The sequence below is a fragment of the Xenopus laevis genome, chromosome 4L (genome assembly GCF_017654675.1).
Source record: "Xenopus laevis strain J_2021 chromosome 4L, Xenopus_laevis_v10.1, whole genome shotgun sequence".
Classification (NCBI taxonomy): Eukaryota; Metazoa; Chordata; class Amphibia; order Anura; family Pipidae; genus Xenopus; species Xenopus laevis.
This window is the reverse complement of record NC_054377.1, coordinates 69829788-69951683: the sequence shown is the minus strand read 5'-3', so window position 1 is coordinate 69951683 and position 121896 is coordinate 69829788. Positions and strand designations below refer to the sequence as shown.

At 39.8% G+C, this 121896-nt stretch overlaps 4 protein-coding genes across 7 annotated transcripts; 2 read left to right on the top strand and 2 right to left on the bottom strand.

Moving 5' to 3' along the window:
- Positions 1-204: 204 nt before the first annotated feature.
- Positions 205-27370, bottom strand: got2.L (glutamic-oxaloacetic transaminase 2 L homeolog). The gene is given in 10 exon segments (NM_001086786.1): positions 205-1005; positions 1181-1331; positions 1802-1967; positions 3177-3327; positions 10605-10709; positions 13669-13830; positions 15011-15070; positions 16038-16166; positions 18995-19151; positions 27268-27370. Coding segments are annotated over 10 exon segments (1284 nt in total). The 5' UTR covers positions 27348-27370; the 3' UTR covers positions 205-882.
- Positions 27371-34154: 6784 nt separating this feature from the next.
- On the bottom strand, positions 34155-66522 carry calb2.L (calbindin 2 L homeolog). Its single transcript, XM_018258089.2, has 11 exons — positions 66365-66522; positions 50997-51073; positions 45163-45252; positions 44984-45064; positions 43818-43874; positions 41791-41868; positions 40298-40353; positions 38966-39005; positions 38810-38863; positions 38050-38121; positions 34155-35184 (listed from the first exon to the last, which is right to left on the bottom strand). Exons 1-11 carry the CDS (start codon positions 66453-66455, stop codon positions 35062-35064), a joined length of 819 nt encoding a protein of 272 aa, XP_018113578.1. The 5' UTR covers positions 66456-66522; the 3' UTR covers positions 34155-35061.
- A 5794-nt stretch (positions 66523-72316) lies between these two features.
- Positions 72317-79214, top strand: cmtr2.L (cap methyltransferase 2 L homeolog). Of its 3 annotated transcripts, XM_018258088.2 has the most exons (3): positions 72317-72474; positions 75517-77393; positions 77567-77734. In XM_018258088.2, exons 2-3 carry the CDS (start codon positions 75578-75580, stop codon positions 77581-77583), a joined length of 1833 nt encoding a protein of 610 aa, XP_018113577.1. In that variant the 5' UTR covers positions 72317-72474; positions 75517-75577; the 3' UTR covers positions 77584-77734. The 3 variants fall into 3 exon arrangements, with proteins under 3 accessions (XP_018113577.1, XP_018113575.1, XP_041446191.1); XM_018258086.2 differs by having other exon boundaries at positions 75517-79214; XM_041590257.1 differs by having other exon boundaries at positions 72330-72535; positions 75517-79214.
- A 3537-nt stretch (positions 79215-82751) lies between these two features.
- LOC108714153 (hydrocephalus-inducing protein-like) lies at positions 82752-105158 on the top strand. 2 transcript variants are annotated; one of them, XR_005966988.1, is made up of 4 exons: positions 82752-86262; positions 97057-97114; positions 100701-100835; positions 104528-105158. XR_005966988.1 is itself a non-coding variant. In XM_018258085.2 (3 exons), the coding sequence occupies exons 1-3, from the start codon at positions 97079-97081 to the stop codon at positions 104753-104755; spliced, it is 399 nt and encodes a 132-aa protein (XP_018113574.1). In that variant the 5' UTR covers positions 96952-97078; the 3' UTR covers positions 104756-105158. The 2 variants fall into 2 exon arrangements, 1 of the variants encoding a protein (XP_018113574.1); XM_018258085.2 differs by lacking the exon at positions 82752-86262 and having other exon boundaries at positions 96952-97114.
- Positions 105159-121896: the final 16738 nt, after the last annotated feature.

Sequence of the window (121896 nt, the reverse complement as noted above, 5' to 3'; positions counted from 1 at the left end):
TTTCTTGTAAAAACTAGAAAGGAACACCACAAAATAATAAAAGGTTTGAGCCTGTGGGGGAATTTTCTTTAAAGGTATCATCAATTGAATTTAGCTAAATCATTTGTTAGTACTGCACAAGCCCGAAGCATAGGGAGAGATGAACAATGGTAAAATGATGCCATACTCAAGACAATGGCAGCATCTTGAACACCAGTCAAGACACAGATTCCAAGACTTTTATTGAATCTAAATACATTTAAGGGTCATTGATTCTTCCCTCACCAAAGTCCCTGAGGTCTTTGATTGGACACTACATTTACAGTCTGCCAAAAGCTTGTATACAGCTGGTCAGTTAATCCATTGCAGACTTCTGTTCCACCAGAAAACAAAGGAATAATTTTAAGTAACCTATAGCCACCAAATAGCTTTAACTGCCAGCTGTAGTAAGACAAAATTCTAAAGAGTTGCTATAGGTTACTCCCTTCCAACCATCTATGCCTAGTCTGAAATAGATTATAAATTCTAGCAAGTTATAGCCCTCAAAACAAAGAAAGGTGTCTAAGGAAATATCAGACTTCAATTCAGGTTCTCTCTCCCCCATTAATGAAGTCTAAGCATCTAACATATTTCAGTTCTTAGGACCAATTTCTTTTTATGTGAGGGAAGAAGCCTCAACCTAATGATCACATTAAACAGAATCAAAAGGACGAATGTTTTAGGTGAAAGTTCTTCATGGAAGGACCAACAAGTTGTCTGCACAAATGCATTTGGGGTATCGAACAGTTCTATGAGGAGTGAAAAACAAATATGCTAAGCATTGGGGCATAAATAATAAGTGCTTCTTGGGTCTGGTTGTCAAGGTGCTCAACAAGGGCAGCTTGTTAGATGTCTTGAGTCCCCTCATTTGGTCACCTGGTGAATAGCATGAGCAAGGTAACCATTATTTGCTGATGTTACTCCTGCAACCGAAATACGTCCATCCTTCGTCATGTAGATGGAGAATTCCTTGATGAGATGTTCGACCTGTAGAAGAGAAGTCATGGGATTTGAAAAAAATATAAAAACATAGACGTTTGTATAAAACAATTGAGTCAGCAAGAGAAAATGGAAAGGCCCAGCACTTACAGTAAGGCAATGCAGGATACTTCTACTGTAAACTGTTAAAAGAAAGTAAGTAGTTTAACACCCCACTACTCACCTGCTCTGGCCGAAGGCCTGTAAAGCAGAACATGCCAATCTGGTCACTTATGTGCTGCCAGTTGTGGATGGATCCTTCTTTTTTAAGGTTGGAAACCAGCTGTTCTCGCATGCTAATTATTCTGTTAGCCATTCCCTTGACCTCCTGGAGCCTGGGTACAGACAAATTGGAGGCAAATATTACAGACTCACAAAGTGAACTGTAATCAGCCTAATAACAATGCACTGAAAAACTCTAGCCTAAGCTATACAACAATCATAACAGGACAAAAAGGGGGCGGGCACCAGACAAAAATTGTCTAGATCTCTCTTTTCTACATACAGGTGCCATTCATGCTGGTAGAGCTATTACTATGCATCATTAGCTTTAGCGTGCACTTAAGAGAAAACTTTTTTTTTTTTAATGGACCACACGCACACTTACACAAAAAGCTATTGTCATTACATGATATGATAAAAAAAAAAATGAAAACCTCCCCATAAGCGGCATTTATCCTACTATATATAGTCATTAACTGTGTGTTGCACAGAGCTCCAGTTTAGTAGTCTGTATGCTATTTTTTATTTTACTATGAAAGCAGTATAGCTTTTCCCTACTCATATATGACAATAGAATTCTTACCATTCCTTACGCAGGTCAGGCTGCGTCAAAATAGATGCTGCTATCCGTGCTCCAGTCAGTGGAGGGTTGGAATACATTGGGCGGATCAAAATCTTTATCTGGGACTCCACTCGCTTTGCCTCCTCAGCATCACTGCAAACTACAGTGAATGCACCAACACGTTCACCTAAAAAACAAGGGCGCAATCAGCTCAAATCTGAGGAACAGATAATAGTTTAGGCTGATGTCACACATTTCCTTTTCTCTGCCTTTCCCAACAGCAAGCAGTGACAGGTGACATCTGAATTTAAGGGCAGATCAAAATGTGAGTTTAGAGCTTAATAAATAAAAACTCACCCAACATTCTGTGCATTCCTATGGGATTTTTAGAACCATATTCATCGAATGGAGAGTGCCAACATTCACCCATTGATAAATACAATAATAAAAATCCCATAGGAATATATATAATATGTGTTTTTTTTATTAAGCTCTAAACTTTGAGACCCAGTTTTCTTTTGATGTATTTTATAATCTTCGCATGCAACCTCATTTAGCTTTATTAAACAAAATCAAGTAGGTGCAGGTGTGTTAATACAGATTAGAAATCTATAATCTTGGAAGCACAAACGGATTTTCTTAATGTACAGTTATCCCGTTGAACATCTTTATACTGTAATTTCCATTATTGTTGCTGCCTTTGCATCAAATAAAATGGATGATGCAGGAGATGCCATATTTGTTCCCTCTCAGGTTCCCTCACCATAGACCAGTGCAACTGCATCAGGTGACCTCTAGATGGTGCAGTCTTGCCTTAAGGACAATGCTACTGCCGAGGTAAGCAATACAAAAAAATCCAATTCTGTAGCACCAAAAACAGAATAGCTGATTCATAGTTTACCACAGCCAGAATGAACCATTATGCTTACAGTATTAGAATTACACTAGGTCAATCTAAATATCTCATTTGTTGATGCTGGAAATTTACAGTTGTAATAAGACAACAATTTCATTATCCTGTCGCACTTGCCACTTTTTCATGCAACACAAGTTTAAAGTGGTAGAGAAATGCTGCATAGTAACCATAATAAGGATACGCCCTACATTATAAAGCAGTTAATTGGAGTGCCTGGCTTAAAGGCCAACCAGGGAAATAAATTGCAAGGAGAACACTACTTGCTACAATAACGCTTTATATTTTGCATTTCAGTGTGCGCATTAGTACAGAATACCACTGGTATTTTCTTTTGTTTCTTCAATTACTTAATTTGAAGCAAAGCAGTTGATTCAAGCTGCTGACAAGTTCACAACTCCAGCAAACATATCTGTTAACCTTAAAATCTTTGAATATCCATTTAACTGAACTCATAGAAGATACTTTTTCAGAAGTCCTTACCATACAATCCCATGTTCTTGGCATAGGATTGAGACAGCACTAAATTGATTCCCTCCTGGATGAAGTGGCGGACAGCCCAGGCATCTCTATCAGTGTCTCCACTGGCAAATCCTTGGTAAGCCATGTCAAAGAATGGGAAGAGGCGTCGACTCTAAGAGATAGGAGAAAAATACAACTGAACTTTACTGAAAGGGACAATATAAACACATTGCACCAAGCCTACTATGCAGAACAGGACAAACGCACATGAAATCTGCAATTCAGTGCCAAGATATTCCTCAGCAAGGACTGGCCTTTAGAATTTTTTTTCTAGCCAAAGGAACACGGATAAACATCTCTGCAGTTTAATACAGAACACTAGGGGTTCGAAAGAGCACTTTAATTCTGTGCATTTGCAATTTAGAGGGGTTTGAAAGAGCACTTTAATTCTGTGCATTTGCAATAATTTTGCATTATCAGTTTTCCCCCCTAACTGAAGTGATTGATTGCTTGTCCCTGGTGTGGCTGATGCATTGAGCCTATTATAGGCTGTGTGCTCAATACCTATCCAAAAATGGGGTATTAGTGACACAAAGCAGGGAAAAACCGACCATTTACCAGGGCCCAGCGATGCTGGGAGCAGGGAATTCCTGCCCTCAGCGAGGAGCACTGTGATGAGACCACCCACTCACTCTATGGTGATCTAATCTCCTTGCGTGATAGGCTGATCCAATATAAAATGTATCCACCACCTGTACATTACCTCGACAAAGCTTAAAAAAAAAAGAAAGAAAAAAAATGGGTAGAGAGCTGGAGTCCAGGTTTACAAGATGCCAGGAGTCAAAGGCATCCTTTCTGCATCTGACATGGCACTGCCCCCCAGTACAAAGTTTCTGGAGGGAGGCGATGCGATATTTGGCTGATAATTCTAGCCCTTCCCAATGTTTATTCCACAGATACTTGCCTATTAGGACTAGTGGAAGACCTGGTGCCCCTTAATAAAACCAGAACACTTATACATGTCACACGGTGTTATGCAAAAAGATGGATTTTTGTTTTACCTGTAAAATCCTTTTCTCTCTTCATCGAAAGGGGGACACAGGCACTGGAGGGTTAACTTCACCTTCCGGGAGGAAAGGACACTAAAAACAAGAACTTTGACAGCCCTCCCTGGGGCCAGCCCGCCTATCCCAGCAGGCCACACCCCCACCAGGAGGCTGTCACACCCCAGAACGTTAAAAGTGTAAAAGATAACTGAGGAATTAACTAGAACTGACCAAGGAAGAACCTTGGGCTAACTTGACTGATGTCCACGCAAAAAGGACAAAAAAGGAGCTAAAAACACAAGGGCTTGGGAGCCCCACCAAGGAGGTGATGCTGGATCTAGACAGAACTGTCTGAAGGAACCTTCCGCGGCTAAGCTTGAGATCATAAGGGATGGGCGTGCCTGTGTCCCCCTTTCGATGAAGAGAGAAAAGGATTTTACAGGTAAAACAAAAATCCATCTTACTCTCTCATCTCAGGGGGACACAGGCACTGGAGGGACGTTCAAGAGCAGTCCCAAGAAGGGTGGGTAGATCAAGCTGAAGATTGCACGACAGCGTGCAGTACCTTCCTACCGAAAACAGCCTCAGAGGAGGAGGCAACATGAACCTGGTAGAAGCGGGTGAAGGTATGGATGGAAGACCAGGTGGCAGCCTTGCAGATCTGCTCCACAGAAGCCATGTTCCGCGCTGCCCAGGAAGCCGCCAGTGATCTGGTCGAGTGGGCCGTGACCCTCAGAGGAGAAGGTTTACCGGCGATCTGGTAGGTCCGGTGAATCGTGGATCGTATCCATCTGGCAAGGGAGGTCTTGGAAGCTTTCAGACCCTTCCGTGGACCAGTAGGGATGACGAGGAGAGCATCACACCTGCGAAAGGATGCGGATCTGTGAACATAATATCTGAGAGCGCGGACCACATCCAGGGAATGTAGTGCAGTCTCCTTAGAACACTTAGGGTGTGGACAGAAGGATGGAACCACAATGTCCTGATTGAGGTGGAAGGCCGATACTACCTTTGGCAGGAAGGTGGGTATGGGCCGGAGCACAGCCTTGTCCTGGTGGAAAATTAAGAAAGGCGAACGGCAGGAAAGTGCTGCTAGCTCGGACACCCGTCTGGCCGACGTGATAGCGAGGAGGAACACGGTCTTCCAGGTGAGAAGGACATCCGAGGCCTGAGCGAGGGGCTCGAAGGGAGCACCCTGCAGAGCCGTCAGGACTAGGTTGAGGTCCCAACCAGGTACAGGTGCCCGAATGGGAGGGGCGAGATGCGCGACTCCCTGCAGGAAGGTCCGAACAGGAGATTTCAGTGCAATGTTGAGCTGGAAAAGTACGGACAAGGCAGAGATCTGAGACTTGAGGGAGGCAAGGCGAAGGCCTGAATCAAGGCCCTGCTGCAGAAATCCGAGTAAGCGGGCCGTGCTGTAACGATGCGGGGGAAAAGAGTGAGCGGTACACCAAGTGATGCAAGTCCTCCATGTTCTGTAATAGATACGAGAGGAGGAAGGTTTTCTGGCAGCAATCATGGTCGCTATCACTCGGTCATCAAACCCCCGCCGTTTGAGGACTAAGGTCTCAAGAGCCAGGCCGTCAAATGGAACAGATGAATATTCGGGTGGAATACTGGGCCCTGGCTTAGAAGATCCTGACGATTTGGAAGATGGATGGGCTCCGTCTCTGCGAGATTGACGAGATCTGCAAACCAGGCCCTTCTGGGCCAGTATGGAGCCACTAGCATGGTCCTGACCCCCTCCCGCTTGATCCTCTTCAGTATCCTGGGGAGGAGAGGTAGGGGGGGGGGAAGACGTAAACGAAGTGGAACGGCCATGGAGCCGTGAGCGCGTCTACTCCGACGGCCCTTGGATCCCGTGACCGAGACATGAAAAGCGGAGTCTTTGCATTGGTCCTGGAGGCCATCAAGTCGACCTCTGGCATGCCCCATTGGTCGGTCAGAATTGCGAACACTTCTGGGTGCAGGGCCCATTCTCCTTGATCGAGAGTTTCCCTGCTGAGGAAGTCCGCCGTCCAATTTTCCACTCCCGGAATGTGGACTGCGGAAATGGCCGGTACGTACTTCTCCGCCCAGGTGAGAATGCGCGAGGCCTCCTGCATGGCTCCCCTGCTGCGAGTCCCTCCCTGATGGTTGATGTATGCCACCGCCGTGGCATTGTCCGTCTGGACCTTGACGGTCTTGCCCCTGAGGAAGTCTGTCCAGTGAAGGAGAGCCAGGCGAATGGCTCGGAGTTCCAGGACATTGATTGGAAGAGATGTCTCTGAGGGGAGCCATCTGCCCTGTGCCGTCTGGCCCTGACACACCGCACCCCAACCCCGGAGACTGGCATCCGTGGTGAGGATGGTCCAGTGAAGGATTGCAAACGGCTTGCCCTGGCTGAGATTGGCTGGTTGAAGCCACCACCTTAGGGAAGTCCTCGTCGGAGAGGGGAGAGTGATGGGAGAGTCCAGACACGTTCTCTCTGGGTCCCAGTGTGTCAGGATGACTCGCTGAAGGGGACGAGTGTGAAGCTGAGCAAAAGGAATGGTATCTATCGCCGAGACCATCAACCCCAGTACCTGCATGCAAGATCTGAGGGGAGTGCATGGCGAGGTCGCCAGAGAGAGAATGCGACTGCGTAGAGTTAGAGCCTTGTCCGCTGGAAGAAAGGTGCGGCAGAGCTGGGTATCGAAGAGAGTCCCCAAGAATGTCATTCTCTGTGCGGGAACCAGGAACGACTTCTTGAAGTTGATGATCCATCCATGTTGTTGTAGGGTCTGGATCACGAGGGACAGATCGGACCGATTTCTCTGGGCTGATGGAGCCTTGATGAGGAGATCGTCCAGGTAGGGGGTCACTGATACCCCCTGAGACCGAAGGAGGGCTAAAACTGGGGCCAGGATCTTGGTGAAGACCCGAGGAGCCGTGGCCAGGCCGAAAGGGAGAGCCACAAATTGGAAGTGCTTCCCCAGGGAGGCAAATCGCAGGCAGCGATGATGCGCCCGGTGGATAGGGATATGGAGGTAAGCGTCCTTGATGTCGACGGAGGAAAGAAACTCCCCTGGTTCCATTGCTGAAATGACGGAACGGATGGATTCCATCCGGAAAGAGAAACGTCTGAGGCAACGATTGAGTTTCTTGAGATCCAGAATGGGACGTATTCCTCCGTCCTTCTTGGGAACGCAGAAGAGGATGGAATAGAATCCCTGCCGTTCCTCCTCCTTGGGTACCGGTACCACTACCCCCGCCTGTTGGAGGGCGGAAATGGCCCTTAAGAAGGCTTCTCTGCGTACGGGATTGGACGGTGGGGGAGAAGAGAGAAATCTCTCTGGAGGAGGATGTCGAAACTCTATGGAATAACCTTGGTGGAGCACTTCGTGGACCCAGGCATCTACGAAGGAGTGAGACCAGACCTGCCGAAAAGAGAGGAGACGCCCTCCCACCCTCTCGATTCGGGAGGTGGTCAAACCTTCAGGAAGAGGATGCTTTGTCGGCAGAAGGTTTCTGAGTCTGTCTGCCAGCGGACCAGGCAGGTCTCTTCCACTTTCCCCTAAAGGAAGGGGCGCTCCTTTCTGTGGTTGGAGTCTTAGCTTGTTTGGAGCGAAAGGAACGAAATCGAGAGAAACGGCGATTTGCCGACTGCTGCTTAGGCTTGTTCTGTGGAAGGAGGGTACTTTTGCCCCCTGTAGCCTGGCTGATGATTTTATCTAGCTCAGTGCCAAATAGAACCTTGCCTGCGAAGGGAATAGAGACAAGTGACTTCTTGGATGTCAAGTCCGCCGACCAATGTTTGAGCCAGAGGAAACGTCTGGCCGCTATGGAAGTGGCGGAAGCCCTGGCAATCATCTTCGCCGAGTCCAAGGATGCCTGGCAGAGGAACTGGGAAGCCTCCTTGAGTTGTTCCGCCAGCTGTAAAATAGAAGCTTGGTCAGAACCATCTATAACAGCCTGACAGAGCTGATCGGCCCAGACCTCTGAAGCGCGACTGACCCAAGCGGTAGCGAAGGTCGGTCTGAGGGCTGCACCTGAGGCGAAAAATATGGATTTGCAGAATCCCTCCAGCCTCTTGTCAATAGGATCCTTGAATCCAGCCGCGTCGGGAACTGGAATGGTGGTGGACTTGGCTAGACGGGAGATAGGTGGATCGACTGTAGGAGAGAGGCACCAAAGATCAGTGTCGTCCTTGGGAAAAGGATAGAGAAGGGCGAAGCGACGGGAAAGATTGATTTTGCGTTCTGGAGAGGCCCACTCATCCTTGACTACAGAAAAAAGTTGGTCATGTGAAGGGAACAACTTAGCCGTCTTTTTCTGTCTCTTAAAGAGATCAGTGGAAGGATCGGCTGAGACAGGTGGAGACACGTTAAGAGTCTCGAGAACAGACTCAATCAAGCTGTCTATGTCTGAGATGGCTGGAGGAATCTCAGGTTCCCGATGGGAATCCTCGTCAGAGTCCCTGTCAGAAATTTGGCCATCCTCTGCCAGTTCCAACTCCTCGTCGGAGTTCGGAAGTAAGACTGTGTCAGAGACCTTACGTTTCCCGGATATCCCAGAGGGAGGTTGGGAAGCCAGCTGGGCAAGGAACTTGTCTAAAGACTCGGGGAGCCGTGCAAGTCCCTGAAGGGAAGAAATAGAATCCGCTAAATTTTTAGCCCACGGAGGTTCAGGTACTGCAGCCGATGCGCCGTGGAAGCCGGTGTGTATGTATGTATGTATGTATGTATGTATGTATGTATGTATGTATGTATGTATGTATGTATGTATGTATGTATGTATGTATGTATGTATGTATGTATGTATGTATGTATGTATGTATGTATGTATGTATGTATGTATGTATGTATGTATGTATGTATGTATGTATGTATGTATGTATGTATGTATGTATGTATGTATATATATATATATATATATATATATATATATATATATATATATATAAATAACCTTGGCAGTAGATTGCGTAGAACGCAGCTTAGGACCCTCCCTGGGTGTATATATATATATATATATATATATATATACCTAACTAGAAAAGGTAGCCCAAGGGTCTAATTAGGTAAGGTATGATACAGGCCTGAAAGAGGGTGTCAGCCGTCCTTGTGAGATGCAGCCTGAACGCTGAAAATCTGTGCCTGTAAGGACTCTGCCTCTGGAAGAGGAAGTTAGCCTGCCAATGCCTGTGTAGGAGGATGGAGCCCTGTGCGGTCTGGAGAGCCTGTGGCAGACTGGTGATCCAGGAGAGGCGCTGCAAGACTGCGCCCAGCAAAAGGAAAAACGGCGCGAAGAGAAGGAAGTGCGCGCGCGTGCGCATGCGCGATGACGTCACCTGTGAGCGGCGCGAAGCCGCAAAAAATGCCTCTGGAAGGAAATCTGCCGCTCCGCTCCCTGGGTAAGGGAGTAGCGTGGTCGGAGCCAAAAGTGGAGAACCACTACTGGGTTGGGGGTGCGGAAGAGCGGAGCCAGCCGCTGGCACCCCAACCAGGAGAACTGAGCCGCAGCTCCTGTCTCACGGTGCACAAGGGCTCAGGGGACAGAGCAGTAGCTCCTGCCCCATCAACAAAATGCCCTGAATCAACCGGGGCTGAACCGGAATTCCTGCCCGGGAATTACCTAAAAGGAAATAAATAAATAATAATAATAAAAAATTAAATAATAAATAAAAAATCAAAAGAAAAAATCTCCCCTGAGGGGAGAGTGTCCTCCTCCCATGAGGACACTAAAAAAACTGGGATGTGACAGCCTCCTGGTGGGGGTGTGGCCTGCTGGGATAGGCGGGCTGGCCCCAGGGAGGGCTGTCAAAGTTCTTGTTTTTAGTGTCCTTTCCTCCCGGAAGGTGAAGTTAACCCTCCAGTGCCTGTGTCCCCCTGAGATGAGAGAGTAAAACTGATAATGAATTGGATGGGTACAAATGGCCCCACTGTTATTCAATGGGTTAATTTAATTTAAAAAATGCTTCACTCCATTAAACTCACTTATCTGGCTAAGGGATGTCCAGATAAATTCGAAAAAATATGGAGCCCATGGCTAGACCTCAAACTGTAAGAGGTTCCGGACTTATGATACCAATTACATTGGCTTAATTTGGCGAACCGACTGGGCAGGATGCTGTGTATGATTTTGCATATACCGTATGTCTGGTGCTGTATAATACAATGTATCTACAGGCCTCTTGGTGGTTCTTTGCTCATTTTCAATTGTGAACCAAGTTTGTGTTGTTTGTATATTTCCCCTTTCCATTAAAAATAAAATAAAGGCTCTAAAAAAAATGGGGTATTAAGTTAAAGTAACGCAGAGAGATAGGAAAATACATGTTTGCATCACATCACTTCTAGAGCTAATAAATGTTACTCCCAATGTGAAATTGCCTTTAGCATAACTATAATTTGGATCCATACACAGAGTAACCCAAATTGATTACCTTGCATAAGGCTGCCAGCTCTTTCCACTGCTCTTGCTTAGGATCTACACCTGTAGGATTATGAGCACAGGCATGGAACAAGATGATGCTCTGTTCTGGGATTTTCTAAACATTATAAAATGAGAAGAAAAAAAACAAGTATGTTAGTACACATATCATAGCACTTATTGAATTAACATCAATAAAGACAGGGATAAACACAACCACTTAGCATACACACTGGTATTTTAAACCAATGTTTAAGCGAAAAAAGAATAAATAACCCCTCCCAAAAACGTAATCAAAATTCAGTGGACCATTGCTAGGTAACAAGGATTCAAAAGATCAAAACTGAAGGAATATAATCTAAAATGAGAATCTTGTAGCAATTGATCAAAGAGTGTAGTTGTGTAGGTGAAGCTAGTTGTGGACATGTTCACGACTTCATGTGTAAGTAGGTGTCCTTTTCGAGGATTAATCAGGAGTCTGTATATTGGAAGAGCTGCTTCTGTAACTGGATTTCATTACCGAGCATGCTTAGTAAATTATAGTACAAAACAATCTAAAGGGGAGGGAAAGAGAGCCAATGTCAGAAGGGAAAGGTAAAGAATGGACATCTCTAGACTCCAGAGGTTGCAGTACAGTCAGGCCAAAGCAATGGTTGGTGGGGCTAAATGTAAACATTTTAGTGTCATTTTTAGTGTAGGTGTCACTGTAAGCTATAATCATATGTTTACATATTGAGTCGACTCCATCACCCAGCATGCTTGGTAAGCCATAATAGGAAGTTCTGAAACATGGGTATTTGAAACAAACATCAGTTGTGCATGGATTAGAAAACAAAAACTCATGAGCTGAGAACACAAAGCATCACAGTAAAAAAAAAAAACACACACCAAGGCTCATGTTATAAAAAGGAGCCCATCATAGCGTACATATCACTACAGCAGCTATTGCAATACACCTGGAAATCATGTGCATCTCAAGGGTGGTAATGATATTTGCCATGCCTCAGCCCATCGCCCCCCCCCCTCCACTGTTGCTAAAACAAGTGAATAGGTATCCGACAGAGGTTTTAAAAGAGATGTTTGTGATAGACAAAACACCGTTTTCTTAACACACAGTTTCATTACTAAACTTTTTTTTTTTTTTTTTAAATGGATATACATGCTTCAACTAAACGGTAGGTATTGTAATAGAATCCCTGAAAGGTACATATATTCTTTATTTTTATGTATTGTAAACCTTAAGATCACAAATGGCTCTCTTGGAATAATTTCAAAATGTTGCTACTTAAACCCTCCCTTTGATTCAGGCTTGACAAAAAATAAACCATGTAAAAGTGGATTGGAGAAACCTTTCATGCCACCTTGCTGCACATTTAAAGGAATTGTTCAGTATAAAAATTAAAAAAACTGGGTAAATGTATAGGCTGTGCAAAATAAAACATGTTTCTAATATAGTTGGTTAGCCAAAAATGTAATGTATAAAGTCTGGAGTGACTGGATGTCTAATATAATAGCCAGAACACTACTTCCTGCTTTTCAGCTCTCTTGGTTTACACTGACTGGTTACCCTCGTGACCAAGCAGTAACCAATCAGTGACTTGAAGGGGGGCACATGGGCCATAACTGTTGCTTTTGAAACTGAGCTGCATGCTGAGGATCAATTGCAAACTCACTGAAAAATTATGTCCCATGTGATCCCCCTTCAAGTCGCTGACTAACTCAGAGTTAGAGAGCTGCAAAGCAGGAAGTTGGATCCTGGCTATTATGTTAGACATCCAGTCACTCCAGCCTTTATACATTACATTTTTGCCTAACTATATTAGAAACATCTTTTATTTTGCACAGCCTATATATTTATCCAGCTTTTATTTTTACACTTAACTGTTCCTTTAAGCTTTAAAGGAATAGTTCAATGTGAAAATAAAAACTGTTTCTAATACAGTTAGTTAGGAATGTATAAAGGCTGGAGTGACTGGATGTGTAACATAAGAGCCAGAACACTACTTCCTGCTTTTCAGCTCTCTAACTCTGAGCTAGTCATCGACTTGAAGGGGGGGGGGGAGGCACATGGTACATATCCGTTGAGTGAGTTTGCAATTGATCCTAAGCATGCAGCTCAGATACAAAAGCAACAGATATGACCCATGTGGCCCCCCTTCAAGTCTCTGGTTACCCTGGTTGCCAGGCAGTAACCAGTCAGTCAGTGTAAGCCATGAGAGCTGAAAAGCAGGAAGTAGTGTTCTGGCTATTATGTTACACACTCAGTCACTCCAGCCTTTATACATTACATATTTGGCTAACTATATTAGAAACTTTTTTTATTTTGTACAGCCTATTTTGCCAGTTTTTATTTTTACACTGAACAATTCTTTTAATCTCACTGCCTCCCCAGGGCATGCAATCTAGGAGTGGCTGACTATTTTAGAAACAGTGCCAAGAACCCAGCCTGTTCCAAGACTTTCCATGAAAAAATATATGCCTAAACCAGTTTGTGAATGGAACGTAGCCCCATACTTATAACTTCTCCTGCCCCCCAAAAAAATTTAGAATAATATACCACAAAGGATATTAAAGGTAAAGCCATAATGCTTTAGACCTACATGTGAACTTCAGACTGTTGTTAGTCTATGCAAATTATAAGAGATGCACCGAATCCACAATTTTGGATTCAGCCGAATCCTTCGCGAAAGATTTGGCCGAATACCGAACCCTAATTTGCATATGGGAAGGGGAAAATATTTTTTACTTCCTTGTTTTGTGACAAAAAGTCACGCGATTTCCCTACCTGACCCTAATTTGTATATGCAAATTAGGATTCAGTTCGGCTGGGCAGAAGGATTCAGCCGAATCCTGCTGAAAAAGGCCGAATCCTGAATTCGGTGCATCCCTACAAATTATAGACGGCACTGATGTAATATTTTAATAACGATCTGTGGTTTTATCTGCTTAGAATAGCCACTTGGCAAAATAATACATTCAGATACACTGTAAATTCATTACTGCCTTTGAAAATTTAAAATAAAAAATAATGCATTATTTTGTTACATGTTATCACATTAGAGATATAGTTTTCTTACAGAGAGGTCATCCAGTGCACCAGCAAAATCAAACCCACAAGTCTTGGGATCGTAATACCGGTAACCCTTCACCTCCAACCCAGCATCCCGGAATATTGGTGTGTGATTGCCCCAGGATGGTTTTGGCAGGTAAACATCACGGCTGTACTTGTAGAATCTTTGCTGTCACAGAGAGAGATCAGGCTTTTAATTAAAACTATGATGTTGCATTTATCTATGTCAGACACCAAAAAATAATATTTTCCAGCATAAAGAATGTCTAAGAAATTCCCAATAGGCAAAGTTAAAAAATTCTGTAATTAGAAGCACTGTGTAGGACATTTGTCACTGTAGTTGTTACTATGGAGGTAATTAAAAGGTACAAAGTTTGCTAGTGATCTGATCACCTCTGGCAAAAAATCAATCAAAACTAAGCATTTGCTGGTCAATTGTTTAAAAGGAAACCTTATTGGTTGCTACATGTTACTGCCCATCGGGAATCTTCATATTTTTTTGTTACATATGGGGTAACAATCTAAAAGTCAAGCAATCCAGAGGCACACAGAACTGATGCAAGAAAGGAACACCTTGCATGTTTATTGCGGTATAGCAGTGCAACGCTTCGGGGTCTGGCCCCTTTATCAAGCTTGATAAAGGGGCCAGACCCCGAAACGTTGCACTGCTGTACCGCAATAAACGTGCAAGGTGTTCCTTGCTTGCATCAGTTCTGTGTGCCTCTGGATTGCTTGACTTCTAGATTGGATTTGGGCTTGCCGAACCTCTACCAGTGTGCACCAGACAGCACTGAATTATCTCACACAAGGGTGTGCGAGAGCCAGATTTCTCTTGGACACATGGGGTAACAATTCATATAATGTATGAATATACCAGCATAGTGTAATTGTACACAAGAGTTAAAATCTACATAGTGTGAGAACCCGACATTTCAGGAAATAAACCCTTTCATAAATGGAGAATAATAAGTTTAAGGAGGTTTAGACTCCCCTCTGTCCCTGCCCCTTTTCAAGACAAGCCCCCCTATTACTGTCCATATTTTTCCCATTGAAGTCAATAAAGCCACAAGAGGCAGTCTTTTGATATATTAAATTATGACTTAAGGTGACCAAGTACCACATGCTAAGAGAGATGCTATAGATGACATTTGTTTTTGCTCAGTTGGCTGTAAATGTATATGCACATCATAATGGGTTTGTGCATTATGGACAGGTGATTTAGTAATATTTCAAAATCACTTAAAACTCACTTATGGTAGATTTTTTGTATATAGTTCAGAGGAGAACTGAAGCACAACAGCAGAAACATATTGCCATAACCTAACCTTGAAGTCAAGCCTGAAACTTACCAAAAAGTTGGCTCCAATCCGAAGTGATCCTGTTCCAGAAATGGTCTGTACAGTAATAAACTATCATGGAGGTGGGAAAGAGAGAAAGCAAAGATCTTTTATTCGGTAGGTCAAACAATCCTAACAATTTTAGCATCTGAAAAAGCATCTCTCAGTGACAGATAAAACATCACAACAGTTATGCAAAATTAAAATTCACATTTCTGTACTGTAATTTATTTTATTTTTTTACACCAACATCTCTTAACAGAACAGTTCAGTGTAAACATAAAAACAGGATAATAGATTGGCTGTGCAAAATAAAAAAACGTTTCTAATATAGTTAGTTAGCCAAAAATGTAATCTATAAAGACTGGAGTGTGTGAATGTCTTAACAGAACAGAATACAACTTCCTGTTTTTCAGCTCTTTAACTCTGAGTTAGTCAGCAACTTTAAGGGGGGCCACATGGGACAAAAATGTAAAGTGAGTTTGTAATTGATCCTGGGCATGCAGATCAGATTCAAAAGCAAAGAGTTATGAACCATGTGGCCCCCCCCCCCTCTAGTCTCTGATTGGTTACTGCCTGGTAACCAATGAGTGGAAACCAAGAGAGCTGCAAAGCAGGAAGTATTGTTCTGGCTATTATGTTACACATCCAGTCACTCCAGCCTTTATACATTACATTTTTGGCTAACTAGATTAGAAACTTTTTTATTTTTATTTTTTTTGCACAGTATTTACCCTATTTTTATACTGAACAATTCCTTTAATGACAATGTACAGTAGGTTATGGGGTCTTTTCAACACAATACCAACGATAGAAATGAGAGCATGGGCTAATATAAGAAATGTAACTACTCAAGTCCACTTCAGAGATTTTAGTTGTGCTTGAAGCATCCGTTTTCATGTGCATTTTCAAAAATTTTGTATTTTAGAACACTATAGAAAAGTATATAATTACTTGCCCTGGGAATACCTAACCCACTGTATAGATATATTACCCACTCTAAAGAAAGTCAACTTACTGTACCAAACCTCATTCTTACCTGTCCATTCTTAACAGCTTCACAATTTTCACCAAGTGCCAACTGTGCTGATGCCCGGGCAAACTCTGCCAAGCCTCCAATAGGCAGATATTCCTTATCCAGATTTTTGGATGCCAACTGAGCTTCAGCCTGGAGGGGAAGAAACAAAAAAAATCTCAGATCTGTATTCAGATTTTAATCTGTAAAGAAACAATTTTCCCGTTGGATAGTTGCTTCACTAGAACTAAACTATGATTGTGCTCAGACTGCGCTCATGTTAATATAGTGAAAATAATCCTGAATGAATGGTGATTGACAATCTGGCAGCTCAGGTAAATTGACAAAAATTCCATTACGTGAAATAAGTTACATCTTGGGCTGCCGTTGTTTAGGGAAACCAGAAACTGGAACCTGGGTTGATACCCCTGTACCATGTCACAACACTTTTGGATTCTTGTTATGTAATTATAAACGATTAGGAGACCTATGAAGTCAAATGCCGGATTTCTTGTTAAATAATTGCTGTTTAGGTAAGGTTTAAACTGAAGCCAAGATAGATTTTTTTTAAAAATTAAAGTATAATGACCTTTTAACCACCAATACATCCCTCCACCTGACACCATCTCCTGGGTTCATTGGCTTTGTTAATATTCTGGGTATATGTCATCGTACAAATAGAGAAATTAAATAGACATTTGGACGAATGGATAAAATATTCACAGCAAAACTTTACTCATTTACAAAACGTTGCACGTGAAAATAGAGCTTGAAGAAAACACATCAGTTAAACACATCCCGAACCGAATCCTGGATTCTGTGCATCCCTAATACAAATATACACAGTTCTTACAAAACTAACTTCATATATGTGAAATGATAAGCTTAAAAACTAGCATTGCAAGATATTTGGCTAATCTGAGGATCACAATGCAACAGGCATCAATTATTTTAGCCTATTAAAGGGGTTGTTCATCTTCAAACAACTAGATGTTTTCCGATATATTTTTCAATAACTTTTCATTTTTTGTGTGTCACCTTTCTTCTAATATTGAAGTGTAAAGTGTCTTTTTCACCTTCTAAAGCAGCTCTGGGAGGGGGTCACGAGCCTGTAACCTGTTCTAAATGGACACATTTAGTTGATACATTTCTTATCTTTGCTGAGCAGAATCATTGGAGGCAGCTGTTAGAATTGATACAATAGTTGCTAATACTCCAGAGATGCTGCTGAGAAATGTATCGACTAAATGTTGCAAAATTGGAACAGTTTATAGTCTGCACCTGAATCACTGAGCTGTCTGACATGGAACAGGAACATTCAACTTTAAACTTAGGTTTTGGAAAAACAGTAAAAAATAAATAATGGAAAGTGATTGAAAAAAAGTCTATTTCTGGGGTACAATCTGAAAACAGCTGAACTGAAAAAAATTGTTAGGAAAGTGAAGCAATTGTTAAAGGGGTTGCTCATCTTACAGCACTTGTTCCAGATAGTTCGCCACCAGAAATAATGACTTTTTCAATTAATTTCTATTATCTATTTGTGATCATTTCTCTGATATTGAAGATTAAATACAAATTTTTCATCATTCTTATTTCTCAAGCAGCTCTGGGGGGGGCGGGGTCACATACTCTATATACATTTCTTATCTTTGGTCCTGTTGGGCAGAATCCCTGTGTTTCATTAAAGGCAGCAGTTAGAATTGATACAATAGTTGTTCATATTCCACAGATTTTGCTGAGAATAGGTATTGACTAATGTAGCAAATTGTACCATTCAGAATCGGAAACACCAGACAGACATTAAGCTTTACAGTTCATTTTTGGAAAACCAATAAAAAAAGGAACACAACTGAAAAAAAGTCTTTCTGGTGAACAATCATAACATAAAAAAGTATTTGGAAAGTGAACAGCCCACTTAAAAGCCAGCAGTCATCTAGCAAAAAAGCTCCAGTACTTGGGCTGCAAGGTGTTTCCTATTCAAGTCATCTGAAGGAAGCAAGGGCAATTTTGGCACTTTTTAGTGTTTTAGACTGGAAATTACCTGTACCAATACTGTCGGGGGTTTGGAGGGTACGGGACATCAGTTAAAGGAAAAAAAAAAAAAAAAAAATCATACAAAGACATTTGTGTTCTATTAAATTTAACTTCTATTTTCTCCCAAAAGCCTGTTCTAACAGGAACTTGATGATAAAGCTTAGCTTCTAATTAAGAGTAGTAAGGATTGTATCCAACATTGACTGATAAGATTTCTTTAGTAAAAGGGAAAGTTGTGCAAGGCAACTCGTGCATAAATGTGATTGCACTTGCATAACGTGAACCCACAATTTGGTGGTAACTTATTCTTGTTCCAGATGGCACATTCAAGATGGAAAATTGCAGACTCCCCAGGACTGGTGCAATGTGTTATTATACAGAGATCAATGTAAAGTTTCATTGTAATACAGACATAATGCAATGATACATGTTTTCTAAAGGTAAAATATCCTTGTAATACGGCTTTACATTCTGATTCTATGAGGGTTATTTATCAAAGGTTGAATTTTAGAGTTTTATATACATTGAATTAACTCAACTTGAATGGCTTCTAATTTAAGAAAAAAACCTTAAATCAGCAAGTTCAGGGATAATGATCTGAAAACTCGAATTGATCAAGTTTTCGTTGGGGAAAAAAAACTCAAATCGCGAAAATTGATCGCGCAAAACCCTAAAGGCTAATAACATCTTCAAAAGGTTCACGTGACATCTGCCATTGACTCCTACAGGACCTCGACAGGTTTTAGCTGGTGTATTTTCTGATGCAAGCTATTTCCAGGGTCAGGGTATAAAATTTCATTAAATTCGAGTTACTTTATATATAAAAAAAATAAAATAAAAAAATAAAAAAAAATAGAATTTTCGTGAAAATCAACTCAAACCTTAATAAATCTGCCCAAAGTCTTTATCAATTATGATCTATAAATGATGGAGGTTCATGGACTCACCTTACGCACACTGCTTAGGACATAAGGTTTGCCATTGTCATCCCGATAAGCTCCCACACCCAAGTTCATCTTCTTGGGGTTAGTGTCACGTTTAAAAGCCTCTGTCACACCCAGAATTGGATCAGGTGGGCCCATCTCAACATGAGACCACCAGGAGCTGTGGGAAGAGATCAATTAATTAGCTATAGCATTAAAGGAACTAGTCTGCCCTCATTTTGAAACATGTATTTTCACCAAAGACTGAATTCCATTACTACAGTTTGCATTACTAACTAACCACCTTTGTTTTAGTGCATGTATGAGACCGGGTTTTCAGAATGCTTGGGAGGTTTTATGTAATTTAAATCGCTATACCTAAGGCTATGGGCACACAGGCTGTTGTCAGCCTTCATATTTTTTGCAGGCTGAGGGATGCAGATGTTCATAGTGTCCCTGATCCATTTACTTTAATCTGGTCAGCCTGTGTGAGGTCACACGGACCTCTGCTTCAGCTCCACTGTGTGTGACACAGGCTGATCAAATTCATATCAATGGAGCAGGGGCACTGAGAAGATCTGCTTCATTAAATAAAACCAGTAGGATTGTTTAGCTCCAGTAAAGATTATTTTTATTTTAGTTAGGATCAAACAAACTACTTTTTATTTTCACAGAGTAAATCATAGAATTCTTAGATGAAAATGGAGTCTACGGGTTGTGACACGGGCAGATTTGCGGAGATTTAGTCGTCTGGCAACTAATCGCCTCTTCTTCTGGGCGACAATCTCCCCAAACTGCCTTTGCGTGTCTTCCCGTCCGCTATAATGAAAAGTCGAATGCGCTAAAACACATGCAGCACTTAGTTTTCTGAAGTCACCCAAAGTTGCCTCACCAGGAGAAGCTTTCCGGGTATCAGGTTTCCAAATAATGGATCCCATACCTAAGGCAGTGCAATGTATATTGCAAATGAACTATAGTGACAGACTTGCGTAACCCCCTACATGTTGAGAAATGCTGGAATTTGTAGTTCTCAACATCTGCAGGGCGCGGCTGTATTTTGCCAATGCAGAATTAGATCAAGTGGTATTTTGGAGTCAGAAGGGTTGAGTCTGCCAACAGGCATAATAATCAATTATGATCAATAAAGGAGCAGCATACGCCATTCATTAACATGAGTTCAGTGTATAGAGCTTGACTGCAAATACTTTTTGTCTACTGTTGTAAGAGGATTGCTACAAAAGTATCTAAGTCTCTATTCTGGGCTCTCTGCCAAAAGCCATTTAAGTTACAAACTTCGTATTTTTTTGTGGCTATTCAGTGCAGATCAAAGAGAAAGTCGGACATTTCAGTAACAATCTGGGACTGCTGGTTCAGCCATCAAAAGCAGGAATGTCCCTCTCAAAACAGGACAGTTGGGAGGTATGGTTTATTTATGAATATTTTTTTATTTTATGGTAAATATTTTTCATTATAAAATGCTTTGTATAGGCTTTTCTGGAAAAAACAAAAGGTAACATGGCATAGTGTGTTCCCTGGTCAGCTGTGGCAATATCCCAGGAATTTGCTTGTAAGTGCAAGGGTTATCTCACAGGAATTGCATTAAATATCAAACTATTACAATATCTTCATCGTGGCTTAGATGTGAGGTACACTTTAAAAGAACAACACTGGAGGCTACAGTGCAGGAGATTTCATATACAGGGAACACAAAAGTATCAGGTCATCCTTCCCAGTTTATAGAGACACTGGTTAGCTGACCTGTGGATTTTGGTAGCAAGAGGAGAACCATGTTGGAGAAAAACATAACCCAACATAAACTATATTCCATGATCCTTGAATGTCAGTTTCCTTGCTTTAATACTCTGCTTCATTGGATGGTAAATATACAGAACTAAGTAGAGCAAACACTGGGAAATAAAATGAGCAATACTGAACAAATTGAAATTAAGCTAGCAGGTGATGTCTATGCAGAGACTAGTCTTTGAAAGAAGTCATCCAATATGAACAGGATATGCAAAAATGGCATAACTGGAACTTCTATAAAGCTTTGAGATGACACCACCTCCTGCCCAGTGCATGTTCTGGGGATATTCTAGCAGCTACATGGATCATTAGTCTGGGTTGTGTGTGTCAGTATTACCTATCCCCAAACTTGTGCTGCTGAAGAAAATGTGTAATTTATTTAAAAAAAATACAAATCCTGTAGGGTCTAAGTCCAAACTCTGAAAGTTCAGATAAGGTAACATCACTAGAGAGGCTTCAATAATAAACTGTGTATCTAATCTACTATTCATGGATAGTGCTTATTATTGATCTAATGATTAACAAGCAAACCCCAGCAAACACCTCAAGGTACAGATGAAGCCAGACACCATTTTTTAATGCAAAGTCCGGACACCATTTTTTAATGCGAAGTCCTGTAGAGCTGGACCAAGTTGGGCAGGTGCCCTAGGCATGTGTCGAGGATGCGTGTATGCATACATGCGTGTAAGAGTGCATGCGCCGATGCACAGGGATGATACAGGGATTGCTGCTGTAGGTGGGGGGGCACAAGGGTCCAAACTAGAGGAAGGCAACAGAAGAAGTAGATGCCTCTTCTGCCTACCCCTAGTTCTGGCCCTGAAGTCCTGCCTCTTGAAAGGGCTAGAGTGCAGTTTATTGCTTCTGAGGGACTAAGTCCATTGTACTGTAGCATCTGTAGATATATTTATTACTTCATAAAAACTACTGCAAGTTAGTAAGTGAAATAATGAAAAAATGGCAGTCACCTTGTGTTAAAGGGGCTGATCACGTTCACATTAACTAAAAGTGATACAGGTATGGGACCTGTTATCCAGAATGCTCGGGACCTGGGATCTTTACGTAATTTGGGTCTTCATACCTTAAATCTACTAGAAATTCATTTAAATATTAAATAAACCCAATAGGCTGGCTTTGCTTCCAATAAGGATTAATTATATCTTAGTTGGGATCAAGCTACTGTTTTATTATTACAGAGAAAAAGAAAATCATTTTTAAAAATGTGAATTATTTGGATAAAATGGAGTCTATGGGAGACTATGGGATTACCATTCCGTAATTTGGAGCTTTCTGGATATCGGGTTTCCGGATAAGGGATCCTATACCTGTATTCTGAGACAATTTGCAATTGGTTTACATTTCTTATTATTTGTGGTTTTTGAGTTATTTGGCTTTTTATTCAGCAATCTGGTTGCTAGGGTCCAAATTACCATAGCAATGATGCATTGATTTGAATAAGAGACTAGTGTAAGAATAGGGGAGGGATTGAATAGAAAGAGGATTAATAAATAGTAGCAATAACAATAACTGTGTAGCCTTAAGGTGGCCATAGACTCGAAGATCCGCTCGTTTGGCGACATCGCCAAACGAGCGGATCTTTCCCCGATATGCCACTAAACTGCATGGCTATATCGGGGGTAATTCGAACGTTCGGCCGTATGGCCGAACGATCGAATTACGATGCGCCAAGCGGCTCCGACAGGTCGGTCGGGTAAAAATCCAACCATACCCATCGATATCGTGGCCAGATATCGATCGGGAAGACCCGTCGGAAGCCCCCATACACAGGCAGATAAGCTGTCAAATCGGTCCAAACGACCGATATCGGCAGCTTTATCTGCCCGTATATGGCCACCTTTACAGAGCATTTGTTTTTAGTTTGGGTCCGTGACCCCCATTTGAAAGCTGGAAAGAGTCAGAAGAAGGAGGGAAATAATTAAAAAGATTTTTGGCCTGATATTGATCGGGAAGATCTGTCGAGAGCCCCCACACATGGGCAGATTAAAGATGCCAAATCGGTCTAAAGGACCGATATCGGCATCTTTAATCTGTGTGTGTATGGCCACCTTTACTCTAAACCCGTAACTGTGGTAAAAACAAATTCATCTCACGGCACAGACATTACATTAGAACTCTCTTACATGAACTTGGACACAAGTTTAGCATATGCAGCCACATACAATCCAGTTTAGACTAATGAAACTGCACAGGACAGTTGATCCAACAGTAACAAGATTGTGACCGGTAGTCTGGATTAAGGATAAATTACAAATTAGATTTTTACATGTAATCTTGTTGGTGTGCTCTCCGTAGATCAACTCAGCACGTGTCAAATTTTAAAACTAAGTAATTGTATGAAATGACTTAAATATAGACATTCAAACTGAGCTTTATTAGTAGCTTGAAGCATGAGCAGCTCTAAATATATTGCAGCTGTAGCATGTTATTTATACACAGAAAATTATATTTTATTTTAAGATCTCACTTATCTGTCTTATCAATAAAAATGAATCTGCGTAGGATGTTCTGAAAAAGTAGACTTTGCTTTACAACTAGAAATTACCATGTGATAATTCTGTAAACTGTAAGAGAGTCTGTTAGGTTCCTGTTTATGTAGTAAATCCCAAAGCACTTTTTTCCCCCTCTTTTTAATCCCATTTATAAATCCCGTTTAGTGCCAGGAATCCGTGCATGCTAAAAGCAACAGGCTATTTCAACCACTGAACCATTTCTGTTTATAGCTCACCTTCAGTGTCCCTGACATTAAGCAATCTCCTTAGTATTCCGACTTCCTGACACATAACATGTAAAATGAAGGAGTAAGGAGACTACTTTAATGGCCTCTGTACTGCAGAGGATTCTACCTCTAGAACAATAAACAGCTCCATCCTCTAAGTTCCCCCACCATCCCAATGCTTGGATAAATCATAAAAAACAGATTGTCGAACAGAGACATATTATATAAAACATTAAATAAACTTAAAAACACGGACACTTTAAAATTAGCTTTAGCCATAAATTCCTGGCGACATTTGGAGATATTGGATTTCAACTGTAGCCTGCTGCTAGCTCAACTTGACAAAGTACACAAAACTGCTCAAAAGATAAGGGGTTTGATTAGCACAAAAATTGTTCATATGTATTTTTTTTTTTTTGCTTGTTTATAAACTGGATGTTTGGGTAAAAAGAACTTTGCAAAGCCATGCATGAAGACGGGATTAAAGAAAGTGTTTTTTTTTTGCCACCATTAAACAAGAAGGAAAGACAAAATCACTTGGAGGGTGTCAAAAGTTAGGAACCCCCAAGAAAAAATACGCAGGATGAGGATCGCTCTGTGGTGCTCGCTGGTGGAACCCTGGGCCGGGGCATCAAGTAAGTGAATGCAATTACTGGGGGATGCCTAACTTTTGGCAATCCCTAGTGATTGTTACCAAATGGATCACTTAGAAAAGCAAGCATTCAAGTAAAATGCCACGCCTCAATTATAATATCTACTGAAACAAGTGTGGCACAGGACAAACTGTGTTTCACATTTTATCTGACTAATGCAACAGCACAACATTTTGTAGGTTTCTACAAAATCTAATCCTCATAGCTGTAATGTTAAATTGGATCAGATCTGATGGTCTAATCTGATGGTCTAAATGTTTTTGTTATCTATGCATCCACATGCAATCTTCCAAGTAGTTTACACAATATTTCTGCATAAATCCCATTATATTGTGACCCATGCAACTACATCAAAATACAAAATCTCCTCTGTAGTTTTGGCCTGAAGGACCATCTGCAAAACACCTGAATGTAAGCAAAGTTAATGGTGACTACATAGCCTAGAGCAGGGATACCCAACCTTTTGAACTTGTGAGCAACAATCAGAAAAAAAAAGCAGTTGGGGAGCAACACAAGCATGAAAATATTCTTGGGTGCCAAATAAGTGCTGTATTTGGCCATTTGGTATCCCCTATGTAGACTGTCAACTTACATATGTTTGGAAGTGCACCTGGTTTTTATACAACCATAACCTACCTACAAGCCTGGAATTCAAAAATAAGCACCTGCTTAGAGGCCACTGGGAGTAATATCCAAGGGGCTGGAGAGCAACATGTTGCTCACAAGCAACTGGTTGGGGATCACTGGCCTAGAGGTACAAATTCAACACAAAAAATAAAGTGTTAAAAAATAACCCTATTGCTACAGTGAGTGCTTCCCTGATACAGAGACTTGTTTTAATCTGACTACAAAAAGGCTGTTAGTGGGGACCATTGAGTTCAGATATAGTCCTTTATATGATCACACATTCTTATGTCTGATCTTGCACACGTAGCCCAAGTTAATTAACCACAGTCTTATCTACTTATGCTACATTGATGGGTATCCACAAACCCTGCAATGTTATTTGGCCAGAGTACTGGGTTTGACTATGAAAAAGAACACACCAAACACTGTCCAAGACATACTAATACAAGCTCAGAAACCACAGATACTGTGCTGCAAGGTTTATTTTAACAACAGGTGTTAAAATAAACCTTGCAGCACAGCATCTGCGGTTTCTGAGCCCGTTTTCCACATACATCTGAATTTTGATTGACATACGCTTCCTTTGGGACAGAAACAGTGGAACAGGCACTCTACGTGCTACTGGTGCAAACTGATTTATTTTTCTACTTAGAATACCTTGGTGACTGCATCTAGAGTGACCTTGAATGTTAGTTCTGGCCAGAACTGTAGATTAAAAAGGAATACAGTGACCCAGTTAGTGCATCTTTTGTAGTGTTAGTTTTTGGAGCTATAGTTTGTTTCTTTCGGTTCTGTTTACAATATAGGACTTTAGGCACAGAGTGTTACGTTGCAACACAGAAACCAACATGAATAGGCTGCTTTGCCTTTGCATGCTGACCTGCAAATGCAAGGAACAGATTTCTCCTAGGCCGGGTATTTTAAATCCAATTTTTCTAAAAGGGGTTGTTCACTTTTACTATAATGTAGTGAGTGATATTCTGAGACTTTGTAATGGTTTTTTTTGTTATTTGTAGTTTTTGAGCTATTTAGCTTATTATTCAGCAGCTCACCAGTTTGCAATTTCATCAGGTTGCTAGGGTCCAAATTACCCTAGCAACCATGCACTGATTTGAATAAGAGCCTGGAATATGATAAGGAGAGGCCCTGAATAGAAAGAAGAAGTAGCAATAACAAAATATATGTAGCCTTACAGAGGTCAGTGACCCCTATTTAAGCTGGAAAGAGTAAGAAGAAGGCAAATTATTAAAGAAAAAAAAACTATAAAAAATAATTAAGGCCAATAAAAATTGGCTTAGAATTGGCCAGTTTTTTTTTAACATACGAAACATTCATTTAAAGGTGAACCACTCCTTTAAAGTGTGACAGGTCAGTGGACTCCGGTTAGTGAATTGTTTTTTTTTTTTTTAAAGAAAAAAAAAAAATTGAAAAAAAACCCATGACCACTATGGGCCCCTGGGCTATAGCCAAGATGTTGATCTGCCATTGCGGCTGCTATATAACCAGCTTGGATGCTGCAGGAGGAATAGTAAATGCTCAGATGCACACAGGAGGGATATAAAGGCAGCATTATACACGTGTATTCGTCTTGTGTGTGAATAATTAGATGTGCATTAGTTACAATGGGATCTACCCAAACAGATCTGTTCCAAGGTTTCACATAATAGAAAGTGGTGACATTGCTGATTCCACTAGGACAGCTACTGCTAGAGTCGGATGGAAAGCCTGAGCTGGAATAAGAACCGAAACCTGAATATGCTGCTCCTTACAAAGATCTTCAATGCAGAATCCAGGCCCAGGTTTTGCAATGTACAGCGGTGCGCGTGAGGCACCTGATCCGCAGGCAAAGGGCCCCCCCTATGGTAGGGATGGAATGAGCCGCTGTGGGACAGAAGAGAGGCGTCGCGGGACAGATCATAGCTCGTGGCAGGGGGTTCAAGGGCAGCAGAGCAGTTAACCCCTAACATACCGGGCGGTCCTGCAAAGCGGTAGCGGACAGAAAGAACACACTGACCTTACTGTTTTAGAACTTGTATAGCAATTTGCCATTAAAGCCACACGCACGTAATAGCTCACACCTGGGTAACACTGAATGTGACCTTGACTTGTCCTTTGTTTGAGGAGAGATTGGCAACAAGCCGTAACCCAGACATGTCTAGAGAGAATGGGCTGCTGTTTCCTAGTAACACCCTGTATTGCACCCACACCCGGCCTGGGACACTCTGTGCTGCGGACTGTGGGGAATAACATTATATCATGATCCACTCAGCACACACTGCTCCAGCATGAGTCGTGTACTGTCAGTCTGTCAGCGAAGATAGACCTTTAGCTAAACTCTCCCCTCACCCTCCGACTAGAGGTTCTCCAGTCCTAGGTTGGATTGGATATTTCTGTTGAAAGGCCAGCAACTGGGACAGGCTTAAAAAGAACATAGCAGCCATTTCCCTTGTATCACCCACTCTAATACAGGAGCCATTTACCTTGCTCTGCCCTGTACCACAGCCAAGCAGGGCTGGCAACGAGCCACTCCAACAAGGAGCCGAGACTTCAGCAGTGCCATGTTTGCAAGAAGAGAGAAGCTCACGACTGACACCAGGAAAGCTATATGCAGGGGAATATATCCACATGCACTCACTCCTGCCTGCCTACAGCGCCACCCAAGGCTCGGAGGTTCCGCTACAGTTGAAAGAAAACTGAGCTATTGGCTGTAACCCGACCCTCCTCCCCCTGCTGTTCCCCCTCCCTCCGCCTCCCCTGCTCCACGTGACTGGTCTCCAAGTGCAAATTGCTGGTTTGCCCCATATGTGACAGGGAAGAGATCTGTACTTCAGATTGTGCGCCATTCTTTGACACAGCTGCAGTGACTTATGTCTGCCTCATTCTGCCATGAATATTAGTGGCCTAAGTTTATGTGTGTTGGGAGCAGCAGTGATCAGGACAGGGAATCTATTCTCATTCAGCAGCTTTGTCTCTTTATTTCTCTCTTTATTGCAGCTGCTCTTCCTATCCACATTTTCTCTGAAAGAAGCACGATTCCAAAGGGCCCTTTTTTGCTGTTTTCATGCGATGGATGGTTTTCCAGGGATTTATAAGATTATCAAATATGGTACATGGCATCAGTACTGTGTCGTCATCCTGGTATGAGTTCTGGGGGTATATGTACATGGCATTGGTACAGTTCATCAGGGCTAGACTGATACACACTACTAAGTGAGGCTCATTTATCAACACTGGGCAAATTAGCCTATGGGCAGTTACCTATAGCAACCAATCAGTGATCAGGTTTTTAAAGCCAGCTGCAAGTAGAACCATGAATGCAGCAATCTGATTGGTTGCCATGGGTAACTGCCCAGGGGCAAATTTGCACAGTGTTGATAAATAACCCCCAGTCGGGCATCAGGCCCTTCTTCCGACTGGTCATGGCAGGAAGAGGAACCACAGGGTGACAGCCCAGTCCGACCCTACGAGCAGACGCAGCACACACTGAAAGAACCAGCCAGCTAACTGTCATGCCCGGGTGACCAGGTCCCCTCCGCTTTTGCAGGACTGCCACTTGTCAGGCTGTGTGAGTGCAGGGTGAAGGGAAGACGGTGCTGGCTGTCAAGCAGGCGGGTGGGCAGGGAGCCAGTGGGCCCATAGGGTTGCCATCTGGCCAGTATTTTACCGGCCTGGCCGGTAAAAATTATGGTTGATCCCAATGTTATTAATAGGGAAAAAAGATAAATATATAGGAAGGCTGGTATTTTTTTCCAGAAAAGGTGGCAACCCTACTCACGCAGCGGCTGGCTCTGGCACAGGATGCACTGTGCCGCCAATGTAATTAGAGGGCCTAGGGCCCACCGGGTATTTACACAGTGTCAGTGCCAGTCCGACCCTGTGTATCATCCTGCTATGAGTTCTGGGGGTATTTGTACATGACATTGGTACTTTGTCATCATCCTGCCATGAGTGCTGGAGGTATTTTAAGAATAAACACCAGGTGAGTATAAGTAAATAACAAATAATAATGTTGTGAACACCGCAATGGTAACATAGGAGTAATAACATTTATTGCAGTTGAACAGGTTACACAAACCACCAGAATTAGAGATGTTAATAAAAAATTATTACAACAAGAGGCACAATGGATTTATGCAATGAACAGCAAAGCTCCATTTGGGCTCAATGAGGCATTTACTTTCATCCCATTTCTCTAATTTACAGTATTAAAAGAACTACACGCCTCCCACAGAGCTATGGATAAGTAGGGGAAACCAAAATAAAACAAAACACAACAAAAGGTTTTTATTAATTGTGGAACCTTTTTTGATTCATTCATTTTTGACACATTAAATTCACACTGACAGCTGGGGTATGTAACATGTACTTTGTGTCCAATCATAAATGTGAGTTCCTTAGGTCACAGCCAATTATGTACTGGCAACGCAGGCTCATTGTAACAGTGCAGCAGAAAGGGTAGGTTAAGCATGACTTCAATATGCAACCGGTGGAAGTAGTGCCGTGGTGATGAACTTCCAGACACATGTACTTGGTTACCATGGATTAGCCAATAAGAGATAAGCAATAAGCTTGTTCCAGTCCAGGAAACGAAAATCTCTGCTCTGGAAGTATGATATGATTTCCAGTTATTTAACTCATAGAACGACGAGCACACACCACTTATGCCCCTGAAGAAGCCGGTTGTACGACGAAACGCTTAGGCGGCATAGGTGGACGGTGGCGAGATCAGCTCCCACTGTTCCCATCGTAGTCAGACAGGTTTTTACTAAAATGGGAACAATGGAAGGGAGGGGGCTTTGAAGACTTATTCAACATACAGCTATAATAATTATTAGCGGATGCTTGAATGAAATTTTGGCATTACCCATGAGTGGGTCCACTTTCTACCTTTTGTGGTTTTTAGCTTAAATATTTTTTATGGATACTGTCCAGCAGTGCACACGCAATTTTAGAATAAATTAATTTATCTATTTATATTTGATATATTTACTGATGGTCGGGCGCATGAAACTCACGCACCTTGCCTTGTCTGGTTGCCTAACCTTCTCCCAACAGGTACCATCCAGACCCAAGCCCAGCAGCACAGATAAAAATAAATGTAAATGAAAATACAAATAATTGAAAAAAGCTAAATCATGGTCCCTTGTGTTTCCAGGTGCACCAGTGATCCTGATTAATTGCTATATTTCTAAACTTTTGGGAGTGGGAGTAGCCTAGAAGGGGGGCCCTGTGGAAAGTGTCTAGGGGCTTCACATCTCATTAATCTGCCACTGATTGCGATAATATCCAAATCAACCCAACAGAAGTGACAGAAAACATACTAGTAGATTATGTCAGTTACTAGCTCTTTTCCAGGACACAGCTTTAAAAAAAATGTCCAAATCAATAATAAAGACCAGTTCAATATTTTTTTCTGTTCAGCTGCTTTCCAGTTTGCTATTTCAGAAACTATCTAGTTCCTAGAGCCTTATTACTGTAGCAACTAAGCAGTGGTTTGAATGAGATATGAATAGGTGAGGGAATGAATAGGAAGTTACATGTTACATGTAATAAAAAGTAATAATAACAATAAAATAGTGCAACTATTTGTTGGTTGCTGGGGTCAATGACCCCCTATTTGATAGCTGGAAAGAGCAAGAAGAATACAAATTATGCAAAACCTATAACAAAATAAATAACAAAGACCAATTGCAAAGTTGTTAGGAATTGGCCCGTCTATAACATACCAAAAGTTAACTTGAAGGTGAACAACCCTTTTAAGCCACTTTCCCCATGTCTCCTACAATAACAGGTCAATTTCCTGCTGTCAGTAATTTGCCCCCGAGACCTAACTTACCTACTTCATTGAAATGCATAAAATCATCACCCAGAGTCCTCTGAAGTGGAGGTGCAGGGAGCAAGACGGGCTAAACAGGGATGGACATGGGCGAAATAAAGAGGGGCCTGGGGTGTAAGACGTCATACAACATTTCACCCCCAGCTCAATGCCGCCCTCGGCCTGGCCCTTTGTAACCTTGCCCACACATCCGGGCCTGATTGCATGGGAAGATCAGATAAAATATGATCCACAAAATATGATCTAAATCTCCTGTGTAGTAATGTAGTAAATGTAAAATAAATTAGCTATGTATGGATGCTGTTCCTAACTAGATACAATCATTGGGTAGGAATCTCTGTGAAGAAAGATGTCACTTTTGAGTATTATTTACCCTTTGCCTGCAAATTAAGTGTTACATAGTCAACAAGCAAAATATGTACCTTCACAAAGCATCCTTAAAGAAAAAAGAACATGAAAATCACTGGAGTTGGCCCACTGGAACATGGCCCGCGGTATCAGGTAAGTGATTATAATAAGTGGGGGGTGACTAACAATTGGGCCCACCAAATTAATTTTCCTTTAACTCATCCAGACAAAGAGAGTGGAGAGTTAAGACAGATGACTTCAACGTTGTTTCCATCCTTATGATCAGTGGAGTAACTTGGGAACATCGGGCCCCCCCTGCCAAAAAGCTGCTGAAGGCTTGGACAGTGCCCCTCCACTGGCCCCTGACCTGCTCACACTGCTATTTTTAAAGTACAAGACAGGTTGGGGAGGGGGACTATGATACAGCAGACCAAAGTTGAGGACAGTGGGACATTATGAATTGAAAGCTATTTAATGTGATAAATGGGGTAAATTATTTATATGCCTTCACCTTTGGACCGATCTTCGCTCTGCTCTGTGTACTTGCACTAAAGTGGAAGCTGTACTTTTCAGTGCAGATAAATGGAGCTAAAAAAGAGTGTAACTGAGAGTTTGCAGGTTGAAAGCAGTGCCCTTAGTGCTAATAAAGGCAGGTAAATGCCTGTCGGAAAATAGGACAGATGTCGATCATGCAGGATTAATATTGTTGTATTGAGGGCCGCATCTGTGCGTTTATGCAGTCCTCGATCTGATGGCCAGTATATCTGCAATTACGATCCAATCGTTGGCCCAAGGGGACCTTGCTAAATGATGTATGGTCAACTTTAGTTACCATCAAGTAAACCGTACTGATTTATTGTTCCTAATAAGAAAGGAAATCATTAAAGAAGTATGATTTCTTTGCTTAAAATAGACTCTATGGGACACAACCTTCTGGTATTTTGGAGATTCTGGAAAACTGGGTTCCCAATAATAGATCTCAAACCTGTATTGTATACTGTACAATGAGGTAAGAATAGTGAAATGTTGTCACTAGCACAATGCCCCATATCATGTGCAGGATTTGAAACAGTGTAGAATTGAACATAAAGGGTGTTATAATAACCCTTATGGGCCTAAATGCTGGGTGCCAGAAATAAAGGATGAATCAGAGGCTAGCCCTACTGCCAGCAGTGTATTTGGTTCCAGAGCTACCCTAGGCACCAAACCACCAACTCCCTCCCCTCTCAGATCAGAGTATGTACAGTGCTGTCTAAACATGCACCTATTAAGAGAGGAAGGGGGTAAAACTCTTCCCTCAACTGCACCTCCTGATTTAGCTGCAAGTGTCTGGTTACAGCCTGGTGACATTTTTTAAATAATTTATTTTATACCTCTGTAGGCAACCAAGAGCTGCCCCCTAAAGCTGTCGCTCTAGACAAGGATGCCTATATAGATTGCTGCCAATTGCTATGTTCAAGTCAGGGAGGAATAAATAGAGATAGGAATATTCAGGTGCGAGAGTATAAAACTATCTGCCCCAAATAAGGACTGCAATCACATAACACTGTAAATCATAAACTCTGTGTACTAACAGGCATTCTTCTGTAATAATCAGGGAGGTTCTACTGTATATAAAAATGTCTTTTTTATTCGCCAAAAAAGCGTAAGCGTACTTCTGTGTGTATGAATACAGTATTTTTATGGACCTCTCCACTAAAATTATTGTTTTGACAAGCTTTTAAGTTGTTTCAATTAATGAATGTTAAAAGTTATATTTTAATGTAGAACCTCCCCCAGTACCCCTTGAAGTAGTATTACTTTTTGGTAGAGGAATAAAGGTGACTTTGCTTCTGTGTTTGGCAACCGCTTGTCAAACATACCTAATCTTGCAGCTGGGATCTTGCCAAATTTGAAAGTGAATTCTGTACTTGGCATTCCCTTTCTCTATAGTGAAAACGTGTTTTCCCTGGGGTCTCTGTGCACTAGTTCCTGATTGGTCAGTTGCAGAATGCAATCATTTCGAGCGATCAAGCACCTTGAGCATTGCTACTAATTGTGCACAGACTGACAGTTGTCTTTGAATACACAAGCAGAGATGAAAAATTGTAACCATTGTAGAAATATGCTGAAAAGCAGAGAATATAAATAAAACCAACGATCCACGATTCTCCAGTAATTATTATTGTTTAGGGCAAGGCTGTTCAAATGGAGACCTATGGACCAGATGTGGCCCTCCAGAGATTTTCAGACTTTTTCAGAATTCAACTGACTTCTTTGAATGACATCATCATTTTATTGGCTCCCAAAAATATTGTATGGTGACTAATTGGCACACTATATGGAAACAACTGAACAGTGCTGGTCTCTAGTATGAGGACCCTCTCTAAACAGCATGTCAACCCATCTCTGCTCTACTTTATATATTCAAATGTTTAGATAGATACTCATGCTAAGCACATAATACATTAATAAGTGAAATCATCACAAAAATACCTTTTTTGCACATTCCCAATTACTTTTGTATATTTCTGTTTTCTTTTTATTCCAGTTTAACCTTTATCTGAATACAGTGAGATATTCATTCACTCACTATCTTTCGCACCACTTTTTTTAAGTACCCAAACAGTGCAGCATTAAAAGGCCCAGAACAGCCCACCACAGACTAACATTGAAGTATGCACATACTGAAGCAGATCAAGGGATTGGTGTTTTTATGCTTTTGCAGGCAGGCTTTCAGTATTCATCTTTGTTTTTGTGGATGCTTCATTGCCACGTCTTGCAGCTATTAAAAATGTGGTGTTTAAATGAGCTGAATTAACCCAGGTTAACATAGCCCTTAGGGTGAGCGCCAAATTATTAGATTTAAGTGAGCCATACTCAGTTAAATCTGTTCGTTGTTAGGGTTTGCCCCAGGGAAAAATTATTATACTGTATGTGAGTGTAGCCCGATGTGGTTCTTGCCCACCAAGATTTTCCTGCCTTCAGGATCAAATATCGACAGCTATCACTTTGACCCACTACACAAATGATTAGACTGCTCACTAGATCAAATGCGGCTGCAGTGCATATCATCTATCTTATGACTACAGTGCACTGTTACTGTGAGGGTGCCATAGCTGGCTTAAGCACGGCATTGTACATGAAATCCATAGCATTTCTAACTCTAAGATAATACACTATAAAAAAGAGTCACAGGCAATGCACTGGATCAGTCAGATTTATTCATTCTTTGGTTAACAGGTTAAACAAGCAAAACCAAAAAATAAAAAAAGGATTCACTCTGTGGTATCCACAAGCTGATGAGAAAGGAGACAAACCCCCCATTTAAACCCAGGACAACAGGTATCTAGTTTAGAGAAGCAGAAGGAGAGAGTGAGAGAGGAAAGAGACAGTACAGAAATAATGGAACATACTGGGTGAATTGCCCACGGTGAGAGCTACCAGAGAGAACTAAGAAGAAGGACCTGTGAGAAGAACACAGTGTTGGTTTGTGAGGTTGAATGACATGCATGCTTCCTTACTTTCTTTCTCCCTGGCTTCTGACAATCAGTGTGCTAGCTGTACAGTTGCTTTAGAGATCCATTATTTGCCATAAGAGGTAGTGCCCATGATGTGGACTCTAGTCCTATGTATTGGGATACCTTTTCACTTGCAATGGAATTTGATACATACAGGGATGTAGGCATGTAGCCTTCTAGCATATGTACTACTAAAACAAAGATTTCCTCAGTCTAACTGGACTGCCATATCCCTGCAATATCTATATTCATTTCTTCTTAGTTTCTTTATACCTCATTTGACTGGTTTCCTCTGCTCTAGTACCATTTTCTCTCAAACACAGAAACTCTAGTAGATCTCAGTTTTCTTCTTATACAAACAGGTAAGTTGTTTTCATTTTGCACTAAATCTGTCATTTGCCATTGCTACACATTCCCCAAGGTCTCTTTCTGACAAACCTTTATCATACACAAAATTTCTCTTTTTATCTACTGTCTCTTCACTTTTCTCTCATGCACAGTACTCTCTCCTCTGGCTTCTCAAGGGTGGGGTGGGGCAAGATACAGGAGCTCAGTGCAGTGCTGCTTGTGTACGAAGGAATGGTCCCACACTACTTAAGGGAGGGAGAATCATTGCAGAGTACAATCTCCAGTTCTTTGCGATACAGACGTCCCCCGTCACACAAAGACATAATGCTCTGACGGTAACCAGTTAGACTCTGGATATCCACATCCTGAAATGGGAACATCAATACATTAACTGCACAAGGACAAGCTTAAAATGACAGTAACAGATATGGGGTACCATGTTTTACCGAAGTAGCCCAAAAGAAGGGCAACTTCAGAAAAACGAAGCGCTGCATACATTTTACCGCTGGCGATTTACAGGAAATTAGTCACCCGCAGAAGAGGAGATTTATCGCAGGCGACTAATCTCATAGTGTGCCATGGCCCTAAGAAAAAGTAATGAAAAGGACGCAAAGCAAAAATAAACACATATAAAGTTAAAATACAGTGGAACTCTGACTTTCTGTTTCCCAGAGGGAGGCATAAAAAGGCATACTTCTGGGGAAATGAAAATTCGGGGGGGGGGGGGGAATATGACTCTTGCCTGTATGGACTGCAAAAAAACTGTGGCAAATCCAAGAAAAAGTAAAATGCAGTTACATAAAATCGGGGGTTCTACTGTACTTTGTCTTAGTAGGGGTTATTCTGCCTTTACTGCCACCATGAAGTGGCCTAATGATGCCACCCCCAGCAGTTACCTTTTTGTGCTCCTTCAGCAATAAGGAAGTGCCTGGTAATCTGTGGGGCACTGCTGACTGAGGCAAGTTTCTCAACTTGCCAAATGGCAGGAGTAACCCTGTTCCTTATATATCTATTGGGCACAGATTTCTATTATGTTCCAGCTAAAGATCTTTGAAACACTGACTTTCAGACTATTTAGTCCAGGTTTTGTGTACACAACAAATCAGTTGAAATGTATGCAGTTTGGTTAATGGAATATATTGTTTTTTTCCTCCTACGCCATATTTGTTCTGGCAGAGATTTGCTTGTCATCACCGCTGTTGCAAGCCATTGCCTTTAGTGCGAACGACCTGTCATATTTCTGCACAGGTCTGTTAAGAATATGCAAGGAATTTTGGGTACTGGAGCCTTGGCTGCTGGAGAGATGGATTTTGCTACATCCTGAAGGCAGACAATAGAAAAAGGGTGATTCTGCCAATAGCATTTTACACTTATAAATACAGTGTCGGACTGGGACACCAGGGGTCCACCAAAAACCCTTAGACCAGGGGCCCACCCAAAAACCTTTAAACCAGGGGCCCACTCAAAGTATTATTTTCTTCCTTTCCTTACTCAACCTCTATTCTCCTATTCTCTTTTCTTTACATGCTATAATCTATTATTCCATCTATTTAGCCTCTTTATTCTCATAGAAATAGGGAATGGCCATGAAATAGGCCAAATGTTTAGAAGCAGGAGGGCCCACTGACACCTTGGCCCACCGGGAGTTTTCCTGGTATCCCTGTGGGCCAGTCCGACACTGTATAAATACCTTTAATACTATAATGAATATTGGAAAAGTTGCTTTAATTGTATTTTTATAAATGTATTTTATTTATTTCATTTTTTTATTATGTGGGTGGAGTTAATCTTTAAATATTAAGGTTCAGGTTCCAAAAATATTTTTTTTACTTTTGTTTTGAACATTACTGGTAATGGTATATTAATGCAAATAATTTAAAGGATCATAATTATTTATGGGTAAACCCAGTGATCCATTACCATAAGGGCAACCTCTGCACGTGGTTTCCAGGTTGCCCAGAAGGGGCACTGGGCAGAGCTGGGGCAGAGTGGGGGAATGGAAGGGCACTGCCAGGGTTTCCCTCTAGGTGCACCAGCTAAGGTGGCTACAGTGGTATAACTAACGTACAGCAGACCCCACAACCACAGGGCCTGGACATTCTGTCACCCCACCAGCCCCATCTGCCACACCTACAGTAATTTGCTTGCTTGTCTGCTGCAAGCAAATGTGTAAGTGGGGGAGTGGGTTGTTTGTGATGTTTGCGAGCTAAGCCCTCTCAAAGATATATTTTTTGTTAAAAGGGAACTATTGCAAATGTGAAGATTTTATAAAAAAAAACAGGTATAGAATCCGTTATCCGGAAATCCATTATACAAAAAGTTCAGTATTATGGAAAGGTCATCTCCCATAGACTCCATTATAATCAAATATTTCAATTTTTTTTAAATGGTTTCCTTTTTCTCTGTAATAATAAAACAGTGGCTTGTACTTGATCCAAACTAAGATATAATTGATCCTTATTGGAAGCAAAACCAGCCTATTGGGTTTATTTAATGTTTACATGATTTTCTAGTAGACTTAAGATGTGAAGATCCAAATTACGGATAAAGACTCATTATCCGGAAAGCCCCCGGTCCCCAGCATTGTGGATAATGGGTCGCATACTTGTATAATCACTTAAAAATGATGATCTGTCTTTTTGTATTCTATCTTCATGTATTGGGAGTATGATTTTGAGTGACCTTTAGGTCTAATACAGCCTTTGGTGGTGTTCATTTTGCCTAGAAAATTTATTTTTAAAACCACCAGAAATCTTGTCTACCTGCATGCATTTATGCTAAAGTCAGTTATTTAGTTAGATCTTGTTTGTGGTGGAATCACTTGCCCCCCTAAAAGACATATTGGATCTAATGGTCAATCAAAATTTGACACCAAATTCCACTGAATGAAGACAGAATGATGAGAAACAGAGAGAGGAATAGTGAAGATAAACTTAGTTATTTTAGAAACAGTACAGCATTTTTAATTGATTATATTTAGAAAGTTTCTTATTTCAGTACAATGAAGCTTATATTAAAATAAAAATTGCCATAGTTCCCCTTTAAGTTATGCTACTGGTTTACTGGCTTCTGAGAAAAAATTATCTAAATGGATTTGACTGCAGTAGGAAAATCTAAATGTAAATTCCACAGGGAGCAGGGATTGATTAAAAATAAACCCCAACATTCTCTGTAAATTGCTGAGGAATATGTTGGTGCTATATACACAAAGCATTTGAATAACAACATACCTTTTTGTTTTTTTCAAAGAAATCTTTCAGCATAGCATCCAACTCATGTTCATCTATATAGCCACTTCCATCCTGAGGAATAGAGCACAATTACATATCTGGTCAGTACAGAAATCCATTTTCATTAATAGGGCCATATGAGGGTAATACATTTTCCAACATGGCACTTTTTTTTAACAAAGTCTGTTCCAGGTTTCTTTTTCCAAGCGCCCACATTTCTCTGATTATGTCATGAACAAGTTACCTTGGGAAAATACTCATTTTGTACATAAACCACATAAATCTAAATGAAACTGATTGGTATGTTTATTGACAAGACTATGTTGGGAAGTATGTTGAAAGGCCAAGAAAGAAAGAGAGACAGAAGATGATTTTAAAGTTAAGGTAGTTTCCCTAACAAATACATAGCAAACAAAATGCTTTATAGATGTTTTTCATTAAAAATTAGAACTTATCACAGGGTACCATCTGCCATTCAGGTTTACCTTGAGTAAAGAACACCCTGCAGCAGCATTGCCTGTGTCACCAATGTAAGACTATAGCTCGCCATACAGGCATATTTATTCTTTTAATAATATACATGCATATTTATTATTTTAACAAAATATAGAGTCCCAATGAAAAAAGCTTTTTTTCCACAAAGCATCAGAAAAAGGCTAACTACTAATGCATTAATCTTTAGTATACAGTATTTCTCCATTTGTCTATTGGGTAAGAAAGCTGTGTGTCTGTACATGGGAGCTGCTATTAGCAACTTTACCTTATCATAAAAACTGAATATTGCATTAAATTCATCACTGCTCAACTTCATCCCCTGCAAATCAAAATAAAGACAATATGTTAAAAAAGAGTCCATACACACAAATGAATACAGGGGACAAAAAAAACATAGATTAGGTGTATAGATTTCACACACCTGGAATTTCAGTAGGAAGTTCTCCTGCACTGGTAACAATCTGTAATAGAATTCACAGTTTTAACTGGAGCTTGCCTATACTTCTCTGAATTACATGGATAATAGAAACATTGGGTCAGTGTGTATTTGCAAATTTAAATAGACCAGGTCTTTTGCAAACTCGTCTGTTCAGTGTGAAGCCGAAAAGTTAAAATTCAAGTATAGCAATAGGGTTGTTGTTATTTCTAGGTCAGCAAATAACCTCATTCTCATGCATCAATAGATTAGCTGACAATATTGACTGGATAAGTGGATCTTTTTTTTTTCTTGTTCTCGTTCAGAAAGCAGCAGTTCTGTTATGCTTCCTAAAATTTGCAGGGCCATTGCGCAATGGTTAACATTGCTGTCTTGCAGCCCTAGGGTCATAGGTTCAATTCCAGCAAGGGCAATATCAACAAGCAATTATGTTCTCCCTGTGCTTATGTGGGTTTCCCCTTAGTTTCCTCCCACATGCCAAAACATATAGGCAGGTTAACTGGTTCCTGATAAGCTAACTATAGTGTGTGTGAATTTGATTGGAAGGTTAGATGGTAAGCTCCATTGGGGCAGGGTGGTCAATCCTCCACTGGGGTATATGCCTAGCACCCCTCACATACTTTTGCGCTCTAAGCACTTGCCTATTCTGTCTACACTGAGTGCCAGCCTTGGTCTGTGCTATATAAATAAAGAGTAATAAAACAGAACACTGTTTGAGATCCTATCTGAAACACATTAATTATACCAATACTGAAGATTTAATATCAAATATGAATAGGAATTTTTACAGTAAGAGCTGTGAAGTTGTAGAAACGGGTCTATGAAGTGGTTGTACTGGCAGATACATTAGATGGCATCAAGAAAGGTTTGGATAATTTTGTGAAAAGTGAAAAAGGTTGCTGATAACTCTTACAACAAAGTGAATTTATTAAGTTTTAATATAGTACATGAAACTTTATATTTTAATTTCTATGACAAGTGGCTCTATTTCATAACATAATTATGCCCAACACATGGATATATAAATATAAAAAATGGAATTGTTGCATTATAGTGGCAGACTTTGTATCAGACTTAAATTGTACACAATGCCTGCATACCTGTTAAGTGGGGCAAAATTGCAGCATTCACAAAAAGTTAACAATCCAACAGTCATAAAATAGTGCTACTCAAAATGGGTTATTAATAACTCGGCTGCAGGGAACGTTCAGGAGAAATCACACTTGTTTAAGAAACAAATATCAAATTGCTAGGGAACCATCTTCTAATTTTCAGTTGCGTATGAACTAAATACAAATTCCTGGATAAGTCTCTTACCTAGACATTTCAGACAGGCAGAGTTTACCATCACCATTCATGTCAAACATGCGCAGCTGGAGGATAAAGAGATAAACAGTGATGCATTTGTGAGCTTTAAGCGAACTAATGCATTCAGCACAAACACTTTTTGGTGAGGTATGTAATGCGGCAGTCTTTTATACCCAAATAACAGTACAATGGTTAAACTCTTTTGCTATAATATGCAACTCCAAGTAGGTTATATATATATATCTTTGATTATTAACAGCAAAGTAAGTAGCACAGTGGGTGAAAGCAGTTGTGGCGGAGTGGCTGTGGTGGAGTGGAAGTGGTGAGCGCAGGGTCGGATTTACATAGTGGGAACCCCTAGGCCTGCTGCCATTCGTCGCCCCTGTCCCCTCCCCTTTATTCATGCAAATTTAATGGACTGGAGCTATGGGGATTGGTGCACGGGAAATTTTAAAAATGATTGTATCTCCAGTGCATCCCGAGTGTTTTTGAACCAATGTGGGTGTGGTTAGGCAGCATGCCGCCCCCTAAAATCCTGCCACCCTAGGCCCGGGCCTAGGTGGCCTTTCCACAAATCCGGGCCTGGGTGAGCGGTGGAGGGCCCTTAGGTGGCTGGGTGGTGTTCCCTTGAGTTAGGTACTTAGTTGGCCTCTGGTAACCCAGTCCAACTCTGCAATTCTCTTGTACACTTTGAACACTTACACAGCCCTTTTATGAATGGTTTTGCTTTAATGCAGCTATACATGTGGCACGTCAAGTGAACCCCAACATTCTAAAGGAGACAGAACATGGGCTTTTTGAAATGTCCTTACCTGCAGTTAGTTACTACCAGTTCTGCTGAAGGGAAAACAAGCTGCTGTGATACACGGTAGTGCCATTAAAGTATAGTTCGCCATAAAGTTAACTCTTATTATGTTATAGAATGTCCTTTTCATAAAAACTTTGCAATTGGTCTTTATTTATTTTTTTTAATTGTTATTTGCCTTCCTCTTTTACCTCTTTCCATCTTTCAAATGGGGGTCGCTGACACCATCAGACAAAAAAACTATAGCACTTTATTGTATTGCTACTTTTTATTACTTATCTTCTTATTACTTATTTATTTTTATTACTTATCTTCATATTCATTCCATCTCCTTATTCTTATTCAAACTAGTTGCTGTGGGAAATATGACCCTAACAACCAGAACAAACCAATTGCAAATTGTCTCAGAATATCACTCTCTGCACTTTACTAAATTTAATTTAAATGTGAGCAACCCCTTAAAGAGAGTGCTAATTTAAGACAATAAAGTCAGAATTTTGGAATGATACTTAATAGCCAAATGATGTGCTGTAGGGCAGCATGTTTTCCATGTAGCAGAATTGGCAGTGGCTGTCAGCAGGCAGAAAGGCTAAATTCTGTGTGCCATTGACCTAAGCTTGTCAATTGAAGTTGCAGTTAACAACAATAAAGAATTTCTATAGGCTGCAGATTCACTGGATTACTGCTGCACACTTACAATAGTTTGTGTGTATTCGTGAAGTTTCTTCTCATCAAAAGGTCGGTTTGCTTTTTTTAGAAGATCAGACAGAAAGCCCTGAAAACAAAGACAAAAAAATATATAAATGTGAGCTCTGCGAATCTGTTCCCAGGAGTTATCTACAAATGTAAATCTGTTCAGCTGGCCATATACGTCACAGTATATATTACTATATAAAAAACTATTACTCTCCAAAGGTGTCCTAGAGATGCTCCTATGGTTGCAGTCCAGTAAGTGAGTGTCAGTGAGGCCTAGACTGGAAGTACTGTATATTCTGACAAACGCCAGAGGGGTTACTTTAAAAAATGTCAAAGATCTGCAAGGTGCCGGCCTGTAGGGTGCCAACTGGGCATCAGAGTACTTGAAATGCAAGTCCTAAAGTTGCCAACGTGAACAAGTAGGACAACAAAAGTAATCTTTAGTTGTAAAGTAAAAGATCTTTGAAATTTGGTCAGTGAAGACTTTTAAAAACACCATGGCCATCTAATCAGGGCACAAATGACCAAATAGAATGTTTCTTATTTTGAAGAAATGAGAATACCCAAATCAATGTGAAAAAAATGATGCTTGGAAGAGATGAATGGAAAGAAACAACCAGCAACATGATGGATTCAATCATGATAATCATAACCATGTCATTAAAGGAGAACTAAAGCTTAAATAAAGACGTATGGCATAAATGTTGTACATAGTTTGGGCTTCTGTACCAGCCCAAGGTAACCACAACCCTTTAGCAGTGCAGATCTGTGTCTCCAAAGATGCCCCAATAGTTCCCCATCTTCTTTTCTGCTGATTCACTGCACATGCTCTGTGCTGCTGTCACTTACTGAGCTTAGGGACCGACACACATTATACTGAATAAATAAATATATATATATATCAAATAGTCACAAACCGCACTCCAAGGACTTATTAAGAAAAAAAGTGTAAAATTTATTACTTCAACGTTTCGGCTACAACACTCGGGCCGTCTTACTTAAGACAGCCCGAGTGTTGGAGCTGAAACGTTTAAGTAATAAATTCTACACTTTTTTAAATATTTCGGCTCCAACACTCGGGCCGTCTTCGGGAAGACAGCCCGAGTCTTGGAGCCGAAACGCTGAAGTAATAAATTCTACACTTTTTTCTTAAAAACACCTTGGAGTGCGGTTTGTGACTATTTGATACAATTAACTTTGTGACCAGCACCCAGGTGGATGTTTGCAAGTTTTGAGCGAACCTACTGTATATATACATATAGAAAAGAAGTTGGGGAGCACCTTCCATCAAATGAGAAAAACAGAAGATGGTGTGCAGGGTCAAGTGGTAATTCAAAAGAGAACAAGAAAGAGAAAGAACTAGATGTGTATAAATACGAGCTTGTGGACATGCTTTGATGGGAGGGTGCAAATACATGGGTCAGTTCTTTCTCTTTCTTGTTCTCTTTTGTATACATACATATACAGGAATGAGCGTTTCGGCCTCCCCAAGGCATTTCTTTGAGAAAGGCCTTGGGGAGGCCGAAATGTCAGTCCTGTGTAACTAATAAATTATTTATTTTTCTCTATAAGACCGACCTGTGAGTGCGGATCTTTCTACAGTTCTTGGAGATATTTTGTTGTTTCTGCACCCAGGCAAATTAATTATTCTTTCAAGAGTGCTGGCAACCTTCGGAGCTATATATATATATATATATATATATATATATATATATATATATATATATATATATATATATATATATATATATAAATTTGTCAATGGCTGCTCAAGACATCCTGAGCATGTACGTGTCACAGACACTTCTAACAAAATCCAAGATGAGAAACTCCTGTGACAACTTAGAAATCTTGGATCATCCATCCTTTTATGTCTATCTAAAATCTGCCTAACTGCTAGAAGGAAATTATGGACAAATACTGTCTGTAGGACACTCATCAACTATGCCTCCTTCTATAGATTATGAATGGCTTTAATTTATTTTCAAATCATCTTAATTAGTAGTAAAAATACTATTAACAACATACCTTCAACTCATTGGCTTCAATATAACCACTTCTGTCAGTGTCACACTTTCTCCAGGCCTGAAACACCAAATGAACAAAATTCAGATGCCTACACAGTGTATGCTGTGGAAGAAGTTGCAGTACATGTTTTGACAGTCCAGTGGTAAAATTAAGTGCAGCTTTCACACTCAACATGAAACTCTCTCATATGTGAGGTTTTTACTCGTGGTTTGCTGTAGCCTCAAAGACATAGAACTCTGTGGTTTAGACCAGCAGTTCCCAACCTTTTTTAGCCCAGGAACAGGTGTAAAGGAAACATTTTTTGCAAGGACAGGGGGGGTCGGGGGGGCAACAGCAACTGTGCGTCCAATTCGGCTCGCCAGTGTTAATTGCAGGCTAGGCTTGGTGCCCCAGTTCAGGACTGTCCACTGCCCGGTGGTTGGGGACCCCTGGTTTAGACAAGCAATTCTGGGGGAGGGACTGTCAAATTGTGACCTGATTGGGGTTGTCACCTGTCCAGCTTTTCACAAGTGCTGTCTGGATAAAAACTGGACAAATCAGGGCAGGGTATTAAAGTGAATGGCGTGACAGTCAGCCAATCGGTGATTGCCATATTCTAACCCCACCCTATAATGTCACATACGTGCCCCCAAATCTTTTCTCCCTGGAATTCCATCCCACAAAAGGTAGCACTAGCAACCCTAGACCTAATGAGTTCAGAAATAAAATTATTAGCTGTGGGCACAGGGAATTTACTGTGATAAACCCCTCAACCATGGGTGGAGCTTATGATAAAAGATATTGGGGCTTGTGGCCATCCTCACAAACACTTTTTATTTACAGCATTTTATCACTGAAACAAATTTTAGCAAAGCATCTTCTTAGGCCCATGGCACATAGGGTTTACATGCTGGACAAGCTGTAATTTACTTGATTTGACATATTTCCCCTCTAAAATATATCACCGGGGAAGCCAAGTATGAGTATGTAAATTGTGTTCAGGGTTGCCACCTGGCCGGTATTTTACTGGCCTGGTCGGTAAAAATTATGGTTGAGCCCAATGTTATTAATACGGAAAAAAGTTAAATATATAGGAAGGCCAGTATTTTTTTCTAGAAAAGGTGGCAACCCTAATTGTGTTCCAGAGTGTGCACTGTTGTACAGTTTTAAATTGCTCAGAATCTGACCTCCATGAATTCAATGCTGGATCCAGCGTGTTGTCTAAAACACAGCAGGAAGTTCTCTTCAGTGGGGAGAATCTGGGCCAGCTGGAAAGGCAAAACACATATGCAGATTAGAACAATTATTAATACCAATATATATTCCACCACATACACACGCGTGCATGATAAAGCACAGGTCTCACCTCAGCCATTTCAATACGACCATCTGCATTCTTATCATATTTCTGCATGAAGTCTTTCAATTTTTCTCCAAAGTTAACACTGGATGCTTCCTAATTATCATAGGAAATAAAATCAGAAGGTGACATTGTAATAGACTTGGATGCATGAGGGGCAGTATATACCTATATACCGGGGCGCTGCTGCCATGAGGCAAGTTGATAAATTCACCTCAGGCGGTAGCGGCCCACAAGTTACCAGGGGAGGAAAAGAGCTGCTCCTGGTAACTTCAAGAACTGAAATTCTGAGTGCAATTGTGTTTTCGGCATTAGCATCAGGGTGGCACCAGGGCCTGCAGTGCCCCTGCCCATATTTGCACTAAAATACAGTAGTAATCTGATTATCTATATCTTGCATGAACTAAACATGGAAGAGCTTAAATTTTACTTTTTACCCTGCTTATCTTAACTCAAGAAATAAAAAAAACTATTTTTTTAATAGCACTTAGTTTAGCTCTATTCAATTCTATTGAGCCCATAGCTCAGGCTGATAAGAGCCTGAAATTGTAGCTTAATGACTTTTTACATGGTCATGCAACTCCTTTCTGACTTATATCCTTATATTTTACAATACACTTGTGTAGTATAAAAAAATAATGTACCCCCTGTTGTAAAATATAAAGATATTATTAGTCACTCATGGGTTCCCTGACCTCAGCTTTCACTTTGTGCTTTATATGGTCAAGGAACTCTTTGGTGACTTATTATCTCTTAGGGAGACAATAGGGGATATATTAATCTGTATATTTATACATAGAAGTATCTTTATGTATTGCAATAGGTGTTACACTGATCCCTGTATATAAAGTAAAACCACCTCAATTTTACATCCCCTGATTTTAAGTTTTCCCTCATTTTACATTGTTGTTTTGTGGTCCCACCTATATATTATGCATAATACATTTCCCAGATTTTACACCATTTTTTTCTGGTCCCCTGAAAAATGTAAAATGGGGGTTCTACTGTAATTATATTATTGTAAAGTTTCTGGAATCTATAGGTCAGGTTACTTTACTTATTGTATCCACTAGACAGCAGTAGCGTTACACAGTAAGTCATAAAATAAGGCCTTTCAGAAACCTGTCTATTCCATTCTAGGCAGAAATTGTTTCATCTAGGGCAGTGCTGTCCAACTTCTGTGGTACTGAGGGCCAAAATTTTATGTGGTGGTGGGCCGATAATAGAAGTCAGTTTGGCCATGCCCCCTTTTAAACCACACCCACTGTAAACCACACCCATGTTACCAAAAGAACTTTTAAGATGATATCCACATTAACTGTGGTAGCACACCAAAAAACCAAATGGCTGGTGCTCACTGCAGGGAAATCCCTCATCACTCATATGTGAAAAATTGATGTCATGTTAAAACATATCCTTAAATCCATATGCCTCATCCTTCCCTGTGTATAATACAACAACCCCCCAACACATGATTAAACACCTTAGGGGCCCTTAACAACAATTTCTAAATGCTAACAAACCCCAAGAACAAACCCCTAACAGGCTAACATTCCACAGGTAGCATAGGGCAAGCAGAGAATGGCACACACAAGCAGCACTGGGCAAGCAGACAATGGCACAAACAAGCAGTACTGCATAAGCAGAGAATGGCACACACAGCCAGCACTGGGCAAGCAGAGAATGGCACATCCAAGCAGCACTGGGCAAGCAGAGAATGGCACAAACAGGCAGCACTGGGCAAGCAGAGAATGGCACACCCAAGCAACACTGGGCAAACAGAGAATGGCACACACAAGCAGTACTGGGCAAGCAGAGAATGGCACACCCAAGCAGCACTGGGCAAGCAGAGAATGGCACACACAAGAAGCACTGGGAAAGCAGAGAATGGCACACACAAGCAGCATTGGGCAAGCAGAGAATGGCACACACAAGCAGCACTGGGCAAGCAGAGAATGGCACACACAAGAAGCACTGGGCAAGCAGAGAATGGCACACACAAGCAGCATTGGGCAAGCAGAGAATGGCACACACAGGCAGCACTGGGCAAGCAGAGAATAGCACACACAAGCAGCACTGAGTAAGCAGAGAATGGCACACACAGGGAGGGAAGGCAGAACAGAGCAGGAGACAGGGAAAGCTATCAGTCTAATATGTACTACATACAGTGACACAGTGCTGGTGCTCATTAGCATTTTGTATAAAGTGTGAACAGGTGAACAATGTGGGCAGTTTCAGTCTGGGTCTCAGGTGTGAACAGCACAGGGCTTTAGGGGTGTGAACAATAGAGGTGTCACAAGTGTGAACAATTTTTACCGACCAAGTAACCCTAGAACCGGAACATTACATGCCCCTTTGATAGTGCTGTATGTTTCCCCCTTCACAATGGAAGTAGTGCTTATTAGACCCTTATATTACATACTAGCCTGGCATAAAGGTGGAGCACTATTTTGCCAAGTAGATCAGTAAGTTAGCTTGGCTTTATGACCAGTTTTGATACCTACTGGCATTACTATTATATTACAAAGATATATCTATGCAGGGTCGGACTGGGCTGGTGCAACACGGGAAAAAACCTGGTGGCCCCCCGGCTCTAGTGGGCCCCACCAGACCAGATCAGCATACTTGGAGGGGACGGAGGGGGGGGGACCTGAGGCATCAGCCCAGTCGAGAACACTTGATAAAGGAGGTTGTGCCTCCGAAACGTTGTGTTTGAGATCACAATAAAAGCACTTTAATTTAAGCACGTTTCCAAATGTGTGTGCCATCCTATTTTTCTAACGTATGGATATTGGAACCCAGTCGAGCAGAATGGTTTCTGGAAGCACCACAGCGATACAGCCACAGTCTTTTGAACTATTGTATGTTACAGTCCGACCCTGTTTCTATGCATTTACATGTGCATTATGGAACTGAAAAACTTACTGAAACCAAAAAAAATCTTGCTGGTTATAAATTAGCTACAATGCTCCTTAAATCTCTTGCCTACACACAATGATGCAATTATAAATAGGGCTGCATTTTACTGAATTAATACAATATAATACAATATGGCATAGTGATGGCATGTGGCAATAAAGGGGGTGGTACAAAGAGACAGCTGAACAGTTCTGATCATCTAACAGGGAAACAAGACTATAACTAGATAACACTTTCTGAGATACTAGTCCCTAACAAATTAACAGCACATAATACACGCAAAAAAGGCACATGAAATAACCAGTGTTTCCACATGTCTGTCACCTTGAAAATGAATTCTATCATAATAAAAACTAGAAATCAATCCTGTTAGTCATAAGCCTTAAGAGCACATAAAAATATGAAGCAATAAAAAAAACTTGACCTTACAGGCTGTATGATTATTGATTTCTGCATAAAATTGGTTCTTCAGCTACACAAATGCTTATGCCAGCTTCCAGCGTTGGATTAAATTTTATTTCCATCACTGGCTATATAATAAGAAACAGTACTGTGCAAGATTGTAATAAGATGCTCATGCTCCTGGGATCATAAAATGACTATGGAGAGAGGCTACTTGTTCACATGCTGCCACTTGATAAACAACTTACAGATACAGAGAAATTTACAACAACCTGAGCACTTGAAACTTTGATGTGCGTTCTAGTAAGCTAACCCTTCACCAGATTCAGTGCCATTAAGGGCCTTCCAGGTGAAGTCATTGCATGTGTTGGCCCAGTATTATGCAAAGTTTTCTATGTGGTCCCTAAAGACTGGTAACTGAAAACAGAGCTGTCAAAGAAATACAATTGCCAGCTTCCTTTAATCCCAATTGAAGTCTTGACCAGAAATTAAGAATATGATAAAGATCTAAATGTAATATTTACAGGCTATTAAGCTATTAACCCTATCTCTTTCTGTGTGACTGGCTCTGGCTATGATTGGACTGCTGCAATGACCGACAGAAGAATCACTTCCTTTAGCTGCAAGTCTGATGCCATGCATACCTTATAATATCTAAACTGACAAATGAATTGGGGAGAACATCAGTCATGCGCACTTCCATTAACGCTCATTATTCAACAATATAGCAGCTCCAAATGCAGGAAGTTAATGAACCACAAAACAAAGTCATAGCTCTCAAACAGGGAATAATAAAGAAACAAAATGCCTTATGAAATTCACTGAAAGCATGACAGAGTGACTGCAGGAAACAGAGCAATTTTATAAAATTACTTACTAATTAAACTTGTGGCTTACATAACCCAGTTGGTAACAATTTTCACCCTAAATGTCTCTACCGTAGCTCCAAATAAAGGAATAAGTGCGGCTCACCAAAAGTCTTTGTTGGTTTAATTCCATGGGTTATCCTGTGTTCGATATCCCAGTTCGATATCCCAAATCGATATGTCAATAATGCAGTTAGTTGTGGAACAAACCCAAGGCAGCAAGTTGACTGCAATAATCTTTATATTGGGAAGCAGAGTTACACAACATGTTTCGGGCAAAGCCCTTTGTCAAGTGTGTTTGTCTACCGAAGCTCCACAGGGAATACTAGTCTCATCCTAGAACCGCTATGCTCAGGTTGGGTCCTAACTTCACTATAAAAATGTCTGTACTATATTGTTGAGCAAATATCTACTGGATCACACAGGTTTGTAATAAGTTAGCATCGTATATTTTTTAATTCCACAGTAAAAGCCATGTATTAGTTCAGCTCAGATACAAAATCAATATCATGATAATCAGAATCAGTGTCATGGTACTCGCTGGGCAGTACAATCAGGGTCAAGACCCCACTAACACTCCTTATTGGAGCCTTCACTTCAACCAATACTGCTCGTTAATGAAGGAAATATATATATATATATATATGAGGATAGAGAACAAAAGGAAGGGACCGCTACTGCTCACCGCATATTCCTAACCAGGTGCTCTGTCAAACAGTGTCTCCACTGCAAACATCCAATAGACTCAAAACAGGCAGACGGCACTTCTGGAATAGGTTTATAGGGGTTGCTGCTGTAAAACCTAACGCGTTTCGGGAGTAAATCCCTTAATCATCATATATATATAGCGTAGAAGCTGGGGGGGATATATTGTAGATGACTGGTATATATCCCCATTCCCTAAAGACTGGAAGTTGGCAAGTAAGCGATTCTTATGTTTGGACTTATATACTGCTGAAGTGAAGCTGTTTTGTTTTCTGTGCAACTGTTTGCTGCTGAAAGCCTAACCTGTTTTACCTTCAATCTGGAGTGGCCTGCATGTCTTGTGAAAAAACCCCGCAAACTTCATAATAGCACAATTATATACTTGGTAAATTTATGCACTTTGGTCTTTGTTTAGCTTAAAGTGCTGGATCATGTAATACTCAGTGGTCAGAGGCAGTGCCCTCCTCCAGTTAGTAGGCAACAAGTTAAAACACACATCTTGATTCCCTAGGTGAACCACAAATGCATTATATACCTTGTCATGAGGATGCAAACAAAGGTTGTCTTTAATGTTGAAAATAGCCCACTCCCAAAAGCTTACAACATTGTACCATAAGTGTAGCTGTGGAGTGGTACAGGTAAAAGTTGTTGAACTATTGTCTCTCCTCCTAGTATGTTCAGTGATGAAAAGCTATTTATTATTCTTTATCAAAGACTATCTTCAGTGCAGATGATTTGCTGATGACATGCATTAATGAGGTTTTTATAAAAAGCAAAATCCAGACCATTGCTAACCAACAACATACAATCTGCTCTTGTACCATTCCTCTGTGTGCACCCGTTCTTCTGTCCAACCTTCACCTGAACTCACCAATGACATTAGGTCTGCATGTATCTATACCCACATCTTGGCTCAGCTGTCTGGTTATTGGAATATTATCATCTTACCACACCAGCTCCTCTCCGTGCTGCTTCCAGTTCTTGGAAAAAGTTCTCCAGTTCTTTGCCCTCAATGTATCCATTTCCTATGGTAACAAATGGAAAATGTCACTGTATTAGATATCCTCTTGTTTTTCTTCTTCTCAATTGTGCAGGCAGCTTTGAAATGTATATATATATATATATATATATATAGATATATAGATATATATATTTATATTTATAACTTTGCTAATGAATTCAATATGGCATATCAGTTTTTATGAGATTGAGCCTGAAAGCCATGCTTGGTAACCTCACACTATTATGGATGAAAATTAGTGGAAGGGAGCTATTTGCATGTCTCTTCCAAAAAACTCTGTATTCAAATCCATGTAGGCAATGCTATAGTAAAGGTAGACATTGATTACAAATAGTGTTGCCACCTTTTCTGGAAAAAAATGGCTAGGTGGCAACCCTAGTTACAAATGATCTGTTTGGACCAGGGAAAGACTCATTATCACCCCCCCCAGCCCTCTCTCAAATACACTCATTTATAATGAGTGCTATTTTGACCTCTTTTATCAGTACATATTGCAGAGTTTCTCAGTGGTTCAAGTACCCCCAATCATGCAAGCCTCGGTTTGGTTAGGCTTCATCTGGCTACATCTGTTTTAAAACATTGTCTTAACAGTCATCTTGCCATATTTCTCATGCCAGGACCTCCTATCCACTGCTTTAGTTTCTCCTTATAGATTGATTTTCACATAAATGGGGAGTTATTTCGACTGAAAGGCTGAAGCATTACTGTACCAGCATCTTAATTGTAACCAAAACTCAAGCATTTTTTTTAAACGTGTAAACGTGCATGTTATAGAATGTCATACTGGAGGTGGGCATTGAAAGTACTGTTTCCATTTTTGCAGATGATACTAAATTGTGCAGAACTATAGGTTCCATGCAGGATGCTGCCACTTTGCAGAGTGATTTGTCTAAACTGGAAAACTGGGCAGCAAACTGGAAAATGAGGTTCAATGTTGATAAATGCAAGGTTATGCACTTTGGCAAAAATAATATAAATGCAAGTTATACACTAAATGGCAATGTGTTGGGAGTTTCCTTAAATGAAAAGGATCTAGGGGTCTTTGTAGATAACAAGTTGTCTAATTCTGGGCAGTGTCATTCTGTGGCTACTAAAGCAAATAAAGTTCTGTCTTGCATAAAAAAGGGCATTAACTCAAGGGATGAAAACATAATTATGCCTCTTTATAGGTCCCTGGTAAGGCCTCATCTGGAGTATGCAGTTCAGTTTTGGACTCCAGTCCTTAAGAGGGATATAAATGAGCTGGAGAGAGTGCAGAGACGTGCAACTAAATTGGTTAGAGGGACGGAAGACTTAAATTATGAGGTAGACTGTCAAGGTTGGGGTTGTTTTCTCTGGAAAAAAGGCGCTTTCGAGGGGACATGATTACACTTTACAAGTACATTAGAGGACATTATAGACAAATAGCAGGGGACCTTTTTACCCATAAAGTGGATCACCGTACCAGAGGCCACCCCTTTAGATTAGAAGAAAAGAACTTTCATTTGAAGCAACGTAGAGGGTTCTTCACAGTCAGGACAGTGAGGTTGTGGAATGCACTGCCGGGTGATGTTGTGATGGCTGATTCAGTTAATGCCTTTAAGAATGGCTTGGATGATTTTTTGGACAGACATAATATCAAAGGCTATTGTGATACTAAACTCTATAGTTAGTATAGGTATGGGTATATAGAATTTTAATTAAACAAATACAAGATTCCTCTGCACTCAACCCATAATCAATATATTTAAGACAGAGACATTTTGTGCATACTGCTACTGAAAAATGCCTTACCCTTTAAACAAAACAGGGATTGTTTGTCCATATATTGCAATATATTTAAGCTGGCCAACTACGTCAAAGTCATCCCATATCTGGCCAGTCCTATGCTCAATTTTCATCTGATTCATTAAGAATTCTATGGTTTAATTATACATTTTATAAAAGGGACGAATACGTTTTACCTGCAACTTACTAGCTGCTTTCAAAGTAAAACTCCCAAACTTGGCTGCCCTTTTATTAGACACCAGTGGGATCACCTGACTATAGTTGGAGAGGGTGGGAGCTACAACATGGAGCTGGTCACTGCTCTTGTAGAACTATAACAAACAAGGGAAAGTTGTGCTCACCACTAGTTTTTAAAATCATTAGGCGGGGGTGCAATGAGGGTGTGACCACAAAATACATATAGACAAATACAAGATTCCTCTGCACTCAACCCATAATCAATATATTTAAGACAGAGACATTTTGTGCATACTGCTACTGAAAAATGCCTTACCCTTTGAACAAAACAGGGATTTTAATTAAAAGTAGGGAGGGGTGTGTGTATGGATGCTGGGTTTTCATTTGGAGGGGTTGAACTTGATGGACTTTGTCTTTTTTCAACCCAATTTAACTATGTAACTATGTAACTATATACTGTTCTTAGCGTGGTCCTGATGTTTAATTTCTTATAGCTAGTAATAGTAATTATTTGCCTTCCTCTTCTGCCTTTTTCTAGCCTTCACTGACCTCAGCAGTCAAAATGCTATTGATGTTTGATGCTTAAATGCAGTGACGTAACTTTGTACCTCCAGGCTCCCCTGCCAAAAAATCTACTGAGGGGGCCCAGTGTCAACAGTCTGCCTCTCCTGCCCCTCCTCCCATTGACTTGTTGCGCCGCACCTCACGGTTTCCAGAGCACCACACTATTTGGAAGGTGAAAGATATGTCAGGAGGGGGACTATGATACAGCAGACCCCACGGTCCGGGCCCCTCTCTTGCTGGGGGTCTGCTGTATAGCTAGTTACGCCAGTGCTAAAATGTCATTGTTACTATACAGCTAAAGCCACTTGTGTTAAATGTGTCATGACTCGGGATTAACTGAAGAAACTGTGTTATCTAAAGTCATCTTAACTCAATGCATTTAACCTTTTTTTATTAGAACACCAAAGCACCATTGTTCACAACGGTGAACGCTTTAATTACATGGGATGCTGTGTTAAATGGGATAAGTGGGTTAAATGGGTTTAGATATTCTGCGTTAAACACGCAAACCAAAGTGACTTAATCTGTACTGTACTGTTTCTTTTAAGGCCATCGTCTATTATCTTCTGGTCTCTTATTCAAACCACTGCCTGGTTTCTAAGATGAATTGCACTACAGCAACTAGATAGCTGTTGCAAACTGGAGAGCTTCTGAACAAAAAAAGGTGAAGTATGCCTTTAATGCCACTTCAGTTTTAATCAAGTCCATTGCTAAATATTTCACAACCAATTAATCGGACTCATTCGGTGATAGAGAACATTTCAGATATGGTAGGGAAAAAACCCTGCTTTGTTTCAGTGATATGGTTTTTCTTTTATGTCTTTATTTCTGTTTTCCTCCTTTTCTCTCGATGTCTCGCTGACAGCTCTTCAACCTCAATCTGACAGATCAAGTTCCAAAGGGAAAGAAATCCAATTTCTCATATTCCACCCTTAATGACATGCTCCCATGATAGGAATTGGGACAATCATTTTGTTTTGACTCCCAACAAGGGAGGTTTTAAGCAAGCTGTACTAGTACCTTTCAAAGAGTCTGCATATTTCATATTTTCCTGCCATAAAGAGAACATCACATTACTCTAGAATGTTATTCTCTGATTTAAAGAAAATAATTGGTCACTGTCAAAGTGACAACATAACCATGTGAGGAGCGATAACAAGCACACACTGGTCCTCATTCTGGATCAGATTAACATTTCTTCCATATCAATAAAATTCACCTTACAGTTTAAGACTAAAATGTTTATTCCTCGATTGTTTGTTCCAAATAAAGCCTGATGCTTTTTCTATTTCTCAAGAAGCATTTAATCATAGGCAACATTAATGTAAAACTTAGGTCTAAAAGGGGCTATTCACCTTTACATTAACCTTTAGTATGATGTAGAGAGTGTTATTCTAAGACAATTTGCAATTGGTTTTAATTTTTATAATTTGTGATTATTGAATTATTTGGCTTTTTATTCAGCAGCTCTCCAGTCTGCAATTTCAGAAATCTGTTTGCTAGGAACCGATACATATTACCCTAGCAACTATGCATTTATTTGATTAAGAGACCGGAATATGAATAGGAGAGGGCCTGAATAGAAAGATGAAAAAAAATAATAGTAGCAATAAAAATACATTTGCAGCTTTAGAGAGCATTTGTTTTTGTAAATGAAGTCAGTGACCCCCCATTTAAAAGCTGAAAAGAGTCAGACGAACAAGGCAAATAATTCAAAAACTAAAAAAAATGAAGGTCAGTTGAAAAGTTGCTTAGATTTAGACATTCTATAGCAGGGATCCCCAACCTTTTCTACCTGTGAGCAACAATCGGATGTAAAAAAAGTTGGGGAGCAACACAAGCATGAAAAATGTTCCTGGCGGTACCAAATAAGTGCTGTGATTGACCATTTATTAGCCTCCATGAAGACTGGCAATCTACAGGGGCCTCTGTTTGGCAGTACACCTGGTTTTAATGCAACCAAAACTTACCTCCAAGCCTAAAATTCAAAAATAAGCACCTGCTTTGAGGCCATGGGGAGCAACATCCAAGAGGTCAGATAGAAACCTGTTGCTCACGAGCTACTAGTTGGGGATCATTGTTTTATAGCATCCTAAAAGTTAACTTAAAGGTGAATTACCCCTTTAAGGAAGGTTGGAAACTAATCAACAGTAGAAGTAGAGCACAGGCTGCATAAAACTTCCTCTGGCCTTGCCACAAATCTGGCCTTGATGAAATGCAAATTGGTTTTGGGGATCAGAAGCCTTACATGATTAAGGAACTGATTAATAGAAGAATAATGTGGAAAAATAGGTATATAGTAGAGTTACCAGGTAGAGCTTTTGTCTTGACCATTTACAGTTTTAAAACTTGATTCTCTTTAAACATACTCACCCCAAATATGGGAATACTGCCCCTGGTCATTTGCTAAACCAATAGCCTCCAATGTATTTGGCTCTAGCAGGTATTTGACCCTCTGGCCTAGTGGTGGCCCAAAAAGAAATCTGGCCCTGACTCCCTGGAGAATTGCACCAGGAAAGGACATAAGACAAAGACAGAAAATCATGGACTGAGGACAATTTGGAAGAACTTTATTCATGAAATAGGAATGTATAAATATCTAGTAATGATGGTTAGGTCATGTTAAAGGGATTCTGTCACAATTTTTATGGTTTACTTTTTATTTCTAAATTACACTGTTTACCATTGCAAATAATTCACTCTACTGTTTAAATTTTATTCTTGAACCAAGAAATGTATTTTGTGTGGAGACAGCTATCTCAGTGCTTTGTGCCTGATCCTGAGCTTTGAGAAGGAACCAGCACTTCAGAATGGAACTGCTTTGAGAAAGCTATTGTTTCTCCCCTTCCCATTGTATTATATCACTGCATGGGTTGTGGTAGCCCCACCTAGTTGTAGACATGAGAATAACACCCAAGCAGTAATAAAGCAGGGGGTTTCCTGCTGTGGTGCTATTCTCATGTCTATCACTAGGCGGGGCTAGCAATGCAAACAAATCCTTCAGCAGAGGTGTCTAGCTATCTGCTATCTGGTTATTGTTCTGTTGATAACAGCAAAACAGGAAAAACTGCAGCACCTCTTGTTTGAAAAATGTGAAAAATTTATTACAGTTGGTCAGTGTTCTGTTGATAGGCTGCTGATGGGCTGCTGGGGAGGAAAGGGAGGGTGATATCACTCCAACTTGCAGTGCAGCAGTAAAGAGTGACTGAAGTTTATCAGAGCACAAGTCACATGACCTGAGGGCTTCTTGGAAACTGACAATATGTCTAGCCACATGCCAAATTTCTAAATTTAATATTAAAAAGAAAACATGCTCTTTTAAAAAACATATTTCAGTGCACAATTCTGCTGGAGCAGCACTATTAACTGTTAACTATTAGCTGGTGCATTTGAAAAAACATGTTTTTTCATGACAGTATATCTTTAAGTCAACATTTATTTTTTCCTTAATATCAACATTTTTAGATGCGTAATTGCTTTTGCTCTATGAGCTGTAAATAATTTTCTATAAAGAATTAAGTCAGCAGTGCCTTCATCAACATATAGACTTTGTGCCATAGGCAGTATCCATCATGAAGTGTGCAAAGTTTGTCATGTTTTTTTTCCAGTAGTGCAGCATTTCCCTATAATTCCAGAGTAATAGTGGTTGCAAGGTTGGGATGTATCTCATGTCGTAATCAACATGATAAAATGCGCACAATTGTGTTTGTACTTCAACACATATCATACTCCGTTGTTCTGAAAATCTTTTGGTGTGCAAATTTCGTCACTTCTGGTGCTCAGCATCAAAATGACATCTGTATACAGGGTCAAATGACCTTTGGTAACCTCGGATGTTACAAGTACCTTTAATGAACGGGCTTTTGTGCATAACTGACTTTGGCAAAGTCAGGATCAGAGTGGGCCAGTGGGAAAAAACCTCTATGGGCCTGTCCCTGCCAACGAGACCCACTACATGAAGATGCTACAGATGCTCCCCCGCCTGTTTGCAGCTGCTAAGAAGGAGAAAGGCGAGGAGCGTCAATACTCCTGCTACTCCACTATGTCCATCATAAACTTGACAAAGGCATCAGCTAAATGGTAGTCTCTTCTGAATACCTTCACTGATCGCTCTCCCTTGGTGGTTACCTTACCTTTAGTAGCAGGTGTCAAATGAGCTGGTTGGCGGTTATGTCCACTGTGGTTGTCAATTGAATCTGTACAGGACACCTCACAGAGTAATGCCTTCTACTGGGATATCAAATGTCAACCCCCCACTGACGTCCTTTCAGAGCCCTCTAAAGTAGTGGCCAGGGGAGTACTGATTGGTGAAATTACTAAAGCTTGGAATATAACTAAAGAAGAATTAAGAAACATACAAAACTCACTAGGAGAGACTGCTATACACTGACCAAAGAGTCTTTGACAAGGGTGACAAAGCTGGGAAACACACCTCTCTAAGAGCAGGGACTCTTGAACATTCGTGGCCAGGGTTCGTGATCCATTGGGTATGGTTGTCACTACCCCTGATGAGACCCTAGGCTCCTTTGCCAACTTCTATCAGAACCAATACCAATACAGGATTTACTTACAGCTAATCAACTAACACTCTTTATGTATACTATAGAGTTTCCCTGTCTGATTGATGAGGAGGAAGCTACCCTTCTAGACAGCCACTGAAGTTTCTGGGTAAAGGTGATCAGGTACCTAGAGGAGAATTTGGAGTTTCTCAACGTATGCATACCTGAAGTAGGCCTATTGGGTCTAATAGAGGAGACAAGAAATTCACCGGCACACAGGTAATGCAAGCAGGTTATACCTTGCTAGAAGTTTATTGCAGCATTCAACGTTTTGGGGTTACCCCCTTTATCAAGCCCCGAAACGTTGCATGCTGCAATAAACTTCTAGCAAGGTATAACCTGCTTGCATTACCTGTGTGCCAGTGAATTTCTTGTCGCCATTGGATTGTGAGGTTGCCGTTTCCTCCATTTTGCTGTGCACCAGGGATCTCTACCTTTCGGGAAGGCCAGGGTGTGCGAGTACTTTTTGGTTTGGTCTAATAGAGGAGGACATAATTCCACTGAACAAAATCAGATCTCTGATCAGAGTAGCCTTTTTTTATGTTAAAAAAAACGATAATCTTAAATCGGATGGGGACTGGCAACCCCTCAATCAAACAGTGGGTTAATGAAATCAGTTCAACACTTACATTTGTTAGGCTGACCTACAAGGCAAACAAAAATAAAATTTGGGTAGATAAAATCTGGGCCCTTTGTTTGGATCTTGGATGTGCACCCTGGAATGGGTAATGCCATACATCCTCCACTCCTACTGGGACCAGCTGAAGCCAAGCAATAACTTTGTTATTGTGTACTATCTGTATCACAGTGTTGTTCCCCCCTTCTTCCTTTCCTTCCCCCTGTTGATGTTCTAAAAAATTTACTTAAAAAAAGGAGGAAGGCAGTATAATCTATGCATCGCGGCGGGGAGGCTGCCGCCAGAAGGGGGCCCTTGAGATCAGTATGAGGGACCTTCAGGCTGCAACCCTGGTAGGCCGCAGACATTCACTATCATTGCACTATCTGGACTAGAAGATCCATTTTTCTGGTTCATGAAGTAGGATTTAGGTTCATAAAGTTACCTGGGGCATCTTTTTGGCTATCACCTTGTTCTTAACCTTGCTTCAAGGCAAGAGCAGCCCCGATCAAACAATAGGGCAAATGAGTTACAAAAAAAAAGTCAGCTTCTATAAAAAGAGTAATTTCTCCTTTGACTAAAGGGGCACACTGATCATTGCCCTAGTCCCACCAAAAAAATAATCTGCAAATAAGATTTTCATATTGACTGCAATTAGGATGGTCTTTTGAAACTATAACTATAAAATGGCATACAATAATTATATCTTAATTTGGATCAAGTACAAGGGACTGTAGAGTCTTGAGTCATTGGAGACAGCCATTCCTTAATTCAAAGCTTTCTGGATAATAGGTTTCTGGATAACTGAACTATAAGGGGCAGATTTATCAAGGGTCGAAGTGAATTCGAGGTAATTTTCTAAGTAAAAAAATTCAAAATTCAATGTAATTTTTTGTATACTTTGACCATCGAATAGGATACTATGACTTCGATTCAAAGTAAAAATCGTTTGAATATTCGACCAATCGATAATCGCAGTACTGTCTCTTTAAAAAAACTTAGACTTCAATACTTTGCCAAATTAAACCTGCCAAAGTGCTATGTTAGCCTATGGGGACCTTCTACAACCATTTTTTAAGTCTTCACACATCGAAGTAAAATCGTTCGATCGTACGCTAAAATAGTTCGAAACCTTTGATAAATCTGCCCCTAACTGTTATTATATATTCATTTCATTTTCATATCAACAGTGCTACGTGAAGATCTCAAAGAATGAAGGGTACTACAGAAAAACAAATAGAGGGGAATAAAATCAGGAGAGATGTCTGATAGGTGGCAAAATAAGGAGAGCCAGTAATAGGTAAACGGAGTGCAAGTACAACAGCTGTGCTCTACGTTTGTTTTCACTGCTAAGTCCTAAGGAATAAAAGGTAGAGGTCCCCGGGGGGGGGGGGGGGGTGAGCACCATCCCATGTGAAGTGTGTGCTGCCCAAGGGCTTTAGCAGTATTTCACCAACTAACTAAGTCAAGTAAACAGTACAGCAAACAGAAGTAAGAGGGAATAGGTTTCAGCAATCCCTAGTTTTCTGAATATAAAAGAAATGTTTTTACAAGAACAAGGGTGTCAGATAAAAGTAACACGCTACTTGTGAAAAAACATTTGAACTGAACTATTGATAAAAAGAAATCTATCTGTACAGGCACTGGATCACAGGCCAATTCAGCATGCTTGAGTCTGAACACTTGATAACAGCTTAGCAGGTGGCAAAATGCTCCAAATTGGCCCTTCATCCACTTTAGTGGTTATCACCTGGACCTGCACAGTACAATAACAGGTCTGGCTCAGTGATGTGTCTTTGGGCTCTTACAGACGAGCGTTTTTACCTGCGCTCCCCTGCGTTCCGTTTTTCTGCGTTCAGCCGCAGGGGAGCGCAGGAATAGACGCATTACATTTTTTCCAATGGGGCTGTACTCACACAGGCGCGTGTAGGTGCCGAACGCAGGTTGAGACGCAACATGCTGCATTTTTCCTGCGTTCGGCGCCTACACGCTCCCCTGCGGCTGAACGCAGAAAAACGGAACGCAGGGGAGCGCAGGTAAAAACGCTTGTCTGTAAGAGCCCTTAGAGTGATAATCACCTGACCAGTGAGTGCAATAGGCAGGTCTACACAATAACCACTGAATTTATGAGGAGGAAATAACACCCGGAAACGCCCTTTCTGTCATTGACCTAAAACAAGTGAACTCATTATGCAGGATTCTGCTGATGCCAAAACTGATCAGAACATACCAAACTCATATTTTGTGGTGCCATATTTTTGGAATCTTTTAATGACACACAAATTCAAAAGAAAGGAAATAATGTTTATGTAAAAGTATCACTAGGAATTCCACCTTTTCTGGAAAAATTTTATCCTTCTTCCTATTTTTTTTGCCTTACAAAACCCTTTGTATTCAGTATAATTTTTAGCAGTCATGTTGCTACCATCACAGTTACCATCTCTTGCTCAGCTCCATCCTCCTCTTGAGCCTTTTTTCTTTAATATAGAGGGCAAAGCTGGGCTGAGCAGCATGTGACAGCTGTTCTCTACTAATCACAGGACCATCTAATTTTTTAAATAAATCCCTAGGATAGCATGCCTTCATATTGTAGCTAGATTACAAGCTGATCTGATATAAAAGAGCATTTTGTAAGCGTTTTAGACATGAATGTTGAATGGAAAATATTCATATCAAATTCTCTTAAAAACAGGTATAAGTTCTTCCAGCTGATTAAGACAAGGCATTTGCAGGTGTACAGTCATCATGATACAGAATGCAGATTCAGCCTTTTTTATTTTATCTCAGGGCTATTTTGTAGTATTATAAACACCTTTTCAACAGGAACATTGTTTAAAGTCTGTATTTGTATCAATCTATATCCCACAACAGGAGTTTTATTTTACAAGAGGTACCATGCAAATATGCTGTGGCATTCCCTGTACCAATCAATATCCCGCAGCAGGAATAATTGCACTGTTTTATTTTACAAGAGGTACTGTGTAACTATGCAGTGGCAAGGGGGCCTGGTGGTAGATAATATAACACTTTCACGAAATGTATATTTTCAACATACTCTGAAATTATGAGGCAATTTGCAATTGGTTTTCATTTTTTATTAATTGTGTTTTTTTTTTTACTTATTTAGCTTTTTATTCAGCAACTCTCCAGTTTGCAATTTCAACAATCTGTTTGCTAGGGTCCAAATTACCCTAGTAACCATGCATTGATTTAAATAAGAGACTCGAATAGGAACAGGAGAGGACCTGTATAGAAAGATGAGTAATAAAAAGTAGCCATACCAATACATTTTTAGCTTTACAGAACATTTTTTTAGAAAGCTAGAGAAAAGGGCAAATAATTTGAAAAAACTATACAAAATAAATAACGAAGATCAAATGAAAAGTTGCTTAGAATTGGCCATTCTATAACATGCTAAAAGTCAACTTAGAGGTGAACCACCCTTTTAATTCTTCATGGAGAGAACAATGAGGTTGTGGAATCCCCTGTTGGGCAATGTTATGATGGCAGATTCTATTGATGCCTTTAAAGGAGAATTCAACCCTAAAGTTAAAAAAAAACCTACCCCCCTACCCTACATAGACCCCTCTCCCTCCTCCCCCCAGCCTAAGTGTTACCCCGGGCAAATACCCCTAGCGTTTTACTTACCCCTCTGTGCAGATTCAGGCATCTTCAGCTGCTTTGGTAATCTTCGGAATGAGACCAACACTTCGGCAATTTTCGTGAGTTTCGCACATGCTCAGTTGTCGTGAGACAGAAAATTGCCACGCCAGTCTCATTCCAAATATTTCCGCAGAGAAGAAGATGTCGCCTGTGAACTTCGTTGCCTGAATCTGCACCAAGGGGTAAGTAAAACGTTAGGGGCATTTTCCCAGGGTAACACTTGGGGGGAGGAGGGAGGGGGGTCTATGTAGGGTAGGGTTTTTTAACTTTAGGATTGAGTTCTCTTTTAAGAGTGGCTTGGGTGACTTCTTGGACAAGCATAATATCCAAGGCTACAATGATCTTAAGAGCTACAGTGTAGTATAAGCATATGTAAGACTAGCAAAGGGGACAACATTTTATTTGTATGATAAATTGCCATGTGCAGCTCCACAGTTGCACCTTGCACCTCTGTCCCAACCCCTGAGACAGGCTCTCCAGCCCCAATGCCCTTCACATTGCCCATGTCTGTTCCAATACTGCCACTCTGAGCTGTTGCTGTAGAGTCAATCCCACAGTGCCACAGCAGACACTTCCTGCTGCTTTCCACAGCATGTTTGTCAAGACTTACATATGCTGTATTGTACAGCTGTTGTCTGTTAGAAAATATAAAAACAGTATCTCCCCTTTCAGTTCAAATTTGCAGGGTAGTAAATATATATATATATATATATATATATATATATATATATATATATATATATATATATATATATATATATATATATATATGCGCCTAAGAGTGTTGTCTGTTATATGACATATGCCATGAGAAGTTGGTTCACATTGTGCCCTGTTCTGTCTCCCAGGTCAAACACTTCCTCCAGTGTTAGTTACCTCTTCATCATCCCTTTGCAGCAGCAGGATTAACATAAAGAGCCACAGCTGTCTATAACCATCATAGCTCTGCAGCAGAATTAACCCCCATTCCTAAAGTGACAACCTAGCAAGTTACATCAAAATAACAGCATTATCAGTGGCGTAACTAGATATTACTGGGCCCCACAGCAAATTATTTTTCAGGCCCCCAAAATTTTTAGCAGTTGACTTGTTTTACCAATATTTATTGAAACTGTATATGAATTAGGGCCTCGTAGGGCCCCTATATCTCCTTGGGCCCCCCTGCAGGCGCAGGGTCTGCTTCCTCTATAGTTACGCCCCTGAGCATTATTGCTGCTGTATAAATAGCACTCACTGAAACCCAGTCAAGCAGAAGCGGAACAAGAGAATACTGTTATACCTGTTGAGTTGGAAGATAGGAGAAATGCTTGATTTTGGTTAAATTAGGACAGAGATGGGAATAAGCAGGTTTGTGGCAGTGCTGGAGCAGCAAGGAGAGGGTGGGGGGAATTTGTGTCTGAGGTGGAGCAGAGAAACAGATGACAAGATCTTGTGGCTGAACTAGGGTTGCCACCGTTTCTGGAAAAAAATACCAGCCTTCCTATATATCTATCTTTTTGTCCCTATTAATAACATTGGGATCGACCATAATTTTTACCGGCCAGGCCTGTAGAATTCCAGCCAAATGGCAACCCTACAGCAGAACTGCAGCAGAGATGCAGCGTGCTGTATATTTTAGAGCTGAACTGTAGTAGGAAAATAAAGAATGGACGACAGGTAGCGTTGGCAGGATTGTGCCACAAATGAAGCAGCAAAGCACAGAGTGGGATTGTGGCTGAACTTGAGGCTGTGAGGTTTAGATTGGGCCAAAGGTAGGTAAAGTCTGGGCTGAGTTTTAGAGCCCTTGGTTTAGTGATGTCACCAAATGAGCTGATCTTTACATGTATGGCCAGCTTTACCAAGATGTGAGGTAAAGGGCACATTGATGCCAAAAGTTAATGGCCAAATTATAAAGTAGCAGGAAATATAAGCAACATTTGTTTCCAGAGAGAGGGAGTCCTGTTAGCAAGCTGCCAGCAGAACAACAGCACTACACAACAAACACATGTACAACAGTAATTAATCTTACAGAGAAATATGCAGTTTAAGGCACTAGTAAATTGGCCTGCATCTGAGTTGAGTGACCAAGCACCTTACAGTGAGGAGTCGTGTATATGATTGTATATCTGGCAGCCATTATACCTTATACCCAATGACTGCTGGAGAAAAAAGAGCAGATCGAGAAACAAGTGCAGACAGAAGACGGAGGTAGACAGTTATGTCAGAGTGAAACAACTTCATGTGTTTTTTGAGTTGCTTTATGTGAACTAGAATATGCTGTACAGCTTATCAAAAAAGCAGGATATTCGAAATCTAGACAATGTCAGACAATAGTGCACTTATTGCAAGTAGGGTTGCCACCTGGCCGGTATTTTACCGGCCTGGCCAGTAAAAAGTATGGTTGATCCCAATGTTATTAATAGGGAAAAAAGATAAATATATAGGAAGGCAAGTATATTTTTTCCAGAAAAGGTGGCAAACCTAATTGCAAATAGTGTTGGGTGGCTTAGTATATTCTAGTATATTGTACTGATAGTTTATGTAGGGCAGTTGCTGCCTGTCCACCATGACAGATATTGTGTGAACAGCAAAACTTGCAACCATGCAGTAAGTCATTTCCCTATAGGCTTAGGGCTCAAAACCAAAATCTACGGTTAAATACTGATGTAAAGTAAAATATTAGTGTCTGTTACAGTTAATGGAGTAAAACAATATACCGAACTGAGTATATCTGATAACGAAAAAAAATTGAATGTGTGAAATACAAAATCATGCATATTTAACTACTATTCACATATGTACCACCACAAATGCTACTTTGAGCCTGCGTTGCTAAACTGCTTGTGAGTTGTGGAGCCCACGATTTCTAGGTAGCCACTATTATGTCATAATTCTGAGACAAGAATTGTTTTTGGTTAAAAAATTGGTGGTTTGTGTGTGTTTTATACCTACCACTAAGCCCTGTTTTGTTTAATTAGAAATTACCTCATTAGTGCACTCATTGCTGCTCCAATAAATATTCACAAATGTTCTTATAAATAATGGAGAATATATGCTAATATGTTTTAAAGAAAATTTATAGGGAAATATGTGGATGTTAAATATCTTAAAAATAGGGTAAATAGCCCCTATAATGAAAATGGAAACTGCTCTACACTCTAATGCTGTACAGCACTGCATATAATTATTAGCACTACTTAAGAATAAATATAATTGCACTACAATGTGTGTATGCACACACAGTCCTTAACATAGTTAAATGGTATGCAATAGAGAGTAAAAACAATAAATAGACATATTTATAATCTAACTCTTGTTGCTCTAATATCCATTACATTACAACCAATGGGCAGAGAAGCACACATTCCTTTGTGACACATACACCCAAATAAACTGTACACTCTACAATTCTGATGCTCCTCTTTTCTTGCAATTGATGTATGTACATTATATGTATATACATTATATGTGCATATTTATCAGATGGACAATTCACTGCAAAATCTAAAACCTCACAAAAGCCAAATTCACTTTTTACATTGCGGAGAATATTGTGGAGATGTTTGTAGAGAATCCCATTTTTACAGTTTGCTAAATATTAACCAAAATGTACTCTAGAGTGCAAGAGAATAGAAGTAGTTGATCATTTGACTAAAGAGCTTCCAACTTGTTGGGATGCAAGGGACAAGAAGAAACAGCTGCCACTTGCTGTGCATATTAGCTGCCACCGAGTGGGTTGCAGAGGAGCTGAGGATACTAATAAGAACCTGTGCTAAATGTCTAGGTTTTGGATTAGTGTGATGTGACTAGTAAGGCAGTGGTGCTGCCTGGTGTGCATAGCTGTTGCAATTATGTGGCCAACTGATGGATAGTGGGGTCTGGGTACAAGATTTTGGGTTTGTGGCTAACAGAAATGCATGTGAAGCAAAAATCAAAAATGGGATAAAGGTTAATTTTATTCTTTTCTTACCGTCAGAGTCATAATGTTTCCATATATCCAGGAATTGGGAGGCGGTGAGCTCAGCCAGGTGCAGGTAGAGAGGCTGTTGTTTGAGAGCCATGCTAAAAATCCCAAGTGAGCTCTGTAATAAGGGGCTGTAAGTCTCTCAGTTCCTTTCCAATGATCCCAGCTCCTGTGTGAGCTCTGTTTTTATATATGTTCCCAAGAGCTTGCAATACTCATGTGTGACCTAGTGATGGCAACGGGGAGCTAAACTGTGCCCAGAAGCTTTTGTTATGGCTTTTTCTACCTGAATTCTGTTTTCTCTCTTGTCAGTATAGTAATGTTCTGTACATACACACACACACCGTTCATACATACACATATAAAATGTGAAGATGTGTGTACTATATACTGTTTCAAATGGGAAAAAGGTGGAAAGTAAGGCTTGCTATGTGGCTAAACTGTAAAATAATATAGAAAATTTAAAAATAACCTACTAGTGTTAATGAGCTGTTAAGTTGAGTATGAACATACATGCTGAGTTCACATCTACTACTCGGTAGTGGTGACAAGTCAAATTAACTAAAGCTTCTAAAAAAGTAGGGAGAGATGAGAAAAACTGGGTTAGTTATTTTAGGGTGCTTGCCTGCTGGTGGCCCATTAATAACCTTGGGTATGGTGATAGCTGATACACAATTGTACTGTGGCACCACATAATGGGATCTCAGGGATCCCGTCAGGTAAAGTTAAGGTACATACATAATTCATTTCAGATTCCCTCCCCAAATATTCTTATTTATTAGCCTCCATTCCTTCAAGAATGGTAGCTACTAAAAAGTAAAGGACTTTAATTTAATAAATAAGACTCAGTGGGAAAATTAGCCTTTATATTGATCCACCACCCTCCCAGCAGTGGTTTATGCTAACGAGCATGCAGCTACTTTCCTGTGGAATATCATTATCATGGTATTCAGTCAGTGGATCTGGTTGCGGATCATGTTGTAGATCAGCCCTTCCAATTTGAAGCTCCAGGCTTCTCCAGGCTAAGCTCCATTGGGCTCCTTCTGACCTGCTTACCTGAACAGTCTCCTAAAGGCTCTCCAATGCTTTCACATGGTGCTGCTCTGCCAAGAAGGCGCCCCAGCTTATTTTAATATGGGTTCTCTCCCTTCTCCCAGCACTGTAGACAAAAACTAATACAATAGTATTCTTATACATGGCACCTTTCTTCACAGATTTCCAGAGAAGCACATCTCTGAAGCAGTACACCCCATCTCCAGTTTCCACAACAATATAAGGGTGTGCTCTTCTTCACTTCAGAAACAGCTTCCTTATTCTCACAGCCATCATCCTGAAGTGGTTCTCAGGTCAATTGACAACACCTACTTACACTCACAGCAGGGTTTCTTCAATGGAAACAGCCAATTGGCTACAGGGATTCGTATAGTACATATGGTCTTCAGGGACTCGTCATTCTCAATGATCACCTTTGCAAGCACAGCAGTACAGAAGAACCTCATACCAAAATCTGCACATGGAGTCCTGGCTCCTTCCTTAAAAGGGTACTAAAGCCTACTGCACTGCACTGATCAACCAAACTTTACTCAGTCGTTGCTGGACTTCAAATCCCACAATAATGTAACATATTATGAAGGTTAAGCCATGGTGTGATATATAGTCCAGCAACATCAGGGTTGTAATCTTGAAGAAATATTACACAGTCAAACTTTTAAAAAATGTTCCCTCAACTCTCCACAGCCAGCAGGTGCATTAAAAAGCAAAAAATCCTCCAGTAAGAATTCCAACTGATCTGTGTAAATCTAACTCCAAGTTCTTTGTTCCTGCAATTGGAAGCACAGTTTCCTAGCACTGAACTGAAGTGTGTCCTTTATCCCCATGCCTGATTTCATTGGTGAATTCTTTGAAATTTATAATAAAATTTTTGGTCACTTGAATTCTCATTGGTGAATTTTCTTGCAGTCTTAATTATGGTTTCTGGCAACTTTTATAAAAAACTGTGGGGCACAGTGGGCCAGTATAGGGTTGGGATTAGAACCCTTTTAACCTAAATCTGTCCATACACATAAGATCGGCTCATTTGGCAACTTTCCCCCAATATGCCCACCTAAATTGAGCGATATTGGGCTTAATGTGATTGTTGGCCCTAGGGCAAAACTATCTGATTACAATGGCAGAATAGAAGCTGTTGGAGCAAAGACCACATCGAGTAGCCAACGCAGTCTTCAATCTGATGGGAAAATCAAACCCGCCCAATTGATATATTTCAGATTATCAGACAGATATTGGTCGAGTGGAGGTCCCCTTACAAAGGCATATAAACTGTGGAACATGCCTGCTTTCTCATTTTAGGGTGACCTTGGCTCTGCTGAGTATGCCTTTTCAGTGCAGATCAACAAAGCTGGTGCAGGTAACAGATCTCAGTCTAAAGGACTTGAATCCGCAGCTTAAATTTGCCTGGGTATGGCGATCTTTAATTAGGTGCTCAACAGTGCAATAAACATTATGTTTTACTATCTTGACCCTAATTTAATCTTATTGATCCAGCCACTGTTACATAAACAGTGACAAGACCGCTCCCTTCTGCCATTTTAGGATTAGGCTTCCCAAAATGGTGCACATCCAAGACGTTGCAGCGCACTCCAAAGTCAAAAAGATCACTCAGGTTCGTTATCGGTTAAAAGATCATCCTTTATTGATTTACATCAGATTAAAAAAGAAATGCTAGCTCATGGTCTCCCAAATTCCCAAAATGGTGGACGGTATATTTTGAAAAAATCTGAATGATTGCAGGTTGGGGATACCTGATTTAACAATACTTTCCTCTTGATATTTTTGGTCTATATTGTGTTTGTGTTTAAATAAAGTATTTTAGTTCATGAGAAGGAAAGGATGCAAGTGGGCAAGGAACGATTCATCACAACTGTCAGATTCATGGTGGCTGTACTGGTTCACAGTATTATATCAGCAGGTTTTGCCTCTTATCCTCACAGTTGCCAAGTAACAATGCCACAAAGTATGATAATAACAGTGATATTATATTGTGATTACATAGATACACAGTTACATAGCAACAATGCTGAAACTATCATAATTAAGTAATAATTAAGCATTGAACAGACCTATATTTACCTAAGGAAGTCTTCTTGGTGCTCGGTACATTACAAATATAGATGTTTCAACTAACAAGTCTCTACTTTATACTGAGTCGACCAGTGTCACCCAGTGGAACTCTCCAAGGTCAGAATTAGGTTCCAAACCTTAAATCATTCAGAACATTAAAATTGTAGCAAAGTGTTTTAAATAAGTTACAAATTTACTGGAATGGAAGTGATGCATTTAAATAAACTGCAGTTTTTTTTTTGGAATTAAATGTGTGTTCAAGGTGTAGTATTTTTACTCAGCTTACAAGGCATCTGACATCCATCCCCAATGGTAAGACCCTGAGAGTACAAGGGACTCGTACTCTCAGGGTCAGGCTGGCCAGGCTCTCTGGCACCAGAGAATTTCCATCTACAGGTTTATACACACAACATAATTTAACATTTACTATGCATAATGTTTATGAGGTTGGGCCCTGAATATTCGTTTCTCTGGTTGGCTCTTGTCTAGAACAAGCCGAAGCTGCACCCTACCCCCCACATCCTCTGCATATGCTTGAACACAATACACCTTGAACATGCATTTCAAGCACTTTTGTAAGCTCTTTTGGGCTGGACACTTTACACCATTTGTATCTGTTCTTTTTTTTCTCTGTGTAATCTGTATGTTCAGTCTCTACAACCATTGATTGTAGAGTCCATTGGAACATGTGTTAATAATAACCACAATTGTGTATTCAGTCCAACTGACCTCAATGTGACATCAATGGGGAGTAGGGTTGCCACCTTTTCCTGAAAAAAATACCGGCCTTTATATTTATCTTTTTTCCCTATTAATAACATCATTTTTACCGGCCAGGCCCGTAAAATACCAGCCATGTGGCAACCCTACTGGGGAGGGAAGCCAAAGAACTGAGATGTTAAAAGTTAAGAACAAGAAAAGCTGAATTCACTGGGGGTGCCAATGTGTAAGGTACCCCACAGTGAATTCAATCACTGTGGTTTTGCCCCAGGCTGGTACTCTTTTTATGAAATAAAATGGACCGGGGGGGGGGGGGGATTAAGCATTACCTCATAGCCATGTTTCTTATCTTTCTCTAGTGCAGCCTTAGACTCGTATATGTGCAGTATAGTAAAACCTGAAAATGTTGCTCTACTGTACATATGTCTAAGCCTTAAGGTAAACATACCACCCAACTGTCCCGTTTTTAGAGGGACAGTCCCTCTTTTGACAGCTCAACAGGGCCGGGCCAGCCTGGGCAGGCGCCCCAGGCAACCCGACCTGCCGCGTCGCCCCCCTACACTGCACACTGACAAAATAGTCACAGCGCACGCCACCCTCAATCACTTGGCGCACATCGCACACGCCACACTCCTGTCACATAGGAGCATGCGCACACAGAGCAGGAATGAAGACCGGACGGGGGTAGGCAGCAGTTAAAGGTACGTGCCAGGCGCCCCTTAAGCTTTTGCGCCCTAGGCACGTGCCTACTCTGCCTACCCCTAGTTACGGCCCTGCAGCTCAACCTGCAGTCCCTCATTTGTACTGGGACGTTCTGTTTTTCTCTGCACTGAACAGCCAGAAAAAGAAACAAAGTTTCTTAATTGGCCAGGAAGTTCAGATAAGATACTTTTGTAACAATTTCGAGATAAACAACAATACAATATTGTAACAATATAAGGTAACAGGTCCCTTGTGAGAAGTTAGACTCACATCTTAAAGGGCAATTCACCTTCATTAGCAAAACTGTAGTAACTGAAAAAAAAAACCACAGAAATATGTTCAAACTTTCATAACCTGCCAAATTTTGTAAAATGAACATGGTAATGAGGGAGTGGCCACAAAAATTGGCGTGGTCAAAAAAACTTTTTTGTCCCTCTTTTTATTTCCAAAATGTTGGGCATGTATGACTAAGCCATCAGGTAAGAAACACAGTAGTGATACTTTCTTCCAGAGGGCAGAACAGTTTTCCTCAAAGAAGCACAGGTGCAGCTTTTCCCCCCAGGTTTTAACATACCTCCCAACATTTTGGAAGTAAAAAGAGGGATAAAAAAAATTTTTCTGCATGTAGCGCAGCAATTTGTTGACCACACCCCTTTCTGTGGCCACACCCCCTAATTACCATGTTTGTTTTACAAAATTTTGAAAATATTTCTCCTTATCTAAACTGTGTTTTTGTGTCTCAAAATTGTTACAAAGTATCTTATTTGCACCTGTTAGCTGTTCTGGGCTCTCTGCTAAAAGCCAATTAAGTGAGAAACTTTGTTTCTTTTTCTGGCTGTTCAGTGCAGAGAAAAGAGGGACTTTCCAGTACAAATGAGGGACTGCGGGTTGAGCTGTCAAAAGAGGGACTGTCCCTCCGAAAAAGGGACAGTTGGGAGGTATGCTTTTAACATTCTGAAAACTGGGCAGAAATCCTTTGAATTACAGGTGATGGGCGCAAAAACCCTGCCCATGACTTCATCGCCTGAGTGAATTTGTTTTATTTTATATAAACAATAGTCAGTTTTACTAGTGCAGGGCAAGACTGCATTATATTCTTATTACTTTAAAACAATTTCATTATTTTGCTGTTACTGTTCCTTTAAGGCTGGCTGTAGCTGCGAACTATGAACAGTATCAGCGTAATCACTTTTCCCCAGCAGTATTGTGGTCACTGCTCACTATCACACTAATGTACTTTTTACAAGGTTGCTATTAAAGTATTAGCAAGTGCCAAATTCAATTAATAACCATCTGAGGTTTCTTTCAAAGTAACCAAAGATTTTCAGACAATCCCTAACTCTACGCGTGTTCTCCCACCCCCATTAGCCGTTCAGCCAATCACCGCCTCTCCTCTTCCTTCATCAGCAGCTTCCTGTCCGCCCCCAGCCTAAACACGGAACTTGTGTGCAATCGTTTCCGTGTGGCAGTGAGAGTAATGAGAGCAATGCTTCTGTATCTTGTGGCTTTATAGAATGCTGAGAAGCTGAGCTGCGCAGTGTGACTGTCCCTTAGCAAGGTGCTTAGAAAGCAAGGTGTGTAATCTTTTCTTATTTTGATGTGTCTGTAGAAAGAAGCCATTGGGCTGATACAGAGGTAGGTCAATTACACTAATATGGCTATTCACAGCCACCAGTCAGCAAATGGAGCACTTTAGGTTTTGTTATAGGATTAATTGCACTGAATCTCAATTGAAAACTCTTCATAGTTCCAGCCAAACAGTGTGGTGTATCTTGGTGCAAAAACTGAGCCAATTAGCACCTCTGCAGCCAGTTACCCACGTGAGGTCCCTGTAGGGGGGGCGTTTGTAATAGGGTCCTACTCCTTACTGACACTAAGTATCACTGGTCCCCACAGCAAATCATTTTTCAGGCCCCAAAATGTCTAATGGTTGACCTGTTTTACAAATATGTATATATGTATATGAATTATGGCCTCATGGGGCCTTAATACCTCTAGGGTTGCCAACTTTTCTGGAAAAAAAATCCGACCTTCCTATATATTTACATTTTTTTCCCTATTAATAATTGGTGTCAAGCATAATTTTTACCGGCCAGGTGGCAATCCTAAATACCTCCTGGTGCCCACCTGCAGCTGCAGGGTCTGCTTCCTCTGTAGTTGCATCAGGGGGTCCTTAGATTGTAAAATGTCAGTTACATAACTAACCAGTAACAAAACTCAGGAAAAAACAACTTTACAAATTATTATTTTTGTGGGCTTCTTCTGTAAAGGAGAATTCAATTCTTTAGCCAAAAAAAAACCTACCTCCCTCCTTCCCCCCCCCGCCTAACTGTCATCCCTAACTTTTTACGCCTACAAGCAGATTCAGGCATCAGATTTCCATGCAGCCATCTTCCGGGTCTTTGGTAAGCCGTGACTGAGTCCGGCGAACTGGTGCATGCGCAGTTGGAGCAATTTACCGGTTTGCAGTAACTGCGCATGCGTCAAAAAGGACTGAAATTGCAGAAGAGCCGGAAGAATTCTTAAAAACATGGCAGCCATGGCTCTACTTCAGACAGCCAGATCCATCATTGCATGCACTGCTTTCCATATAACTTTATAGGGGGGGTCCCCTTCTTTTTTGTGGGGAAAATTTTCCTCTTCCAAAAACTGCTCAAACAGCGCTCTCTGTATAACCAAGATAAATGGTGATTATTCACATCCTAAAATAGATACATTACAACTACACTGGGCTACAATGTCTATTGTTCTACAATTCAGTGTTGCAATTAGGATTGTTTTTTTTCTGTATGATTTAATTAAATTGTTACAATGTGGACTTTGACATGCCTAATGACATAACTAATGTTGTACTTTAATCTTGAAAATGTCAATAAAAAAAAAATTACAGTTGCCTATAGCAAACAAGCAAGAGTTTTGCTTTTATGTTCTAATTGGTAGTATACTGATCAAAAAAATCTACTTTTCGATTATGTGCAACTCAACTTTTGCTGTATGTTATTTAAATGAGCCTTACAGGGTTTTCTATCAGGATTGTGTTGCCTCCAAAGTCTACAAAGGAGTAGTTATGATGTGATGATAGAGAATGGCTGGATGCACATAGGGTTCATAATGGTAATATCCCAGAAGCCCCCCCGCCCCCCCATTTGCATATTTTGCTAAAGTCACTACATGGTTGTGCAAATAGCCTGCTAAAGCGATTGTTCGCTTTAAGTATGTCCTATACTTGCCACCTTTTTCTTTATTAATATTTTTCTAATTTATTACAGCTTTTAAAGGAGAACTAGACCCCTCGCAATGTTAAGTCCCCACTGGCCCCCTTCCGTTGGCCTGCCTCCCCTGCACAGTTTTACTTCAGAATTCTGTCCCCTCTTGAAATATTGACCGCACATGCAGAGTGAGCGCAACAGAGCTCACGGCCGCCATCTGCTCTTCGGTAATCTTCGCGTCTTCTTCCTCCCCTTCAGCAATTTCCGTCTCTTTTGGTGCATTTGCAGTTGTCACGAACCAGAAGATTGCTCCAACTTCACTTCATGAAGAGGATGGTGCCCGTTAGCTCCTCTGTGCTCACTGCCAAGTATAGGACATACTTAAAGCTAATTCAAGAGGGGACAGAATTCTGGCGTAAGAGGGGAGGGGGGCCAGTGGGGAGTTAACATCACGGGGGGTTTAGTTCTCCTTTTAAAGGGGTGGTTCACCTTTAAGTTAACTTTTAGTATGCTATAGACTTGCCAATTAGAAGAAACTTTTCAATTGGCTGTCATTCTTTTATTTTATTTTTTTTTATAGGTTTTCTTTTCAGATGGGGGGTTACTGACCCCATCTAAAAAACAAATGGTCTGTAAGGCTCCAAAAGTATTCTTATTGCTACTTTTTATTACTAGTCGTCCATCAAGGCCTCTCTTATTCATGTTCCAGTCTCTTATTCAAATCCGTGCATAGTTTGAACCATAGCCACCAAAATTAAAACAAATAGCAAATTGGCTTATTAAAAGTTATTTATTTAAAGGTAAATACCCCTGTTTTTAGTGTGCTCATTAAGGCTGATTTAGAATGCACATAAATATGCACAGGTGGCTGTGGAAATTCAGTATAGTTCTGCAAGGACTTTTTGTTCTAAAATGTTTTAAAAGTTTTTTTTTTTTTTTTTTTTTTTTTTCCTTGTTGATGTAACTCGAATACATATTTGGTAGTTTTCTGTTACTATATGTATTCTGTTTTAAAAACTATTGCATATAATACTGCTGTGCAGTCGTATGATCTGGAGTAAGTCAGCAAATAAGCATTCTAAGGGTATGGTCACACTGGACAGATTCTCCTTGATAAAATAGTTGGGGTTTCCCTTCTAACAGAGTAGAGGCTCCGCCAGGCCATCCAAACATTACAAGCTAAACAGTCAAATTTCACTTCATTCATTCTATAACATACTAAATGTTAACCACTCATTTAGGGAATATTAATTTCAGAAGGCCATATTTGGCTTTATTCATGAGTTAAAGCATGGCTTACCTCAAAAAAAGTAATAGAAGCACCCCTTGCAGATTACAAAATAAGATATGTTACAAAGCGTTCACTTATACATGAGTAATGTATATTTTTTGTTGTCGTTTATCTAGATTTCTATGTTTGTATTCCTGAAGAAACCCTTCCATTGCTCACTGAATTCTGGACTGCACCATGTTGAAATCTGACATGCCAGCTGAGATTGAACATCTTTTCAGTAAGCAGTTTCAGTATAGAAAGACATCTGAATGGCGTCTTCCCAGTGCTTCAGACGTATTCAGTTCCGAACACGAAGAATTGAGTAATTTTATATCCCTAAAAGATTCCTTGAACAAAACAAAGAACCTTCTAAGTGATAAGAAACTTGATGACTGGCATCGGCATACTGCTTTTACAAACATAGCTGGGCGAGTCGTTCCAGAGGTGCGGAGATCAGCCAATGCTGAGCTATGCACCCAAGCATGGTGTAAATTCCATGAGATAGTATGGAAATATCCTCTTTTGCCTGATAATGCTCTGTGGAATCGAGAGTTAAACACCATTCATCTATGTGAGGCCCCAGGAGCTTTCATATCTAGTCTCAACCATTACTTAAAAACCCAAGATGTTTTCTGTGATTGGAACTGGGTTGCCAACACTCTTAATCCTTACCATGAGGCTAATGATGGATTGGTGATGATTGCAGATGATCGTTTGATAGCCAACACATTACCTTGGTGGTATTTTGGCCCTGACAACACCGGAGATCTCATGACTATAAAGTATCTTGATGGGCTTCAGCAGTTCATTAGCAACATGTCTGTAGTGCATCTTGTTACAGCAGATGGCAGCTTTGATTGCCAGGGTGACCCAGGGGAACAGGAGTCCCTTGTCTCTCCGCTACATTACTGTGAAGTAGTCACTTGTTTGCTAACACTTGGTAAGGGAGGGTCTTTTGTCTTGAAAATGTTCACCCTTTTCCAGCATTCCTCAATAAATCTAATGTATCTTCTAAACTGCTGCTTCAATGAAGTACATATCATTAAACCAGGAACAAGCAAAGCAGGTAACTCGGAAGTCTATGTGGTTTGTTTAGATTACTTTGGCAAAGAAGTCATTCAAGATATCCAGCCAAAACTGATACACAACTTTGGTACAGGGATAGCTAAAAAGTCCTTGTTTTCACAGAGGTGCCTGCCTGAATCTTTCTTGTTGTGTCACTTAGAATGCTGTACTTTCTTTAACAAGCATCAGACTGAGACAATTTTGGAAAATCTGCACCTATTTTCTGATATGGGAGAAGAACAGAAAAAAAAGTTGAATACATTACGTAATGTGGCTGTTACTTATTACAGGCAAATGTGCGATTTGAGGCGTATTGAAAGAAAACATTGGCTTGTAAAAAATCCCAGAGCAGGATGTAGTTTAAATCCAAGTTGGATGGGAATTCGTAATCGCCGCACTGACACCTATAATGAGAGAAAACAACTGGAAGCTTTAACATGGACAGAAAAAGTTGCTCAGGGTTTCTTTAACCCTTGGTTGAAAGACCATGTTCAAAGTAATAGGAGTGTTGGGAGCTTTCTTGAATACCCATACTGTGACCTAAATCCTGATAACTGGTGCTTTCTGCAGGGAAATCCACTGCCCAGAATCAAGAGCTCGCCATTTTGTGAAAATGAACTGTTAAAGGCTTTAAATGAAACCATAGCTGAATTTTTTAAGGGAACAGTAACGAACATTTTAGCACTGCCACCTTGTTCGTCTTGCTGTGTTCTTGATATAGAATATTTTGCCTCTGTAGTATTATCCATGATGGATGGTGACCAGCACATATTCATTTGTGGGGCTCATTCTTTGTATACGTTTCTGAATGAAAGACAGAGATCTTGCAGTTTCTTGGAGATGCCAATGTCACATGAAAACATTTCTTTACTCCATGATGGAGAGCCAGTCTACGAGCAGCAGTTAATTACCCTGGTTGTGTGTGCCCTGCAGAAGCTGAAAAAAGGTGAATTCATGGTTCTGCCAATTCTTTCCTGCTTTACCCGTTTCACAGCGGGTATTCTGTATGTATTGTACCACTGCTTTCAGTGTATCACCTTTTTGTGTCCTACTGCCAATCTGACTTCAGGAACTGACACTGTTCTTCTCTGTTGTGGGTTTCACTCTATCCCAAGCCAGGTTTCACATCAACTTGAGAAGCTGAAGGAGTGCTTGGACTTTTTGGTAGGTTCAGGATCGCATCAACAGGTTGTGGAATTTGTGCCAATGGAGGATCTTTTAAATGGGCCTTTTCTGCAGTTTTTATGGGACCTTAACTCCACTGTGATAAGACACCGATTACATTTGATTGGTTGCTGGGAAAATGAAAAGGCAGTAGCTTATAAAATGGAGTCTTTTTAAAGGAGAACTAAAGCAACAGAAGTAAGCTATAAATGGTACACTTTATTTTGGACTTCTGTATCAGCCCAAGGACACCGCAGCCCATAAGTGAAGATCTGTGCCTTTGAAGATGGCTCAAGCAGATTCCCTAATCTTCTGCCTATTCAAAGCATACTTTTAAGCTACTATCAATTACCTGAGCTAGGGACTTTGCTGACTCTCTATATACAACTGATAATACAGGGCTAATTACTAATTCAGATAAACAATACATGATTTTTGCTTGATTTCGATCACTCTAAGCTCAGGTTTTAAACCATTGCCAAGAGCACGTTGTGCATGGGAAGTGGCACTAATGATGAAGATGGCCTAAGATTCAAAATTAGTGGCATAACTATAGAGAGCACATGCCCCCCATATGTGAGCAGGGCTTATATTGGGGGATTGGTGGGGGAAGTTGTCGGTGAACTGTCATTTCATATGCGATGCGTGGGTTGGGGAGTCCCGTCTTCACACCCTGTCTGAGAGGGCAAGCTTCTGTATCCTCCTGGATCATTAATGTTCTAGATCTGCTCAAACTCTCTGCTGATACATAAATCTCAATAGAAAATGTAGCATTTTGGGCCTTTGTTTTTAGGCTTAATTCTCCTTTAAAATACTCAAATGCTGACATATTCAAAACAAGCAAAGACCAAGCAAAGCAGGTCTGCAGAAAATATTTCAACAAGAGCACTACCTTATCAGATAACTGAACATAATAAGCCTCTATGTAATTTATCTTAATATGAGCTGGATGTAAATACTGTGAGAAAGTTCTTTGAAACATGTTTCTTTCCCTCTTGGCCTGTTTTTCCAATAAGTATTTGTTGCTGATATTTGTAAGTGTCTGTTATTGAAACGCCTATTTTGTTTATGAGCTGCAGTGAAGCAACTGTAAAAGATGCCTTAAAGGGACAATATTCCCTTGTTTCAACATGAGTTCAATGAATAGCGCTTGTGCCCAACATTTTTGCCTATATTTTTAATCCCAAAATATCTGTTTATTTCTTGAGCTAAACAGCTACTTCATGTTTTGTCCCTTTAAATGTAGATAATTTAAATTACTAGAGCACAGATAATACCCCTGCATTATGGGAGGATGTAAACAAATTAAGTAATATATCAAGTCCTGGTCATTGCGCTCCTGTTGAAATGGGAGTATACTGGCCCTTTAACTTGTTGGTAACCATTTTATTTGAATGGCCAACTTTTCTGTTTAAAAACATGAAAGAACTGTATAGAATATATTGGTGTGCATCATTTTTTTTTTAACTGCTATTCTGGCATAAAAAATGCACACTTTGGAATTCTTGGAATTTTGAGTTTGTTCAATGCAATCTGTTTATTTTGCTATTCAGTGATCTGGGACTTTGAATTATAATTGCTTTAAGAAGCCCTTTTAATTATACTCTGCTATAAACAGACTCTGACACATTTTTGGCCAGCTAAAGATATTACAGGTATGGCATCTATTATCCAGGAAACCAATATCCAGAAAGCTCTGAATTATGGGAAGTTTTAAGAAGATTAAATTCTTTTTCTTTTCTCTGTTCTAAAAAATCTCCCAGAAACCTTGTACTTGATTCTAACTAAAGGTGGCCATAGACGCAAAGATATGCTCGTTTGGCGACATCGCCAAACGAGCTGATCTTTCCCCGATATGGCACTAATGGCATGGCTATATCGGGGTTAATCTGAACGTTCAGCCCTATGGCCGAACGATCGGATTACGATGAGAGCGCACTAGGCTCCAGCGGGACAGTCGGGACAAAATCAAACCTGTCCGATAGACCAAACGACCGATCTCCGCTGGATCTCTCCACACGGTCCGAAAATCTTACGAATCCTTGATTCGTACGATAGGATCTATGTGTCTATGGCCACCTTAAGCTGCATGAATTCATATTGGTGAATTCAACAATCTTCTTTAGTTTGTTTAATGCTTAAATATTTGTTAGCCATAGTAAGGTATGATGATCTAAACTGCAGGAAAATAAAAACAAGAATTCCAGATAATGGATCCCATACCTGAACTTCTCTTTGTTAGCAGTGGAAAGTGAGCCATAACCATCCTGTGTTTTGATTAATGCTCATTGTGACTAAAAGCACCCTTCTCATAACCCAAATCTTTTACAGTGAGTTTTCTCTGCTAACAGACTTCAGTAAAAAGTATTTAAATTACTGAGTCATATATACACATACATGCAGATCCTGTATAATTGATTTATATAATTATGGTATTCTTGGGTGCCCAAATATAAGTGGAATATGCATTACCTGTTGCTTTATGTTAAAAAATGTGCGGTATCATTATGTTATACAATCATATAAAAAAGTATGGGAACCTTTTTAATTCTTTGAAGTTTTGTTTATCATTGGCTGAGCTTTCAAAGTAGCAACTTCCTTTTAATATATAACGTGCCTTATGGAACAGTAGTATTTCAGCAGTGACATAAAGTTTATTGGATGCAATATGCATCATAACAAAATGAGACAGGTGCATAAATTTGTGCACCCCAACAGAGATATTACATCAATGCGTCTCCTATAGCCTTTGATGAGTGTCTTTATTGTGGATGGCGGTATTTTTGACAATTCATCCATACAAAAATCTTTCCAGTTCAGTTAAATTTGATGGCTGCAGAGCATGGACAGCCTGCTTCAAATCATCCCATAGATTTTTCCATGATATTCAAGTCGGGGGACTGTGACGGCCATTTCAGAATATTGTACTTCTCCCTCTGCATAAATGCCTTTGTAGATTTCGAAGTGTGTTTAGGGTCATTGTCTTGTTGGAATATCCAATCCCTGCGTAACTTCAACTTTGTGACTGATGCTTGAACATTATCCTGAAGAATTTGTTGATATTGGGTTGAATTCATCCAACCCTCAACTTTAAAAAGGGCCCCAGTCCCTGAACTAGCCACACAGCATGATGGAACCTCCACCAAATTTGGTAGCAGGTGTGTTTCTTGGAATGTAGTGTTCTTCTTCCGCCATGCAAAGTTATTTTTGTTATGACCAAATAACTACATTTCTCATCCGGCTAAAGCACTTTGTTCCAAAATGACTGTGGCTTGTCTAAATGAGCTTTTGCATACAACAAGCGAGTGCAGAAAGGGCTTCTTTCTCATCACCTGCCATAAAGATGTTCTTTGTGCAAATTGCTCTGAGTTGTACAATGATGTACAGATACACCATCTGAAGCAAGATCTTGCAGATCTTTGGAGGTGATCTTTGGGTTGTTTGTAACCATTCTCACAATCCTCCGCCTATGCTACTCTTGTATTTTTCTTGGCCTGCCAGACCTGGGTTTTACAGCAACTGTGCTTGTGGCCTTCAACCACCTGATTACATTCCTGACCGATTAAACCTCTGAGATAGCTTTTTGTAGCCTTCCGTTAAACCATGGTACTGAACAATCTTTGCTTTCAGAGTTGCTTTGAGGATCCCATACTGTCATTTTTCAGAGGAGAGTCAAACAGAAGCACAACTTGCAATTGGCCACCTTAAATACCTTTTCTCATAATTGGACACACCTGCCTATGAAGTTCAAGGCTTAACGAGCTAATCTAACCAATTTGGTTTTGCCAGTAATCAGTATTGAGCAGTTACATGCATTAAAATTAGCAATATTACACATTTTTGCACAGCCATTTTTTCACATTTAATTTAATTTCATACAACTGAATACTGCTTCACTAAAACTCTGTCCAGAAAACACCCCAGTACTCCGATGTTCCTGATAAATGAAAGACATACCAGTTCTTTTTTGTTGAAAGTGGAGTAAATTATGCAGGCTGAGAGGGGTTACCAAACTTTTTATATGACTGTAAGACACAGGCCTGACACTTTCAAATAATATAGGGGGCATCAAGACAAGTCAAATCATAATTAAAAAGGACAAAAGCTTATCTGTATTTTGGTTCTGTGCTAATCCCAATGCATTCCTAAAAATTAGATGGTATGTATATTCTCAGCAGTCCTTTCATATTAACAAAAACCATTAAAGTAATAACCAGATTGTTTTTTTTTTTTTTTCCTCCCTAAATCATTAGAAATATGCATTGTGCCAGGTGGCTGCTCAAGCCCTATTCTGTGAGTGCTCACTTATGTAATGTCAACCCTGACTATAATCCTGCTTCTTGTCACAGGAAAAATAAAAGGTTTCTGGTTTCTTTTTTCCACTGCATGAAAAGGGAATCTAAGAGCAAAAAGGAAAACAAGAGATTTATTCCTCCTTGCAGACATTTTTCTCAGTATTGTACTTGATGTGACCCATTTTTATGTTTAAAAATAAATTAAATAAATAAATCTACGAAGGGCACAGTAGTTGGATTTGGAGTCCAGCCTTTGTATGTAGGGTTTTTCCTTTACTATACAGTGTCATGTGGATGAAACCAACTGAGTGGCTTCGGGGCAGCTGGCAAAGTTTTTCTTCATTACAAAAGGTCGATGCGTTTATGAATGTTTGCTTATTTATGAAAAAACCCGAATGTAAAAAAACTCGGATTGAATGCAATTGGGGGGAAAAAACTTGAATACCGTGCGGTATATTTATCAAATAGGGAAGTTAGAGATCGCAACAGTCTTCTAGAGTGAAATTCTGCCACTCTCCAGTCATTTCTATGGGGTATTGAAAGGTGTATTTATCAAGGTATGAACTTTTACCCATTGATAAATACTCTTTTAAAAATCCCATAGAAATGACTGGAGAGTGGCGTTTCCTAACTTCGCTATTTGATAAATGTACCCCCCTTGAATTTATCGGCCAAAAAAACCTCGAATTGATCGAGTTTTAAGGTGAAAACTACTGTAAAAAAATCATAAAAGCAAAAAATATCTGATGGTTCAAGGGACATCTGCCATTGACTTCTACATGACCTTGACAGATGGTGTGTTTTCAGATTCTGGCTTTTTTTTTTTTTTTTTTTATCCCGAAAAATAAGTTTTTAGTGAATTTACCCTAGAAAAACTTGAATTTTTAGGGAAAAGTACAACTTGCCCTTTAATAAATAACCCCAGTACACTCACGTTTATTATTGCTATAAATTATAAATATTGCCCAAAGCTTGGGCAATCATAAATGGGTCCCCCATGTTAAATATGTGGAACTGTAGTAGAAGAGAAAAGAATACTAAAACCTCATTCATCTTATTGAAGTAAAAATCAGATTTTAGCATTATATTCAGATCAAATAAATGTATCATGTGGTATAACTTATGAGGAAGCTATACTGTAAATGCCATGCTCTGCTCAACCTCTGACTGTGAGGGGAGGATGTCCATAAAATCAGATGCTCACCTAGGCATGCATGTAATATGGAAACAGACTAGAGATGCTGTGAGTTGTCATCTACAGCTATCTTTCACTTTATAAATACAAAAACCTCCCTAAATACTAGTCTTTTTAAGCTGAGAATTTAAACATTTTGTTTGGCCTTTGAATGTATAAACTCTTAATTTAGAACATCATGAATGCAGCAGATTTTGCCTTGTCCATAGAATAAGCATTCATGGCTTTTGAACAATCTTTCTAATAGTTTTTTTTTTTATGACAGAATTATTACTGGATAAGTAACCATCACTTTCCCTTCAAAAACTGCCTTTATAAGTCTTGCCCATTAGCCATGCACATAAGATGGTATAGATGCAATTCTTTGTCTGACTGCTGTATCTCCCTCAATTATTAAGCAGATTAGAGCACAGTGCTAGGAGGAATACATTAGTGTTTCCAGTCCAATGCCCCTTCCCTTTGGCTGATGAGATATGAAAGAAATAGTCTCTTCAACCATAGTTTTTAAAAAGTGATTTGTATTAATTGACCTTATTTTACCTAAGAAATGCCAAGCTAGCATTAAAACAGTTTAAATATTCTCTTGAATGTGTGTTTAGTAATGTCTAGTTTTCACACTTTTATATAGAGAACATTCCCTAATTATATTTTCTTGAATTAAAAGAATACAGACATTGTAAAAAAATAAAAACCATGTATCTGTCATAATGCTGTATTATCTATCATATGTATGTCATCCTCCGAAACCATTTCGAAGGTTAGCTTTTATTAAAGCATGCCAATTCTTAGCAGTACAGCCACTTTTGACCCTGACCCATTAAAGAGTACTTTAAGTTAGATTTTTGCCAACATATATCCCTTATTGCTGCCCCCTAAATATTCCTGTATTTCAATCTGGAATAGTTCAAAAATATCAAACAATCTAGTTTGTACTAATGAGCGGGTTGACCTGAAACCTACAGGATTTGCAGGTTGGGGGCCAAGACGATGAGCCCTGGGTGTGGATCAAACTTCAAGTAGGGTCCTTTGCTAATAGCAATGACCCTATCCTATGTTGACTGATCCCCCACATATAAATAAGTCATCAGAGTAAAGTTAGGTTAGGTGCGGGAAGAGGAGCTGGAATCACAAGGGTAGAAAAACACTCTCAATCACTCCATGTGCTATTGCCCTTCGAGCAGTGGCTCCTAACCTGTGGGGTTGGCCCCCATAGGTGGGCTGAAATCAATTTAATAATGTCTTGTATATCCCTTGAACTATAGAAGTGATTTTTAGTACTATTTTTTGAGCTATGGTTAGGGGGCCTGAGACCTACCGTGCTCACCAAATAATCGGATCTTAGTATGATTTTTCCACCCATATGCTGGACTAGTAATGAACTTATTTTGTAGGTTTCTGCAGACTTGACAGGAGAGGAATATATCAATATGCCAATGTGGTCCATCTGGATTTTCTAACCTGCTAAATATCTGGCCCATGCACAGGTCAAGCTGCTGACTCGGTTTGGTGAGGATGAGTCAAACACTTTTTTATTGGCTTGTCCAGTTTTATAGAAGACATCATGAGTGTTACATTTAATTTTACTTTAAAAACAATTGTTGATTTTATATTCTTACTTCACGGATGGTATATTCATTATAACTGATCTTGGTGTGTGCTAATATTAAAAATAGGGTACAGGTGTAGGGTATGCTTACTTTTGCAGAGGTCTTCCGAAGCATCCTGCAAAATAAGTAGTTAATTAAAAACCATAAGACTGACCAAATTAAAAAGTCTTGACTACACAAGCATTTTGAGGTAGAAGTGCCTGCCTTTGAATATGCAGTCCACCATCAGTGGATGTGCACTGATGTACCTCCATTGTGATTGAACGTTTACCATGTTCACAGGTAGGTACTGATAATCAGTGACTTTGTGAGAGCTAACCTAAAGTGCCAAAGACATGGCTGTACTTCAACTAGGGATGCACCGAATCCACTATTTTGGGATTCGCCGGAATCCTTGGTGAAAGATTTGGCCAAATACCGAACCCTAATTTGCATATTCAAATTAGGGCTAGGAAGAGCCAAAGAGAACCGTGCTTGTGGAACGTGGTTAAAAATCTTTTTACTTCCTTGTTTGTGTGACAAAAGTCACATGATTTTAAGGATTCGATTCAAACCGAATCCAGGATTCAAATGCATTCCTAACTTCAACAGAGTTTACACTAAAAATAAACACGTTTTTCAAATGTGGGGTAAAAGATCAAAAAATTTTCATCTACAATAAAAGGGAATAGCTAAATATAATTAAGAATAGCTGTGTCTGTGATGATCCTGTACACTTTCTGGCATTCCTTATCACCAATTTAATGTAGACCTTGATTTATCCAGGAGAAATACTGCCAAGAGCTATGAATAGCTTCCTGTCATTTCTAAAAGCTTTTGTTCTGCTGTTCTTCTTGTCTCTCCATGTGCCTGAGCCTCTCTTGGCATAAAGGGGACAAGCACAGGAATCAGGTGACTTGTTGCCTGCTGGCCTCATATTCTCTAGATTTCCAAACTGCAAGGAAGAATGAGGGATAAAAAAGTCACTTTTTTCTTATTGATCTCTTTGTCTGTAGAATAAAAGCAGAAAGATGGTAGAGAATCGGATAATGAGCACTTTATATAGAAGCAATCCTCTTCCTTTTTTTTTTTTTTTTTTTTTTAACTCCTTGCTTGTTAGTTAAGCATTCAGCAGAAACATAATGCTTCAATTCAGGTTTTCTGGCATATATGCACCATGAAGTCAATATGTGTGTGTATGATATGAGGAACATGATATGGTACATGTCGAAAAGGTTTTTTTATGCATCAGTAAAGGACAAGAAAAGTGAAGGAGTACCGGGGGGTGACAATATGTTAGCTTTCTTTAGGCTAGTGCCACACAGGGACTGAAATCTGCCTGCTAAAATAGGCCGAAAATCAGCATTAGACTCTTTACCTGTTTGTACTCAGAAGTGTTGTGTCGGCTCAGGGTCAAGTAAACCCTCCCTGGCAAACATTTGCTTTTAGTTTCCGTGTTCAGGTCTCCCGGATCTGTTTTTAACTTGTTGGAGCACAGCAGTCTAGTGACGGTTTTTCTGATCAGCATTCTCCGCTTCCCTGCATATCTTGATCAGAAAACACTGCGACACACTGGTAAGCCCCATAAAGGGTGAATGTTGTGAAACCAATTATAATCCTGCTTTGGCTCTATGTTATTTGACTAAAATTATTTGTTGAGCCAGTAAACGCATTTCACAGCCCACTAATCCCTGACCTGATTGGTTGGAAATGTCTTAGTGCTTAGTGGACCTTGCTAAGTGACGAACTTGGAAAGCAAAAGATTGTGTAGTGTTATGGAATTAAAAAGCCATCCACAAGAGAGTATAAAAAAATCAGTCTTTAGGATATTCATTGATATTATCAAGAGAAGGAACTCCGTTACATATTACAGTTATCACAACTAACCATTATAGGAAACAGTTTTGTGCATCAAGATAAAGAAGCAGGTTATCTCCAGTCTCACTCGAATAAGTTAATAAACAAATCAATAATTACAGAGAGAAATAAATATGTGAAGATGCTGATTTCCCTGATTTGAAGAAAGGAGGCTCTGTCAAAATATTTGGAAAGAATTTTTTAACAGTGAGAGCTGTGAATTTGTGGAATTCTCTCCCGGAATCAGTCATACAGGCTGATACATTAGATAGCTTTAAGAAGGGGGTGGATGGCTTTTTAGCAAGCGAGGGAATACAGGGTTATGGGAGATAACTCATAGCACAAGTTGATCCAGGGGATTGTCTGATTGCCAGCTTCGAGTCCAGAAGGAATTTTTCCCCCTCAGAGGCAAATTGGAGAGGCTTCAGAAGGTTTTTTTTTTTTTTGCCTTCCTCTGGATCAACTAGCAGTTAGGCAGGTTATATATAGATAGAGATAGATAGATATAGAGAGAGATATATAGAGATAGATATAGAGATAGAGATAGATAGATAGATAGATAGAGATAGAGAGATAGATATAGAGATATATAGATATAGACATAAGAACTTGGTGTGTCTTTTTTTCAACCAATCTTACATAGTTACTATATTGTTGCTGCACTATTTCAGTGTAGTAGAACAGAGCAAAAAGTTACATGATGTGCACCAACAATTAAGTATTTGCTCAAGGTTTAAGGTTATTATGCAGCAATTTGCACACATCCCTTTCTGGTAATATATGATACAGAGTGAAGGGAAAAAGTGTGAACCAATATTTGGTCAAAATCAATTTCATCTGTGCAGCTGTTTGTGTAGTGAATAAAGTACCCCCTCTTGTAAAATATAAGGATATTATAAGTTATAGAGGAGTTTCATGACCATAGAAAAGCACAGGGCAGAAAGTCGAGTGTTTCATACAGGCCATGGGACTCTGGGGTGATTTCTAATATCCTCATATTTTGTAACAGGGGATACTTTAATTATTATAATACACAGTTTAGACAAAGTTTAGTGAGTCATGTGACAAATGACATCACTAAGCTCCGATTATAAGCAATGACATCACTGTTTGTAAGGATATCATTTACTCTTGTGTATTATAATAAATTATAAACTAAAAGTATGAAACTGCATTATACTTGCTACCAGTGTTACATGATGATACACACAGGTGTCAAGGGGCGATGCTACAAGGAGGAACATTATAGGAACACATATTTGGGATACTGCATCTTTCATCTTCCACTATGATCAGCTATAGCAGCCCACATCAATTTACTTTGATCATCTGTGCAGGTCAGTTTTAAACAAACATCTCCAAGTCAGAGCAAAGGAAGGTTCTACTCCAACCAGAGGTTTGATTTAATTTTCTAAGTCGCAGTAGCTTTGCATATGCAAATTAGGGGCTTGATTAGGTTCAGGATTTGTCTGAATTTTTCCTAAATAATTCGGGTTCAGATTAATCCCTAATATTTATTTTTGAAAGTTCTAAAATTAATTTTTTTTTGACATAAGACCAATTCAAAGGTTACTCATCTTTCTATTCATATTCCAGTTTCTTATTTAAATCAATGCATGGTTGCTAGGGTGATTTGAACCCAAGCTACTAGATTGAAGCAAATTGCAAAACTGCTGAATAAAAAGTTAAATAACTTAACCACAACTAATAAAAAATGAAAAGCAATTACAAATTGTCTCAGAATTTTGCTCACTACATCATACTGAAAGTTAACTCAAAGGTGAACAACTCCTTTAATAAGCTCTTGTAAAAAAAGGGGTATGTTTTCTCTTTAAATGGGTAGTTCACCACAAGGGAAAAACATCTGTTTCTAACTACTGCAGACTTTTTCTATATCTTTTGCTTTTGAAATCAGAATTACATGCAGCAGATAATTATTTGATTGTAAAGAATTCATTGCTCCTTACGTTCATTTCAGCTTAAACCATTTTTTTTAAGTATTCATGTGATGGGAGTGTTCTCCTTTGGAAAAGATGGCTTAAAAGGGTGTTTGTAATATTTGGATAGAGAGCCATAAAATGTAGGTCACTTACATAATAAAATATGCATTAACTCATTTTAGGCTCTTAAAGATACATTTCTACTTCTACACATTTCTTGTATTTAATGTCGCTGCTTGTCAGTTAAGAGGGTTTTTTGTGTATGCTTGCATGTATCCTACTGTTCTATCAAAAATACTAATATGGATGTTTATATATCTATGTTTTTATAGTGTGTAACGCTAACTTGGGCTATACAGACCAAAATAAGTTAATGTCCAGCTAGTGAGAGGAGCATGGGTTACATGTGCCTCAAACACTTCAGGCTAGGGCCTTCGCTAAGTGGAAAATTTCAGGAACTCTCAGGCTACTGTGCAATAAAAATAGGAAAAATGGACACCAGGAGGTTCTTATGGTGAAACAAAGGAGTAACACGTTTATTTGTACAGGACAAATATCCCCAGGTTTACTTACAGTCATGAGGTATATGCAATATATTAGCAGGCTGAAACAGGTTGGATGACACGACTGAGGAATGTGACTCCCATTGTAGTCAAGCAGTAAGGAACATCACCAGGCAGATATACCTTTAAGTGGTCCGGATCCCACCCAGCGGAGTGGTCAGGGAGAAGGAGTCTAAGCCTGACACCCTATCCACTGTGGTCCCTTCACTAAAGGCAATCTAGGAGCCTTGGGAAGCTACTCCCTGCTGCTACTCCCTGCTACAGATCCTTGATGGAGCACAAAGCTCTTGCTATCTGTACTCTCTAACTTACTCTCCTAGACAGTCTATGGCAGATATAACCCTGTCTCTAGCTAACCTCGTTCACGGGGTTCCCTGGTCCCCGACTCAGACACTAGAGGTTCAGGTCCCTTTAGGGCAGTGCTGTCCAACTTCTGTGGTACCAAGGGCCAAAATCTTACTGGCCTATGTGGTGGAGGGCCCATAATGGAAGTCAGTGTTGGCCACTCCCCCTTTTAAACCACACCCACTGTAAACCACACCCATGTTACCAAAAGAACTTTAAAGATCATATCCACATTAACGGTGGCAGCACACCAAAAAAACAAATGGCGGGTGCTCACTGCAGGGAAATCCCTCATCACTCATATGAAAAATTGGTCATGTTAAAACATACCCTTAAATCCATATGCCTCATCCTCCCCTGTGGATAATACAACAACCCCCCAACACATGATTAAACAATTTAGGGGCCCTTAACAACAATTTCCAAATACTAACAAACCCCAAGAACAAACCCGTAACAGGTACCATAGGGCAAGCAGAGAATGGCACACACAAGCAGCACTGGGCAAGAAGAGAATGGCACACACAAGCAGCACTGGGCAAGCAGAGAATGGCACACACAAGCAGCACTGGGCAAGCAGAGAATGGCACACACAAACAGCACTGGGCAAGCAGAGAATGGCACACACAAGCAGCACTGGGCAAGCAGAGAATGGCACACACAAACAGCACTGGGCAAGCAGAGAATGGCACACACAAGCAGCACTGGGCAAGAAGAGAATGGCACACACAAGCAGCACTGGCCAAGCAGAGAATGGCGCACACAAGCAGCACTGGGCAAGAAGAGAATGGCGCACACAAGCAGCACTGGGCAAGAAGAGAATGGCACACACACAGGCAGCACTGGCCAAGCAGAGAATGGCACACACACAGGCAGCACTGGCCAAGCAGAGAATGGCACACACAAGCAGCACTGGGCAAGCAGAGAATGGCACACACAAGCAGCACTGGGCAAGCAGAGAATGGCACACACAAGCAGCACTGGGCAAGCAGAGAATGACACGCAAGCAGCACTGGGCAAGCAGAGAATGACACACACAAGCAGCACTGGGCAAGCAGAGAATGGCACACACAGGGAGAGAAGGCAGAACAGAGCAGGAGACAGGGAAACTTATCATTCTAATATGTACTACATACAGTGACACAGTGATGGTGCCTCATTAGCATTTTGAATAAGGTGTGAACAGTACAGGGTTTTAGGATATAAACAATAGAGGTGTCACAAGTGTGAACAATGCAGGGGGATCACATGTGTGAACGATACAGGGGATTACAGTCTGAATTTGAGGTTTAAACAATGCAGGGGCCGGTTCATCTCTGTAGTAATACCTTTTAAATTTTACATATAGTAAGCAGACACAGCATGTGGGGGGCCACCGAAGGGGGGGTCGCGGGCCACATGCGGCCCACTGGCTGCCAGTTGGACAGCCCTGCTTTAGGGCAATGGCTTTCAAGCATGATAAAGGGGCATGGCCCTGAAACGTTGCACTTCCGCACTTTGAATTAAAGCAAAGGTTTCCCTGCAAACTAAGCCTTGTGTGCTGGTACCTTTGTTCTATTAGCCATGGGGGAAAAGGCACAGGCTACTAAGCAGATAACAGATGAGCAATGCAATAGAATATAATGGGACTGTAGAGTGCATCTGGTATCTGCTATGTAACCTGTGCTTTGAATGGCTGCCCCCAATGGCTACACAGCAGCTTGTTTATATAAAAATGTGTTTCTAAAGCAAACACAGTTTAATTGTTGGTATTACTGTTCCTTTAAGGTTCTGTTTGATTATTACAGAGTGAATGATTAAAAAAAAATTGAATTACTTGGTTAAAATGAAATCTATGAAAGATTGCCTTCCCTTAATTCGTAGCTTTCTAGATAATGGGTTTCTCATAAGTCATACTATATTCCATAACGTTACTGCCACTGCAAAGAAATATAAGGAATAACTTAATATTTTAATTCACTGCATTTCCCTGAAACATTATTAAATATACAGACATGATTCTAAGAATTACTGCAAAAGTCCGAGCAGTGCTTCCTAATAGCAACGACTGCATTAAAATGTCTGCTAATATGTTCTCCTAAGGACTGCTCAGTGACCTGTTCCCTGATGTGTTTGGTGTATCTACCAATTGCAGTTTTATGTAAAGCAAACATTAGGTATTTTAGGTTTTCAGGATAACGTAAACTGCAGTTTTCCAATTGCAATGTTCTATAAAAGTATCATTTACTATGGCAAATGGCAAGCATCTCTTGGAAAAATGCAACTGAAAAACGCTACAAATCTTCTCCAATTTATTTTAATTATAGTCAGTATGAATATTGTCCTAATTAAATATTGTTCAAAAACATGACCTCTCTCCATGCACATCTCAAAAGATATGGATAAATGCAAGTAGACTAGTGAAGGCACAGACTACATTGGATTTCATTAAATACATTATAATAATATTTTCCCTTGTGCATTAAACATTAGGTGCAAGACATTCAGGGTTTATGGCATTTCTGGGTTTATGTCCCACAGGGGCCACTTACCCCTGGACTACAACAGACAGTAATTATAGACAATGCATTGCATCTTTTTCATATTATAAAAGCCTGTAAACAGACCATGACATAGCATAGTTACTCTCCAAACTATTGGTGGGAGGTGGGAGAAGCAAGGCTAACAGCTACCACTTATTATTGTTTCAGCTCTATCCATAACTATAGCATTGGTCGCTATCACATATGGATGATTGCTTATCTTTAGCACCATCATTTAAAGGGGACCTGTCACCCAAACATAAAAAACTGGATGATCAAAGTCCTTTTTCAAATTAAACCAATTTTTAATTGAAGCATCTATACCTGTTATAAACATGTTTAAAAGTCTTAGCTGTCAATCATGTATTGCCAGCCCCCCTATGTGCCTTAGGTATAAAGGCAGGGCAGCTAATTACTTTCCATTCTGCACATACTAGATGTCACTGCTTTCTTCTCATTCCCCCTCCCTCCTTACATTTAATTGTGTAGCCAGTGCATGGGCATATGTATCAGTTGCCACATTTTGGCTCATAAACGAGATTTTGGGATGATGCAAACTTGCATTAATAACAGTGCCCACAAAGTGGTTACTGCCTACTTGCTGATCTTGTAAATTCCAAGACTGAAATAAACAAGATTTAAATAATTTATTTAGTAAAAAATGGAAGTTTATTTTGCTTGACTAACCTCATAAAATAGGATTTGGAATTTATTTTAGGGTGACATATCCCATTTAAGATAAATGTATTAAAGGCATTACATTAAAAATAAGATAAACAATATTTTCCTTTTAAACTGTGAAACATTCATTCTCTACATTTTGGTGGTTTTAATTTTATTTTACAATTCACTGATTTTTAGTATATCAATTAAACCCAAGATTAGAAACTTTCCAGGGTCTCTAAAGCTGGCCATATACGCACAGATATAATAGTTTGAAAAGTAACTGTCACTTGGACATAACTTTCATACAGTTGTTTGTCATTTAAATGGCAACATTTATCCGGAACATCATCTGATTTGTTTTGTTTCCTACTTTAATCCTACAGTTTAAATGTGAATGCTAGTTTTAGATTGTGGCATTAACACGTACAATCAATATCCAAATAAAATCTGACCATGTATGACCAGTTTAAGATAAGTACAATCATACTGTAGGCGAAAAGTTTAGAAAAAAGTAATTGACCCTTTGCTATGATGTTGCACTACCTTGCCATATCATAACTGCAACAAAATGCTCCCTGTTGCAAAGGGGCAAGCTGCTTTTTCCAACAGTGTACAAGCTTGCAATTTATTAATTCCTAGATCAGTTTTTCTATCTCCTTTTACATATTCTGATGTGAGGTCATGGTTAAAATCTCCACTAATCTGCCTCTCAGAGTGCTTCTGTTGTAGACTCTAATCTGCAAATAAGAGAGGATTAATGTTTCTCTGCTCAGAACAATCTGTGTTACAGAGATGGATAATAAGAGATGGGAATGTCAAAAATCAGCATGATATAGGAGTTTAGTCTAGAAGATATCTTAGATTTGAAGAGATATGATCCAGGCCATACAAATAAATACAACTTCCCAGAATATAAAGACACTGTGGCGTATTTATTGTACTGGCAGATTTCTAGCATTTTGTCTGAACATTTTTTCGCTGTTTGGCAAGGCTGAATATATCCCAGTCTCCCAAAGTATTTCCTTTATTATTTTATTATAATACACAATAAAAAAATGTGTATTTTTTGACAGTGCTCAGTCATGTCATCAGTTTAATTGGTTCTAAGTGATGTCATTTCTGTCACATGTCTCACTGAAATTTGTGTATAATAATAAATTATGTACCCCCTGCTGTAAAAAATATCTGAAAATTAGAAGTCCCCTTGGAGTTCCATGATCTGTGTAAAAGCACACAGCTTAAGACCACAGGGGGTACATTATTCACTATATATTTGCATCTTATTTGCTCTATACATGAGTTTTAAAACTATACCCCCATATGTAATAAAAGGCAATAAGTTTACCCAGTGGAAGTAATCCATAGCAACCAATAAGATGTTTGCTTTTAAACAAGTGACCAGTAAATTCTACCTGCTGATTGGTTCTGGGCGAACTCTCTTTCATTACATGACCCTAATAGTGGTTTACTTAGCATAAATACATGATAATCTTAACCTTCCTACAAGTACATATATATCTATACATTTGCAAAATGTTTTGCTAATTCAATATTCTTTCTAATATTCATTTGCTATCCTTAAATTCCATGTATTGATAGTGTTCCCACTAGGCAGACTATTAGGGGTACATTTACTAATGGTCGAAGTTAAATCCTTCGACTTCGAATATCGTAGTCGAAGGATTTAGCGCTATTCGTTTGATCGAACGATCGAAAGGATAATCGTTCGATCGAACGATTAAATCCTTCGAATCGAACAAAGCTAGGAAAGCCTATGGGGACCTTAAAGAGACAGTACTTCGACTATCGAATGGTCAAATAGTCAAAAGATTTTTAGTTCGAAACGTTCGATTCGAAGTCGTAGTCGAAGGTCGAAGTAGCCAATTCAATGGTCGAAGTAGCCAAAAAAAAACCTTCAAAATTCGAAGGTTTTTTTATTCTAATCCTTCACTCGAGCTTAGTAAATGTGCCCCTAAAACTCTTCTGTGTATTGTTAAGGTTAACATTCTACAAAAAAAACCAGACTTCCTATATTTTTATCATTTTGCCCTATTAATAACATTGGCATTAAATTGGCATCATTTTACCAGCCAGAAACAAAACATATAGAAGCACTAGTGTAGAATAGCAACATTCATGGCTGCATGTTCTAGATTTTTTTGCCAGATGAAAATAATTGAATTTAGTTCCATGTTTTAAAGATTGCTTTATTCTACAAGCAGAAAAAGGCTGAGAGTTGAAGCATCATTGGATATTACATAACCATTTAGTATAATGTTCTTTTTATCAGCATTAACCTCTGCTTGACAACAGCCAACAAAAGAAAAATCTAAAACACTGTGTGAGCTAACCTTTCTTGATCTGAATAGGAACCTGCTGAATTGATATCATGCTTAAATAAAGTAAATAACTAATTGTTCTTGTTTGAACTGTGATACAATAGCTGTTTCTAAGATCTGTTTTGCAAAAAATGTTTTGCCTTGGGATTTCTACTTCCCTGGGGAGGTTGCTGCCTCGAGGAAACACTCTTTCTTACTGATAGTATATTTTTCATCAGACTTCTACGCACTAGACTCTGAGGACAGGTTTGCATTTGTGTCTGTATATTTAAGAACACACAGATTTTTGTAATACGCATTATACAAGTAGAAGCCCGAAAACGTAGAGTTTAAGTGAATTAAAACTTAATGGACACTTGATCTTTTTTCAAACTCAGCTACCATCTTTTATTGCCTAAGTAGTATTAATTAGAATCTTAAATGCTATTCATATGTTGAAAGAAACTCATAGTTCAGATAAATTATATGCTATCATTACAGTCAAGGAACTTTTTTGCAGTATGGGTGTTTTAATAATGAGGTGGGAGAGCTTAGGGTGGCCCAGCAGTAATGGAATGTCCTGATTAGGAATGTCTAATGCCCCATAGTAGATACAGATAGGGCCATGCAAGGACCAAAGGTTTCTTGTGCCAGTATTCCAGTGACACATTTTAATGTAAATGAAACACATTATGCAGAGGGGCAAGGTAGCTCTGGACTGACCAGTTATTTAATACAGGGCTCCATCTGTAATTTCTCCACCTATTCTATTTCTTTGTGCCTGTGAAGCTGAGTGAGTGCAACTTGCGCACAAGTATTTTTCCTTCACTCTATTTCAAAGCTACATATGTGAAAATATGAGTGATCTGTTATAATACTGTTAAAGTAATAATATTTTTTGACACATTTCCTTATTTATTCTACATTTGTAACATTAATAAACCTAAACTGGAGGAAATACAACTGTGGTTCCTTTTGTTCAACATTATGTATTCAGTATTGCTTACTAGTTGTGAAGCCCCATCCTGAGCTACTTTAAAGCAATGGTTCGCCCATGGCAAAGTCTCTATTGGTGGGGCATCTGCACTGCTAACCACCAATACATTTATGGCAACATTTTGATTTTATTAAATATACAGGGCAACAGTAGTGCTAATTCTTGAGAAGGTTGTATACAGCATAGTATGCAACATCTATGAGTGTACTCAAGACACTTAGAGGCCTACTTTTCAAAATTTGTGTAGATTTACAGGTTTTTTTCAACCACAACTAAACTCGCATTTAAAAAAAGCACGAATGTCTAATTATTTATTAAAAGATCCAATATAAAAAGCACCAACGGAAAAAAACACAAAATGAATCCAAACCTTGAAATCCTCGTTTTTGGAAGAGTTTTCATGCAATTACAAACTAAAAGACCCCAGAAAACCTCTATAAGCTGAAAGCAAAGAAAGTTTTTACAATTTGCAAAGGACAGCTCCCACTGACTTCCATGTGACCTTGCCAACTTTTATATGGAGAAGTTTTATATTTTTCATGATTTGTTTCTTTGTAGCCATGCCAAATGCAACAGAATGATTAATTAGCCTTTCAGGGATGGGGTGTTGTGGAAGTGGCTGTCAGGACTTTTATAAATGCAAAGGCTTGAATTTTAGAGAAACTGTACCAGCCCAAGGCAACCACAGCCTTTAAGCAGTGAAGATTTCTGCCTCTAAACAGTAGTTCCTCATCTTCATTTCTGCTAATTCACTGCATATGCTCTGTGCTGCTACTTTAAAGCCTTTAGAGTGCTCCCACAACCCCCCTGTTTTGATATTGTATATATATATCTATATATATATATATATATATATATAGATATATATATATATATATATATATTATATATTTCACAATATAAGGCTGATTAGTAAATATTTCAAATCATTAGTACTGTACATAGCAGCAACCAACACAATCATAATTTATTTCCAGAGATGTGCTATGTAACTTGTGCAGACTGCAGCCTGCATCACAAAATTCTTTGGGCCAACATCTGTGTGGTGGGGTCTTAACAACTGAAACTTTGCCCATTACTGATCCTCAATTACATCTATGGGATTCCTAAATAAGCATCTTTGTGTTCTTGTACTAAAGTTGTTTTTTTTTTAAATTGCAGATGTTTACCAAAAGAAGCAACCATGCCGACCAGCAAACGTCAAGGGGCACCAAAATCAGTTAAGTAGTTGCCTTTTAAAATGTCCAGCAGATTCCAAAGCAAAGTGGTGGCTCCACATAACCCCAAGCTCAGTAGAGATAAACAACCTTCTCTTACAGTAATTGTTTACAAATAAATCAAGGGATTTTTTCTTTAAAATGAAGGTTGCCTAGATTATATGAGTCTGAGTCATGTAAACCAAGTGATGTGCTTACAGAAAGCAGCTGTGCCTATTAAATGGATTTAATTTCAACATTTGATTTCAACCTGGGCACTATCTGTTAGGAGTTTGTATGTTCTCCCTTTGCCTGCGTAGATTTTCTTGCAGTACACAATCCAAAACCTTATGGGCAGGTTAATTAGTACCTGATAAAACTGGCTCTAGTGCGTGTCAGTTGTGTGAATGTGAAAGGGACTTGTTATTTTGTAAGCTCCACTGGAGCAAGAGATAATGTTAATGAAGACTGATCTCTGTAAAATCCTCACTAAACATCCTGCTACAAAATAAATAAGAGATTACATATAAATAATTAATGCATTAAAACTGCAAAAGAAGAAAGGACCAGTTTGATAAGAGAAGGTTAGATATGCAGCTACTGACTAGAATTATGCTGGAGTTAACTTGTAAATATCTCTTTATCACTGCATTCACAATAATAATAATTATACTTTAATTAAGCTAAAGTACTTACAGGACCCTGAAAGATGTATTGCAAATGGTTGTCCCAAGCTGACAAACTGATAAATTCCTATTGCAGCTGACTCCCTCAGCATTTCTCAAGGAAATGTCACTGACTGCAGAGAATTATGAAAGGTCTCCCAATCAATTTGACTGCATTTAGCTGGATTTGAGCTGTCCCTGAACACCTCAGAATTCATTCGGCTGCAATCAATTTGACTGCATTTATCTGGATTTGAGCAGACAGTATATGTCTCTGAACACCTCAGAATTCATTCGGCTGCTTCTGTACTGTGTCACATCATCGATAAACCCTAGTGTCCCAGTGCCACTGGCAGCCATGCACGCCCAAGCCATCACACTGCCTCCACCATGTTTTACAGATGATGTAGTATGCTTTGGATCATGAGCTGTTCCATACTTTTTTCTTGCCATCATTCTGGTAGAGGTTGATCCTGGTTTCATCTGTCCAAAGAATGTTTTTACAGAACTATGCTGGCTTTTTTAGATGTTTTTTATAGCAAGTCCAATCTAGCCTTTTTATTCTTGAGGCTTATGAGTGGCTTGCACCTTGCAGTGCACCCTATGGGGTATATTTATCAAAGAGTGACGTTAATAGTGAAGTTCCGCCACTAGAGTGAAATTCCGCCACTCTCCTTTCATTTATATGGGATTTTTATAGGCATATTTATCAAATTTATCACCCATTGATAAATACGCCTTTCAAAATCCCATAGAAATGAATTGAGAGCTGCGGAATTTCACTCTAGTGGCGGAACTTCACTCTTTGATAAATTTACCCCTAGGTATTTACTTTCATGCAGTCTTCTCTTTATGGTAGACTTGGATATCAATATGCCTACCTCCTGGAGAGTGTTGTTCACTGTTGTGAGGAGTTTCGCTTCACCATGGAAATTATTCTGCGATGATCCACCACTATTGTCTTTCGTGGACATCCAGGTCTTTGTGCGTTATGGAGTTCACCAGTGCTTTCTGTAGATTTTGCCACTCCTAATATTGTAGCAATTTCTCGGATGGGTATTTCTGTTTTTGCAGCTTAAGGATGGCTTGTTTCATCTGCATGGAGAGCTCCTTTGACCACATGTTGTCTGTTCACAGCAAAATCCTCCACATACAAGCACCATATAAAAACACGAGGCTGAAAGCCCAGTGCTTTTATACAGGTCATGGAACTCGGAGGTGACTTCTAATATCCTCATATTTTGCAACTGTGGGTACTTTATTTATTATAATACACAAGTTTACTCACCATTTATAAGGATATAATTTACAAGCTATTCATGGCTTTTGTGTATAATAAAGGTTATAAAGGTCCTGGTAGTCACTCCCACAATTCCAGCAGAGCCAGGCCAAGTACTATTGTTTCCCCCCTCCCCCATTACCATTCATTTCCTCACTTTCCCTCTCACTGGTTGATTCTTTTCTCTGCCAACCAGAACAGCACTTCCCACCAACGGCACCCTGAGCATGTGCTTTTTCTGTCTAGTCTACCCCTAATTGTCTAGCATTGTTTGCTGGTGGCCATGACAGTACCTCTAAACTCAAGCCTTTTGTATTATTGCCAGTGTATTTTTGACCATGTGTCTTACAAACAATTTAATAGGAAACTTGGTCTGAATTGCCTGTTTGTGAAGAACCCAGCCATGGAATGATCCTGCAGATCCTATTATGACATTATCAGCTTGAGAAGTCAAGAGCATAATGAGATTGGCACCTCTGCTTGGAAGCCAGCAATATACAGCTGCAGCTGTCATTTTTGTTAACAGCCTCTATTTCTAAAATTTTACACAGCAGGTGCCCAACCTGCATTCCTGTATTGAATATGTATTAATAAAGGGATATCATACTGGCCAATTATATGTCAGGGTGGCTTTGAGACAGAGGGGGTGATTTATCCTTATACAGTCGTTACTGCTTAGTAAAACTTTTATAACCTGCATGTCATATGAATTGGGCATCAAAAATTTAAACAGGTGATATTACTGAGCAACACTGACCACAATTGTTTCGTAAAACAGCTTAAAGCAGTTTTATCCTTTCTTAAGAATTGATGCAGGTATTGGCTTTGATACATGTGACAGTTTGTTGGAAATGTCCTGATTGTCAGGAAAGTTTTAAAGGGGTTGTTCACCTTTCAATTAACTTTAAAGGGGAATCGTAAAAAAATGAGAATTCAATATCCACTTCAACATACTGAAACAAGAATTTAAATATTCTGTAGCGTTTCTGAAATAATCAAGTTCAACTTCACTTTCCCTCTCTCAGCATGTGTTTCTCTTCATTCTGTTTTCATGCAGCAGCTGGGTGTCAGATAATCATTGACAGTTAGATCCAATATATCTTATAGGGGGGGGGGGGGCATTCCTTTCCTAGCAGATGTATTAGAGCTCATTCAAATAACTGATTCCAGTGCAAACAAAATCTAACAAAATAACTGCATTTTTCACAAATCCTGTATGTAGAGAGACTGGATTTCTGGTGATTTTAATAGAGTGAGCTCTAATACATCTTCTAGGCAAAAGGAGCCCCCCTATAACATATATTGTATCTGTCAATGAATATCTGACACCCAACTACTGCATGAAGAGAGAATGAAGAGAAACGGATGCTGACAGGGGAATAGTGAAGATAAACTTGATTATTTCAGATACTGTATAGAATTTTGAATTGATTGTATTTAGAAAGTTTCTTATTTCAGTATGATGAAGCACCGATCTCCTGATAGGTGCACCGGCCTGGGGAGTCAGGTAAGTAAATATGATCACTTCGGGGTGCCTAACTTCTGGCACCCCAAGTAAAAAGAACTTTCCTTCTCCTTTAAATGCCTAATTTTAACATTCCTTCTTGTATTTTCTTATGAGTGTTTTGCGTCAACAGAGTTTTTTTTTCAACTGTTTTTCTCTAGGTGCCTCGCTTGGTGAAAGTCATTCAGGAGAATTCTCCCTACTTTCAAATCATCATCCCCAATGATGTGTGTAACAAAGTTGCTCCAGGCATGCCATCTCTATTCCGTATTCTTTTCACTCCTGAGAAGAACAAGGTAGTGTAATATTACTGCTAGATGACCAGATGTCCCTTATGGTTTGCTGTACTGTTGTAGGAGCTGAATTTTAATATCACATCTCATTCATGTGTAATAAAATAGAACTATATATATATATTATTATCTTAATACAATGTGCCTTTTTGAAAGAATGAGTATATTGTTTTCAACATATCTTCAAAATTTTACAAAATTATTAACCTTTCTACATGCTAAAATGGATATCTTTATTATTGAAGGTGAATTTATTAAGGGATGATTCCTTAGCTTCATGTGAATAATATAAATTGTGTTTATAGAAGTTGTTTTAAGATTGTTTATCCTCCATCAGAGTATGAGGTATAGCCTATTGTGCACAGAGAACAGTTCACCCTTGTGAATAATTATTTATTCAAATGAGGGTGAGGTGTCTTATTGCTTTACTCCTTTGGCATTGTCTTTAGCCCTCAGCTGAAGATTTCCATCTAGTGGTCCAAAATAAACTACACTTAGTTAGATATTCTTATGTAAAAAAGAAGATACACAATGTTGTTTAATTAACAAGATTTAAAATTAAGTGGAGGTATTTCCTTTTTCTACTTAAAGGGTGCCTGTCACCCCAAAATTAGTTTCCCCCGAATCAGCAGCGACTAGTGCCACTGTATCAGAAGCTCACTGGTGCAGGGGGCCTGGTGCTCGCAGGGGGCAATTTTGAAACTATCTTGTTTTCCGCAACAGGAGTGTGGGCGTTGTTAGACCACACCTCAAGAGGGGGAAACGCATATGGGGGTGACAGGTTCCCTTTAATATAAAACAGGTATCTGTTGCAGGTAGCTACCTCTAACAACCACTCACATTTTAACCATGGTTATTACAGATGTCTCGTATTAGATAGTAGGGCTCATGTATGAACCCAAGAGCAGTGTGTAAAGTGCAATTTCAGATGAAAACTGCCATGTTTTTTTACCTGTAGCTTTTTTGCCTATAAATCCAACATCATTGCTTTCTAGTACAGTGCCGCATTCACCATAATTGTGTCCAATAACAAAAAACAAAAAAATCTGTACCAGTTCATGTTCATTTGCTAATGAAACGTAAGGGCCTATTTATCAAAGGTTGTATTTTATTTAACCTCTAAAAGTCCCAATTGATTTAAAGCGGTCCAAAAGGATCAGCGCAGCTCCCATTGACTACTATAGGACCTCAACAACTTTTACCTGCTGGAGTTTTGTATTTGTGGTTTTTACACTTTATAAATCTCAAATTTTAAGAGCTTTTTAAAAAAATGAGAAACCCTTAATTTTTCAGAGATTCATGGGAAAAATCGAAGCTTGTAAATAAGCCCCCTAGTATGTTTCTGCAACTTTCTTTATTATAGTGAATAATTCTGTATGAGCAAAAATCTTCTCATCACAAGATCAGTTAAATTCAGAAACAAAGAAAACATGCCTAATGGTTATTTAAGTATCCGGGTCTTTTTGACACAATCTTAATGCTCAACGTGCAGTCAGAGTGATAGGCTATTACATGCACCCACACTGTTCACCTATCCTAGGGGAATAATCCCAAGTGTATTTGTAATGCTTTTATTGGGTAGCACTGATCTCACATTGCATCAGCTTAAAACTCTGAAGTGGGAGCAAAACATTTATTCCCATGTGCTCCTAGGTCTCTCCTGTATTTCTCTGTCCCTAAAGCAGTCATACATAGACTTGATTATAAAGTGTCAGAAACTGGAATAGCTATTAACCATTAAGGGGATACAGTTAGTGTATTACTTAGTTTCTGAAAAACAGAGGAGGACAATGTACCCTTTTCATAAGTATGGTTAGGTAGGAGTATGCTATTTTGCATGGATAGCCATATATATTGGGGTTCAGAAATATGTGGAAGCTGTCATAGTGCTCACTTTGGCCAAGTATTTATGAAACATGGCTTTTTAGGGCCATAGGCAGACCTGTGTTTTACTTTCCAAGAGAAGCCAGAAAGATCTGATGTTTTTTAAATAACTGAATTAAGTCACTATAATGTCCTTTTAAGCGAAAAATAAACCTTAATTTTTATGGCACAGGTTCACTTAAAATCCATTTAACAATCTCTTATGCAGGAAATAGGTAAAAGGGCAGATGTACCTCCAACCTTCTTTTGATGTTGAATTTTTCATTTTTCCTAAAGCCCTTTTAAATTATAGGCATTGCATTTGTCTATGATAGGAGGTGGCCGTATCTTGCCAGGTTCAGAGAGTATGCAGGCTTATTATAGACTAGCTCAGCAGGTGGTGCATGTTCTGTTCTATATCACTGAGTTCTGCTATGTACTTATCTTTGCAGTCTGTTTTGGGCTAAATCACACTTAGTTGGTGACCTTGTGTTAATAGATTCTTCTGCAATAAGAATTACATGGTTTTCTTACACTACGGGGCCTATATATTAAACCTCAATTTTTTGTGGTCGAATTTTTAAAGGGGAAAAAAACTTTTAATATTTAGAGATTTATATACCCCAAAGCTGCTTAAAATCCGAATCCAGCTAAAATCTGTCGTGGTCATGTAGAAGTCAATGGCAGATGTCCCTGAAGATATTTTTTGATGGTTTTCGTACGATAATCTAAAACAGTTTGGGTTTTCGGGTGACAACTTGAAATAAAATTGAGTGATTCGGCCATCAAACTTGAAAAAATCATACAATTTGAATTGTTGCATGATTATGTCGAGATTTTTCCTGCGCTGATTTTTTCTAGCTGTTTTTTTTCGATACATAAGTTATATTTGTGGATGGGAAGGACATAAAGTTGCGTTTTAGTAAATACCCCTCTTTAATGTAATTTTTTTCATCTCTCAATAACACTCAAAATATATAGATCAGAATACATCTATATGACTTTGCCATTAAATATTCAGGAAAGCAATGTACAACAGTACTAAATAAAGTAAAGAATTTACTGCACCTTAATTTTAGATACTATGTGGGGTTTATATTCCCTTAAAAGAAACTGTTCAGTGTAAAAATAAAACTAGGTTAATAGATTGGTCTCTAAGAGGTTAGAGAACTGAAAAGGAAGAAGGTGGGTTCAGGTTATTATGTTACACATCCAATCACTCCAGCCTTTATACATTACATTTTTGACTAACTACGTTATATTTAAAACAGTTTTATTTTGCGCAGGCTCAGCACCGTTTCTAAAGCAGGAGCTGCCTGAGCAGGGTCGCACTAGAGCACGGGGGGCCCACTGGGTTCCACCTTTTCCGGGCCCCCCACGTGCATGCACAAACGCCGGCGTGCGCAGTGCATGTGCGAACATTGCCACAAACGCCAGCATGTACTGCACCGCAAACTTTTTTCATGGGGCTCAGCAGATTACGTTTTTTTCCTATGTCCGGCTGGCCCAGTCGGAACCTGCGCCTGAGGAGGTTTGTGCAATACCGCCCCCCCCCCCACACACACGCTTACCTTTTCCTGGGCTGGAGGGGGCAAGAGAGCAAAATTCCATTTTGAAAGCTGGAAATACCAGGAGCGACTTTTTTGCTGCCCCTGGTAACCTGGTTGGCGACGCTGCCTTAGGCCTCATTGGTGCAGCGATCCTGCGCAGCCTATCTATTTCATTTTTACACTGAACAATTCCTTTAAATAAGTCTATTATAATATTTAGGATTGATTATATCATAACCATAATTTCTGTTCTCTAACCTACATATTTTTATTATTCATTAGGACTATTTCCATGAACTTGTTTGTGTCACAGAACGAGAGAAATGTGTTGTTCCTGTTCAGGCTATTGGAGCACGTGCATTGCTGGACTTTCCAGACCAACTATATTTTCCGCTTTGTGCAATCAAGTACAACTCACAGAAAAAACTTTTTGTGTGGAACATTGGGAACCTCGAGGCGAGATTTCAGTTCTTCACTCAATGGCACAGTAGTGGAGATAACAGTGAGTAAAGATTACAGTCATTTCTTAGTCAGCATGTTGACTTCTGTACATTTTAGAAATAATGCACAAATAATTAAATCACTAGTGCTTATAAATTTTGCATACCATCTCTCAGCAAACTGCTAGTAATGAACAGAGCTCAACAAAAAATCTGGACCTGGACCAGAATCTGAACAGAGCTGGCAAGCAAACTCTGACATCAATGGAAGGGAAGAGGCAGGCACAACTATATGAATGAGTGATGGACTGCTGGAGGAGGAATAGGGGCATGATAACTTTGCAGGTGGGGAGGCAGAGTTTGGCCTGCAACCTTCTAAAAAAGTGTTGCACTGGCTCAAACTTGACCAACCTTTCTTAGTTTAGCATTGGTTCATTTTTCTGAAGTCACCCAAAGTTTTCTGTTGAGTCAACTTCGCCACATATGTTTTTCCATCGGCAATTAACTTTATCACCAGTGAGAAAGCATTGGTAGGAGATTAATCACCTGCAGAAAAGGAGGGTGACTACTCTCCTCACGTGTCATTGCTTTTTAGATTGATAGTACATGAAAAAGACTTTCCATAGTGGGATTGCAGCAAGTAAGATCTAGTACTCGTGGTAATCTGGTTTAGCCACAGGAAAATGCATCACTTCACAATTTCTGCCAGTTAAGCCAGATCACCGCAAATAATAGATTTTACTTGCAGTGGTGATCTTTATGGTATCCTATGCAGGGGCGCTTCGCCAATGAGGCGACTTGAGACTGTCGCCTCAGGCGGCAGCGCCCACTAGGTACCAGGGGCGGCAAAAATGCCACTCCTGGTACTTTAAGAGCCGAATTTCCAGTTTTCAAACCGGAAATTCGTCTCTTCTAGCACAGAGAGCGCAGTTAGGCTCTCTGCGCTAGTGCCCTGGCCCTCTCTGCTGCCCTGGTGGACCCCCTCAGGCGCAAAAAGGTAAGCGCACGGGGGAGGGGGGCGCCAGCAACTGCTGCTGCCTCGGGCGGGGGAGGGGCCAGGATCGCCCCTGATCCTATGGAAAGTCTTTTTTGAGAGATTTGTTGCCTGTGTTGGCAGATTTATTGAGATTTGTTGCCTGTGGTTTATCTGTGGGCAATGAATCATCTCATGTCCCATCACCCTTACTTTAGGGTAAAGACACGGAACTACTATTAGCAGCCAATGTTCCCTCTAAAGCTGGCCATAGACGCAAAGCTCAGATCGTACGAATCGACAATTTCCGGACCGTGTGTGGAGAATCCCAACATTTTTCTTCCCATGGAGAGCAGTCATTTGGTCAATCAGACAGGTTAAAAGATTTCTGTCGGCTGCCAATAATATCTCTGCATGTATTGCTGATCGGACGATTTTCAGTGGGAGACTGTCACCAGCTTTTGTCGGACATAACTTTCGTACGATTGCTGTAGGGGCAGAACATCGACTGATCTGTTCTTATATTACTTTATTTGATCTGAATGGTTAGTGGCAGGTCTGGGGATAGGAAAGTCTGATCCTTCGAGGATTTGAACGATCAGATCTTTGCGTCTATGGCCAGCTTAAGGTGTGTGCTTGTGCGCACACACACATATTTTGAGGCCAGTACACACAACAAATTGTGGTGTGCACAAAGAATTTTGGGTGAAAACACAAAATGTTGTATTAATTCTGACCTGAGCACACAGTTTTTAAACACTGTGCACACAAGTTTAAAATGTGTGCACAAAAGAAATTTTTTGCTCAAATAGCCGAGAAGGAATTAGAGGGAACATTGCAGCTACTTGTCATGCTTACAAAACAGCAGAAAATAACTTGCCATAGAATATGCTGGGATTCTGCTAAGACACACATAGAGACAGTTATCTGGGAATTATCAGCACTGCCTATTTTTGTAGCCGTGACAAGTAGCTGCTACAAGTAGATCCGTGCATTTTCACCCTTACACTTCAACTTTGCTTTCCCTTCTTTGTTTCTTTTTTTTTTATAGAGTTTATTTTTCATTTAACAAACATCCTAACATAGAATATAATTACATGTCGTTGAATCAAAACATGTTGTAAACATTTTCCCTAGGCAATATAAAAGATGTACATCATATTGGCAGGGATATTCAGCATTTACAGTTGAAAATTGGAAGTTGAAAACAAAAAGAAAAGGAAATAAAGGGAAAAGTAAAGGAGAGAATACTATAATACAGTACATTGCACCATCAGTTTTCTATTATAAAAAACAACTCAGGCTAAAGGATTAATTTCAATCCATATTCCCCATATTTTTTTTAATTTATCAGGAGTGCCTCTGGCTTCATAAGTAAGCTTTATTACCAGAAGGGTTTTTGCTAACCAAATTGATCCATTCGGAAACTGTGGGTGGATTAGGATTGTAGTATTGTGGCTTTTTTTTTTGTGTAGAACAGTAGTGATCTGCACAATAGGCAGGATTTATTTTGTCGTAGAATTTCAACCATAATTCAGAATACACAAATTTTGGGTGAAATAATATGGGAAATAGCAAGATTATCATTAATCGTTTTCATGATACCTTTCCAGTACAATACTGTTGGCACTAGGGGAGGGGGCAAACTGAAGATCTATCGGGGGAAGATTTTACCCAGTCGGATTAGAGTATAATAAAATTAGTGTAAAATGTTAACGTTTATCAGTTTTTTTGCTGCAAACAAAGTTAAGCTGGCCACAGACGCAAAGATCCGATCGTACGAATCAACATACGATCGGACTTCCCCATCTCCCAACCTGCCACTAACCATTCCGATCAAATAAAGTAGTAAAAGAACAGATCAGCCGATGTTCTGCCCCTGACAGCAATCGTATGAAAGTTATGTCCGACCAAAGCTAGTGACAGTCTCCCTCTGAAAATCGTATGATCGGCAATGCAGAGATATTACCCGCAGCCGACAGAAATCTTTTAACCTGTCCGATCAATCAAACGACCAATCTCCGCCGGACGAAAAATATCGGGACTCTCCACACACGGTCCGAAAATCGTGCGAATCCTCAATATTTGCGTCTATGGCCAGCTAAAGTATTCTGCTTGTGGTGACATTTTGTTTTCTTTCCTCCCTGTTTATTCCTGTTAATCTGAGGCAGCAGTTCTGCACTGAATGCTCTTTCTGCCTTGTTTAATATTTAAATTCTCATTACTGCAGTTTTTAATAGTACAGAAAACAGAGGCTAGATGTATTAAACAAACACGGACTTCCAGAACTATATTTTTATATATATCAGGGTTGTTCAATTTTTTTAACTACTGTTTGAAAACATGTTACTAATATTTTCATAGTAGTTAAAAGGTGAGAGGAGAAAGAAAAATGTAATAATTGGAACAACATTTGCCTCTAAGGGACACAGTTGAGAGTTTTCCACTCCCTCAATTTTTAATGACATTAGCCAAAGATGAACTGTCTTGTGCTGAAGAAAGCACTTTAACTTTACAAGAACGGCTTTTTTTCAAAAGAGAAATGCATCCCTGCCTTATGTGTCCTTTTTTCTTTGCTGGTATGACTTAGATTGTTAGAACATGGAAATAGGTCTCAAATGCTTATGAGCAATTCTTGTATTTAAAAAAAACATTTATTTTTTAGTAGAGTATAAGCGACATTGAGTAATGTAATAGAAATGTATAAAAAATGTCCCATGTATAAATAAAACAGATAGATAGGCTGTGCAAAATAAAAAACTGTTTCTAATATAGTTAGTTAGCCAAAAATGTAATCTATAAAGGCTAGAGTGAGCAGATGTCTAAAATAACAGAACCCAACTTCCTGCTTTGCATCTCTCTAACTCTTTTAAGTCAGAAACTTTAAGGGTAAGGCCAGACGAGGAGATTCGGGGAGATTTTGACGCCTGGCGACTTATCGCCGCGTCTTTTGCGGGACTATCTCCCCGAACTGCTTCAGCGTCTTTTCCCCGTAGGCTACAGCGCAAAATCGCCTGCGCTAATGCACACGCGGCAATGCGTTTTCAATAGTCGCCCAAAGTTGCCTCACTGAGATAGTCGCGCAAAAGACGTGGCGATAAGTCGCCAGGCGACAAAATCCCCCCGAATCTCTTTGTCTGGCCTTACCCTAAAGGGGGCCACATGGGACATAACTGCTCAGTGACTTTGCAATTGATCCTCAGCATGCAGGTCAGATTCAAAAGCAACAGATATGACCCATATGGCACCCCTCAAGTGATCGATTGGTTACTGGTTCACTGTCATTGAAAACCAAGAAATATGAATAGCAGGAAATTGTTTTCTGGTTATTGTGTTAGACATCCATCCACTCCAGTCTTTATAGATTACATTTTTGGCTAAATGCAGAAAATGTAAAGTTTGGTGATACCTTTTATTGGCTAACTGAATAAGTAACAATTTCAGAGCACACAGGCCCCTTCATTACTTATTCAGTTAGCCAATAAAAGGTATCACCAAACTTTACATTTTCTGCATTTTTTCAATGGCTAACATTGTACAACATATTAAATTCTTGGCCAACTAACTATATTGAAAATATGTTTTATTTTGCACAGCCCATCTATTTACCCAGTTTTTATTTTGTATGCTGAACAATTTATTTAAGGCTTAAAAAGCTGTAATATACCAGGTAAAGAGTTCTCTGGATAAAAATAGATGAACTATTTTATTCTATTTATATTATGATGCCCTTAAAATCTCATCATTGCACGTTGGGTTTCATTTTTCCGCACAAGATAATCATTCCCTGTGTTCAGATTCATGGGGGAGCTCAGAAAATATGCATCAAGCTGAGGGTAACAACAGAGGTATATCCATTTTGAAGCAGCGTCAATGATCTAGTGCAGTGCTGTCCAACTTCTATGGTACCGAGGGCCGGAATTTTTCCAATCTACATGGTGGAGGGCCGATAACGGAAGCCAATGTTAGCCACTCCCTGTTTTTAGACCACACCCACTTTAAACCACACCCATGTTACTGCAAGACCATGTCCATATTAATAGCACACCAAAAAACCAAATGGATGGTGCTCACTGCAGGGATCAGGGCCGGAACTAGGGGTAGGCAGAGTAGGCGGCTGTCTAGGGCGCCATCATTGAGGGGCACACTTTTTTCAAGCGTTTATTTAATAATTTGTTTCAGTAATCATGGTCACCCAGTTGGGTGGAATCCATCTCCTTCCCCTTCTCCCTCTTGCCGGCAAGTAATAGCTCCTTCTGTGCGGTGCACAGCGATGTGCGTATACGCGTCAATTACGTCACTGATGTGTTGGGTGACAGAGAGAGGCAGAGAGCTGGCGGCCTGCTTGGTGTGTCTCTCGCTGCTGTCAGCTGAACTGAAGACATTCTTTCTATTACTGTCAAAGTGTGAAGCTTCCTGCTGGCACAGCCAGGTACAGATTTGGGGGCCTTATGTTTGCTGTTGCTGCTGGGCGCTGGCACAGGTACATAAATACTTGAGGGCAATATGATGTGATCAGATTTATTTTTGGCTGCTGCTGGCACAGGTAAAGATTGGGGACAATATGATGGCTGCAGGAAGGCTGTATGATGGATGGCTGCTGAGCTTGCTTGCACAGGTACAGGGGGCAGTAATATAAATGAAAAAGTGTTGTACATTTTCTTGCTCTCTTTATTTAAAAACCGTCATGGTAAGGAGGGAAATGGTAATGCAGGACAGGGGGGCACTGAGTGAAGCTCTTGCCTAGGGAGCCAAACTACCTTGTGCCTGTCCTGGCAAGGATGTCACTCATATGTGAAAACAGTTAAGTCATATTAAGACATACCCATAAATCCATATGCCTCCTCCTCCCCTGTGTATAATACAGTACCCCAGCATATGATTAAACACCTTAGTGGCTACTAACAATAATTAATGCTAACAAACCCCCAGAACAAATACCAAAGTATGACACACACAGGGAGCATAGGGAAGACAGAACAGAGCAGGAGACAGGAATCAGGACCAGTCTAATATGTACTACATACAGTGACACAGTGCTGGTGCCCCATTTTTGTATAAAGTGTGAACAGGTGAACAATGTGGCAGTTTCAGTCTGGGTCTCAGGTGTGAACAGTACAGACTTTAGTATATAAACAATAGAGGTGTCACAAGTATGAACAATACAGGGGGATCACAGGTGTGAACAATACAGGGGATTACCGTGTGAATTTGAGGTTTAAACAATGCAGGGGCCAGTCAATCTCTGTAGTGATAATTTTTAAATTTTACATATGGTAAAAAGACACAGCAGGCAGACTTTGATGTGGAGGGCCACATGAGGGGCGGTCGCGGGGCGCATGCGGACCGCGGGCCGCCAGTTCAACAGCCCTGATCTAGTGTATTAGTACTCTCTGTGTTTGTTTGACATATAGGACATGCTTGGTAGGTAATGGTAATAAACCATCAGTGCCATAGAGCAACTATTTTTATTTGGTAAGGCAGCAGTATTGCTAGTGAGAAAATGTTGTAGGCTGTCATTTGGTGGTGAAAATTGTGAGATCGTGAGCTGTTCTTCTGGACTAAAAGAAAAACTTTCTCTCAAAGCGGCAAATTCACTAACCTCTGAAAATTCGACAGCGAGTGCTTCACTCACATCGCAACACTTCACCTGGATTGATTGGACAGGACAACGCTAATTCACTAAAATCCGAAGTTGCGTCCAAGGTGCCAAATGCTGGCGAAGTATCGCTAGCGTTACTGCAGCAAACAAAGCAAAGTTGCGCAAGCGTTGCCTAATTTGCATACGGCTGGAAGTTAAAGTTGAATGGAAACCTTAATAAAATAAAATAGAATTGTTATATTGCCCTACACATGAGCCCAGTGTATAGTTTATGTGCCATATGTTAGGAAATGTAGGGGGGAAGCCAGGTACCCCAGAAAAAGTTTACAATCTTTTGCAGCCTATCACCCTGAAAAATGAAAAGTCGCCAGCATTTTTTGGGACCATTTTTTTCAACTATTTTTTGAGGAACTCTTATCTACTCTAACGCACTTCACCTGGTCTGAGGTGGCAAAGGCAAGTCTGGCGCAAGAGGTAACGTTCAGTAAAATCCGCATTTTAGGGAATTTGCATAGTTACGTCCATTCGCCAGAGCGCAACTTGGCCAGGCGTAAGGGAGCGAATTACAGCTAGAGTCTATCTCCTTCGCTAGCGAAGTTATGCCAGCAACGGCTTGTATATCAGCGATGTAACAAAATGACGTCACGCTGGCAAATTTTCGCTAACTTCGCCCTTTAGTAAATCTGCCCCAAAGTGTTTCTAAGACTCCTTTGCAAAAAAGCAACAAGGTTAAAGTTAGAAATGCCAAAAAGAGCCTATAAGTCCTTCTTAATGCAAGAAATGTAGAAATGCAAGAAACTCCTAGCGACAGCAAAGATTTGATAAATAAGTCCTGTAAAGTTTCTGCTGTTGTAGGTAATGAAAAAACTATTCTCCTTAAAGTAGAAGGAAAGTCTCATTCACTTGGAGTACCAAATAGTAGGCACCCCCAAGTGATTGTTATAACTTACCTGACCCCTGGGCCAGTGCTATTGTTAGAAAAAACCCTCCCTGGCTCAGGGTTCTTCTCCGCAAGCACCACTGAGCAATGCTCTTCTTCTTTCCTCAATCAAATACCAGGGCCGACGCATGCACAACAGAGTAAAAAGCCAGCTTTTCTCTAAAGTGCGCATATGTACCTATGTGAAGAAAGAAGAAGCAGGTAGAGAATCCCTCGGTGGTGCTTGCTTTTTGTTCTCATAAAGAAATAGGCAATGACCATGAAATAGGCCAAATGGTTATAAGCAAGAGGCCCACTGACCCCTGGGCCCACCGGGAGTTTTCCTGGTATCCCGGTGGGCCAGTCCGACACTGAATAGGCGGGTACATATAGGTTGTATGAACGTCTTTATTAGAGATGGTGCAAATGCTTGAAGTGGCCGCTTTTTATTGCAAATGTCCAACAATCCATAATAAAGACAGAAGAGATCATCTAATGCCTTAGACACGAGCACACCTTAAAAATGGTTTGAGTGACATGCCCTCTAAATGGCTGGAAAAAGATCTTTAATAGCTAGAACTTTTGAAGGCAAACTCGCTTTAAAATATGAAAAAACCCCAGCGTTTTTTTTGGGTTTTTTTTACAACTTTTATGACTTTTGGCATACAGGATATGATGTATCAGCTATTCATTTCTTATGTCCCTTGTGTGTACAGGAGCTTTTACTCCTATTTCTTCTGTCTGTGAAGATTTCTATTCATCCAGGTCATGGTAGATCTATAGAAATAAGTCAAATCAACTGGACTTGCTGTGTTTTTTCCTTGAAGACGTTTCAGTCATCCAACTGGCTTTCTCAATTCAGAATAAGTTGTACATCTTCCTTTGATAATATATATCCTCTGGAATGTTGCTCCAATCAGCATAATCTGTTTATCATAATCCACAATGATGTCATGAGGGCGCACTGAGCGCTGGCTCTGCTGCTTTCATCCTGCTTTTTTTTTTTTTTTTTATCAGGCTGAGAGAAACGGATCAGCTCCCTGCCCCAGCTCTGTTGATCTGCACTGAATAGTGTGAGTTTTCTTGCAGGCTAAGGCTAAGGCCACACTAGGCGATAGCGCCGCGATTTGACTCGCGGCGACTTTTCGCCGCGACTTTTAAGCCGCAATCGCTGGGGAAACTTTTGCGCTGGCGTCTATGGGGAATCACGAAAAATCGCCAGCGTAAAAACACACGCGACGATCTTTTCTCTACTGTCGCTCGAAATTGCCTCGCTAGGCGATTTCGAGCGACAATAGAAAAAAGATCGCCGCGTGTGTTTTTACGCTGGCGATTCCCCATAGACGCCAGCGCAAAAGTTTCCCCAGCGATTGCGGCTTAAAAGTCGCGGCGAAAAGTCGCCGCGAGTCAAATCGCGGCACTATCGCCTAGTGTGGCCTTAGCCTAAGAGAAGTGGATCTGCTCTTTGCTCCAGCTCTGTTGACCTGCACTGAAAAGTGCAGCTTCCACTTGCATGCAGGCACATTGAGCCGAGTGGAGGTTGGCTGAAAATGCCTACTTTTGCATTATCAGGCCAACGTCATGTGCCTGCACGGAGGTGGAAGCTGTAGTTTCAGTTCAGATCAGCGGATCAGGGGCAGGGAGCAAAAAAAATGCAGATTGAGGGCAGAGGAGCCAATGCTCTGTCTGCCTGCAAGCTTAAAGTTGCTTTTACATTTTATATTAATAATATATTAATACATTTTCTGCCTTGGGATATTTGGTTTTCATTTAATATGTTTAGTGCACAGTATTTTCTGATATATTGGGAACTATTCGCTCCCATTGATCTCTTTTTATCGAAATTGTGTAATGGCAACTGAATTATCAGTGTGTTCCACATAACTATTACAATATTCAATATAACAAAGAAGGCAACTCAGGTTCCTTTTGAGATGCTTTTTAACACTGTCTGGCAGAGACAAAGCAGCCCTATTAAATGGGCTTAACAGTTAGCTTCATTGTGTTATTCAGTTCCATATCATTTGCACGTCTTATATTCCCATCTATTCCACGGAAGTGAAGCACAGAAAGCAGATGGTAATCGCATGTTTGTGCTAATTACACATTAATTTTCCCTCTGTATAAAATTCCATAATAATACCTGCAGCTGCAGCCCAGCAAACAGATTTGACTTATAATCTACACCTAGAGAATAAGGCAGTACACTCAACTAGTTATTCAGTAGCAGGAGAAGCATAGGAAACATTCTTTTTGCTGTTTCATTAATTGAAAATGTAAACATACTCAATATAAAACATATCTTACATAGTCATTTTAACTGGTTATAGTCAATGTAGTGTTCAAATGTTTCTAACTGGGAGAGATGCAGCACAATGGCGTGATGGTTAGAACCGCTGCCTTATATAAATGGGAGCAGTCGATTATGTTATGTTTGTGTTTGTGATAGGGAGCTTAGATTGGAAACTCCACTGAGGTAGGGAGTGAATGATGTATTATCTCCGGGAAGTGCTACAGAATATGTCAGCACTATACAAATAAAGAACAATAATAATAAAAATGTAACCATGCACTGGAAGTGGTAAACTGTTAAGGTTTTATTTATTATTATTTGAACTGGGGAATTCTGATGACATTCTCATCAACTAGACGTTAACACTATTACGGACACTTCCCTGAAAGTCATTTAACAGATTGGCACATTAATCAAAATATTGACTCCTCTCATCATTGTGTAAATTTGTTAGAAACTGTTTGATTGTTTGAACATTTGAACTATGAAATTAACATAGCTGGAAACTCAACCATCCAAAAAAAATCTCTTTTTTGTTTTTTTTTCGAGATAGTAGGAACCAATGTTATTGCATGGTAAAAAAAATACACAATGTCTAAAACAGTGAAACAAAATCACTAGCACTCAGTCTGATGCCAGTTGCTAGAAACACCCTTGTGCCAGTGCCCAGTCTAACCTGCATTCTGGAGCTGACCAGCTGCTCGACATTATAACAAGCCATTATTTGTGCACAAAAAGCAAAATGATTGCCAGAGCACAGTTTCAGCCTTTTTAAATTATTGTTACAACAATGAGGTGGAAATACTATAGTTTGACCAAAAATTAGGTGTTACTAACATCTCATTGTTTGTAACCATTATTTATAAATTGTGCTCTGGCGTCATTCTGCATCTTTTCATGTAGAAAACATAAATCACTCACAAAAGTCTGGGATACTAGATATCTACAGTTGTCTGGACACCAGCAAATCCCAGGATAGAAGTAGTAGAATTCTAAAAGGTAAAGTTGAAAATATAAATATTATTGCAAATATATCACTAGGTATAGTGGAAGATTCAAATTGAAACAGTAATTGTTACACATAAAGCACGTTTCTTTGGAATGACCGACTCTAAATAAACATTTCAGGGGTATACTCTCTATAATCCACCAGGGCTCAACGTACCTAATCTCAATATCCATTTCATTTCAATTTTTTTAAGTAATTGTACTCTGTCTCCTCCGCGTCTTAATGGACCTATGCTGTCAATGACTTGATATCTCAATTGGCTCACTGTGTGTCTTGCTTCTGCAAAATGTGCAGGTATTGGTAAATGTGTATAGTTACAACGAATATTGGATTTATGTTGTTTAATTCGATCCTTCACTCTCTGTGTTGTCTCACCAACGTATGCTAATCCACATGGGCATTTAATTAAATATATCACATAAATTGAATCACATGTGAAAAATGTTTTGATGTTGAACCTCTGTCCTGTATGTGGGTGTGTGAATGTTTGTACCTTTGTAATATTGTTACAATTTGCACAATTGAGACAAGGGAAAGTCCCAATTTTTGGAGTTCCCAAGAATCGTTGTGTCCCTTTTGTTGTGGGTCCTATATCTGCTTTAATAAGTGTGTCTCTAAAGTTCCTTCCTCTTTGGTATGCCATAAAGGGTACTTCCACAAAGCTTGGTACATGTGGGGCACAGGTCTGTAGGATGTGCCAATGTTTCTGAATGATCTTACGTAAATTATTACTGGCTACTAGTGATGGGCGAATTTGTGCCGTTTCGCTTCGCCGGAAAATTCGCGAATTTCGCGCAAAATTTGCGGAACGGCGAAAAATTTGCGAAACGGCACCGGCGTCTCGTTTTTGACGCCGGCGCCCGTTTTTTGACGCCGGCGCCCGTTTTTTCCACGCCGGCGCCCGTTTTTGGGCTTAACGCGAATTCGCGCCTGGCGAATAAATTCGCCCATCACTACTGGCTACCGAAAATTTACTCACAAAAGCAAGTCTATTAGTCTCTTTTCTCTCTCTCTGTTTTATCAATTGATTTTTTGGAATCTCCTTTACTTCTTGTATACAAGAGTCAAGGAGAATTTTTGGATAACCTCTCTGTAGAAATCTACCTTTCATCTCTTCTAGTCTCTCAGTTTCAGTATACATGTCGGAAACTATCCGTTTCACCCTCATGAATTGTGTTTTGGGTAGGGTATTTCTCAGTGTGGAAGGATGGAAACTATTGTAATGTAATAAACTATTATGATCAGTCTCTTTTTTAAATAAATCAGTCTTAAGCCGAACATTGTCTTTTTCAATCCAAACATCTAAGAAATTAATCTTCCTGAGATCATATGTTTTGGTAAATTTTATGGTAGGTACTACTGAATTAAGGTGATCACAAAAGGCCAATAGGCTCTCAATTGTGCCTGTCCAAAACATAATGATATCATCGTTATATCTTAGGTAAAACTGACAGTACTGTGTATATCTGGAATCTGTGTATATATACATTCGTTCAAAGTAGTCCATGTATAAATTTGCATATGCTGGGGCAACATTGCTACCCATGGCAGTGCCCTGTAATTGTTGATACAAATTATCCTGAAATGGATATTGAGATTAGGTACGTTAAGCCCTGGTGGATTAAACCGAGAATATACCCCTGAAATGTTTATTTAGAGTCGGTCATTCCAAAGAAACGTGCTTTATGTGTAACAATTACTGTTTCAATTTGAATCTTCCACTATACCTAGTGATATATTTGCAATAATATTTATATTTTCAACTTTACCTTTTAGAATTCTACTACTTCTATCCTGGGATTTGCTGGTGTCCAGACAACTGTAGATATCTAGTATCCCAGACTTTTGTGATTCATAATAATAGAAACAGAATTTGATGTTTTTAAGTATTTTATTACACAATATTTTTACACAATGTAACATAATCACAAAACTCAAGGAATTATGTAGAATTTTACACAAATGTTTTCAACATGTTTTAAAAGACATTTTAAATTGTTCACTTCAATGCATTTTTTACTAGAATGAATTTTACACAGTTGGTATCACTGGGAATGCTGGGGATTGAGTCCCAATTGGGAGAGGGGAGTGTGTTGTAACCCCTCCCCCCCTAAATCACATATTTAAGTTTGGTTGTTACACTGTTCACTTGGCTTGATAAAGGGCTGGAATAGCCCGAAACGTCGCTTGGCTAGTGGCACGAATAAACATTTGAATCACTTATCGGAGTGCTGCTGAATTTTATGGTACACAGTTTATATCATGTCTCTAATCTTACAGCATGGCTATATTCCTGGAGGATTATGATGTTATGTAATAAAAGGTTTGCCCAGAGGCAATAATCCACAGCATTCAATTAGCAGGTAGATTTTACTTGTTATCTGTTTAAATGCAAGCATCTAATTGGTTGCTATGGGTTACTGCACCTGCCTTGTATTACATATGGGGGTTAGTATCTTATACAGCATCAGAAAGATTTATGGAACAAGTATTCCTTATACATTCATTCTGAGCTTATCCAAGGAGTCTGATTTTATATTGAGGTTTGTAGCTTAAAAGATTTTTCTTTTAGGTCAAAATTGCTTGCATTTCATGCTTGAATTAAAATACAGTGTTCATAGCAGGATTCCATGTTTATTCTATAATTCATAGGAGTTAAATTCCTAGTTTATATCACAATTCTTGTTAATAAAGCTTGGTTTCCACCAGGAATCCTGTTTTATACCATGATTTCTATTCTAAATAATACGTTTGAGTATGCAGAACAGCCTGTGATCTGATGTTTAAATTAACTTCTATAAATCTATATACTTCTATATATCTGCAAATAAACCTTACATCTTTTGAATTGTATAAATCTTATTTATTAATGAAAGTGAGTTTAAAGATATGATAGTATACAACTCTGCACAGTACCTGATTTGAACTCTCCCAGAACACTGGAGCACACTGTAATTTGGATGTCTTGGTGTCCTGCAGGCAAGATTTTGCCTTCACTGTGAAGCATGAACCCACAGCAGAGGAGGGAGGGATTAGAGTAAATATTCCATCAACAGCTCCTCGGTTTGCCAGGATAGCCTTGCAAAAAACACAAAAAAGAAATAGAGGATAACTGGGAATATTAAGAAGATGATGGCTACCACAAATGTTTAGAATGTTTAAAAGTGGTTCTACAGGAAGGGAAACACTACTACAAGTTAATTTTTTCTATGTAAAGCGAGTGTGGCTTAATATTCTTCCAAGATAACAACAGTTACATTGGAAACTAATCATTCAGCAAAACGTACAATTTTCTGGCAATAAAAACAACAGTACAGTACACCTAACTAAATGACATCATTGTGGATTATGATAAACAGATTATTCTGATTGGAGCAACATTCCAGAGGATATATACCGAAGAAAGGTCCAAGCCAGTTGGATGACTGGTGAAACGTCTTCAAGTAAAAAACACAGCAAGTCCAGTTGATTTGACTACAGATATACCATGACCTGGATGAATAAGAATCTTCACAAATTATTAGAAGCATTTTTTTATTTTTCACTTTTTTATTTTTACACTGAACTGTTCCTTTAATCATATAAGAGCCACCACAGACTCCAAAATAGCTCCCTTTTGCAGTATAGGCATACTTTTATTTAAGAAACACAATTTTTAATTATCTCTGTGGTTTCCCACACTGAATTTTTTTTTCTTCTATATATTAATCCAATAATGTCATAGCTGGACTGATTTAGAGAGATACAGTATACTGTAATAGGTAGGGATGCCCTGAATACACAATTATGGATTTGGCCGAACCCCGAATCCTTTGCAAAAGGTTCGGGCAAATACTGAACTGAATCCGAATCCTAATTTGTATATGCAAATTAGGGGTGGGAAGGGGAAAACATTTTTTACTTCCTTGTTTTGTGATAAAAAGTCACACAATTTCCCTCCCAGTCCCTAATTTGCTTATGCAAATTAGGATTCGGTGCAGCTGGGCAGAAGGATTCGGCCAAATCCGAATCCTGCCGAAAAAGGCTGAATCCTGGCCGAATCCCGAACCAAATCCAGCGGCAGTGGCTGGGTCCTGGGTATCTCAGTCCAAAATTGCTTGCTGTACTATGTATAATCATGCATTTAACCATTTGTACATTTCTATTAATAGTTTCTAACTTTCAGATTTTAAACTGGTTGAATAATGTTTTACCTTTACAAAAAGTAAATATGCATGCATATTTTTTTTTTTGCCCATATTGCTTTGTGGAATAGCACCAGGGAGTGTCATTATTTTAGTTTTTAAGGTGCTATTTTTGATGCCAAACAAGCAGTCAAAAAGTGCTGGGTACCACTGAAGGAATATTTTTGCCCCCAGTTAACAGGACATTCCATTGAGATGCACCTAATTAATAAGCCCTCAAAAGTATCTTTATTCCAGTTAACCTCACCTGTATTTAAACAAATGTATACAATATTTTATGGGTTCAGGCATGAATTATATTTTATGTAACTCTATCCATATACTCAAGTTAAGGCCTATCCATAGCTAAGACCACACAAAGTGGTGTCTAAAAACTATGGCTATCAGTGTGTGAATGTCATGAAAGTTATGATTCTAACCCGACAAATCTACGCATATTGCAGATAAAAGTAACATTAGTGAGATATAATTACAGGATAGGTCTAAGAGAGAGGTCTAAGGGAGGATTTTGGCTTGATCCGACATGCTGCGCAAAAAACGCAGGAGTCAAGTTGGATGCGGCAGAAATAAGGTAACAACAGGAACGTCGGATGAAGTTGCAGCGTTCGTCCGATGCGCCACCACTGTCAGATGCAGACACTGCACGCTGTGTCTGCATCCGACAGTCTTGTTACGTCAGATTTCCATCTCTTACCTTATTTCAGTTGCATCTGATTTGATGCCTGCATTTTTGCGCAGCACGTCGTATCGCGCCAAAATCGACTGTGAAGTTCCTCTCTTTATACAATCTCTTCCATGGATGCAATAAAGTGGTATATTTACAAATCTATGTATTTCATTTCATGCCCATAAAAGGGTACGATTTGGAGAAAAACAAAACATCACTTTATTAAACTGCAGTATTTAATCTAATGCCCATCTTAGCATAAACTCCATATGTAAAGGCTATTTATAAAAATATATATGCCAGAGTCTGCTGGATTTTACTGCAAAATTTTACACTTCAGTTGACTTAAAGTCCATTGAACTGTATGTTGAAATGTAGTTGGCATCTCTGCCTGAACTGTCTAACCTCTTTAATGGCCTAGAAAAATGTAATCATATAATGAAATCATAAAGCATCCCTCAGTATTATAATTCAGAATATTTTGGCATTCAGTTAACCAACACATTTGTTTCCTATTACAAATATTAATTCCCTTGGTTCTCTTGGTTTGGCAAAATATATTATGTCCAAACAGATTATTGCCTTTTAGGGGAATATACTGTAACTGCCGGTCAAAAATATGCCAGAGTTAATAGGATATTACCCCAGTTTTCTAGGGCATACTGCTATAACAAAAGTATCCTGTAGCTCAAAATTCATAAAAATCTATTTTTTATTCGAAATTACATATTATAAAAGATTTTAATGACCCCATGACAGTCCACCTTACGTGTTTCATATGAAAAGGGATACTTTTGCTATAAGTAGTAAAATATAGCATGTGCCATTAAAATAGGATGGTTAACAGAGCTTCTCTACTATGTTATAACCCTCTTACATATGATTCCCCAGAATCTGATTAGATTTGAGAAAGTTCTTCTGACATTAAAAAGATACTGTCATGGGAAAACATGTTTTTTCCCCAAAATGCATCAGTTAAAAGAGCTGCTTCAGCAAACTTCTGCACTGAAATCCGTTTTTCAAAAGAGCAAACAGATTTTTTTTTTACAACAATCTGATATGCGGCTAGACATATTGTCAGTTTCCCAGGTGCCCCCAATCATGTGACTTGTGCTCTGATAAACTTCAGTCATGCTTTACTGCTGCGCTACAAGTTGGAGCTACTGTATATAACCCACCTCCCTGACCCCCCCCCTCCAGCAGCCCATCAGCAGAAAAATGGGAAGGTAACCAGATAACTCCCTGGTAGATATAAGAACAGCACTCAATGGTAAAAACCCATGTCCCACTGTGAATTCTTCAGTTCCATTGAGTAGGAGAAACAATAGCTTGTCTGAAAGCATCCTGAAGTGTTGGCACTTTCTGAAAGCACATTACCAGACAAAATGACCTGAGATGGCTGCCTACATATGGGGTGCCGTTTGTCCCAAATACATTCTGTATACAAAACTATCCCTAATACACAGAATGAATGTCTCTCATGGTATATAAGTATTTGTGACCATACACAGAGAAAAAAAATATACAAAAGACTTATTTCTATTAAAGAATGAAAACAAAATCT

What these genes read in the sequence shown, in the direction of transcription:
- cmtr2.L (XM_018258086.2), top strand. Translation starts at nt 75,578, where the DNA reads ATGTTGAAATCTGACATGCCAGCTGAGATTGAACATCTTTTCAGTAAG.
- calb2.L (XM_018258089.2), bottom strand. Translation starts at nt 66,455, where the DNA reads ATGGCTCTCAAACAACAGCCTCTCTACCTGCACCTGGCTGAGCTCACC. An exon ending in ACGAATACACACAAACTATT is followed by an intron (nt 40,354 to 41,790) that starts GTAAGTGTGCAG and finishes TTTATCCTCCAG; the next exon opens with CTGCGCATGTTTGACATGAA. An exon ending in TATTCAGTTTTTATGATAAG is followed by an intron (nt 38,122 to 38,809) that starts GTAAAGTTGCTA and finishes TCTATTCCTCAG; the next exon opens with GATGGAAGTGGCTATATAGA.
- LOC108714153 (XM_018258085.2), top strand. Translation starts at nt 97,079, where the DNA reads ATGCCGACCAGCAAACGTCAAGGGGCACCAAAATCA. An exon ending in GTCAAGGGGCACCAAAATCA is followed by an intron (nt 97,115 to 100,700) that starts GTTAAGTAGTTG and finishes GTTTTTCTCTAG; the next exon opens with GTGCCTCGCTTGGTGAAAGT. An exon ending in TCACTCCTGAGAAGAACAAG is followed by an intron (nt 100,836 to 104,527) that starts GTAGTGTAATAT and finishes ATTATTCATTAG; the next exon opens with GACTATTTCCATGAACTTGT.